Below are 126546 nucleotides of genomic sequence, written 5' to 3'. Positions count from 1 at the left end.
AAATCCATCTAAAAAATAGGACAGAAAGGAAAAATATCTCCGAACCTATTCTACGAGGCCACCATTGCCCTGTACCAAAACCGGACAAAAGACATCACAAGAAAACTACAGGCCAATACCTCTTATGAATATAAACACAAAAGCCCTCAACAAAATATTAGCAAACCAAATACAGCAGCACACACACACACACACACACACACACAAATTATATGCCATGAGTAGTGGAGTCTATTCCAGCATTAGTTTAACATCCCCAAATCAAGTAATATAATACTCCATATCAATAGACTAAAGGACAAAACCTATATGATCATCTCAATAGGTGCAGAAAAATGCACTGGACAAAATTCAACATTCTTTCCTGATTAAAAAAAAAACCAGTCAACAGCTGAAAATGGAGAGGCATTTCTTCAAGCTGATAAAGAGCAGCTACAAAAACCTCACAGCTAACATCACACTTCATGGTGAAAGATCGAGAGCTTTTCCCTAAGAGTCTTGTCAACAAGGCTGTCTGCTCTTGCCACTTCTATGCAACATGCTGGTGGTCCTAGCTGGACACTTAGGCAAGAAAATGGAATACATGGCATCAGATTGGAAAGAAGTAAAACTATCTCCATGTTAAATGACATGCTCTTTTTAAGAAATGGGGCTGAGACCACTGAATAGCCACATGCAAAAGAATGAAGTTGGATCCTGCCTCATGCTAGACACAGTAATCAACTCAAAGTGAATCAGAAACCTAAATGTAAGAGTTAAAATGATACCCCTTAGAAGAAAACATAGGAGAAAATCTTTGATCTTGGACTATGCAATGGTTTCTTAGCTACAGCACCAAAAACACAAGCAGCTAAAGAGAACACATAGATTGGACTTCATTAAAATTAAAAACTTTTTGCTTCAAAGGACAAAACTAAAAAGTGAAAAGACTCACAGAACAGGAGAAAAATTTTGCAAATATATACATATAAAATATAGATGATAGATATAGAATAAGAAACTTATATGTAGAGTAGGTAAAGAACTCCAACAACTCAGCATCAACCAAAAAAACCCCAAGCAACCTGATTAAAAAATGGGCAAAGAAGTAGAAAAGACATTTCGGCAAAGAAGATATACAAATAGCCAATAAAACACAAAAAGATGTTCAACGTTACTACTTGTTACAGAAATGCAAATCAAAACTCCAATGGAATAGCTCTTCAGGCTAATTAGGATGGTTATTATTTAAAAAGAAACAAAATAACAAGTGTTGGCAAAGAAGTGTAAAAATGGGAACACTTATGTATTAGCTGGTGGAACTATAAATGATGCAGCTGTTGTAAAAAACAGTGTGGTAATTACTTAAAAAGTTAAAGATAAGGCCCTGGCCGGTTGGCTCAGTGGTAGAGCGTCGGCCTGGTGTGTAGAAGTCCCGGGTTCGATTCCCGGCCAGGGCACACAGGAGAAGCACCCATCTGCTTCTCCACCCCTCCCCCTCTCCTTCCTTTCTGTCTCTCTCTTCCCCTCCCGCAGCTGAGGCTCCACTGGAGCAAAGATGGCCCGGGCGCTGGGGATGGCTCCTTGGCCTCTGCCCTAGGTGCTAGAGTGGCTCTGGTCGCAACAGAGCGACGCCCCGGAGGGGCAGAGCATCGCCCCCTGGTGGGCAGAGCATCGCCCCCTGGTGGGCATGCCGGGTGGATCCCGGTCAGGCACATGCGGGAGTCTGTCTGTCTCTCCCCGTTTCCGGCCTCAGAAAAATACAGGAAAAAAAAAAAAAAAGTTAAAGATAAAATGACCATATCCAGCAATTCCACTCTGGGTATATGACCAAAGAAATAAAAGCAGGGACTTGAATGATATTTGTACATGTTCATTACAGCATTATTCACAATAGCCATAGGTAAAAGCAACCAGAGTGTCCATTGATAGCCAATGGATTAACAAAATGCGGCACAGAATACATACAATTGAATATTATTAGCCTTTAAAAGGAAGGACATTTTGACACATGCTACAACATGGATAAAGCTTGAAGATATTATGTTAAGTGAAGTCAGTCAGTCAAAAAAGGACAAATACTGTATGATTCCACTTACATGCGGTCCCTAGAGTAGTCAAATTCATAGAGACAGAAACAGGAGTGGTAGTTGCCAGGGCAGGGAGAGAGGGAATACAGCTATTGTTTAAAGGGTACAGAGTTTCAGTTGGAGAAGATGAAGAAGTTATGGAGATGAGTGATGGTGACGTTTGCGCGTCAATGTGAATGTATTTAATGTCACAGAACTGTATACTTTGAAATGGTGAAAATGGCACAAAAAATGGGCAAAGGAACTGAATCGACATTTCTTCAAAGAAGGTATACAAATGGCCAATAAGCACATGAATAGATGCCCAACGTCATTCACCATCAGAGAAATGGTATCAAAACCACAGTGATATACTACTTCATACCCACCAGGATGGCTATCATCAAAAAGACAGGTAACCAGTGATGGTGAGGATGTAGAGAGGTTGGAATCCTCAAATACTGCTGGCGGGAATGTGAAATGGCTCAGCTGGTTTGGAAAACCCACTGGCAGTCTCTCAAATAGATAAACATAGAGTTGTCACATGACCCAACAATCGCTCTCTTACATAAATACCCGAAAGAACTGAAAACACACGTTTATATAAAACTTCTATATAAATGTTCATAGCAGCATATTTATAATAATAAATTAAATCCATAATTGTAAAATTATTATAGCCCAAAAGTAGTATCAACTATCAATAAGTAGATCAACAAAGTATGATACAACCATATAATGCAATATGTATTATTCGACAATAAAGCAAAATGAAATATCAATACATGCTACAAATGGATGAACTTTGAAAATCGAGTGTAAAGTGAAAGAAGCCACTCACAAAAGCATATACTCTAGGATTACATTTACATGAAAGGTCCAATACAGGCAAATTCATAGAGACAGAAAACAGGTAAGTGGTTGCCAAAGGCTTGAGAGGTGGGGGAGAAATGGGAAGTGAATCTAGTTGATACAGGGTTGATTTGGGGGGTAATAACAGTGTTCTATAATTGTGTATAGCTTTGTGAGTATACTAAAAATCACTGAATCACACACTTTCAATGGGTGAAATGTATGGTATATGATTTATATTCCAATAAAGCTGTTATTTAAAAAGGTATTGCTAGAGAATAGATTCTCTTATGAAGATAGATTATATTTCAGGAATAATATAAAAGAATTTTAAATAACAACTCTAGACTGTTAAAAGATAATGTTAACAAAACTACAAAGAGAAATGGAAAAATCCACATACTTACAAAAATAATAACCACTATCCTCCTCAGTAATTGACAAAACAAACCAAAATTGAAAGAATATAAAGGATTTAAGGAACAAAATTAACACACTGGGTGCAAGGCCACTGCGTAGTAATGTAAACTACAGAATACACATCTTACACACACACAAGGCATTTTTAAAATTGATCAAATAATGAGCTATGGGACAAATCTAAAAAAAATTTTCAAAAGACCTAAATCATACAAAGCATGTTTTTTAAACTACAATACAAACAACCTAAAATCTCTTGTGCTATTTATCCAACACATATATAGTGTTTTTACTTTGGGCCAGGTGTTCAATATTGCTTTCAAATTTAGTATACATTAAATTAGTCCTTATAATAATTCGATGATGTAGGTGTTATATCTCCATTTTATTGTTAAAACTGAGTATTAATGATTTGTCCAAGATTACACAGCGGGGATAGAAAATCAGGCCATTTGGCTCCGTGTCAGTGATCCTTAGTACTGTATAATACTGCCTCTCAATAACAAGAGTAATAACTAGAAAACTTCCCTTGTGCATGGAAATTACAAAATATACTTCTAAATAATCAGGGTTCAAAGTCAAAAATACAATTGGGTTCAAAATCAAAAATACAATTGAAATATAACATTTTTATTTAATTGACAAAACCTTGTAGAGAAACTAAAGTTGTACTGAAGGAAAATTTATAGCCTCAAATGAAGAAAAATGGTTAAGAATTAATTATTTAAATTTCTATCTCAAAAACACAGAAAAAAAGAACAGAAAATTAAAGCTTCTGTTTAATTAGAAAGAATTAGAAGGAATAATAAAAACAGAACAGAAACCAATGAAATGGAAAGCCAATGTTCAATAAAGAAAATAAAGCCACAGTTGTTTCTTTCTAAAGTAGGGGTCCCCAAACTATGGCCCATGGGCCACATGCGGCCCCCTGAGGCCATTTATCCGCCCCCGCTGCACTTCGGGAAGGGGCACCTCTTTCATTGGTGGTCAGTGAGAGGAGCATAGTTCCCACTGAAATACTGGTCAGTTTGTTGATTTAAATTTACTTGTTCTTTATTTTAAATACTGTATTTGTTCCCGTTTTGTGTTTTTACTTTAAAATAAGATATGAGCAGTGTGCATAGGGATTTGTTCATAGTTTTTTTTATAGTCCGGCCCTCCAACGATCTGAGGGACAGTGAACTGACCCCCTGTGTAAAAAGTTTGGGGACCCCTGTTCTAAAGAATGATAAAATTGATAAACCCTTAGCAAGAAGATCAAGACAAAAAAAGAGAGAGAGAGAGAATACAAATTACCAACATCAAGAATGAAAGGGGACATCATTACAGATCCCATGGACACTGAAAAGATAATAAGAAATTACTGAGTAATATATGGTAGTACATTTGAAAATTTAAATGAAATGGACAAGTTTCTTAAAAAACAAACAGCGAAATGGACACAAAATGAATCAGACAATATAAATATTATTTTATCTACTAAGGAAATTAAATTAATCATTTAAAATCTTCCCATAAGAAAAACTCCAAACACATGTGACCTCACTACCAAACATTAAAAAGCCAACCAGCCAACAAACGAAAAGGCTCACCCAACAGAAATCATTTTAGTGAAGAGAAGAAAGAACAACTTTCAAATTTATTTTAGGAACCATTATAACCCTGACACCAATGCCTGACAAAAATATTACAAAAAATAAAAATTACAGGCCGATATATTTCAGGAACAAAGACTCAATAACCATCTGTTTTCCTCACTCCAGGCTCAGTTCTAAGTCATCTCTCTTCTCACTGTAAAACCTTCCCCTGGAATTCCATCCACACACATGGTTTCAAAGACCATACTTACACAGTGACTCACCTTGTTCTCTTCGGTCCAGCCCCTTTCTGTTCACCCATCCACCTTTCCAACCCCAGCCTCTCTCACCTGGACAACTAGAATAGCATACTGTATGGCCTTTCTATATCCAATCTTGCTCTGGTCCCGTCCATTCTCCTCACATCACAATCAGGGCGATCTTTTCAAAATGCAGGTCTCATTAGTCACTCTACTACTGGAGAGACCATTGCATGGCTTTCTTTCCTTTTGTGGATTAAAACAAGATGTGGTCGATGAGGCTCCACATCATTGCACTCCTACCAGTTTTCCTAGCATCATCTTGAACCACGGTTCACCTTGAACTCTCGGCTCCAGTCATTCTGTCTCTTATCACATGTCCCATTTTCTCTGCCACTCAGTCTCTTTGTACATGCACTCAGACAGTCGTTCTTCCGCCTTTGCCAGGTTAATCTTACTCATCTTTCAGATTCTCCTACAAATCAAATCTCCTAGGATATGCTATCATAGTACCTCTGTCCTTGAACCTTATCATGCATCGAAATTGCAATCTCACATTTCATTCATATAATTATTTGCTTAATGACTCCTCCACTGGATTTTAAGTTCCCTGACAGCAAGGACCTGTTCCTCTCACCATTCTAGTCTCAACAGCAAGGACAATACCTAGTATATAGTAGATACCCAATAAATTACCTGTTGAATTAATGAATCGTTTCCTATAATCATTACCCAAATACAGTTAGTTTTTATTCAGTTAATATGAATTTTTTTTTTCAGTTTCAAAAGTATTTTAAAAGTACAGCGGCAGGTCAGTTTTATGTATGAGATTCATATCTAATTAGTCAAATGTAGACTCAATGTTTTTCATTTGAACTTACCTCATTGACTTATATGTAAATAAGCCCATGGAGTTTTTACTAACTACAATTCTCTCTCTTCAAATGTCTGCAATGCATCACAGTTTAGCTGAACGTTCCTGCTTCCTCCTTCCATTACTGTTGAACATAAATGACTACATGTGCAAAGTGGTGCAAATATAGTTAAGCATATATTTAGTAAAAGTAAAGAATCCTTTCATAATATGTTGTAATTCTTCAATGGCTCTATTATAAAAGTTGGAGCTCAGCAAATGAAGTTTCTTGAAAGCAAGTGTACCTATAATTCTCCATCGAGGAAGAGGAGAAAAGGAGAGATAGGAGAAGGCAGAAAAGGAGGCATTTATGGCAAGCTGTAACAGAAACGCGCTTGAGTGCTGGTCTTACTATCTCCTTGTCCAATGATATGTCTGCCTTCAATTTTCTGTGACCCACATGCAGCCAGGTTGGTGCAAAATATTGATCCGTATCAACCTGGCATTGCACTTCAGTAGCTACAATGGGGAGAAACTCTAAAGCCTTGGGGATTGCAGAAATATTTCTTTAGAAGGAATTAAAATTGATACACTGGTATATATCCCTCAAAAGTTAATAATACTAGCTCCAATTTATTCTACTTGGATTCTTTAAAATCAGCTTAATTTTCATGACTCAGTGTCAGGCAAAAACAATACAAGAATTAGCAGTGAATTGACTGCTTATAGATAGGGGATTTCTTTTTGGGTGATAGTAATTTTTGGAAATTAGTGGTGAGGGTTACACAACATAACGAACATACTAAAATCCACTGAACTGTACCTTTTAAAATGGTAAGTTTTGCATGAATTATATCTCAATTAAAAATTGACAGTGAACAAATAATAAAAAATAGATTTTAGAAAAGCAACAAATAATTGACAGTGGTCATAAGGAACTTTTGAAGTTAAAAATGTTTCCTAACCCTTTCTCTGGGGATATGGAGAAATAAGACATTCATTCTCAATTATGAGCAAATAAATAGTTCTTTCAGCTAGCACTTAGGATAAAGAGTACCAAAAATTCTAAGGTAATAGCTGAAGGTTTTTTTGCATTCCCCCTTGCCTAACCACCATGCTTCTTTTTGTTGTCTAGTTTCTCCCAACACTGGTTGCTAAACAGCAAGGACGTTTAAAAATATACAATGCATCCGAAATCAGCCAAGGATTTTTCTCCTTCATCAATCTAATTTGTCTCAAGCTTGGGTTGACTAGAAACCCCTCATGGATGTGAGAACAGCTGGCTTCTTTTCTTTCAGACCTTCCTGCACCAAATCAACGGGGTTTTGTTCTAAAATCAAAAAGCTTTTCAAAATTTAACCATATAAGGCTGTGATCGTGCTAATTTAAGGGAAGTATTGAAAGCTGATTTCAGTTCAGAAAACAGCAAACAAACAAACAGATGTGGGCCAGTTTTCAGAACCTGCAATACTCTGGTTCTTACCTGGATCTGGAAACCTCATGGAAAACGATGTCCTCACCTTGCACTATGGGTCCAGCTACTCTATCATTTATCCCATTTCTCCTGCCAGTCACAGCACAGGGCCTTTGCACGTGCTATTCCCTCTACCAGGACACTCTCCTCTCCCCTTTGCCTAGTGATTCCCACTCATCTTTTAGATTTTTCTTGGACCAAGCCAAAATACCGACCGAGTCTTAGAATCACTGGTCTTGATGTCAGGAGCACATTTAATAGACGTGAAAAGTGGCTCTCTGCAGAAGAGGTTCTGGGGCACACCAGACGTGATTCCATTTTAAAGACCTTTCGTGGAGATCTTAGGAAAGCTAACGGCAGGACTGCAGGACCAGGGTTCTGTCTTTCTCCCCCGCTTGAAGAGAGGGTTCAGGGGCACGGGGGTCGGGGGCGTTTGGGCGAGCTGAGATTCGGTGGGCCGGGAGAGGACAGAGGACCGCCGCTCGCCTCGTTCCCTCCCTGGCTGGCGATTTTCTGGGCTCGTCCGAATGAGCACCCCAGCGAGCTTCGCTTTCCCGACCTCGACCCGGCGCGCCGCCCCGAGCCGGATGCCTCCGGGACAGCCCGCGGACACTCACCATCCGCCCGCACGGAGAGGCGCGGCAGACCGAGCAGGAGCAGCGCCGCCGTCCAGAGCCGCGCGCGGGGGCCGGGTCCCTCGGCGGCCATGGTCCGGGCGTCCGCGGGCGGGCGGGCTGGAGCGAGGGCTCTGGCTGCGGGCCGGGCTGCCTGGGCCACTGCCCAGCGTGCGCCACTCGGCTCTGTGCTCTGCGCTCTGCGCTCCGCTCGCGCGTTGCCGGCTTCGCGCCCGGCGCGCCCGAGAGGGAGGAGCGCGGACGGCCCGGGAGGCCGGGGGCGCGTGGGGCGCGGGAGCCGCAGCGCTGGGGCCCCGAGCTCCCGGGGGTCTTGTCCGTGGCGCCGGGGAGGCGGCTGTAGCCCGGCTCCGCCTTCGTGCTGGGCACCTGGAGGCCTCGGTGCCAAAAGAGGCTGCGCCGGACAGGGAGCTCCCAGGGCGCCGCCGGGGCGGGGGGTGAGGGCGCGGGGCGCGCGGGGAGCGGAGGCGGCTGCAGGGAACCCTCGCCGGCCCGGGGACCCTCGTCGAAAGGGTGACACGGCCCGAGAGGCCGAGCTCCTCCCGGAGGGCCGTTAGAACACGACGCCCAACTCTGTCCTCTCTGCCTCTTGACTTTGCGGCTGGCGTCCTCCTTCAGCGGAGGAACATGACAGAAGATTCAAACTCGCCAGCCTCTCTCTTAAGGAGTGAAACGCCCCCGAATTGCGAGACTCCTCTTCCCTAAAAGCGTAGTTTGAAATCACTCAGAGAGGGGCATCTTTCGGACTCTTCCTTCGGGACGGGCAACGTTTCTCAGCTAACAAACACCAAGAGAGCTGGTGGGGTTGGCAGCCGCAAGGGATCCTGCCTGACTCACCCAGGGGGTGTGCCTACTGCCCCCTGTTAACATGCTGGGTCTCCTGGCCTCTTCTCTGTTTTTTTTTTAATTATTATTTTTCCCCCTAGGAGTCATGAGGATGGCCCAATACAGGACACCCAACACTAGACAGATTAGGCCGACAGCAGTTTAATAGTTACAAATCCTTACAACCTATGGGTGAAGGACACCGGATGCCTCGCAGGCCCACTCAGGGGTTGCACTTGGGTACAGAAGAAACAGGGGCTGTGGAGTATAGGCTTTGCAGTAACAAGGTCAGGTGACTTCTGGTTCCCATGGCAGGATGAGATTGTCCTGTTTGAATAATTCCTCAGGCTGGTGGGGAACTAAGGCTTGCTCTGCAGAACCCCCCCCCCCCAGAAACTGTGCCTGTTCTTTGAGATAAGAAGGGTTGCTTGGCTAGGGGACCTTATCGGTGGGAACACAATGAGGAGGGACACTTGAGGTTAGCCATTTGAGGCCCTTCTGATTTTACCAGATGCCACGACCTTGGGGAAACAATTTAAGGGCTGAGCCTCACTCACACCCTTGTTTGTGAAATGGGGGTAATAACACCAACCCCATAGAGTTCTTGCTGTGATTAAATGAGAGGTCCCGGCACCCTGTGAACACAGTGAAGTAACGCGCTAGCTGGTTTTCAACCTATGTACACTGAGGAGCCGGTGAAATTAGGAGAATTATTTCAGGGACCATTAAGGCAGAAGTCACCCTGAGCATCAGTGAATCTGACTAAGATCATGGGGTCTATAATCTTCATACAACATCAGGATGGGTTAACTCTTTTGCAGACGGGTATGAAATTTCTGGCCGATTGGTCTGCGGACTGGCAGTTGCAAACCACTAAGCAATGGGTCCATAATTCATTTTCTTTACTACTTGGGAGACATAACCAGGAAGATAGGTGATCTGTAAAACCCCTCTTTAAACATGTTAATGGCAGGACTTCTAGCAAACAAACTTCTAGCAAACAGTGGCAGACTTAACCTTGGAATGCTTTTAGAGGGATGTACCTGGTTATCTAGGGTTGCTTATGGTAAACAAATCTGGAATCTATGAATGTCTGTGGCGTGGATGCCTCGAAATAACATGTAAGTTATGTAACCATCTAAACAGAAAATGGAGATATGGCTCCTCGTGTGTAGTAGATGTCACAGCATACGTCTCCTGATGACCTCACATGTTGAAGCATAGACAAAGACCAGATATCTGAGGAATCCCTATAATGTGATAGAGCCCCAACTAAAGAAATAGGCATGAGCAACCTAGAAGAGACAGAGATCATGCAGGGACAAGAAAACGTCAACACAATAACCTTACTGCCTTCATGGAGATAAGATACTGCATTAAAAAATATAGATGTGCCTGACCAGGCAGTGGCGCAGTGGATAGAGCGTCGGACTGGGATGCAGAAGGACTCAGGTTCAAGACCCTGAGGTCGCCAGCTTGAGCGTGGGCTCATCTGGCTTGAGAAAAAAAAAGAAAAGAAAAGAAAGCTCACCAGCTTGGACCCAACGTTGCTGGCTTGAGCAAGGGGTTACTCGGTCTGTTGAAGCTCCGTGGTCAAGGCCCATATGAGAAAGCAATCAATGAACAACTAAGGTGTTGCATTGAAAAACTGATGATTGATGCTTCTCATCTCTCTCTATTCCTGTCAGTCTGTCCCTATCTATCTCTCTCTGTGTCCCTGTAAAAAAAATATATAGATAGATAGATAGATAGATAGATATAGATATAGATAGATAGATGTACCAAAAAACTATGACTAGCCAGAGTAAAAAATATATATATTTGGCCCTGGCCGGTTGGCTCAGCGGTAGAGCGTCGGCCTGGCGTGCGGAGGACCCGGGTTCGATTCCCGGCCAGGGCACACAGGAGAGGCACCCATCTGCTTCTCCACCCTTCCGCCGCGCCTTCCTCTCTGTCTCTCTCTTCCCAATGCAGCCAAGGCTCCATTGGAGCAAGGATGGCCCGGGCGCTGGGGATGGCTCTGTGGCCTCTGCCCCAGGCGCTAGAGTGGCTCTGGTCGCAACATGGCGACGCCCAGGATGGGCAGAGCGTCGCCCCCTGGTGTGCAGAGCGTCGCCCCATGGTGGGCGTGCCGGGTGGATCCCGGTCGGGCGCATGCGGGAGTCTATCTGACTGTCTCTCCCTGTTTCCAGCTTCAGAAGAAAAAAAAAAATGAAAAAAATATATATATATATATTTATTGGAAATTAAAATGAGGTCAGAAACAAAATACTCAGTAGATGAGTTGGAAGATAAAATTGATAAAATGTCCCAGAAAATATAGCAGAGATAGTGGAGAAAAAAAATAACACCTAGGAATGCCCTCTCTGCCTGCACCTTGCCTTGGCCTCCCCACGTGGCCACTTGAAGCATGCCAGGTAGTTCCTCTGGGAACCTGGAAGTAATACATTTCTCTATTTCACTTTCCCTTCCAGTCTTTGGTGTCTCTACTTCAAAAATGTTAATTTAACAAAGTCACAACATTCTGTGAAAAGTCCAGATTTCACCCAAAGGTTTCTGAAAATTTCTAAGACACTTGGGTTTCAAATTACTGCCCCCACTTCTGGTTCTACCAAAAGTGTCTCTCCCTTTATTTCTACCCGGTGTTCTCTCAAATGTGGAATTCTTATTGGAGTTCTGTTTCTTTTAAATTTTTTTCAAAACTCTATTCACTTAAGGCTTTTTACCAATGTAACAGTCTTTTATCAAAGGTTTTAGAGGCCCTGGCCGGTTGGCTCAGCGGTAGAGCGTTGGCCTGGCATGCAGGGGACCCAGGTTCGATTCCCGGCCAGGGCACATAGGAGAGGCGTCCATTTGCTTCTCCACCCTTCCGCCGCGCCTTCCTCTCTGTCTCTCTCTTCCCCTCCTGCAGCCAAGGCTCCATTGGAGCAAAGATGGCCCGGGCGCTGAGGATGGTTCCTTGGCCTCTGCCCCAGGCGCTAGAGTGGCTCTGGTCGCTGCAGAGCGACGCCCCGGAGGGGCAGAGCATCACCCCCTGGTGGGCAGAGCCTCGCACCTGGTGGGCGTGCCGGGTGGATCTCGGTCGGGCGCATGTGGGAGTCTGTCTGACTGTCTCTCCCCGTTTCCAGCTTCAGAAAAATACAAAAAAAAAAAAAAAAAAAAAAGTTTTAGAAAAGTGAATATTTTTGCATAAATGCAAACAACTTAACACTGAGCCCAGTAGCACCCCCTTATCCACAGTTTCTAGTTTCATGGTTTCAGTTACCCATGGTCAGTTGTGTTCTGAAAATATTAAATTGAAAATTCCGGAAATAAACAACTCATAAGTTTTCAACTGCACGTCCTCCTGAGTAGTATGGTGAAATACTGCGCTGTTCTGCTCCATGCTGCCCTGGGTGCGAGTCACCTTTTGTACCTACTCTGTACATGGTACCCTCCCAGTAAGTCACTTTGTCATCTCAGTGATCAGTTATTGACTAAGGTATACATATTATTGCAGTGCTTGTATTCAAATAACCCCTATTTTACTTAAAAATGGCCCCAAACCACAAGAGTAGTGATGCTGGCAATTTGGGTATTCCAAAGAGAAGCCATAAAGTGCTTCCTTTAAGTGAAGAGGTGTGTATGTATAGGACAAAGCACAGTATATATGGGTTTGGTACTATCCACAGTTTTAGGTATCCACTGGAGGTCTTGAAACACATCTTCTGAGGACCAGGGTGAACTACTGTATTAGACTTACGCATTATTAATGTGTGTGTGTGTGTGTGTGTGTGTGTGTGTGTGTGGCAGAGACAGAGAGAAAGGGATAGACAGACAGGAAGGGAGAGAGATGAGAAGCATCAGTTCTTTGTTGCGGCTCCACAGTTGTTCATCGACTTCTTTCTCATATATGTCTTGACCTGGCAGGGCTACAGCAGAGTGAGTGACCCCTTGCTCAAGCCAGCGACCCCTTGCTCAAGCCAGATGAGCCTGTGCTCAAGCCAGTGACCTCAAAGTTTCGAACCTGGGTCCTCTGCATCCTAGTCCGACGCTCTATCCACTGTACCACTGCCTGGTCAGGCTAGACTTACTTATTCTTAGTCGTTTTGGCTCTCTGCCATTTTCCATGGTCATCTTCTTTTGTTCTCTACTCCCTCTCTTCTTAACGTTCTCCCACTCCCTAAATCATCCCCTTTTCAGTTCCCCTTTTCCCCTAGCTTCCCATCATCACAAACAAACATGCCACTCAGAAACATTCCACAGCAATTAAATTTGTAAATGACATATGGAGGGAACTTAGACTATACCTGAGAGTCTGATTATTTGTATTCAAAAGATTTTGCTTTAATTTTGTGATTTCAGAGTTCATGCATTTAAAATGTCTGGTTGCCTGACCAAGCGGTGGCGCAGTGGATAGAGCGTCAGACTGGGATGCAGAAGGACCCGGGTTTGAGACCCTGAGGTTGCCAACTTGAGCGCGGGCTCATCTGGCTTGAGAAAAAAAGCTCACCAGCTTGGACCCAAGGTCGCTGGCTCAAGCAAGGGGTTACTCAGTCTGCTGAAGGCCTGCAGTCAAGGCACGTATGAGAAAGCAATCAATGAACAACTAAGGTGTCACAACAAAAAACTGATGATTGATGCTTCTCATCTCTCTCCGTTCCTGTCTGTCTGACTCTCTCTCTGTCCCTGTAAAGAAATAATAAAATAAAATATCTGGTTGTGCTCAAATCCTTAGATAATCCATGAATCATCTCATTTGCAGGGGAAGTTGATTTTCTGTTTAAAGTCTGACCAGGGATTCTATTGGCCTGGATCATTAAATAGAAGCTCTTGGTATAACCAATAAGGATTTCAAAATTTAGTCAGTCTAGCTGGCCTCATTCATATTTATTATGTCCAGATTTCTCCTGGGCACATAGTGTCAGAAGGCTTAATATTCATTATAGTTATTTTAACAGTGAAGTAATGAATAGTGATTGTCCTAAATGTTGTATGTGCACTAAGAATTACCTTTTATTGATCACCTATGATAACAAGGCACTTTAATCTATATTTTTTATTTTTAATCCTTACAACAACTCCAAAGTCAGTTTGTAGATGAGAGAGAAAGATAATTTTTCTATGTGGGTTCTGTAAGTTGCCCAAGGTCACACAGCTAGTATAGCAAAATTGGGATTTGAACCCACCTGTATATGATGCTAAAGTCTCTACTCTTACCTTCACACCATGTTGCCTCTTAGATACCCCGAAACCATGTCTTCCCATTAAATTAGATTTGAATTGTAGAAAGGCAGAATCTTACGTTGACATCCTATGTCCAGGTGTGAGAAAGAAACCATAAGCAATCTTTTGAACACCTTGTAACGGTAGAGCTTAGGTCCCTGTATGGTGATGCTATATTTGTGGGTCTATCCCTTTCTATGGGAGTAGGGACAGGGTCTTACCATCTCTGTATCACCAGTGTCTACCGGAGCTGCTATTGCAGTGCCTGGCAATAGGTACTTGATAAATGTCTGATGAAGGAACGAGAAAGGTATTTTCCATGGTTTTGTGGACACTCCACTTCCCACAGTCCATCTGGTTTAACACCTACTCGTCTTTCCTGACTCAATACTAGTGTCATCTGCTGTGTGAGGTCTTCTTTGTGATTTAGTCCCATCTCTCCACTCCCTCCTTTGTGCTTTCCCCGTACCCTGAACAGTTGTCTTAGGAACGACTGTTCTGCAGATCCATCTCTCCCACTAGTCTGAAAGTCCTTGACAGAAGCCATGTTTTTTCTGTGTTTTTAACTTGGTGCCTTGAGAAGTACCTGGTGCACAATACAGTGTGTCCGTAAAGTCATGGTACACTTTTGACTGGTCACAGGAAAACAACAAAAGACAATAGAAATATGAAATCTGCACCAAATAAAAGGAAAACCTTCCCAGTTTCTGTAGGATGATATGGCAGCATGTGCGCATGCGCAGATGATGACGTAACACTGTGTATACAGCGGAGCAGCCCACGGCCATGCCAGTCGAGATGTGGACGGTACAGAGGAAAGTTCAGTGTGTTCTGTGGCTCGCTAAATTCGAATCCGTGACCAAAGTGCAACGTGAATATCAGCGCGTTTATAACAAAGCGCCACCACATAGGAATAACATTACTAGGTGGGATAGGCAGTTGAAGGAAACCGGCAGTTTGGTGGAGAAACCCTGTTCTGGTAGGCCATCAGTCAGTGACAAGTCTGTAGAGGCTATACGGGATAGCTACCTAAGGAGCCCTAAAAACTCTGTGCGTGAGCCCACATCGAACTGCACTGAATAGGTATGAAACTGGGAGAGTTTTCCTTTTATTTGGTGCAGATTTCACATTTCTATCGTCTTTTGTTGCTTTCCTGTGACCGATCAAAAGTGCACCTTGACTTTACGGACACACTGTAGGTTCTCTACCTGTTCGATAAATTAATAAAAAACTAACTCTGATCTATTGGCTTATCTCATCCAAGGACCCTGAGTGGAGAGCATGTCAAGGATCATGGTAATGCTTTCAATAAAATAAAAAACTTGCCAAGGGGTTACACGGGTCTCTGCTTAGCATCTTCTTGTTAAGGCGGCTCGCCCCTACCGTGCCTAGCATACACAGGAAGCTTCAATGAACGGAGGGAGGACTACATGGGCCTCAAAAGCAATATAGTCCAGCTAATGTAGACTTTCAAATCTGATGGATCTGAAGCAGTCTCACAAATCATCTGCCACCAGCCTGAAGCCACATAACTGAAAAATCACTGCACAATGTAGCATTTACATGCGGGCTGCCTTCGGGGCTATGGAGGTTGTGGGCTGGGTCCTGAGTAAACACAGGCTGCACTGAAGAGTCATTGTGGGCGCTGGTAGTTCTTTCAAGTTTCTCTGGGGTCTGAAGTTGATTTGCAGCTGGAGCCAAGTCCCTGCCAAGCCCCTCTCCTTTTTTGAGATTGAATTATTAACTAAAAGAAAACCATCCAGGGTGTCAGGAGTTAGCAGCGGCCTGCCAATGGCAGGGAGCTCTAGTTTACTCAGGGTGTTTGCACCTAATCTAATGAAAAGTAGGAATGAACCCTCAGAAAGCAATTCCGAAGCTCTGGCCACAAAGAAAGACCGGCTTTGGGCTTTGGCAGGAAGGCAGTTCAGGGCAGCCAAGGACTGGGGCTGAAGTTCTACCCCCCCAGGATAAGACTCATTTCCAGGTTGCTTCTGTGCTGGCTTTTCAAGGACCCTGGCAGAACCCCTGTACCCCAGTCTCCCAAATATCTCCTGCCGTCCCTGCTGTGAATCCCGCAGCTTTCACTGACCACATTGATCTTTACCGCTAGGGAAAGGCCGCCGAGAGGGACAGCTCTGCAACGGAGTCGGGAGAACTGAGTTCAGGTGTGATTGTTGTGACTTTAATATCTATGGAACCATGGACACATCACTTGACAACTCTGGGCCTCTGTCTCTTTACCTATAAAATGGAGATGATCGTGCTACAGGGTTTTTGATATTGGAATTACTTTGTAAATCAAAAAACTTTTTTTTTTCAGGCAGAATTATTTCTACATGCATGGTTACCTTAGCACCTTGCAGTGCTCTGTAAGCCAGCTGAGGGCAAGGGCTGCGTCCTGGTTGGCGTCTAGCTTCTAGCTCAATGCATGGCACAGAGCAGGTGGCCAATAAAAGGACGGTGAATTGAGCAAGGCTGATTTACAACAGCAGGAAGGATAAGTATCCACCAGTCTTCTATCATGTCTAACATTAAGATCCTCCTTTTAAAGGTCTCAGAGTAACTACTGAACTACATCCTTTTGCTCTGGGGAAGTAAGGCAAACTAGCAACTTCTGCTAAATTCCCTGTGGAACTCACCATCATTAAAACACAATGGCTGCTATTTTAAGGACTGTTCATCCCAGATCTTCTTCACATAGTCCATGTATTAATAATAGTCCCATTGAACCCATTAGTATACATGTACTTATCAGGGTATGCATCCAAATCTTCATTTCCAGAAGAATATGGTCCTCAGGTATGTGGGACAGGGCCATAAGGGAGGAATAACGTAATCTGATGGTGTGACATGTTAAATATCTCTCATCTTAGCTCCTACGTTGATTTTGCTTTTTACTGAATTGTTACAAGACAGAGGTCATTTAACTTTGACTTTGAGGAGTAGTGTGATAGATGGGCCCAAGACACTTGGCCATCAGAAGACTGGGTTCTACTCTTGGTCTGTCATCCACCTATTGTTGGATTAACATTACTTTGCCCTTCTTTTTTTGTTCAGTAAAGCCCAGCAATAAAGGGATCTCTTCTAAGGAGACTTCCATTATTCTGTTTGGGTCCAATGGCCCCTTTCTTCATGCATAGTTGTTTTCTGTGTTTAGAATGTCTCCTATAGGCCCCTGTAGAGCTGAAGTCTCCACTCCCATGTTCCCAAAATTTGTCAGAGCATGGCGCCAAAAGTGGACCCCGCTGCAAAGAGAGTTGTCATGGTCCTGTCACACAAGGCCATGTAGAAAGGCAAAGAGACCTCAGCAGGAAGGGGACAGAGGTTTATATAAGCTGCCCAAGGGCTGAGCAAAGAGCTGGAAGGGGTCCCAAAACAAAAATGCATTGACAAGGGACAAGGGGGCCCAAAAGGTGGAGAGGAGATGACTTAGTGCCAAGCAAAGTTGTGTATTTCAATAGTTAAGTGTCTGGTCCCAACTTTTGAAACAAAACCGTATTTGTAAACTTAAGGGCTAGTAGGACCATACTTAGAAGTGTGTGGGGGGGAACATGGACCCACTGGTAGTTGGGGAACAGGGAAGATCATCCCCATTAAATAATGTTCAAAGGAACTACAGGTGGTAAAAATAAATTTGTGTTTTGATCACATGTATGCCCACTGTTCAACAGACCAACTCAAATAATTTAAATATTTTTTTATTCATTTGGAGCCTTAGTTTATTGTTTGAAGATATATATCAAGTTATGCACAGATATTTTCTCTTTTTAAGATTATGTATTAGAAGGTGAAACCACTCGTTGCTGACTTAGAAAATCAACAATTAGGTTAAGTAATCCAAAAATAACAGTATATACACATTTCTATACACATAACAATTTCCCAGGCATGGAACTAAAATTGACCTGGACTCGATAGGTAATGGGAAAAGCAGAGGAAGATAGTATGTGTTTTTCCTCTATTTCCTGCAGTGAGTGTCAGAGTACTGAATAGGAAAACAAGTGAGTTCTACCACCCGATAGTACTGTGATCATGAACAAACTCCCTAGCATTCCTTCCTTCCTTCCTTCATTCAGCAAACAACTAATGAGGAAACAAGAAGTTGAGAAGCAGTCTTAAGGCACATTCAAGTTGGAGGAGGTGGACTGGGAGAGTCTAGAGATGAAGCTGGGCTGGGATTAAGAGGGAACGTCTATAGCACATGGGAGATACTATATAGGTGTGTTGAATTGGTGCCCAACTGAACCCTGTGGAAGGGCGTCCCTGCTCTGGGGAGACTCGCATTATCTGCATCTCGGATTGCGAGGCACGCCATCTGCTGTCTCAGTCCTTGTTTACTTTTCATGCCACCCATAAGAAAAGGTGGCCAAGTTTGCTTTAATTTATTGAAAGAGCGTAGAAATAGCCTTGGGAGAATAATTAGAAACCCACTGTTTTTCATTACATTATATTTTAAGACAGCATATTTTCCTGTCTACTGACTTTCAAGAGGGTCCTGCCAACTAGTGTGTGCCCGAGTAAATGAGCGAATAAAAGGATTGCTCTGTAGCTATTCAACTTGGTCTTTAAGGAACTTTATCTTCATTCACATGAAAAAATAAACAAATTCTGAACTTGGGCTTCTCCAGGTCCCACAAAAATGCACAATGTGTGCCTACAGAAGCAAAAGGGGGGAAGTCTGGAAAGAATGACTCAGCAGTCAGAGAAAAAGATTCTGCTGCCCGTGAAGGAAGGGCCCTGTATGGATGGATTAGGTGGTGATATGGACCAAATTAGTAGATGGCCCTGGCCGGTTGGCTCGGTGATAGAGCGTCGGCCTGGCGTGCGGGGGACCCGGGTTCGATTCCCGGCCAGGGCACATAGAAGAAGCGCCCATCTGCTTCTCCACCCCTCCCCCTCTCCTTCCTCTCTGTCTCTCTCTTCCCCTCCCGCAGCCAAGGCTCCATTGGGGCAGGGATGGCCCGGGCGCTGGGGATGGCTCCTTGGCCTCTGCCCCAGGCGCTAGAGTGGCTCTGGTCGCGACAGAGCGATGCCCCGGAGGGGCAGAGCATCGCCCCCTGGTGGGCAGAGCGTCGCCCCTGGTGGGCGTGCCGGGTGGATCCTGGTCGGGCGCATGCGGGAATCTGTCTGACTGTCTCTCCCCGTTTCGGAGAAATACAAAAAAAAAAAAAAAAAAAATTAGTAGGAAAAAATGGAAGAGCAGTAGGATCTTTGGAAATGCTGCAGAGGAAAAGCTACTATAGACACAGTATGTTGAGAATAACCCCCAAGTGCTAAAGGAGTTGTCTGGCAAAATGACGCTCTTCCCCAAAGGTCTTCTGTTCTTCCTCTTTTCACCAGGATAACTCTACTTATTTTTCAAAATTTTAACTATGCAAGTCAAAATGAATTTACTCATCTTTTAAAAAAAAATCAAAATGTTACATAAAAGGCAAAGTACCCTTTGACTACTAACTGAGGTGAAGACATACCTTTACCTTACCAGGGATATACACAAGTATGAGTTTAGTGGCTATTAATCAAACAAGAATAAGAAAAACCAAGACATACTGTTAAGAAAACAACAACAACAAAAATCTAATGAATATAAATTATAATACTGTTCATGTAAAAAATATTCTCTAGATCAGTGGTCCCCAACCTTTTTTGGGCCACGGACCGGTTTAATATCAGAAAATATTTTCACGGACCAGCCTTTAGGGTGGGATGGATAAATGTATCACGTGACCGAGACAAGTGTCAAGAGTGAGTCTTAGATGGATGTAACAGAGGGAATCTGGTCATTTTCTAAAAATAAAACATCGTTCAGACAAATATAAATAAAACGGAAATAATGTAAGTTATTTATTTTTTCTCTGTGGACCGGTACCAAATGGCCCACGGACCGCTACTGGTCCGTGGCCTGGGGGTTGGGGACAACTGCTCTAGATAATACTGTATGGTACCTATATCTATATATCTATCTATAGTCTATTTATTTATTTATGTTAATGAAATTTATATCTCTATAGGACATAAATAGAAAAGACTTAAGGAAATTTTTACTTCTGATAATAAAGAAATAAATATCTCTTTCGGAGGATAAGAACAACGTAAAAAACTGTACTTAAAGGTGTAAGGCTGCTAATAACATAGTGACTAATTTTTAGACTAGGACCCACGGAAGGGCAGGGGCTCAGAGAGACGACTCTAGCAATGAAAACCTCTAACTTGGGGGAGTGAACACACAATACAGTGTACAGAGATGTGCTGTTGGGTTCCTGAAACCTGTATAATTATGTTAACCAGTGTCAGCCCAATAAATTCAATTGAAAAACAAAACCTCTTTCTCCTGGGGGATAACTTCCTCATTATAGAGGGGACTGTTGCGAGGATGAGAAACCGAAGATTTTTCTGGATAGCCTTGTCAGGCTACGGAAACAGGAAAATGATGTGGTTCAACCAAGAAGGGGTGTTCCTTTGCTTTGAGTTGGGATCTCCACACACCACATTAGTAGTAAGGTTATAAAGAAAAGCAGATCCTTACAGAAATTGCAGCTCAGCTTTGAATACTTTTAGTCACTGAATTTGGCTGAAGGTAACTCATATTTCTTGGCCAAATGTGGCAAGTGCCTACCAGAAATAAATGAAAACTTCTCTAGAGAAACAACACATCATTCTGGAGAAAAAAAAATTACAAACAATTTTGCAAATAATATCTGGCCTACAGTGAAAACAAAACAGACACACAAAAGACAAAAGGGAAAAAAAGGAATGAAAACAAGAACAGAAACAGCCAATGATAAAAAGAGAACCCCAGAGAAACTAGATATTGGAACTGTCAGACACAGACTTTAAAATAACTCTATTCATTATATTCAGGGACATAAAAGACAAGCCTGAGAAATCTGGCAGAGTGCTAGAAATTATAAAAATTTCAAAAATGTAAAGTCTACAACTAAAAATTGTAACTGAAATAAAAAAAACTCAGTGAATATTTTTAATAGCAGATTAAATATTGCTGAAGAGCCTGACCAGGCAATGGCGCAGTGGATAGAGCACTGGCCTGGACACAGAGGACCCAGGTTCCAAACCCAGAGGTCACTGGCTTAAGCACAGGCTAATCTGGCTTGAGCACAGGATCACCAACTCGAGCGCAGGGGTTACTGGCTTGAGTATGGTTTCATAGACATGACCCCATGATCACTGGCTTGAGCCCAAAGGTTGCTGGCTTGAGCCCAAGCTCACCAGCTTGAGCAAGGAGTCACTGGCTCGTTTGGAGCACCTCTAGCCTCCAGCCCATCAAGGCACATATGAGAAAGCAATCAATGAACAACTAAGGTGCCACAAAAGAAGAATTGATGCTTCTTATCTCTCTCCGTCCCTATCTGTCCCTCTCTCTGTCTCTCTCTTGCTAAAAAAAAAAAAAAATTCTGAGGAGAGATTTAGTGAGCTGGAACATATATGGGAAGAAAATATCTAGGATGAAGCATAAAGAGACAAAGGAAGAATACTTAAAATAAAAAAGAAAATTATAATACAGAGAATGTGTGAAGATCAAACATATTATAATGTTAAGTATTAGAAGGGAAAGAGAATAAAAATGGGGCAGAAAAAATTTTGAAGAGATATGGCAGAGAGTTCTTCTCTATTGATAAAAGACATCAAGCCACAAATAGTAGAAGACATACAAAGCCAAGAAGGTTCAATACAAAGAAAGCCAGACCTCTGCACATTATAGTAAAACTGCTGAAACTCGAAGCCCTGCCCACCTCCCTTCCCAAAAAACCTAAAAGTGCTAAAGAATAAAGAAATATTATTTTCAAAAGAGAAACAACAAAGCCACTACAGATGGTTGCCCATAGAGACAATGAATATCCGAAGACAAAATAACAATGTTTTGAAATTACAGGGAGAAAATGACTGCCAACATAGAATTCTAGGCTCAGTGAAAATATCCTTTGTGAAAGAAGGCAAAATAAGCACCTTTTGTGTTCAGACATAAAAAAAAAATGACAGAACACCAGCATACCTACATTAAAGGAAATACCAAAGGTGTCTTTCTGGCAGAAGGAAAATGACCATAAAGGTATACTAGAGATACAGGAAAGAATAAATGGTAATAAATAAGTAAATAGGCCCTGGCCGGTTGGCTCAGCGGTAGAGCGTCGGCCTGGCGTGCGGGGGACTCGGGTTCGATTCCTGGCCAGGGCACATAGGAGAAGCGCCCATTTACTTCTCCACCCCCACCCCCTCCTTCCTCTCTGTCTCTCTCTTCCCCTCCCACAGCCAAGGCTCCATTGGAGCAAAGATGGCCCAGGCGCTGGGGATGGCTCCTTGGCCTCTGCCCCAGGCGCTAGAGTGGCTCTGGTCGCAGCAGAGTGACGCCCCGGAGGGACAGAGCATCGCCCCCTGGTGGGCAGAGCGTTGCCCCCTGGTGGGCATGCCGGGTGGATTCCGGTCGGGCGGATCCCGGTCGGGCGCATGCAGGAATCTGTCTGACTGTCTCTCCCCGTTTCCAGCTTCAGAAAAATAAAATACCTAAATAAATAAATAAATAAATAGGATTATTGACTGCATAAAACAACAATAATGAGAATGGGATTTAAAATGCTTAATTAACTAAAATTCATGTAATCAGCATATAGGTTGGGAGGACAACATGGAGTTAAGATGCTCTAAAGACTTTGTATTTTCCAGGAAAGGGTGGGCAATGGAGTAAATGTCTCTCCTCCAAATTCATATGTTAAAATCCTAACCCCCAACGAGGGGGCCAGGAACTGTTCTAAACACTAGGAACACAGAGATGGAACAAGGTGGACCTCTTATATTCCAGGGTGAAGAGACAGGCAGTAATTAATATAACAAAATTTTTAAAAGGTAATTTCAAAAAGTGCTAAGTTTTTTTAAAACAAGACAATTATAAGGGAGAATGGCTGGGTTGAGAAAGAAAAACTGGGGTGAGATACATCAGACTGAGCAGTCACTGAAGGCTTCTGTGAAGTGAACAGATTTGTATCAAGTGAAGGAATGGGCAGTGTGAAGTGCTGGAGGAAGAATATTTCAAATAAAGGAAGGAGTTGTTGCTGAGGCTCTTAAGTCGTAAAGTGACGTGTTTGAGGACCTTCAGGAAATAAAACATGGCTGGTGTGGAATGATGGAGGGAAGTATGGCAGGAGATGAATTTAACATAGTAGGTAAGGACCGCATCATGGAGGACCTTGTAGACCATGAGAAAAGTTTGGGTCTTTTTCCTAAATGCCACAAGAAACCATGAAACACTGCTGTTTGTGTAGACTGTACAAGGGAAGACAGATGGCATGGAGACTCATGTACAGAACAGACAATGGTGGCTGGGATCTGGAGAAGGCAAGAAAAGGATTCAGGATTTATGTAAAGATGGAGTCAATAATATTTGTTAATGGATTGGATGTGAGACATGAGGAAGGGAGAGACTCAAGGATGATTCATAGTTGTTTGTCCTGAACAGCCAAGGGGATGGTGGGAACATTTGCTGGGATGAGGAAGACTGGAGCGTGAGAAACTGGGATCAAAAGCCTTATCTGAGCCTGACCTGTGGTGGTGCAGTGGATAAAGCGCTGAGGTCACCGGTTCAAAACCCTGGGCATGCCTGGTTGAGGCATATATGGGAGTTGATGCTTCCTGCTCCTCCCTCCCCCTTCTCTCTCTCTCTCTCTCTCTCTCCTCTCTAAAAATTTAAATTAAAAAAAAAAAAGCCTTATCTGGGCTTTATTGAGTTTGAGATGTCTATTAGACATTCAAGGGAGATGTCAAGGTGGGTATTGATTATGTCTCTTCACAGACTTCATGGCCTGGGTTTGAGGATACCTAAAGTTCTCTTCGACCATATTAGAAATATCCAACAAATTGACAATTGATTTAATTCATTAGAGTGTACATATACAATGCTATTCCATGAATTGACATGCAAAGATAATTTTTAATAGAAAAAGTATATTATAAAAGTGCATATGGTTTGCTTCCATTTTTAAGAACACAATATAACATTTTTTTTGTGTGTGTGGGAAGCTTGGAGGCTGATAGACTAGAAAATAAAGCAGGGGTGACCTCAGGTGCCGGGATTTAGCCTGGTTCTATTCTTTCTCATTCTTGTTATAGTTCATTTAAAATGTCTTCAATTATTATGTATTACCTGTGTAAGCAGATTCTTAAGTGAAGAATCCACAAAGGGCTTGTCCAACTGGGCAGTCTGCTGCCTGGTTATGTGTCAGGTGAGGGATGTCAAGGTGATCCGGGTGACGGTGGACCAGGTACAAACTAGGCAAAGCGAAAAGGCCCCGCCCAAGTGTCAAGGCGTGGGGGGCCGGTGGGGGCGGTCCGAAGGGCACCACCCCTTCGTGTCACGTGCTCGCCGTCTCCAATGGCAGTGCCCGAGCCCACCTTGGGGATGGGGCGGGGCGCCCAGCTGGCGTCACCAGGACAACGGGCGTTGCCGGCGCCTTGTGACTCCCGGGCGGTGGGCGCGCTGGCGGCGCTTCGGCCATGGTGAGTCTGGGGGCCGCCCCGCCCTTCCCGGCACCCCGGTGTGTCACCACGAGGCCCCCTGCTGGGTTCGGGCGGGCGGGGTCGTGGAGGGGCCGGGCTGCGGCCTGCGGGGCTGGGCAGGGCTGGGCGGGCCCGGGGAGAGGGAACCCTGGGGGACGCCGAACGCCTCGTACCCCTGGCGACCGCGACCCAGCTGCCTCGGCTGTGGAATGTCTGGGCCACTGCTGGGACCCCCCGGGGACCGCCGGACAAGGGGACGTTCTTTGGCTCCTGCGAGCCTGGGAAGCCACCCAGAGAGGGTGTGGTTAAAAAAAAAAAAAAAAAAGGACTATGTATCAATATCATAGATATTCATAGTAACACTCTATTTATTGCAGTCTGTGTGCTTCCTGTCTTGTTTCTACAGTTACATATAAAAAAATATACGTGCATTTCTTTTAAACTCATTCTTTAGGCAGGTATGTTAGCATGTGCAAATATAAATTTGTAATTTGGGAGATTTCTCCCTCCTTTTTTTTTTAAAAAAAGAGGGGGCATTAAACTAGAGGTTTTTATCCGAGGGCAGCGCCCCCAGGAATTTCATGTCTAGTACGCTGTGATGTCTGAAGTCAGTACCTTCACTTAATAAACCAGAGAGCGGGCGTGCTACCTGGCTCCCACTCGGCTCCTTTTTGAAAACCTGCTTTGAAGACTCAGCTGCGTGTTGACTTAAATAGGATTCAGGAAACTGCCAACCTAAGGTGTGTTTTCTCCAGAGGCCGGAAGAGAAGACAGGAGCTGGACTATCTGCTTGCGGACACTTTTTTGAGAGGGGGTGGGGTGAGTAATAAGGAAATGCTCGTTTTTAGGAAACATTTTTTTTTTTTTTAACATCACCAGCAATTTAGTGTAGATTAGTGGAAGTACTAATAAGCTGAGAATGCAGGGTGCTTCCCGAATGCCAGTTGGCCTTCTGGAGAGAAAACCTACCATTTGGAACCCTGGGCTGGTGCTGTCTTTTCTTGTTAACCAAGGAGGGGGTGTTACTGTAGGAAGAGAAGGGGGATAGTCCAGCTCTCACTGGCTCTGGAAAAACAAGTGCCAGGTGTGTGGCTTGTTGATAACAAGGAGAAGAACATTCCCAGGAAATAACAGCAATGTCTTCTTTATTTTGTGTGTTTCTTTTTAATCCAGAGCTGCTTTACAGTGACGAATGAATGGGGCCAACAGGAGTTTCAGAAAATGAATTTTACAAAACTCTAGTGTTTTAAATATTGCAGTGACTTACTTTTATAGGTTATATGTGAGAAAAGCCCTTACAGTTATAGCAAGGAGAAAGGAAGAATAGTCAAGAATAAGGTGACCAATCATCCTTCTTTAGGGAAGACACTCCTTCTTTTGTAAGTTCCATCCTCCCTGGAAAAGTATCCTCCTACATGTCCTCCTTTTTGATATTGGAAGACTAATCTGTAAATGTCTGTATTCGATCAATGCAGAGTCGATCCATTGCATGTGATGTGATGTATTTGTATCTAAATGAATACTTTTTTCCTACAATTATTATTAAAAATTAATAGGCATGTAAGCATAATTACAATATAAAATATTACAAATGTTTTTATTATGCATTTATCATATTATGATATATTATTGTTGCAATGAATAAAATGTTTCTCTTTTATTTACGATATTGTTTTCTTCAATTTATTTTTGTCCTCCTTTTTATTGTAAAAAAGGTGGTCACCTTAGTCAAGAATTAATTCCTCCTGTTCATTTTCCTTTTCTTCTCCTTCCTCCACCCCTTCCATTCTGACCCACAGTCCACCTTGATTCATTTGGGGATTCTGGAGCTTTATTTACTCTTAACAGAAAAGCATTTTACTGTAGTTGTACACTAGTGGTTGCTTTGCTAAACTTAGAAGTGCTTTGCCTTTTTTGTATATCGTTAAGCATTAAGGATTTATATCATGGAAGAGACTCAGTTGAGTGAAAAGCTGATGCCTAGGCTCGAAGGGACGTGGGGGATGAGTGGCGGCTGTAGGAGGGGGCTTGAGGAAGCCACCTGTATCATCCCCAAAACTGTATTCGAGATCTTAACATTACCCTTCATTAAATGCTTGGATTTAAACATACAACTTTAGGCCCTGGCCGGTTGGCTTAGCGGTAGAGCGTCAGCCTGGTGTGAGGGGGACCCGGGTTCGATTCCCGGCCAGGGCACATAGGAGAAGCACCCATTTGCTTCTCCACCCCCCCTTCCTCTCTGTCTCTCTCTTCCCCTCCCGCAGCCAAGGCTCCATTGGAGCAAAGATGGTCCGGGCGCTGGGGATGGCTCCTTGGCCTCTGCCCCAGGCGCTGGAGTGGCTCTGGTCAGGGCAGAGCGACGCCCTGGAGGGGCAGAGCATCGCCCCCTGGTGGGCGTGCCGGGTGGATCCCAGTCGGGCGCATGCGGGAGTCTGTCTGACTGTCTCTCCCTGTTTCCAGCTTCAGAAGAAAACGAAAAAAAAACACAACATTAAAAATAAATAAATAAATAAATAAACATACAACTTTAGCAGTTGATATAAATGACTTTGCATGTGGATTTTGGAACTCTGTTTAACTATTTCTCTATGAAAATTTCTTCAATTAAGCCACTTGTTTCTGTTGCCTCTATAAAAATGATGACAGCTGACATTTATTTTTGTACCGTATAGTCTATGTGCGAGACATTTTCCTAAGCACTTTATGTCTTACTTAACCATCTCAACAGCCCTCCCATTTTAGAGATGAGGAAATTGAAGCACAGAGAGGTAAAGTAACTTGCCCAGGTCACCCAGCTGATAACCTGAACCAGATTTCAAAACGGGTCAGTTTGCTGCAGAACCTGCTTATGTAAACACTGGATTATACTGTAATGTATAGCGTATCTTATATGTTTCCCAATATATAAATGTTTGCCATATATATGTTAGGAAATCAGTTTTCTTTCTTCTTTGGATTTTCAAGTCTTGAGCACTGAGAAATACTTGTGTTTTGGTGTTCCTGGCAGTAGACTAGATACTACAGAACAGAGGAGGCATGCCTAGCCTCGCCTCCCCCTCCCTGGTCCTCCCCTCTTTCACAAAGATGGAATGAAAAGGAATAGATGTAGACAGGTTATTAGATTAGGGTTCATACTCAGGGCTGTAACAGCATTGTAAATTTCTCCTGTCATTTCACTTTGTGTTTAGGAATTGACACTTAACTCTTTGAGAATCACAAGGACCAGTGCTTTACCTAAAGCCATTTAGACTCGGCGGATGAAACTTTTAAAAAATAAAATTTTCTGTGGATTTTTTTCCTAATAGTAATTACATTTATTTTAGTTGTGTGTTCTAAAACTGTTGCAAAAAGACATCAAATAATTGTTTATACTTTAACTCATATGGGTAAAAATATACATTAAGATACTTATTGCCATCAAGTTTTTGTTATTAACACTTCAGCTTGTCAGGCAGATTTCTTCTTTGGAAACATGAAATAACATTGTATCGCACAGTTTCCCCATTTTCCTTCCTTCTCTTGGACTTTCCCGTTTTGACACTTCTCTTTGTATACTGGTGTTGGGAAGCACGAGGTGGGGGGGGGAACTTTACAATAAAGTATATCCGAGGTCTACAGACAGTTTTGTTCTGTTGCCATCACATGATATAGTCAAGAGAGCTTATATAATGAGACTTATGGTAATAGATTGTGAAAAGAAGAGGTTTCTCTATTAATTTTTTTTTTTTTTACTCTTGACAATGTTGGTCTCCCTTTTGTCTGTACTGTGGCCGGAACATAATTTTTAGTATTTAATTGTAACAGTAATTCTCTTTCATAGAGCCTTTCACTGTGCCTAGTTTTAGGCTGATCACTTCACATCTCATTTAATCCTTCCAACATCCCTAGGAGATAGGCATTATACCTATTTAACACCCTCAGATTGATTAGGCACCGTGCCCAAGGTCACGTGGTTGGCGAGTGGTTGAGGCAGGATTTGAACTCAGCCTGTCTGTCTTCAAAGTCTGGCTTCTTAACCATTACACCATGGCTTCTTTCCAAACTGAAGATTGTGCCCATGCCTGGTATGAATGTATTACACTGAGATTAAGAGTCTCAGTGTCTTATCCATGGAGCCACCAAGCTCTTTTTTATTTTATGACAAACTTCCTAGTTGTCTAATGACATCCCGCAGGATTTACTTGGCTCCCCTTCTCCCCCCTCTGTCCCCCCACCCTCCCCTCACCCCCAGATATAGCTTTGGGTTGGACTACACTTTGACCTTTGCCTTCTACACCTCACTTTTTGTCTCACGTCTGCCTTGTAGTGTCTGCCTCAGCCACTGGCACCTCCAGAACTGGGGTGTCTCTGAAAGAGATGGGACTGGAGCACAGGTGTCTAAGGAAGCAGAACAGGGAAGTCACTGGGGAAAGTTTTTGTGGGGTCACGATCATACACTATGTGGCCTTTTGTTTGTGTCGTCTTTCATGTGGCATAATATTAAGGCTCATTGCTGTTGTAATATATGTTGGTACTTTGTTCCTTTTGATTGGTGAATGATTTTCCATTGTATGGATACACCACATTTTGTTGATCTGTTCATCAGCAGATAGCCATTTGGATTATTTCCACTTTTGGGCTATTATGAATAATTCTGCTATGAACATTCGTGTACAAGTTTTTTTAAGAACACATTTTTATTTCTTCTAGATAGCTACCCATGGTTGGAATGTCTGGTTCACATAGGAACTCTATGTTTAACCTTGGAAGAACTGCGAACTGTTTTCCATTTTACATTCTCACCAGCAGTGTATGAGGGTTCAAAATTTTCCACGTTCTCATCATTATGTGTTGTTATCTGGCTGATTTGAGCCATCCTTCTGGCTGTGAAGTATCTCATTGTGTTTTTGATTTGCACTTTCCTGAGGACTAATAATGTTGAACTTTTTTTTTAATGTGCTTATTGGTGATTTGCATATCTTTGCAGAAATGTCTGTTTAGATCCCATGCTCATTTTTTAACTGGTTTATTTATCTGTTTATTGTTGAATTATGAACATTCTTTATATATACAGTATTCTAGATACAGTCCTTTTATTAGATATGTGATTTGCAGATATTTTCTCCTATTGTGTGGATTTTCTTTTCACTTTCTTGATGATGCCCTTTAAACCACAAAGGTTTTTAATTTTGACCAAGTCCGATTTACCTGTTTCTTTCTCTGGTTGCTTGTGCTTCAAGTGTCATATCTAAGAAACCATTACATAATTCAAGGTCACCAGCATTTATACTGTTTTATTTTAAGGGTTATAGTTTTAACTCATATTTATTTAGGTCTTTGATTAATTTGGGGTTCGTCTTTTATATGATGTGAGGTAGGGATCGACTTTGTTGTTTTGCATGTAGACAGCCATTGTCCTGGCACCACATGCTGAAAGGACTGTTCTTTCTCCATTGAAGTATCTTGGCACACTGGCCAAAGCTCAGTTGCCCTCAAAGAGTTTATTTCTGTACTCTCAGTTCTATTTCATTGAGCTGTGTGTCTGTCCTTTTGCCAGTACCACAGTTTTCAATTCCTGTAGTTCTGTGGTAAGTTTTAAAGTCAGGAAGTGTGAATCCCACAACTTTTTTTTTTTTCAAGATTACAGTTGTGCATTGCTTAATGAAAGGGATACATTAAGAGAAATACATCATTAGACAATTTCATCATTGTGTGAGCATCAAAGAATGCACTTACACAAAGCTAGATGGTGCAGCTTATACCTAGACTATATGGTATATAGCCCAATTACTCCTAGGCTACAAGCCTGTACAGCATATTACTGTACTGAAAATACTGTAGGCAGCTGTAACACATGGTAAGTATTTGTGTGTTTAAACACATTTAAACATTGAAAAAGATACAGTAAAAACAGTATAAGAGATAAAAAATGGTATACCCGTATAAGGCACTTAATGTGAAGGGAGCTCGCGGAACTGGAAGTTGCTCTGGGTGAGTCAGTGAATCGGAATGGTGAATAAATGTGAAGGCCTACGTCATTACTGTAACACTACTGTAGATTTTATAAAGATTGTACACTAACATCACCATAAACGCATGAGTAATGCGTCACGCTACGATGTTGCAATGGCTATGATATCGCTAGGGTGATAGGAATATTTCAGCTCCATTACAATCTTATGAGATCACCATTGTTGATGTGGTTGGTCCTTCATTGACTGAAACATTGTTATGCAGCACATGATTTTATTTTGGCTATTGTGAGTCCCTTGCATTTCCATATGAATTTCAAAGGTTCAATTTTTAAATTTTTCAATAAAAAGGTATTTGGTATTTTGATAGAGATTTTATTCAATCTATGGGTCAGTTTGAGAAATGTTAACACTATTAAATCTTCAAATTCATGAAGATAGGATGTGAGTATATTTGTCTTTTTAACTTTCATTAATGTTTCATATAAGTTTTTGATATATAAGTCTTGTACTTCTTTTGTTAAATTTATTCGTAAGTATTTTTTTTTTTTGTATTTTTCTGAAGTTGGAAACGGGGAGGCAGTCAGACAGACTCCTGCATGCACCCGACCGGGATCCACCCGGCATGCCCACCAGGGTGCGATGCTCTGCCCCTCTGGGGCATTGCTCTCTTGCAACCAGAGCCATTCTAGCGCCTGAGGCAGAGGCCATAGAGCCATCCTCAGCGCCCAGGCCAACTTTGCTCCAATGGAGCCTTGGCTGCGGGAGGGGAAGAGAGAGACAGAGAGGAAGGAGAGGGGGAGGGGGTGGAGAAACAGATGGGTGCTTCTCCTGTGTGCCCTGGTCAGGAATCAAACCCAGGACTCCTGCATGCCAGGCCGATGCTCTACCGCTGAGCCAACCGGCCAGGGCCTATTCTTAAGTATTTTATTCTTTTTAATGCTGTTGTAAATAAGATTTCTTTCTTAATGTTAGTTTGAGGTTCATTGCTAATGTATGGAAATATAATTTATTTTATCTAAGTATATCATATATTTGTATATTGTATCCTGCAATCCTGATGAACTCCTTGATTAGTTCTAATAGTTTAAAATTTTTTTTCTATTAATATATACAAGATTGTCATCTGTGACTAGAGGTTGCTTACATCTTTCTTTCCGATCAACATGCCTTTTATTTATGTTCTTGCCTAATAACCTTGGCTATAATCTCCGATACAATATAGTATAGAAATGGCTGTGTGTTGCCATTTTAATAAAATGGTGATAGAGTATCAACTGTTCTTATATCTTTTAATATTGAAGTGTGGTGGCTTCATCAAATTAGTATCCTATCTGTAGCACAGTGATTGGGTGTTCTGACCTAAAGGACAGGTAACATTTTTTTAATTGATTGAGGAAACCTAACAATTTGCTTTTCTCTTCCTCTTTTAGGTTTTCGCAAATAATGATGAAGGCCTTATTAACAAAAAGTTACCCAAAGAACTTCTTTTAAGGTAAGTGTAGATAAGCTTTAGATAAAGAATTCAGATTTGATTCCATCATCAAATTCCAAGAGAGTCTTCTTTCTCACTATGAGTCCATAGCACAGAAAAACAGACAGAATTAGCCTAACCGACTTTTTGTTTTTGTTTTATAGAATGCTGTTCAGCTTGTTGTTAAATTTTACTTGGTCTAATCCAGAATGTACTAAGTATGTACATAGCATTGGTCTGGATTCTTTTTGTAATGTGGTAAGTATTGTAATAATCTTCAGTTGGTGCCGTTGTTTTGGTACCAGTAGATAATCTCAATGTAGTTAATAACACGAGGAGAGATTAGTGTTAAGGTTATGAGCTTCTGAAGTCATAGACACTTAGTTTTCTTGATAAAATTGGTTTTAAAATAAGTTCATTTATGTTCTTACTGAGCATTTAAAATGTTCTCAACCCAGAATTGATACGTTCTTATCCATTTTATGATGTGACAGTGAGTACTATATAAAATGGGCTTTTTGTCCTTTGGCATCACTGAATGTATAGTAATGGTGTTTTCCTTGTCACTTTACCAAATCTCTCAACCAACATCTGTTGACCCCGAGGCACTGCAATTTCCTTACTACTCTGCAGTCATAAAATCCATCGCATTTTAGTTTTGGATGCTACATTTTAATTGTTTACAAATATTTAATACATATATACATAGTAATCTTTGCGTGGCATGTCCCTATTTCTTCTTATATTACTGATATTCCACCAAACAAAAACAGGTTTTGTGAACAAAGAAGTATGGGGGAACACTAGGCTAACAAAACCCGTTTCTTTACAACCTGACTTCTCAGAACCTCAGTAAGCTCATAGCAGAGTGCTGCTCCCAGATGGAGAATTGCGACATTTTAAACTTACCGTGGACAACCCTTTCAGTATTCCGTGGAAAAAATTGGGGGGCAATGTTGACATACAGTAAGAGATTAGCCAGATGACTCTGTTCCCGGGCTGTGCTAAATCTCATGTTAAGTTTTGGAGAATGAGTGTGAATTTTGTTACATATTGGAGTTCACCGCAGCGCCGTCTGGAAATGCCACAGATTGCTAGCCTTTGCTGTCCTCAGTATGTTAGACTGACTGTTTTTCCTGAGTCAGAAGCAGGGTGAGGACTTAGCTTCTTTGTGGTGGTGATCACATTTCAGGGGCTGCAGAGGGCATTTTCCTGAGTCATCAGGTGTTTGTCCATGTTGTCATGAGCTCATTCAACTCAGTTAATAAAAAAGAAAATCAGCTCATGACAGGATCATGTGGAAAATGCATCGATTGTATTATATTTCAACAAAACAAACATCTGTTTGGATAAGACAGTGTTTTTGGCATTTGGACTGTTTTAAAGTTAGGCAAGTGGTAACTAGAAAGGAACGATATGTTTATCAGATAAGCCCACAGGCCTTGCTTAAGCACAGTAAGTCATTAGAACCGATATGGCTGGGTTCAGGTGGGCAGGCTGTTAGTATACAGCTGTGGGGGCTGCCATCCTCAACAGTCTACAGAACGGATGGTGTCCCCTAGAACAGTGCGATGTTTCATTCTTGGTCTGAACAAATTTTAGCACAGATACCAAGCACTAATATGCGTATGCCACTTTTACTCTGGGGAATCATCACCAGCTCCACGCAGAGCCGTATTAGTCATTCAGCACTGGGGTGTGATTGAACTCCACCGGGCTCGTGAACGCTGCTGCTGTCTCTGACTCAGGGCTGCTAACTTCATAGTTTTCCCTTCCGGGTTTAGCTTTTACACTACTCAGCCATGGAACAGTTTCTATTCACAAAACGGAGGGGGGATTATATTACTTCCTCTGCTAGTGTGATTTCTAAACTGCTGTTTTAGAAATTTTAGTTCTTCTAAACATCCCTGATGGAGCCAGCTGTTTAGAACCCTGGAATTAGAGTTTTTTGAATCATGCCACAAGGCTCAGACACAGATCAATTTTACAAAAAGAATTGCCATGTGAGAGCACATGTGCAGAACATATCTATTCATAGGTTTGTGTTCCCACTTCTGTCCTTATTTTGGAGTCTGTAAGGGGAATTTAAGATTTTTTTGTTTGTTTGTTTTTTGAGAGAGAGGGAGAGGGAGGACAGACAGGGACAGGCAGACAGGAAGGGAGAGAGATGAGATGTAGCAACTCATAGTTGCGGCACCTTAGTTGTTCACTGATTGCTTTCTCATATGTGCCTTGACGGTGTGGGGCAGGGCTCCCGTCTAGCCAGCGACCTTGGGGTCATATCTATGATCTTGCACTCAAGCTGGCAACATCCAGGTTTTGAACCTGGTTCCTCAGTGTCCCAGGCCAACACTCTCTCCACTGCACCATCACCTGGTCAGGCAGGAATTTAAGTTTTAAATTACTGCCAGTACAGGTCTCTCGCTTGTGAGTCTCAAAATGAACTCTAGCCAATCATGCTATTTTAATTTCCGTTGGCTTTTATAACATGCCTGCCAGTTCACTCTCAGACTTGCCGTTCTCAGTGATAGTAGCTCTCCCTCGCCTAACTAACCTTTCTAAGCAAACCTTTGAAGGATTTGAGCCCGACTACCAGAGCAGCCATGTGCATCATCAGTGCACAGTAAAGTAAGTGCCACAGTGTCCACCTCCTGCAGCCTCAGTGTGGGTTCTTTTTGCTCAAACGCTGTCTTCATTCTCTCGGCCTGTCCTGGGCTTACAGTGTTATTTCATACTGTACACTTCTTTGTGACAGTGCAGACCGCTGTTCCTCTTCCTGTGAATTCTTGTTCACCTTCAGTCTTACTTCATCATCAGTGGATGTGACTCTGACCTGATGGTAATCTTTCTTGCCTGTAGCCGAGGCCCCTGGCTCTCCGGCCATTTTGACTGCCTCTCCCCACCCTCTTAGATTCACCACTGGCTTCCATTCCTGACCACAGCAGGGGGGCCTCAGCTTTCCCTTTGGAACCGTTAACAAGCGTGGCCTGGGGTCACCTGCTTCTTTGCATCCAATTCTGTCACTTTGAATCACTCAGAAAAACCTGTGAGTTGGTGTTTTCAGCTGATCATCTTATTGCTAGTTTTAAGACAGCCCAGTATTATTCATTCACAGATTTCGTCTACCACCCATTTTTAGCTTGTTACTTAACATGTTTTTACAATTTTGCTTTTTCTACCCAGCTTTCACTCATAAATTAAAGGCGTTCAAGTTCTCCTCTGCTCTTCACTCACACGGTTCAACAATACAGTTTGTAATTTTACTGTCCTTGGGAGTCAGTTATATAATGCTTATAACAATGGGGATATTTCATTTTTGTAACCTACATATCTGTTAGTGAGTTGTGTTGTCATTACATATGTTTTTCCTCATTATTGTACTACTCTTGGAGCCAGACAGGGCTGAGATTCCAGCTCTCCCCATTTACCAGTTGTGACCACAAAGTGACTTAACTCTCTGGGTCATAATTTCCCATTTCTATAAAATGGCAATAGTCATATTTCTTACCTTATGGGATTGTTGCTAGCTCTTAGAGTTCCTGGCATTTAATAAATGTTAACTAAATGTTAGCTTATTGTTTTTAATTAATACCAGTTTTGGATGCCTGAATACTTACTTAATCAGTGCTGTTCACCCATGCACTCAGTTTTAATGCAGACAGCCGAGAAAAGCAAGCTGTCCTGATACGGCCCTTCCCATATGCTGCTGCTGCTCACCATATCTCAGTAGAGAACCTGCTTAGGAAGTGAGGGAATGGAGCCCAGTGCTTCATCAACCTGGACTAACTCAATCTCAGTGGCAAGTGCACAGTACCATCGGATATGAAAGCAACCACCGCTAGGGCTTAAGCAGATCAGAGGTGGTATTACAACAACTGATAGTTATTTTGCATTATAAAAAAGGTGTTCTCTTGGAAGAAATCATTCCTCTTTTGGGAAAAGGTGTCTTTTAAAAAACTTTTTTCCATTGATGTGAGAGAGAGTGAAGCTTCCACTCGTTCCATTTATTGTGCACTCAGTGATTGCTCCTCGTACGTGCCTGGACTGGGGATCAAACCCGTGACCTCGGTGTGCCAGGACACTATCCACTGAGCCACCTGGCCAGGAGAGAAAAGGAGTCTTATGTGAGTCAGATATTGGCCCCAGACTCACATTATAAATTTTAATATTAATTTGACCTTAAGTTTTTACTTCTATTATGCTTGCTTTCAGATGTTAAGATTGCTTCACAGCCTGACCTGTGGTAGCGCAGTGGATAAAGCATCGACCTGGAAATGCTGAGGTCGCTGGTTCGAAACCCTGGGCTTGCCTAGTCAAGGCACATATGGGAGTTGATGCTTCCAGCTCCTCTCTCCTCTCTCTCTGTCTCTCTCTGTCCCTCTCTGTCTCCTCTCTAAAATGAATAAATAAAATGAAAAAAAAAAAAAAAAAAAAAGATTGCTTCACAACAGATAGAGAGTGCTACATGCAGTAAATATGTACAGGGGGTCCTCGGGTTATGACACAGCTCCGTCCTACGACAGTGACATAACCCGAATTTTGGTGTAAGTCGAAACACATTCTAGCCTAAGTCACTTACCTATCCTAAAACAGTTGTAAAATCATAATCTAGAACATGAAAACACAACTAAGCCACAGAAAAAGGAAAAGAACATAAATCTACTGTACTGTACACTGTACTGTAGTAACAGAAAAAAAATGAGTGTAAAAAAAAAATCCTTACCTTTATCCCTGTGGCTGGCTTGCACACTGGAAGAGGCATTGCAAGGTGGGAGAGAGTGACCTATTGGGAGGAGGAAGCTGGAGAGGCAGGAGAACCTGCAGAAGGTGCTGGAGATACTGGGTCAGGTGAATCAGGATTGCCTAAGGAACATGCAGGAGACGCTGGAGGTGATTCTGCCTGTACTACAGGTGTTTCATCTCGAGAAGCAGCTGATGTAGAGGGTACTGGCTCTGTTGCAGGCCTCTCTACCTTCCTAAAGAATTGTTCCAGGCTAGTCTGGAAGGTTGATGACTTCTTCTCTTCCAAAATCTGCCTATAGCATGGCAAGGCATCCATTACAGCTCTGTAGACCTGACTGAATCTGTCATCTCTGGGGTCCTCAGCCTGAAATTTTGCCAACCAACCCTGTACCATAGAAAATTCTTCTGCCAGACCCTGGCCCATTGGCTCAGTGGTAGAGCGTCAGCCAAGTGTGTGGATGTCCTGGGTTCAATTCCTGGCCAGGGCACACAGAAGAAGCGACCATCTGCTTCTCCGCCCTTCCCCTCTCCCTTCTCTCTACGTCTCTCTTCCTCTCCCGCAGCCAAGGCTCCAATGGAGCAAAGTTGGCCCGGGCACTGAGGATGGCTCCATGGCCTCTGCCTCAGGCACTAAAATAGCTCCGGTTGCAACAGACCGAGGGCCCCAGATGGGCAGAGCATCACCCCATAGTGGGCTTGCTGGGTGGATCCTGGTTGGGCGCATGCAGGAGTCTGTCTCTCTGCCTCCCTGCTTCTCACTTAAGGAAAAAAATAAAATAAAAAAGAAAAACCTTCTGCCAAATCGTTGCTAGATCTCTTGGGTTCTGGGGTTTCTGTCTCTTCCTCTTCAATCAGCAGCTTCTCCAGCTGAACAAGGTCCTCAGCGGAGGACCAGGTAGTCCGTAAGCCAAAACACTCACGTCTCAATTTTTTAAAGCTCTTATGGGAGTGAACGTTGTAAACTCAAAACGTATGTTTAGACTATCATAACCTGAGGACCCCCTGTATATATATTTTTAATTTTATTGAATTTATTGAGAGTAAATATTTTAAAGCATTCTGGGAAGACAGAGCTCTTATTAATAACAGTAATGAAAGAAACCTCTTATTAGAGACATTTTTAAAAAACTTAAATCACCATTCTTTCCCTTTTAAAATTTATGTGGACGCACGACAGAATTAAGCACGAAGTTTCTCATCTCAGCAGTTCAAGTAGATGTACACGTGTGAGTTCTTTGGAGATACCTTTAAAAGACGACTCATGGAATTAAAAGGTTTTTATTTCTATTAAAAAACACCACTAAACCAATATTCTGAAACCTCAAATTTAACATTTGCTTAACGAACATAGTTTTCCCTTGTTAATAATGTGCCTTGGTGTATGAACACAGGCTTAGTGGTCTTTAGGAAAAGTTTTGTTTTTGTGTGTGTGTGTGTGTGTTCCTACTTCAAAGATTATTCATTTGCACAAAAGCACTGAGCCTGTATTTTCATCTTTGAGGGTATCACTCTATGTAGGTAGTTCTTTGAAGAATGTGAAGGAGCCCTGGCCGGTTGGCTCAGTGGTAGAGCGTCAGCCTGGCGTGCAGAAGTCCCGGGTTCGATTCCTGGCCAGGGCACATAGGAGAAGCGCCCATTTGCTTCTCCACCCCTTCCCCCTCTCCTTCCTCTCTGTCTCTCTCTTCCCTTCCCGCAGCGAGGCTCCATTGGAGCAGAGATGGCCCGGGCGCTGGGGATGGCTCCTTGGCCTCTGCCCCAGGCGCTAGAGTGGCTCTGGTCGCCACACAGCGATACCCCGGAGGGGCAGAGCATCGCCCCCTGGTGGGCGTGCTGGGTGGATCCCGGTTGGGCGCATGCGGGAGTCTGTCTGACTCTCTCTCCCCGTTTCCATCTTAAGAAAAATACAAAAAAAAAAAAAAGAAGAATGTGAAGGACCTGGCATCACTTATCCTAGCTGATCTAAGCATATGGAGGAAGTGTACAAGGTGTACAAGTACAGAAATGCCCCCGGTCGTCACATTCTGGGGCTTATTGCCACTCTTAACCTTCAGCGATTTCTAGCAGAACAGCTGGTGTTCATGGGTGATGTTCCCCACACTTCCCCAAAGCTATGTTAAGGTTCTGCCTCCAGTTTGAAAGAAACTGTTCATATTTCCACTTATTCTTTTTTTTCTTAGAAATTGTTCTCAATTTGTATGGCCCCTCCAGTCTAATGTCTACTACTGATTATTATTTGGGGGGGGGAAGAATGTATACACTGTAGCAATTTCATAATCATCACTTGATACTCAAACTAATCTTTTGAAGTAGAACAGTTTAAATCATCTTTAGCTTATAGATGAAAGTCCGAGGCTCAAAGGTTGAGTGAGTTGATCAAGATTCCACAGTTGGTAAAAACATGAGATTTGAAGTTTAAAAGGTCTATGTGGATCTGAGACTTCAATTAAGGCCTGTTGACTCTAAATCTTCAGTTCTTCCTTCTGTATCTTATTGCTCTTCAGTCAAAAAGATTGTACCCAAAACAAAAATCCTCACATATCTTCATATATATCTACCTATAAAAGATAAAGCATATAATTATTATTCTGTTCAGCAGAGCAAAGACTTCCAGTTTAACCGATTATTCAGCACTAGAGGTCATATGTCTAATCAAAAATAAACTAGCCCATGTACCTAGTTATTTTTTTGTTTTCTGTTTTTTTGCTACAGTAAAGGAAGTGAAGGATGGTTGATACTCTACCCTGTAGACAGCATTCTGTATACCACACTGTTAATTGCCATCAAAGAAAAGGAACACCTGACTTCTGGGTCCCATAACCTTATAATTGGGCTAGCATGAAAGCACAAGAAGAAACAAAACGAAGAGTAAATACATAGTTCAAAAAATAAGTCATTTTAGTGTACTCGTAACTGGAGTGGTTAGCAAACCAGCAGTGGCTGGGATTTCAGTGTCACCTGGGCAAGGAGATGAAGCCTTGCGTGAACAAGGGGAGGAGCTGAACGTATGACCACAACATAGTGCAGGGACCCTGGAAAGGTTCCCTACGTTATGTAAGATGGACTCAAACAAACAATTGAAAACAAAAAACAAAAACCCAGAAAACAAACAAACGAACTTGTATCTGATCAGGGCTTTAGATGAAGGGGAAAAAAATCTTTTTTGAGAAATCTAATCTCATGTATACATGATTTAGAAATTCCAAGCTTAGAAATCAATGTAAAATTTAAGCCAGAAAGATGAAACCTTTGGGAGAACTTGGCAGAATCAAATGTAAAATTTTTTAGGGACATTTCAAAATCCAAGATGTGTAAGCTTTCCACATCAATAATCAGATGAAAATGAGGTCATGATAAAACATTACAAGCTGCCCGAGGAAGTGACCTGCCATAAGGGAGAGTAAATGAATTAAATCTCTATTAGATGAAGCTGAAAAGGAAATTAGAGAACTGGAAAATAGAGATAGGGAATTTATACGTAATTCAGCATAGAGAGATAAAGATATGGAAATAAAGGTTAAGACCTAGAAGATGGGATTAGATGATTCAACATATGTGTAAAGGAAATTATAGATGAGGAATGAGAGGAAAATATTTGAAGCAAAGTGGCTGAGAAAATTTAAGAATAGATTAAAAGGGATTTTTAAGACGAGATTAAGAGGAATTATTAATACCAAACTGACAGAGGATGTTATGAAAACAGGTAAATTAGAGGCTGGCATTTGTCATGATTGGCATTCTCTGAGCTTCCTAATCTATGATTTGGTGCCTTTCATTAAATTTGAAAACTTCTCAGCCATTATTGCCTCCAGGATTTCTTCTGGTATTGCCATTATGTGTGTGTTACATCTTTTTTTAAAAATTATTTTTATTTATTCATTTTAGAGAAGAGAGAGAGAGAGAGAGAGAGAGAAGGGAGGGAGGAGCAGAAAGCATCAACTCCCATATGTGCCTTGATTGGGCAAGCCCAGAGTTTTGAACCGGCGACCTTAGTATTCCAGGTCGACACTTGATCCACTGTGCCACCACAGGTCAGGCAGTGTGTGTTACATCTTTTATAGTTGCTCCACAGTTCATCTTTTGAGATATCATAGGGTTTTATTATTCTATTACTATAAATGGTATTGATTGGTTTAAAATGTTAAATCAATGTTAAATCTGACCGTATGTTAAATGTTTTTATGTATCACTGGATTTGATCTAATATGCTGTTTAGGATTTTTGCATTATGTTCACAAGAGAGGCTTGTCTGTAGATTTCCTCTCTTGTAGTTATTGGTGCATTTCTGGGTCAAAAGACTTAATATTGTAAAGATCTCAGTTCTCCACAAGTTCCTATAAATTCAGTGAAATCCCATTAAAAATTTCATCAAGTTTTCTTTTGGAAATTCATATGCTGATTCTAAAACATAAGTGAAAGTTCAAACAACCAAGAAGAGCCAAGAATAACCAAGGTAATCTTGATGAATCAAGAACCAAATTGAAAGACTTACATTACCAGACATCAAGACTTACAAAGCATAGGATTCAGTGTTAAGATGATCAAAAATTATTTTAATAATCATACTAAAGAAGCAAATAAAATTTCCCCAGATGTCATGAGCAAAATAGGAGTTTTTAAAAAAAAAAAAAGACTTACAAAGCTTCCTAATTAAAGTGGCATAGAGGTAGACAAACAGACCAATGGAACAGAATGCAGAGTCCAGAAGCACATCTGCTCTCTATACTCTCCTATATATGTATTGATTACCAAGTTGCCATTGCACCACTTTCCTGATTAAGGGTGAAGTTCTCAAAGCTGAGGTTGGAAGTAATATCCAGAAAAAAACGTTTCTGAAGTGCAGAACTCAGTGTCCCGCCTCTCCAGCTCCTCTGGCGACCCCCGGTCCTGCTGCCGGTGTCCGCGGCTCTGTCGCTCACGGCATCTGTTTCATTCATTGACACATGGTTCAGGAATTTGGCATATTTGGCAGTGTGGAGTCCTGTCATGCCAGTGAACTTGTGAAAATCCAACCCAAATCATGTCAATACCAAAGACACTCCACTCTTCTGCTCAGCAGCCATAAGATTGAGTGGAAAGCATGAAATGAAAGGTGTGCACTAATGTTCCAGCTGCAGGGTCTCCTGGGTGTCTGACTGTGTGAGCATCTTGCTTCGGTTACTAGGATGCTCACGTTTAAAGACACGTGATTTCCATACAGCATGCTCACCAAACCCAGACTGCTTCATCTGCTGTTCAGTTAAAGAAATAGCATCTAGTCCAGTCCTGAGGGAAAACAGCTGTGTCAAACTTCAAGGCAGATTGCAGAGTGGTTATGGGCTTGGGCTCACAAGCCAGACTGCTACCTGGGTTCAAATCGTAGCTCCTCTCTTACAATCTGTGTGGCCTGGGCAGGACACTTAACCTCTCTGTGCTCAGTGTGCTTATCTGTAAAGTGGAGATGATAGTAACACCTCATAGCAGTGTTGTGACAATTAAATGACTAGGATCCACTGTGGCTAGCACATGGTACGTACACACTCAGTGTTAACTACTGTTATCGTTATACTACCGAGAGATGATCAAATACGTGGTCTCCAGGGTGGTACATTCATAAGGGGTTTTCAAGGAGAACTTAGCGAACTCCTTTTCCACCTTCAGCATGTGCTTTAGAACCGAGCCCAGCAGGAAACAGGGTTCTGCTGTAGCACGCTCGTCTCTCTGCTTGTCCTCGCTCTTCTACGGAGCTGACGATCAGTGTGGCTCCCTGCGGAATGGTCATATGGCACCGAACAGACGTTGGAGGCAGGAGGGCTTGTAGGTGGGGCAAGATGTATTCTCACAGGGGCAGTGTAGGTGTGCAGAGGCCCTGAAGTATGTTTTCGCATATATATTTAAGTACAGATTTTCAGCCACCAGCATTTTCCTGCGTACAAGGTCCCATTGTGTCTTTCAAGGTTGGCGCAGCCCTTGTGCGTCTGTCCTTTGCTGTTTACTAGAAAAGGGTTGCAGCCTAGATTGTAGAATGGTATTTACGCTAACACTAGCCTTGTGCTGCTGCTTGTGGGTGCCCCATCATAGGGCACAACTCGTGTTTTATTACCATTCTTCCCTGAGCCGGTGATCGCCAGCTTCTGATCATTTCTGTGAAGAATTTTGAAGAACTTGCGGGCGGCTGTTTGCCATCTCCCCCTCCGGCGCCTTCCACACACACAGGCACAGCCTCCTGTCTGCCGTCCAGGACTTTAAGAATTGAGATCCTATTATTGTCCCTGACATCACCCCACCCACCTGTCTTCTCCTAGAAAAGCTGTTGTTTGTTTTCAGCTGTCGCTGTGCAGGCTGAAGGCACACACAGCTGGCTGCCACCTTGCTGTCATCAGCAACTCATCTTCTCCACGGCCAGAATGTCAGGGCCAGGCTCAGACCCTGCGTGACAGCTCCTGCCGCCTCTGAGGGCATTACTGATGTCAGCTAGGGTTTTGTTTGCCTCTCTCCGCCTTTCTGTTCTCCGTCGCTCCCATCTTCTGTGGCTTCTTGGCTTTTGCACACAGAAAGGAACCCAGTCACTTACAGGCCTTGAGCTCCACTGTGTTGCCCAGATGGGTTTCATCATTGAGCTTTCCTTGGCCATGTTCTTTGAGACTCAGGGATCTGAACCTGTTTTAGTGCCTCTGTCACCAAAAGAGGGGTTTGGCCGTGTTAGGGGCACCAGGATGAGAAGGGTTGAGCTCTCACCAGGATTACAGAGCTGGTCTTTGAATAGAACAAGTTATGACCTGTTTTGTGTCCAAGCCTAGAACAAGGGTAATAAAAGTTTAAAGAGTTTTGTTTTAAGGGGATTTGTGCAGTGTGTCTGAAACAGCTTGGAACCGTGCAGACATTTCATATTTCACAGTAGGGTGTAAAATTATAGCATACTTGTGTAGTCAAATTGGAGAATCTTGGGAAAAAACACCCATATATCCAAATGACGCATTAGATTATATGTTTCAAGTTATAAATATCCTTAAATGTCTAACACCATCTCATTTTTTTGTGTTTTTTTTTCCCCCTCTTTCTTCCTAGAATATTTTCCTTCTTGGATATAGTAACTTTGTGCCGATGTGCACAGATTTCCAAGGTAGGATATTTACCAGATTTTTAATCAGTAAATATCAAATTTTATTAGAATGAGGATGAGTTTTAGTTCAAGTAAACAGTTAAAAATTAAAATGTCATCTTTTATATGTAACATAACACAGTTATAATTGTCATAATTCCATATTTGATGATCAACTTAATGTATATCAAGACTAAAGTTTGAAAACACAAAGGCTGAATCCAGACTTCCTTTAATGATCTCAATCAGTGTCTCTCTTTCCCGCCAATCCCCCCTCCTTCACGCCCACCTCCCAGGCTTGGAACATCTTGGCCCTGGATGGAAGCAACTGGCAAAGAATAGACCTTTTTAACTTTCAAACAGATGTAGAGGTAAGTTAAGTTAACCTTGTTTTGGAAAAAAGACTTTTTAAACATAAGTGAATGGTTCGCTCTGTCCTGCCTTTTTATTATGTTCCTGCATTTAGATTTGTTTATTTTTAAAGATTTTATTTATTCATTTTAGAGAGAAGAGACAGAGAGAGAGAGAGAGAGAGAAGGGGGGAGGAGGAGGAAGCATCAACTCCCATATGTGCCTTGACCAGGCAAGCCCAGGGTTTTGAACCGGCGACCTCAGGGTTCCAGGTTCATGCATTTAGATTTAATGTTGAGGTGGCAAGGTAGAATAGAGTGGTGGAGAAGGTATTTCATCAAGATAAAATTTCTGCTTGTATTCTACTTTGCTTTGGATAGTAGCAGATTACTGTTCCTCCTTGTTCATATTTATAATCTGAGTTTTAGCGCTCAGCTTTTTAAGGCCTCATGCGTGCCTCCTGACACCTGCTTCCCCGCCTTAATATTCAGAGACTGTTGACAAATAGTTGTTGATCTGAAAGAGCCACTGAGAGTTCTCGGTCACTGTCAAGAAAGGAGGAATGGCTGAAGCAGAGCCATTCGGTCACACTCCAGCCCGGCACGTGAGCCATGCCCTTTCTCAGTGCCCCACTCAGTGTTATTGTTTATCAAGTCATCTTTAAAGTCTTTTGTAATTCCTGGATTCTGGTGTATTCATCTGGAAATATGTGTATCTCCATTTAAGAGTAGTAAACAAACCTGACCAAGTGAGAAAAGTTACTTTTATTTATTTTTTTTTACAGAGACAGAGAGTGAGTCAGAGAGAGGGACAGACAGACAGGAATGGAGAGAGATGGGAAGCATCAATCATTAGTTTTTCATTGCACATTGTGACACCTTAGTTGTTCATTGATTGCTTTCTCATATGCGCCTTGACCACGGGCCTTCAGCAGACCGAGTGATCCCTTCCTGGAGCCAGCGACCTTGGGTTCAAGCTGGCGGGCTTTTTTGCTCAAACCAGATGAGCCCGCTTTCAAGCCAGCGAGCTCGGGGTCTCGAACCCGGGTCCTCTGCATCCCAGTCCGACGCTCTATCCACTGCACCACCGCCTGGTCAGGCAGAAAAGTTACTTTTAAAACAGCTTAATATTAAAGTCCCATTTCTAACCAAAAAGAAGGAAAGCGGGCTTTAGTGAAGAGCACTGTGCATAGCAATTGTCGGGAGTGCTGTTTTAAGGGGCAGGAGATTCTGAAGTTTATTATCTACCCAGTGTTCGTAAAATCTCATTCATTTCTAGTAGCCAACTCAGTCACAGTAGTGGAATTGCATTTAATTCAGTTACGGATGGAGCATGTTCATCTGGTGTTTTCACCAAAGTATGTGTTTTGTGTCTTTTTTTTTTTTTTTTTGCATTTTTCTGAAGCTGGAAACAGGGAGAGACAGTCAGACAGACTCCCACATGCGCCCGACCAGGATCCACCCGGCACGCCCACCAGGGGCGACGCTCTGCCCACCAGGGGGCAATGCTCTGCCCATCCTGGGCGTCGCCATGGTGGGACCAGAGCCACTCTAGCGCCTGGGGCAGAGGCCACAGAGCCATCCCCAGCGCCCAGGCCATCTTTGCTCCAATGGAGCCTTGGCTGTGGGAGGGGAAGAGAGAGACAGAGAGGAAGGAGGGGGGGGGGGGTGGAGAAGCAAATGGGCGCTTCTCCTATGTGCCCTGGCCGGGAATCAAACCCGGGTCCTCCGCACGCTAGGCCGACGCTCTACCGCTGAGCCAACCGGCCAGGGCCTGTGTCTTTTTTAATGGATAAGGAAATTAATGTGTTTAGGGGGGCCGAGTACGGTGCTTCCCACCCTCGGTTTCCTCTCCGCTGCTCTGGGGTTGGAAGCGGAGAGGGGCCTTCAGGGCCTTACCCCCGTTCTGGAGCCCTACGCTCTCGTTCCTGGCTGGGCCTGTGGTCTCGGAATCAGGAGTTCTGCGGTGCTATTTCCAGACTTAACAGCAATGATTGTAGCGGTGCCTCTCCCAGACGTGCTGACATGTAATTACTCTTCAAACTGACAATTTCTAGATCTTTATTCGTTGTGTTTTACTTAGTGATGTTGAGGAGAACATCAAATTGCCCGAACTGTAGTTATTTCTACTGGCTAGTGAAGAGTCATTGTTTTAAATTTTTTTGCAAAGGGTCTCTCCATTTAGGCCTCATTTATTTCTGACGCCCTCCATTCTAGATGTACACCTGCAGCCCGCCTGATAGAGAATACAGAGTCATTGACGGGAATTTTGCTTTTAGAAAAAATTTGCTCACTTTTTTTCTTAGTTGGAAACAATAGAGCAGAAAATTCTGAGTGTATATATTTTTTATTCCAGTACAACAACTTTTACACCAAAGAAAGGAATAATAGAAAGCTAATATACATCTAACTATCTTGAAATGGAAAAAAATATATTGTGTGCTCCATTTGTAGATTGCTGCGGAGTTTGTTTTTGCTATTTTTTCAGTATGTATTTTATCTTGGGTTTCTAAGTTATCGTCATTTTTCCCCCCAATGACAGTGATTTACTTTACAGTTGGCTAGAATTTTGTTTCAAAAACTAATTTTTTTTTTCATTTTTCTGAAGCTGGAAACAGGGAGAGACAGTCAGACAGACTCCCGCATGCGCCCGACCGGGATCCACCCGGCACGCCCACCAGGGGCGACGCTCTGCCCACCAGGGGGCGATGCTCTGCCCATCCTGGGCGTCGCCATGTTGCGACCAGAGCCACTCTAGCGCCTGAGGCAGAGGCCACAGAGCCATCCCCAGCGCCCGGGCCATCTTTGCTCCAGTGGAGCCTCGGCTGCGGGAGGGGAAGAGAGAGACAGAGAGGAAAGCGTGGCGGAGGAGTGGAGAAGCAAATGGGCGCTTCTCCTGTGTGCCCTGGCCGGGAATCAAACCCGGGTCCTCCGCACGCTAGGCCAACGCTCTACCGCTGAGCCAACCAACCAGGGCAAAAACTAATTATTAACTTCAGTAATACGGAAGCTTAAATAAAGCTACTAGCAATATCAGAGTTTGGATTCAACCTAAGTTGTTAGCCAGGTAACAGTATGTGTGGGTCCTGACCCTGTGGTCCTGGTCCTGCGGTTTGATGTGTCCTGGTGAATTCTTAGTGCTCACAGGGCAGTGCCGGGACCGCTGTTTTATAAAGGAAGGATAACAGTATTAAAAACAAAACAAAGTGGCACTTTTCAATGTCTCCTTCCTTAGGGAGGTAGTGCCCAGGCTTTAGGATCTGTTAAACCTGTCAGAACCTCAGCACTGCTACTCATGAACATGTAACCTTGGCAATGTAATTATTTAATTTCTGTATTTGCAAAATGAAGGTCATAGACCCCATCTGAATTAGTCAGGACCCCTAGAGAAACAGAACCAGTGGGATATGTATATATGTAGATACAGAGATTTATTGTAAGGTATTGGGTCATGTGACTGTGGAGGCTGAGAAGTCCCAAGATCAGCTGTCCACAGGCTAAAAATGCAGGAGAGCTCAGAGGCAGCCTCGTCCGAGTCTGAAGGCCTGGGAACCAGCAGAGCTGATGGTATGAATTCCAGTCTGAGTGCTGGCAGATTCGGACCCGAGAGGAGCTGATGTTTCAGTACAGGTCCAAAGGCCGGAAAGACCAAAGTTCAAGCTCAGTCAGACAGGAGGAGTTTCCTCTTAGCCTTGTTTGCCCTGCTCAGGTCTTCAATTGGTTAGACGAGGCCCACCAGGGAGGACAATCTGCTTTACGCAGTCTGCTGATTCAAATGTTAGGTACACCAGAATAATGTTTGGCCTAGTGTCTGTGCACCCTGTGACCAGTCAAGTTGATACATAAAGTTAATTGTTACAAGATCACTCCTTGTCAGCTGGGCACGTGTATGCATCTCCTCAAATACGACGTAATCTCTAAATAAAGAAAATAACAAGGTCATAATCCCACCTAAAACACACTAAGCCCTGCTTCAGAAGAGGAGGCCAAGTATTTAAGTGATGCTTACACTTCTCCTTGATATCCTGTGCTTAGGTACTATGCGTAGAATTAGCAATTCTTAAATACTATAATATAAAGTTAATGCATCCTATATTGCATGATAAGAGAACTAGAGAGGAAAGAAAACAAGTATGTTTGCTTTATATACAGGGGATCCTTGGGTTACAACACAGTTCTGTTCTTACAACAGTGATGTAACTCGAATTTTGGTGTAAGTCGAAACACACCCTACCGTAACACAAATGGAACACTTGTGCTTTTAACAGTCCAAAATGGCGTAGGTACGCGTACTGGGGGCTGCCAACACCCTCATTCATACACCGCATTACTGTGTATTCTGCCACGTGCAACCCAACTAGTCCGCCACGTAGTCTGTAAGTACGATGCTAAAGGCATAAGCCGAAACATGCATATCTCCATTTTTTAAAGTTTTTATGGTTGTGAGCATTGTAAACTCAAAACATTGTATGTTGAGACTGTCGTAACCCGAGGACCCCTTGTATGCTCAAACATGCACATTTACAACAAAACAGGGAGAAAATACCCATGACAGTTATAGTCCTCAGTTCCAAAAACTGGTCACGTGGTCCTCGTTGGAATTTATAACTGCCTTCTCCCACTACCCATTCTCCGTTCCCTTTGTCTTCAGCAAGCTCCTGGGCTGGTCCTGGTGCTTCACGGGGCGGGGGGGTGTGTGTGACCCAGACCCCCATTCCTGGGGCGAGGGGGCCATTCACAGTCCTGTCTGGACTGGCTTCTTGCAGTTTTCCATTGACTTTAATCAGAGGCATGCTAATACTAAAGGATCTACTGAATTCCACATGTGCTCTCCCTTCCCTCTGATGTGGAGTACTTGTCTGGGAGGTTGTGGTGGATATCAAATGGGCCATAATAGGCACAAGAAAGTGTTAAAATTGAGTCTGCAAAAATGAAAGTGCTGCCTGATCAGGCGGTGGCACAGTGGATAGAGAGTTGGACTGGGATGGGGAAGACCCAGGTTTGAGACTCTGAGGTTGCCGGCTGGAGTGCGGGCTCACCAGCTTGAGCACAGGTTTGCTGGCTTGAGTGTGGGATCATTGACATGACCCCATGGTCGCTGGCTTGACCCCATGGTCGCTGGCTTGAGTGAAGGGTCACTTGCTCTGCTGGAGTCCCCCTGGTCAAGGCACTTATGAGAAGGCAATCAATGAACAACTAAGGTGCTGCAACAATGAGTTGATGCTTCTCATCTCTCTCCCTTCCTATCTGTCTGTCCCTGTCTGTCCCTCTCTCTGTGTCTGTCAAAAAGAAAAAGAAAAAGAAAAGAAAATGCTTAATCAGTGTTCATTTTCCATTTCCTTCTCTGTCTGCCAGTCGTCAGCCATACTTTTCCCTCCAAAACAGGTATGTTTAAATAGGCTATTGCTAAGGAGAATGAGGAGACATTTATAGGACACATTTTCAAACTTCTGGAGTGATCATGTTTAACTAAAATAGAATTTCTTTCCTTAAGCAACGTTGTTTCAGATCTCTGCCCAACAGCCCGTTTCCACAGTGGGCCTCAGAGAGCCTTGTCATTGGTGGAGTAGCTATGAACCCTGGGTAGATCTGACTCCAGGGTTGAGGCTTTCGAAAAGTAATGCATTTAAAAAAAAAACAACTGGACGTTTTAATTGAAAACATTTTTCAGTGCATGCAGCGTCTTTCTGCGTCAGGGACAGCGTGGGGTATTGGAGGAATGTTCCAAAATATCTTCTATTACATCTGGAAAAATATACAGTTCCTAAATTTCAGGTTATTGTCCTGTTAGGTAAGCAGCATGAAAAACAAAATTTCTTTCCAACTTTCTTGATTCAAGGGTCGAGTGGTGGAAAACATCTCCAAGCGGTGCGGTGGGTTCCTGCGCAAGCTCAGCCTGCGGGGCTGCATCGGCGTCGGGGACTCCTCCCTGAAGTAAGTGGTCTTGGGGCTCGGCCGTCCTGGCGGGCAGCTGGCGTCTGCAGCAGCAGAACCCAGCCGGCCAGACTGTGTGCTTCTCTGCCGTTGAATTCTTTCCATGGTAATTTGCATACAGTAATGAGAGAACCGTGACTTTGGAGTCAGCAGGCCTGGGTCAGAAATTGAGCTCCATTGTTAGGGATATAACCTTGGGACAAATTTTTTCACCTCGCTGAGTCAGTTTCTAATTTTTAAAAACTTCATAGATGATTTTTTTTAAAAAAATAATTGCCTGACCAGGCGGTGGTGCAGTGAATAGAGCGTTGGACTGGGATGCAGAGGACCCAGGTTCGAGACCCTGAGGTCGCCAGCTTGAGCACGGGCTCATCTGGTTTGAGCAAAAAGCTCACCAGGTTGGACCCAAGCTCGCTGGCTCGAACAAGGGGTTACTCGGTCTGCTGAAGGTCCGTGGTCAAGGCACATATGAGAAGGCAATCAATGAACAACTAAGGTGTCGCAATAAAAAACTGATAATTGATGCTTCTCATCTCTCTCCATTCCTGTCTGTCTGACCCTGTCTATCCCTCTCTCTGACTCTCTCTCTGTCTCAAAAAAAATAAAATAAAATAAAATAATTAATTTTAGTGAGGCAGAGAGCAGGAAGCATCAGCTCCCATAGGTGCCTTGACCAGGCGAGCCTGGGGTATTGAACCGGCGACTTCAGCACTCCAGGTTGATGCTTTATCCACTGCGCCACCACAGGCCAGGACGAGACCTTTTTTTTTTTCTTCACTAATGTACAACATTAGTGCTATAAATTTCAACTGAAGTACTGATTTAGTAGCATTTCAGGAAGTTAATGTTGTGTTTGCATTTTTAGTTCAAAATGCATTCTCTTTCCCTTTTGATTTCTTCCTTGACCCATGGCTTATTTAGAAGGGTGTTATTTAGTTTTCAAATATTTGGATATTTTCCAGATTTCTGTGTTATTAATTACTAGTTAGTTCCATTATGATCAGAGAATATACTTTGTATGACTTGAATCCTTTTAATTTTATTGAGACTTCTTTGATGGCCAAGAATATGGTCTATTTTGGTAAATGTTCCGTGTGCACTTAAAAAAGAATGTGTATTCTGCTGTTGTTGGGTTGAGTGTTCTATAAATACCAATTAGGTCCAGTTGGTCGAGAATGTTGATATAGTGTTCTTTACCTTTTCTGATTTTCTGACTTCTTGATTGATGAAATATTGAGAGAGATGTATTGAAGTCTCTGTCTATAATTTTGGATTTGTCTGTTTTCCCTTGCAGTTTTATTATTTTCTTTTTTCATGTATTTTGAAGTTATTAGGTATATAAACATTCAAGATCACTATGTCTTTATGATGAATTGGCCATTTTTCCATTATCATGTGGCCTTCTTTTATCCCTGGTAAAATTTTTTGCTCTGAAGTCTACTTTGGAATAATATAGCCGATCCAACTTTCTTTTGATTAGTGTCCACATGGTATGTGTTTTTCCATTGTTACTTTTAACTGATTTGTATCTTTATATTTAACGTTGGATTCTTGTAGGCAGTATATAGTTGGGGCTTACGTTTTTGATCCATTATGACAATCTCTGCTTTTTAATTTGGGTGTTCAGCTAATTTACATTTAATGTCATTGATATGGTATGTTATTTGTTTTCTGTTTGTCACATACATTCCTTTGTTCTCTTTTGTATAAAAATTCTTTTTATCGCCCTGGCCAGATAGCTCGGTTTTTTAGAGCATCGTCTGGAAGCGCAGAGGTTGCTGGTTCAATCCCTGGTCAGGGCACATACGGGAACAGATTGATGTTCCTGTCTGTCTCCCCCTCTTCCTCTCTCTAAAATCAGTAAAATAAACATTAAAAAAAAGGAAAAACCATTATTAAAAATTTTTTTTTATTGATTTTAGAGAGAGAAACATGGATTTGTTGTTCCACTTACTTATGCAGTCACTGGTTGATTCTTGTGTGTGCCCTGACCAGGAAATGTACTTGCAAAGTTGCTGTTGGGACAATTCTCTAACCAACTGAGCTACCTGGCCAGGGCTCCCCTTTTCTTCTTTTTCTGCTTTCTTTTGGATTATTTTTTGTGATTGCATTCTATATCTTTTTTTTTTTTTTTGCTTAGTAGCTATAACTCATTTCATCATTTGAGTGGTTGCGTTAGAATTTATAATGTACATCTTTAAGTTGTCTACCCTCAAATTATAGTACACATGACTTCCATTTTCCTCACTCAGCCTTCATGTTATTATTGTTAAACATTTAATTCTATATATGATATGAACTTTACACTAGATTATTAATATTTATGTTTTAACAATTATTTTAAATAACTAAAATATTGGCTTTGTTGCCAGCATTCTTTGTTCCTTTGTGTAGACACAAATGTTCATCTGGTGTCACCGTTTTTCAGCCAGAAGAACATTCTTTAACATTTCTTGAATTGCGGGTCTGATGAATTCTTTTAGCATTTCTATGTCTGAAAAAATAAATTCTCTTTTTTACCTTCATTTTTGAAAAATAGTTTTGCCAAGTATAGAATTCTATATTGACAGGTTTTTGTTTTCAGGTGTCTAAAGATGCTGCTTCTGTTTTCTTGCTTTCTTGTTACCAAAGAGAAATTTTTGGTCACCTTTATTTTTGTTTCTCTATACAGAAACATGTCATTTTCCCTCTGACTGCTTTGAAGGAGTTACAGCTGAGACGTTGCTTGTCAAAGTGTGGTTCCCATAGCAGCAGTCCTGGCATGCCTGGGGCTCCTTCCAGCTGTTGGCTAGCAAGCAATTTGCTAGATCTGCCATCAGACTCTGCACTGGGATAAGAACCCAGGCTTTTTGTGTGTACATTAAAGTTAGAGGAGCACTATTATCTATAGTCAACAATAATGCACATTTAAAATTTTGTTCAGCAAATAGATATCATGTTAATGTTCTTTGCCTAATAAAATAAAGTTTTGAGGAGCAGTATTCTAAATGTCATTACACACGCCCTCTAGTGGCTTCCCAGCAACTTGCAGGGAGTTCTTAAATGTTTTTCTCATTTCAGGACCTTTGCACAGAACTGTCGAAACATCGAACATTTAAACCTCAATGGGTGCACAAAAATCACTGACAGGTAAGTGATGAAAATTAGTGTGGTGACTAATCGGCTGTGGGAGACAGAGAGGAGAGAAACACAGTTGAAAATACCTTTAGTGCCTCTGCTCTTTTCCAGCACGTGTTACAGCCTTAGCAGGTTCTGCTCCAAGCTGAAACATCTGGATCTGACCTCCTGTGTGTCCATCACCAACAGCTCCTTAAAGGGGATCAGGTAAGAGTGCCTGTTGTTTGTGATCAAGAAAAATACCCAAAGCTATGAACACTGTAGTGTGCCTGAAACCTTTCTAATGGTCCCAGTGGAGCAGAAAGTAGGTGACTCGTACAAGTCACAGAGCTTCTGTCCGCTGAATTGCTTATGATTTACCAAACTCAAAGTTGGTAACGAAATCTCTGCAGGATAGGCCGCGGCCAGGTAAGTTCAGTCGGTTTGAGTGGCATCCTAATAGGCCAAGGTTGCAGGTTCAATCCCTGGCCAGGACACATACAAGAATCAACTAGTAAAAAAAAAAAAAAAAAAAAAAAAAGAATCAACTAGTGAATGCATAAATAAGTGGTACAAGAAATTGATGTTTCTTTCTTTTCTGCTCTCTCTTTAAAAATTAATAAAAATGTTTAAAAAAAAACAATTCCCTGCAGGGTGCCCTGTACATGTGTGGTTCTGTTTCTTGTGCTCGCAGTGAGGGCTGCCGGAGTCTGGAGTACCTCAACCTCTCATGGTGTGACCAGATCACCAAGGATGGCGTCGAGGTGCTGGTGCGCGGCTGTCGCGGCCTGAGAGCCCTGCTGCTGCGGGGCTGCACGCAGGTACGCAGGGTCAGTGCGCTGCGGTCCCTTACCGGCCGAGGTCCCGCGAGGGCGCTTCAGTAGGGGCCTCGCTGGCCCCTCACCCGGTTCCATCCCTCTTTGGTTTTCTCTGTCTACTCAGCTAGAAGATGAAGCTCTGAAACACATTCAGAATTACTGCCACGAGCTCGTGAGCCTCAACTTACAGTCCTGCTCGGTAAGTACCGCGGCCCTGCGCGCACCCTGCCGCTCCGGGTTTCCTCCTGCGGAACCGCTGCGGCCCGGAAGCACCCCCCGTGGGCCGGACCGTCCGCCGTTTCTCAGCCCGCGTCCTTCCAGAATCTGCCCCTTTGCCGCAGGATGAAATAGTAACAGGCTAAACAGAGAGGCCACTACAAAGCCACTGATGTTCCCTTACAAATAATATATCTAGATCGGGGTCTTGGTGTTATTTTAAGATATCGGGAATGCTGTTACTAACCTGAACAAAATCATGGTGAGGTCTCCGTGGTTTTGTTTTTTGCTTTTTGGTTTTTGTTGTTTTTTTTTAACTTCTAGCTGGTGATGGTGATAATTCTCATGTTGTTTCAGTAAATAAAAACAACAGATATGAAAATGCTTTTAAAGGGCATATGCAAGAGCAAGGTGTAATTTCCTGAGCGTTAGCCTATGAACGCTGCTGTTCCTTCGTCCCTGCCATGGCCAGTGCTGATCACTGAAAACGATGCTTTCTGCATCCTACCGGGTTTCTCAAAGCAGACATTGATGTTGAGAAAATAAAGAGAAGTCTCTTCCCTTTGGCATTTACTGAATGAATCATAAATCTTTAGGGTCCCTGATAATGGGAGGTAAAGGAAAAACTATCTTCTGGACATACACTGACTTTATGGGCCTGCACTGTTTAGAATTAGACCTTAAATCGCATGGAGGATAAAACACTGACCATCTCTGAAGTATAAGATAAATGTGCATGTTTATTTCCGCAGAGATTAGTCTATTTAAAGATATTTTGAGCCTGACCAGGCGGTGGCGCAGTGGATAGAGTGTCGGACTGGGATGCCGAGGACCCAAGTTCGAGACCCCAAGGGTGCCAGCTTGAGCGCAGGCTCATCTGGTTTAAGCAAAAGCTCACCAGCTTGGACCCAAGGTCGCTGGCTCGAGCAAGAGTTTACTCGGTCTGCTAAAGGCCCGCAGTCAAGGCACATATGAGAAAGCAATCAATGAACAACTAAGGTGTCGCAATGCACAACGAAAAACTAATGATTGATGCTTCTCATCTCTCCGTTCCTGTCTGTCTGTCCCTCTCTCTGACTCTCTCTCTCTGTATCTGTTAAAAAAAAGAAAAAAAGATATTTTGAATGTTCATTTATCAACAATTTAGTGATTTAATTTTGCTGTTTTCTAAACATTTGAGGACATGTTATAGACACACAGGAGTTATGTAGTAGGTAACTAAAGCATGAATCTATAGAAATTCAACCAAAAATTAATGTCACTTAAGTCTCATGAGCTCCTTATTTAATCTGATTGTGAATACAAGTTTATGATTTTTCCTGAAAAATAATCCAGTGAATCTGGGAAGGGAAGTGGAATTATAAAATATCGCTCTCTTGCCTGACCAGGCAGTGGCGCAGTGGATAGAGCGTTGGACTGGGATGCAGAAGACCCAGGTTCGAGACCCCGAGGTTGCCAGCTTGAGCACGGGCTCATCTGGCTTGAGCAAAAAGCTCACCACCTTGAGCCCAAGGTCGCTGGCTTGAGCAAGGAGTTACTCGGTCTGCTGAAAGCCTATGGTCAAGGCACATATGAGAAAGCAATCAATGAACAACTAAGGTGTTGTAACGCGCAACGTAAAACTAATGATTGATTCTTCTCATCTCTCCGTTCATGTCTGTCTGTCCTTGTCTATCCCTCTCTGACTCTCTCTGTCTCTTAAAAAAAAATTAAAGTATCACTCTCGTCAGTAATGTGAGAATATTTTTGTAGCTGTGCAGAAATAACATAAATACACGTCTGCCATGCACTTCACCTTATTTTGTTTCAATGACTAGGATAAAATGCTCGTAACTAGCGCTCTAAGCTAACAGGCCAATGGGAGGTCCCCGTCCGCTGCTCAGGCCGGTTGCTGTGGCCTCTGACTTGCCTTCCTTTCTGGTCCGCAGCGCATCACGGATGAAGGCGTGGTGCAGATCTGCAGGGGCTGCCAGCGTCTGCAGGCCCTCTGCCTCTCGGGCTGCAGCAACCTCACGGACGCCTCCCTCACAGCCCTGGCTTTGAACTGCCCGAGGCTTCAGTGAGTGCGCATGCCTTCTGCTTGGCAGCTTAGAGTGTGGCTGGGCTGACCAGGAGGGCTTCCTGTAGGAGGGGAAATGCTTGCCAGCTGGTGGAACAGGTGCTGGCTGGTGAGGCAGTGGTTTTGTTGTTGGATGGATTGGGGTGGGACAGTGTAGCATCCTGGTCATTTTGGGAAGGGGGGAGTGAGTGCCGAACTGTCCCCCACCAGGGAGTGGCACCTCTGTCTTGAGGGAGTGCACTCATGGGCCCCCCTGAGCTACCTCATCCTGTTAGGACTGTGACATCAGGCGGATCTGACCTTGAGCAGGATGACAGCCTCACATCCAGATGTCACTGGTCTCGCCTCTAAATGGAATGGGGAGCATGGAGTTCCAGTCGCCTCATCTGTCCTCTCCTCCTAGACAGAAGTTTTAACAACTAATGATTTATTTTCTGTGTCTCCACCCAATACTGTGGATATATAATCTTTAATAATGGCTCAGAATACTTATCATAGTTAATTAACATCAAACTCCAGGCTCTGTTAGGCACTTTTATAAGCAGCATCTTATTTAATCCTCCCCACATCCCTAGGAGTTAAGTACTATTCTTCTCACTTGTTTTGAAGAGGAGAAACTGAGACTCAAAGAGAATCACATCCTTTGCCCTGGGGCACATGGTCAGTAAGAAGTAAAGCTGGAGCTCGGACTTGTGGAGCGGGCCTTAGGGTCCAGCAGTCTGCAGCCCTGTACAGTAGAGAGAAGAAGAATACTTGTTTTATTATATTTTATTTGCCAATGAAACTGACCCGTTTCTTATGCTTACATCAGTTACATATCTTCTAAGGGTTGTCTACTTTTGTCTTTTGCCCATTTTTCTTACTGTTACATTAGGGAAGAGTCTAGATAATTTTGATATTTGTGAATAGTAGGAGGAATCTGTGTGATTAAAACTGGTCAGAAATGAGGTCAAAATTGTTGCTATAAGGGAGTATTTAACTTAAAAATACCATTTATGCATCCATGCCTGTTACGCATGGGCATTGAGAAGTAACTCTTATCTTTCATTGGCTGTAAAATTTTAAATTTCCCTATATGGTAATTGAGAATTTCAATAAATGCAGTATTTAACAAAATTTTGTTGAGAAATAATTCAATTTGTTTAAAAGTCAAAAAATACTAGAAAACTATTTTTAATAAAAACAGTAGCAACAATGTACCGGTATTGAGGACAGATGCCTGGATTTCCTGTCCTGAGTTTGGGGTGGGACATCGGGGCTTGGGGCAGGCCGCATTCCTCCCAGTCGGGGCGGTATTTGCATCAACAACCCTTCGGGCTTTCCCCAGAAGCAAGTCTGTGTCAAGGAGAATAAAGGAGCCTGTGTCACTGAGCATGGTTTCTGTTAATCAGTCGTGCCTTTTTCTCCCCTGCACTCCCAGGATTTTGGAGGCTGCCCGGTGTTCCCATTTGACTGACGCAGGCTTTACACTTTTAGCTCGGGTAAGACCTATGTCTTAAAAGGTAACCAAACGCTACTTCACCCCCCTCACTCAAAGTGACTTGGAGTGGTTTTGGAGGGTGCAAACACCTGCCTTCGGATATGGCAGCACCAAGCAGAAGAGTCTCCTCGGCTGTTTTGCCTGTTTTCAGTTGGTCAGAAAGTGAGCGTGGGCTGGGTTTGTAGCGGGTCCAGGCCCCTCTCTCTCCCTTGGTCAGGTGGGACCGCAGTAGAGGATGCCCTCCCTTCCTCGCACAGACCCCAGCTCAGCCTCCGACAGCCGCCCCTGCCTGGGTGGCACCCTGCCTCCGCTCCGTCTCCCATGTTGCCCTGCAGAGGCGGCCCACCGCGGGGCCCCTTGTCCTCCGGGGGATGCTGATACTGCTTCTCCAACCCCAGCCCTCACCCGCCCACTCTCTCTCAGCGCCCCGCCCCATGCCCTCAAAGAACCCGTCCTGCGCTACTGTCTGCAAGGAAGGAGCTGCAGCCCGGGCAGGCCTCCTCCCATTTCCCAAGTGAATAGGTTCAAAGGGCACCCGTCTAGAAATGCTGGCTGACTGGTCACTTAGGAACAGGACACTGAGCCAGTACTCGGGGACAGGGCAAGCCACCAGGGTAGCCCTCACAACTGACCGCCTGGTGAGTGATGTCCGTGGACTCTTTCAGAATTGCCACGACCTGGAAAAGATGGACCTTGAAGAATGCATCCTGGTGAGTGGACGCCAGCAGCCTCGTGGGGCTGTCCCTCAGCCCCTGCCAGCCAGCCGGTGTGGCCAGACATGGTGACTGGCCATTGCTCGGACAAACTTGCCCAGTGTGGGGGTCCGGGCCTGGGGACTTGTGAAGGCCATGGCAGTGGGACGTGTGAACTTCAGACAATTCTCAGTCACCAGCCAGCTACAGCCAAGTTCAGAATAGATCCATCTTTTGCTAAACATTAAAACAGTCCCATTTTCACAGAACTGGAGAGAAATGTTTGCATGTCCAGTGATGAGGTGACTGCACAGAATCCCGGGGATCCTCCTTGCCCACCCCCTCTTTGTCCCCTGCCCCGAGGTTCCCTTAGGGCAGCAGAGACCAGGGGACAGCTGTCTCCAGGAATGGGAGAGTTGAGGCAGCTGATGATGAGAGGCACTCCCTGCCGGAGTGTGCCTGGGAGGAGTTTTTAATTCTCTTTTGCGCCTCAATTCTCGGGCCGAGCAGCCAGGACGAGGTGTGAAGTCCTGGTGGGGCCACGCTGACGCCGCTTGTCTTCCCCCAGATCACCGACAGCACGCTCATCCAGCTCTCCGTGCACTGTCCCCAGCTGCAGGCCCTGGTGAGTGCGCGGCTGTGTCTGTCAGCCCTCGGAGAGGGAAGGCCCCTCCCACAGCGGCAGGGATCCGGGGCTCCTGCCAGTGAATGTGGCTTCATTCTTGGTTCCAGAGATGTTAGTTGGGCTCATGTGGGAGGCAGGGTATCTAAGTGTTAACTGCTTCCGTTTTAGGATGTGAACCTAACGTAGGGACCCGTGTCCTTACACTTCACTCAAGTTCCTGTTCGGCATGTCAGGCAGAGTGAAAACTGCACCTGCGTCTCATGTCCACATACACACAGAGTTAAAGGATCTAAAGTGAGCAGAGCAGGGTCACCCTGTCCCTCACATGCACATTTCACACCCAGCTATTTGCCCGGGAGCCTGGAGCAGGAGAATCCCTGTTCTTTAATCAGGGCCCTGGAAACTGTTACCCACCCCTGCTAGACACAGTCTCACTCAGTCCCATCCACAGCCCTGAGTGACTTGGGGACATCCTATTTTATTGGAAAAACTGAGGCTCAGAGTGGTTAAGGAACTTTCTCCAAGTTACACAGCTGCTCAGAGGCCGACCTCTTGACCTGCATGGGGTCTGGTCTTCCCAGTCCTGATACACACACCGGGTTTTTCTTAAGCCAGCTTTCTCTGTTGTCTCTGAACAGCTGTGTCAAGGCTAGAATTTTATAACATCATTAAAGTCCCATTTGGCCCTGAGATACTGTGCCCACCATTTTCCTTATGTCCACAGCTCTCTGCCCTTTGGACAGCTCCGGGACTTGTACAAAAGTTTGGGGTCAGAGTTCAGAGATGAGTCAGGAACCTACCTGTATCTGGATTCTGGCTAAATAGTTTCCCATCTACACATTACAGATAATTTTATAGTTCTAATGATGTCCTGACTTCAAAATTGGTTCAGATTCCACATAGGTGAGACCATAATAAGGTTTAAATCTTTCTCTGACTTCTTTCACTTAGCATAATGCTATCAAGGTTCATCTGTGTTGTCACAAAGGGCAAGATTTCCTTTTAAGATGGCTGAATATTTGACTATTCCACTGTGTGTGTCTGTCTCTGATTTTCTTCTCCTATGACTCTTAGGTTGTTTCCACATTTTTTTTTTTTCTGAAGTTGGAAACGGGGAGGCAGTCAGACACTCCCACATGTGCCTGACCGGGATCCACCCGGCATGCCCACCAGGGGGCGATTCTCTGCCCATCTTGGGGCGTCGCTCTGCCGCCACCGAAGCCATTCTAGTGCCTGAGGCAGAGGCTACAGAGCCATCCTCAGCGCCCGGGCCAACTTTGCTCCAGTGGAGCCTTGGCTGCGGGAGGGGAAGAGAGAGACAGAGAGGAAGGAAAGGGGGAGGGGTGAAGCAGATGGGCACTTCTCCTGTGTGCCCTGGCCGGGAATCGAACCTGGGACTCCCGCATGCCAGGCTGACGCTCTACCACTGAGCCAACCAGCCAGGGCTGTTTCCACATCTTGCCTTTTGCAAATAATGCTGCCTTAAACACAGAGGTGCATATAATCTTTTCGAATTGGCGTTTTTGTTTTCTTCAAATACTCAAAAGTGGAACTGCTGGATCATCTAATAGTTCTATTTTTAATTTAAGGAAATTACTGTTTTCAGTAGTAACTGCACCAATTTACATTCCCACCAATAATACACAAGGGTTCTCCTTTCTCCACATTCTCACCAATACTTGTTATATTTCTTGTCTTTTCTATAACAGCCATTCTAACAGGTGTGGTTTATGCTGATGCTGTACTGTTCTAAATGACTGTAACTTTATAATATACTTTGAAATAAGGGAGTACAATGCCTCCAGCTTCATTCTTAAGATTGCGTTTACTTATCAGGGTCTTTTGTGTAGTTCCATACAAATTTTAGGATTGTTTGTAAATGCCGATGGAATTTCAATAGGTATTGCTTTGGGTAGTTTGAACATTTTAACAATTTTCCGGCGTGGAATTTGTTCATTGGTTCTGTTCATTGATGCCTAGAAGTTCTCAGTACACTGTGTAGGCCTTTCACATCCTGGTTAAATTTACTTCTAGGTATAATATTTTATTCTTTTTCATGCAAATGTAAATTAGATTGTTTTCTCTTAATTCCTCTTTCTGCTAACTTGTTACTAGTGTATAAAAACACAACAGATTTTTGTATATTGACTGTGTATATATACTGCAGCTTTACTGAATTTGTTGGTTAGTTCTAACCGTAATTTTGGCAGCATCTGTAGGAGTTTCCATATGTGATATTTTCTGTAAATAGCAACAGTTTTACTTCTTCCATTGTCCCTTGCCTCATGGCTCTGGCACCCCCAGGAGAGCCTGGCGCTCTGCAGTATGGCAGAGGGGCGCGCACAAAGGCGGCAGCTCCTTCCGAGGTCTCTAGAAGGGATGAGTCAGCCCTTAGGCGTGGATGCGATTTTGAAGCCTGCCTGTCGGCTGCAGCTAGGATGATAAGCTAATAGGCCTCTTTTGCGGGAAGACACTGAGCTTCCTCGGACTGTTGGCGCTTGCTGTGCCCTTGAGGTGGCAGCAGCTTAATTAAGACTCTTTCTCTGTGGGTTGGTCCTGTGGGACTTACCAGTGGAAGCCCACCTGGCCACAGTAACTGGGCACCACAAATACAGCCAGGACACCAGACATGTAAAAGTTCCCCTCCGAGACAGTGGCACTCCGCAGTGTGGCCGAGGGTGAGTGCAGAGACGGTGCCCACCAGCTGGAGAGGCAGAAGGGGTGCACAGATACAGTACCCACCAGGCAGGAGTGCCCAAGACCACACCCACTAGTCTCTATCACCAGAGAGTACCAAGAAGACCCCCAAGTGGGTGTCTAGTCAGAGCCTGCCTCTCAGGCTGGTGCTCCAGGAAAACAAATGTGCCTCTCCATTTGTCCCGGTGCCCCCCGACTGGCCGGTTCCATGTGGGGGTCTGAGGGCTGGTGAGGCCAAGTGTTTCCCTTTAAGAACGGTTTCTCAGGCTGCTGGTCTTATGGCCTTGAGCCTGCTGGTTTTCCAAGCTAGTTCTTTGGGGGGCCTGTCTCTCAGGTATAGGTCTTAAAAGTTGGGGTTGCCCAGTGTGGGATTTTAACCCTTCAGTCAGCAGGGAGAAGCCCCGGGGTTTGTGTTCCGTCCAGCTGCGGGTCGCTGGCATTGATGGCCATATTGTGTCCCAACCACTCTCCTGCTTTCACATGGCCTTCTCTCACAGGCTCAATATGTAGAAGTCACTCAGCCAGTTTTTAGGTTTTTTTCCAGAAGTTGTTCCATCCGTAGCTCTGGACTGTTCATGGGAGGTGGTCAAGATCCTCTACGTCGCCGTCTTCAATAAGACCAAGCCTTGCGATGTTATTTGCTTTTACAGTATGAAAGGGGAGATCACTGCCCAGCTGCAGCTAACCAAGACCCGAGGGCCCCACAGCTCTGTGTTTGAACCTCCTGTTGATAAGTGGTGGCTCAGGTACTGCTTCCTGCTGGGCCGTGAGCCTTGGAATGAGGGCCTTGCAAACCTGTTCTTCTCCCTGCTGCAGAGTTTGTCCCACTGTGAGCTCATCACAGATGATGGAATCCTGCACCTGAGCAACAGCACTTGTGGCCACGAGAGGCTGCGAGTATTGGAATTGGACAACTGCCTCCTCATCACCGATGTGGCCCTGGAACACCTGGAGAGCTGCCGTGGCCTGGAGCGCCTCGAGTTGTATGACTGTCAGCAGGTCACCCGCGCAGGCATCAAGCGCATGCGGGTGAGTGGGGGGAGGGGGCAGGAGGCAGGACACCTGGCACAACTCCTAAGCCAGCAACAAACACTCGAGAACCTGCGTCCAGGTTCTCCGTCCTGTCCTAAACCCATGGTCGTGCACACTGATGTGCTACACTAGTGTCAATCAGAGCCCACCCTGGAGGAGTCAACTTCCAGAATGGGCTCCACGCAGTCTGGTGACGGTGGGGAAACAGCTGAGGCCTGCTCACTTGAACTTTGCCTGATTAGTGTGTGAGCATGTGGTAGTGCCGCGTGTGTGTAGTTTATGTAAGGTCTTGCCCTCAGGGCAGACTGCCCGCCCACCACTATGCAGGGCCATTTTGCTGTTTGTTTGCCTGAGAAGTGGTTTTCCCCTGCTGGCCCGCCTTTGGGAGACTCATTAAATGGTAATGGCCCATTGCTGTCTGGCTCTGGAGTTTCTCTACCATCTGCCTGAATCCAGTGTGGACCTGCCTGGCCTCAGCCACTGGCATTACAGGTGATCAGCACCCTTATAAGGGGCTTGAGGTCATTACAGTAGGAGGTCGAATGTGGTCTTGGCTAATTTCCAGGTGAGAATGCTTCATAGAATGTGGCCTTCTTTCCACGCATAGCTCACCCTCATCATTTTCCTGACCATGCTTTAAGTTTTGACCTTGGCCTTGAACCCTGAAACAGTCCCGTGATGCTGCAGCAGCCGAGAACCCAGGGCCAGTGACCACCCACGGGCAGCAGCAGTATTAGTTTTCCTTGTCTTCAGTCTGTACGGGGGGTGTGTTATATAAACAGGAAGAGCTCTAACCCACCCCAGAAATTCTTGACTGTTTGCCTAATAGTAAAGTGAGGCTGATTCTACATGGAGAGCTATGGGCTTCTTTAGGACTGTGCCTGTGACCCCAAAACCATCAGCATTTAACGATGATTCGGCTTCATTTCCAGGCGCAACTCCCTCATGTCAAAGTCCACGCCTACTTCGCGCCTGTCACGCCCCCGACAGCAGTGGGAGGAAGTGGGCATCGGCTGTGCAGGTGTTGTGTCATCCTCTGACAGCAGCTGCCCGGGCCCCCTGCACGAGGAGCTGTCCCTTCCTCCAGAGAAGACCCGAGTCTTCCCCACCTTCGCCGCCGTCACCACAATCTGCTGACTCTCCACTGGAAAGGCACGTACAGGTAAAGACTTCTGTAGGGACTGTAGTAACTCTGGTGATAGCTGTCACCTTTATTCTGCTGCGATGCAATCAAATCGAAAGCCTTGTGGCAAGAGTGGTCTCAGTGCAGCCAGGACTGCAAGAAACCTGCGTCCTTGAGGGGGGTGTGCTCTCCTAGGTACAAAGTCCTGTCCTCGGCTTTGCTGGCGTTCCTCAGACAGACCACCAGTGTTAGCACAAACTGAGCAGAGAAAACAAGCTGCTGATTTTCTACCTGATACTTCAGAGTGGCCTACTTTAATCCACAATGATTCCATTTTGATTAGCAGGACTTTTCCACTTTGAAGATTAAATAGCAACTTTATCAAAGTGACTATACTGCAAATTCATAATACCTGATAGTTTTATATGTAGAGACTTATGTGGAAGACACGTTAAGAAGTTTCCATGAGACACCAAAGAAATGAGGACTCTAAACTGGGCGGAGCAGGGTCTTCACCTCTGTAACTTGTCATATACACTTTTGGGGACCAAAAAACCAAAAACTGAAAAAGTCAACTCCGAGTTCATGTTGCTTTGACTGGAAATTTTAAGTTCTGGCATATGCTATAGCACAGTTTCATTACAGGAGAAAAGCTAATCATGTCATATCTCACAAAATTTGGGGGACCTTAAAGCAATAGAATTGAAAAAGGTTTACGTTACCTATAATATAATCAATTAAAAATAATGAATGGATGCATGTAGAATGGGTGTGGTTTTTTCCCAAGTTTATTTTAAAATTTTAGAAATCAAATTACACCAGACTATTCAAAAGTTTTACACACTTAAAACTCAGATCAGTCAAGTGTTGGCACCTTTTAGATTCAAAATATAAAAATGAATAATCCACTACAATGCCTAAGTCAGAGGGTTTATTGCTATAATCTATGGCAGATTTATCTGAGCAAAACGATTTTCCAAATTCAAGATCTTCCCAATGTTATCTCAAATCAGATAAGATGATCTAGTTTATGCCTGTGCTCTTCACATTTGTGATCTTACTAAAGACCAGGAACCCATCACACCACCTTCATGGTGACCTTGTGTTAATGGCAGCTGACGGAGATCATGAGAAGCTGGAGTAACAAACACACCAGGAACAGTGTTCATTTCTCATGACTAGATGAAAAGTTTTAGAAGCATTTAGGATACAGTGCCACAGCTGCATTCTAGGTAGAGAGGGCACAAATATATACAACCCCATAAATCAATTTAACTGGGATTACCACAATAAGCATTTAAGTCCTGACAATTTTACTGCTTTATGATATACTCTGGTATTCACTGGTCTAAAAATAATGTGTATACCACAGCAGTTACTTAAATATACATTTGTTCCACCGGGAGTGGGAGAAATGACTGATGCAGGACGCTATTTAAATAAAACATAACATAGATGTGCTTTAGTGATTATGAATTATATAGTTTCTGTTTTATGTAAATGATAAGGGTCCTCTTGAGTCAGGACACAACCCATCACAGCTACTGTACTCACTGCTCCAAGACCCATGACCTCATTCACAAAACAAGGGAACCTCTGAAAAGAAAATCTGCTTCAGGTGTAGAAGTTACTGGAATAACACATCCTCAGTTGCATGAGCTTTGAGAAAACAACACAGGCCTCGCCTCTTATTTAACATTTGGACTGGTGTGTACTCAGAACGTGTACACAGGGCCTCTCGACTCTATGACTTGTGACACCGGCAGGAACTTGGATTTTAAATGAGACACAGGTTTGCAAAACAGTTGGAAACATTTATTATACTGAAATGTATACATCCTACTATTAAAAAAAAAAAAGAAAACAAAGTAGCAAATTTGCTGGTGCCATAATTTAACTTGTTTCACTGGGACAGACTACTGCTCAACACCACTTGGTGTAATTTCAAGTCTGATGAGCTTTTAATTATTTTTATCCAACTTCTAAAACCTGATAAGGAATTCAAAGTAGCACACAGCATTATATGACATTTATTGTTCCATAAATCTTGAGACTCAAAAAGGAATGCTAAATAGATAAGCAAAACTAAAACAATTATAGAAGCTCACTCCTTTCCCAAGTGATTGGTACAGAAAACATGGGTCATACAAAAGCAAAGGGGAGATGACAGAAAGGAAGGCTCTCCTACTTTATGATCTATGAGAGTTACAGATGTTTTAAAACCAAAGATGGAAATACTTAGCCACAGTGCTTCTTTGTATCAGACAACTCCCTTTATGAATAAAACAAAAAGTGTCAAAGCTTTTACCCACTCAAGTAGTTTTATCTTCTAGGAGAGATTTTAAATTCCAAATGACTCATTCCTATTTCTGTCCCACAAATATAAGGATCAAATAATACATTCAAAACCAAGACACCTGCTAAATGGCAGAGATGCTCTAATTAAAGTGGAATTGAAGTTTAAGAATAAAGTAGGCGTGCTACACCACAGGCCTCAAAATGCTTGCTGATGACTTTTGGGAAAGGCTTTGGGTGAAGGGAAGAGATAAAGATAGGAAAAATTGCAAAAACAGTGGGTTCCCTTTGAGAAGCATACGGGTAGGCAAGCATTCAGTTTTGTGAAAGAGGCAATCTTTATAGAAAAAGAAATTTATGTGGAGTATAAAAAAAGCCTCTAAATAATCATTAGAATGTTTACTCATGATTGTAAAGCTCAGTATCTGAGAAGTGTAAGGAATTTTCACGGTACAATTTAGTGTTTGATTTGTGATGTCTAGTGTTCCAAGAATTATTTCCACTTGTTGATAATGAAGACCCCTTAACACCTAATCAGAAACTCGACTTCTTCTGCTTAGGTCACTATTCCAATGTCAGGGTAAGGCTTTAAACATTTTAAGAAGGGGAAGGTGCAGGGTGAGCTGAGGGGCAGTGGAGGACAGAGGGATGGAGGAAAAAGAGAAAGAAAACCACGTAAGCTTAAAAGGCAATGGGGTTTCAAAAATGAAAACCAGAAACAAAATGCTAAAAATGGAAGCAGAAGCAAGAAGTTTTTCAGTAAATCTGTGACAAAGCAGAAACACAGAAGTCTCTGTACCTATTAGGATTTACGCTGATCCTCTTGCCAAGGTACTCTGATAATGCAGCTTGCTTCCAGCCCGTCCTCCCACATGGCTCTTCCCCAAACGCATGGTCACGGGTGACGCACGCCTTAGACATGATTTCTTCTGAGAAGGCGCCCCGCCTCTTACCTGCCCAGCAGTCACCGTCTCAGCGCCCCACGTCCCCGCAGATAGACCCCGTGCTGGCTGCACAACAGCATTGTCCCCAGCCCCCGGTCAGCAGAAGGGTCAGGCAATAAAGGCCGGACTGGCACAGAAAGGTAAATGCCCACAGACGTTTTTACATTCATTTCCAAACCGCATACAGTGTAAAAAGACAAGAGGCCGCTTCTGGGAGGTCTGTCTCGGGCCTCCACCAGAGAGGCAGGCAGCCTGCTGTCCCGACGTGCTCACTCCCACGAGGACGCTTGGCTATGGCAGTGACAGTGAGGAGATTCGCCTCTCATACAGCTCATTAGAAAGGTCATCTTGTGTTTTCAATATGAAACATTTCATACAGTAAAATCCAATTCCAAGACTTCTTGGATTCAGTCTTCACACACTTTTAAGTGTGACTTTATTTGGTACTGAATATAGTTCCAACTGTATTAGACATCATTTCAAAATGATGTGGATACCACCACTATTTTCAACTGCAGAAAAAGGAAAGAGAACATAAGTTTTTTTAGCCAGACTTAGGAAAATAAAGATTAAATTGAAAACTCACAGAAATCTATAAGCTCCTCCCCCACTACACAGGTTCCCTTCGAATAAATGAAAAACAAGGACCATTGATGACCATGCTGCACTCCTGCCCCCTCGGGCAACTCCCCGTGCACACCCTCGTCAGACACTATGCCCACCCTGCTGTCGGCTCCCAGCACCCACAGGCCCTGCCCATTCCAGCAGGGGGCTGCGGGCAGAGCAGCGAGAGCCCCATGCCGGGCGGGACAGCCAGCTCTGCACCACGCGGACGGAGACTGAGGCTTTAGCCAACCTTTCTGGAAATAAGTTCTGAGTATATCTGAAACATTTAAAACCTATATCACTACTTTTGCCTTATGCCCTAGGCAGTGCTCGGCAAACTCATTAGTCAACAGTACAATTGAAATTTCTTTTTGAGAGCCAAATTTTTTAAACTTAAACTATATAGGTGGGTACATTCCTTATCGAAGTAGCGCCGGCACCTGGTATTTTGTAGAAGAGCCACCCTCAAGGGGCCAAAGAGCCGCATGTGGCTCATGAGCCCCAGTTTGCGGAGCAGGGCCATGTGTCAGGAAGTGGGGGAAAGCAGTACAGGTGCGGAGCAGAGCCGTGTCTCAGGAAGTGGGGGAAAGCAGTACAGGTGCGGAGCAGGGCTGTGTGTCTCAGGAAATGGGGGAAAGCAGTACAGGTGCGGAGCAGGGCCGTGTCTCAGGAAGTGGGGGAAAGCAGTACAGGCATTCATCAAGGAACAAAGGAATTTTGTCACGTGGATGGAAATCTGAGAAATGGCACAGAGACTGGAGGGATTGCCCTGTGCTGCCTGAGAGAGGGCTGTCCTCAACTTCACAGAGTGCTACCATGCAACTAATTATAGTATGAATGCCCCCTTTTAAATGTGAGCTTTGCAGAGGAAAAACTGTATTGCTTCAAGCAGATGGGATCACGGTGAAGCTGTTTGTGAGAGTAAAAGAAAAAGGGAACCAGTTTAGAGTCAACACCCAGCCCTCCATGCGAGCTGACACAATACGCAGCACATCAGGCCAAAGGCGAACTCGAACTTTCAGCAGTTTTGGGCTACTCCCTTCAAGAGTGACTCCCAAGAAAGGGTGACAGTGACATCCTGCCCTTCAAGGTGCAGCCTTTGTGCTAACCTAACATTTTATTATTTTTTTTAATTTTTAATTTTATTTATTCATTTTTAGAGAGGAGAGACAGAGGAGAGACAGAGAGAGAGAGAGAAGGGGGGAGGAGCTGGAAACATCAACTCCCATATGTGCCTTGACCAGACAAGCCCAGGGTTTTGAACCGGCGACCTCAGTGTTTCCAGGTCAGACACTTTATCCACTGCGCCACCACAGGTCAGGCCCATCTACATTTTAATTTTGCATTTTAAAATCCCTTCTTACAGACTCTCCTCCCACCCCCCAGACAGAGAGTCAGAGAGAGGGACAGACAGGGACAGAGAGATGAGAAGCATCAATCATTAGTTTTTCATTGCGCATTGCAACACCTTAGTTGTTCATTGATTGCTTTCTCATATGTGCCTTGACCGCGGGCCTTCAGCAGACTGAGTAACCCCTTGCTCGAGCAAGTGACCTTGGGTCCAAGCTGGTGAGCTTTTGCTCAAACCAGATGAGCCCGCGCTCAAACTGGCAACCTTGAGGTCTCGAACCTGGGTCCTCTGCATCCCAGTCCGACACTCTATCCACTGCGCCACCGCCTGGTCAGGCCCTTCTTACAGACTTTTAAGGATCAACAAAATGGCAATCAGTACATACTTATCAATAATTACTTTATAAGTCTAGGCCCTGGCTGGTTGGCTCAGCGGTAGGACGTCGGCCTGGTGTTTGGAAGTCCCGGGTTTGATTCCCGGTCAGGGCACACAGGAGAAGCACCCATCTGCTCCTCCACCCTTCTCCCTCTCCTTTCTCCTCTCTGTCTCTCTCTTCCCCTCCTGCAGCCAAGGCTCCATTGGAGCAAAGTTGGCCCGAACTCTGAGGATGGCTCCATGGCCTTCACCTCAGGTGCTAGAATGGCTCGGGTTGCAGCGGAGCATCGCCCCCCGGTGGGCATGCCGGGTGGATCCCAGTCGGGCGCATGCCAGATTTGTCTCTCTACCTCCCCACTTCTCACTTCAGAAAAATAAAAAATAAAGTCTATAAATGCAGCAATAAAAAGACATAGGATGGCTAAATGGATTTTAAAAGTGACCCATCTTATGAGATTTATCAGGATGATCACTTAGTTATATAGTATCTAATATAGTGTATGTGCATCTGAGGGCCACTCAGGTTTGCTTCACCCTCTGGAGTAAGGGCTCCTTGGACTGTTTTGCTCAAGACCTTTCTAGCACCACAAGTACGAGGTCTGACAAAGGTGCTCAGTGAAACGCTGGTTGAATAAACTGAGAGTTCCCCCCAGTCATCTAGGACTGACTTCTCATCTGTGTTGGCAGTTAATTTCTATTACAACCATTAGAAATATTCTCTGGATTCATTTTTCAAACTCTTCTTAAAATTAGCAAAGCCAGCATTTCAACAGTAAACACAAGATGAGCACTGACTACAGGCACACATTATTTCCCACAACTCCAGCATTTTAAGACACATGCACACACTCAATGTACCTTTTACTGTGGAGAATAAAAAACAGCTCTCATCCTGAAAGTTCTGAACCATCTAGAAGGAGAAAGCAGAGGTAGTTAAGATCCAACTGTCTTTTTGTGACTGATTAAAAAGATTAAAATTAGTAAGTAAAGGAAAATGGTCACAATATCCATATTGCTGCACAAGTACAGGACATGACGGCCCAAACGGCACTTCCTGAATGCAGTGTCAGGCGGTAGAAATGTACACCTGCGCACTGGCGGCGGCAGCTCGTGGTGGTCCTCCAGGGTCATGTCAGTGCCAGCTGACCCACTGGGGAGCATTCCGCCTAGATCCTGGGAATACTGTGTTTCTAACGTCACTGTTTTTTAAAATTAGTCATCAAATAGTGGACAAAAGGAAAACACATCAAATGCCTCTCTCCATAAAAGGGTCAAAGCCCCACTAACCTGCAGTGCCCCCCCACTCCCAGTGAGTGTCTGAATTAAGAGTGGAGGTGAGTCACAGTTCTCTGTGGTCTGTAGTCCTTATATGACAGGGATACCTGAAACTTGGTTATAAACTGTTACAAATTTTGATCCCTAACTTTCTGAAATGATTTTCTTGAGTACTTGTTAAAAGAAGTCACAGAACTTTTCTATAGTTCTTCAGTGGTACGTATAGAAGTAAACACCAGTGGAGTGGGGGAAGCAAACGGGCATGCCAACTTAAGTTACCTGGTCACTGACAAGAATGTGAATACCCGTGGGACCCTGTCTGTAAACCTGGTTAATCTGGTGGAAAGGAATATTAAACACCAGCGCCAGTTTTCTAGCAACTTCGGAGGCAACCATTTCTTCCAAGTAGATTGCATGATAAACTGAAATAAAAAAGATAACAGCATTTTAGCAGTAATCTTTGTTTCCCACTTGGACCTACAGGAAGATCACAACTTTTAAAGTACTAAAAATATAAACATTAACAGTAATTTTTGTACAAAAGGATCTGAGGTTTTAATTTTTCTTAAAAACAAACAGAATTGACTGCAAATGAGCCCCGGAGCTCTTTCTGGAGTAACGGATCTACACTGGATTGTAGTCACGGCTGCAGAACTGTACATCTACTAAATATCACTGAATTATGTGTTCACAATGGGAGGGTATTAGAGCGTATAAATTGTATCTGAAGGAAGCTCTTTTAAAAAATGATGAGTTTCTAGCATATATTAACAAACCTAAAAAGGCCATAGTTTTTGATTCATTAATCCTATGACTGGGAGTTTTTTCTTAAGGAATAAAAGTCGTCTCTCCTTCCCTGCAAAATTAAAAAGATAGCACGCAAAAAGAAAGCTAAGGATGTGGACAGTGAAGCCTCTGCTACTTTACAGAAGGTCCCAGGCAGCCCAACTACTGTCCTGAACACAGGATCCCGCAGCCGGGCTGATTCCTGTAGGGCCGGCTCGGTTACTAGTGACTCAAGCCAGGTTCTCATCAGGAATATCGGTGCTAGAACTCTGCTTTCCCAAGTGAGGGTTTTTTCTTGTGTATTTATTAAGTATAGTAACCCTTGCCAATTATAGACTATGAAAAGCTTAGAAATTGAAACTGTAATCAGGGTGCAGGGTCAAATTAGAACATAGCCAGGCTTTTGGGCTCTGACACTACAATGGCAGAGCTGTCTGCAAAGTCAAAATGTTGACTGCCTGGCCTTTAACAGAAAGTCTGCTGATCTGCGTTCGGGTTAAATTTGCCAGTATCTCCACACACACCTCCACAAACACGCATGTTTTGTTTTTTTTTCCCTTTTTTAATTTCCATTTCTCTGATGTTTAGTGATGTTAAACATTTTTTCATATGCCTACTGACAAACACGCATGTTTTGGTTTTTGTTTTGGGATTTTTTTTTTCAGGGACAGAGAGAGAGTCAGAGAGAGGGATAGATAGGGACAGACAGGAACAGAGAGAGATGAGAAGCATCAATTATCAGTTTTTTGATGCGACAACTTAGTTGTTCATTGATTGCTTTCTCATATGTGCCTTGACTGCGGGCCTTCAGAAGACTGAGTAACCCCTTGCTCAAGCCGGTGACCTGGGTCCAAGCTGGTGAGCTTTTTGCTCAAGCCAGATGAGCCCGCGCTCAAGCTGGCCACCTCAGGGTCTTAAACCTGGGTCCTTTCGCATCCCAGTCTGACACTATCCACTGTGCCACCACCTGGTCAGGCAAACACGCATGTTTGAGGGCACACCTTCCAAGTATACTGCTCACAAAAATTAGGGGATATTTTATCACTTTATATTCATTTTGAAATATCCTCTTTATATTCATTTTGAAAATGACCCCAAATGGGAGAGCTCACAGCAGTGATGCTTTTCCTGGGAGTTTTTAGTAAGATTCAAACCACAAAGTAGCTTTCAGAGCTCTAGCCCAATTAGAGCAGGCAACTGCCTCTTTGTCCATTTCCCCTGAAAAGATCTGAATGTTGCCTTCTGCTTCGGAATGTGGAAAGAGGGGAGAGATTACCACACACCCACTTCACAAATGAGAATACACACGTTTTTTTTTTTTCTTCCAAGGACCATGTTTGGGGGAGGGGGTACAGGGTTTTGGTCTCTGCCCCCATCCAACACTCTCATTATATAATCAAGGAAATCTGCAGGATAGCGAAGCCTCCCAATGCAAGGATGATGACAACAGTATATTTACAATGACACAGGACCTGACACCGACTCACCACAGAGCTCACCATGCTGGCCGGAGGCTTGTCTGAGACCAGGCCTGCAGTCAGCACTGCACAGGTGCATCTGTACACATGTGATAGGTTTTCTCCCCCAGTCAGCAAAATGGTTAGAAAGAAAAACCCTCCTAGCCTGCTTTCTTGCCAAGATACCAATGTCATATTCATCACTGCACCTGAGGTTTTTTTAAAAAGGCAGCCAAATCTCCAAGCCTTCAGTCTCGCCCTTCCCTCATTAAGTATTCTGGCCTACAGGGCCATGTAAAAGCAGAGCGCTGTCTGTCCTGCGGCCGAAGTCCCCAAGGTCAGCCGCGGCTCTCGAGTTCATGCTGCCAAGACTCCCGCTTCAGCAACTCCCTGGTCCTGATGGACAGGAGTCCTTCAAAGTCCTAGGCAGATCCTTCCGGTGTGTGCCCCAGCACCAGAGAGAGATGGGAAGCTGGGATGCCCTCAGTACCTACCATAGGCTGTCCCACTGTCGTTCTCGGCTCCACTGCCGGCAGCCTGCCGCCCCTGCAGCGGAGAGCTGCCCGGCTGCTCCTGGCAGACGTAGATGGTTAGGCGGGGCCTAACCGACCTGTAATCACAAGAGGCCACTCGTGAGCCCGGGAGAGGAAGCTGCCTCCCTACACGTACAGTTGACAACTACAGGAATCTAAGTGCTAGTTCCTTATAAGAACTTGACAGTGTTATTTCATTATGCAAAATAATTTACTAATAAAAATATAAAAACACACACCTCACACCAACTATCACAGGTGGTCTAATCTGATGATCCAGACTCTAAACCACTGAGATGGTCTGTCAGATGCTGGTAAATTTAAGTTTCAAGATTAAGTCAACAATTTAAAGTCAGTATGATTCAATTTTAATGGAATTCTCACACAAGTCTAGAAATAGCAATGATAGTAAATTTTAAAAGCCAGCAGTTTACGGTTCTTTCATTTAATTCATAGTTAGGAGTTTACATTTTAAGTAAGTGTTTAGTAGTAATATGACCTTGAAAACCATAGATTCTGTATAGCTCACCTAAATGAGAAGTTTGTTTTCTTGGCCACAAACCCAGTCGTCTTCAAGAACTCAGTACTGCCCATGTGCATTGCTACCAGTCTTACAGTCTACCTCTGCCCTCATGAGTGCCCGCATCATATCTGGGCCTGCCCTGAAGGTGTACACAAAACAGTCTTCTCGTGAGCACGGCGCTGCCTGTGCTCCGCAGCGCACACAGGCACACGCCCGCTGAGTGTGGGGACACATTCTGCCCGAACTCCCACAGAGGAAGCGAGACAGTCCTTTAAACGCGGCCTTTTACCTTGACTTCAGTGAGTTATAGAGCCGAATTCCATCGGCCGCACCACAAATTTGTACTAAGTCTTCCTTTGTCAGTTTTAATAAGTCAGCACCTGGAGAACAGCATAAAGAGAGTCTTCTCAAAGAAATGGAAAAAGAGCCAGCAGGACTGGCTGCTTTATGGTATCTGTCTCTACACAGTTAAATGACACGAAAACACAAGACTACACCCACAGACATGCACAAACCATCCCGGTCTCCTGTAAACAACATAACGTAAGGACACAGACACCCATCACCCCACTCCCGCCCCTTTCTCAGAGCCGGAGAAAAACGCTCGCTCTTCCACATCCTGTGTGAAGGAGCCTATGCCCAGCAGCTGGTCAATCAGGTGGACGAGTGGGGCTGACAGGACTGTCTGCCCCAGGACAGGGTGTCACCGCCTGCACTATTTTGGCCGTGTAGAGGGTTGTATGGGTAAACACAGTTTTGACCCCAGATAATTTATTACTTTGAGATCATTCAGACCAATCTTTTATTTTACAAAAAGAAGAAATGGAAGCCCAGAGTTTTGGGAACTTGCCTAAAGTCACACACGAATTGGTAGGACACCTAGACACCGGCCTCCTTCTGCAACATGCAGTGAGTGGCCACCGTGCTGTAACAGCTGTCAGAGCGGCCTGATGTAAGGTGAAGCAGGGCAAAGGACTGCACGTTATACCTTAAGCTCTCTCCCACAAATGCCTGGTAAGTATAAATGACACGTCTAGATTTGCTGTACAATACAACAGAAAAGCGGAGGGAGTGGTAAAGAATAAGACTAACCAAAGGTTGGTCATTTTTGAAGCTGGGGATGGTTATATAGGAGTCTGTCACATTCTACCCTGTACTTTCTGTTTGAATGTGTCCACAATCTTGTTTTTTCCTTTTATTAAGACTCGAGATGTAGTTTGTATTGGGAGAATTAAGATGCCCTCTCTGATTAAGGCATGACTTCCAAAATCTACTAGCCTTAATCCTCTCACCTAAGGACAAATATCCACTCACCTACATAACAAGGTGATGGGGTTATCTTTCTACTGTTGAGGCTCTGAATGTGAGAGCCTAATAGTTCGTAAAAGAAATGGAGGCCAGAGGAGCACATTTCTTGAGACACGAGCACTGATGGAGTCAGTTCAACAAAGACAGGCCCTTTAACCTATCGGGACTCATTACATGCCTCTGAAAACAGGGCTCACAGCTGTGACCAAAGGTGGGTGTGGGCACATCCTGAACCCCTCCACAGAATTGGACATTCACTGCACAACCTTTTTCAAAATGTGATGCTCAAGAGGCAGAGAGCATGAACTCAATTCCTCACCATTCTACTGCCCAGAGGCTCAGGGTGAAGAGGCCACGCCCTGTGACCACTGGTCACAGTGGAAAGAGCTCAGAAGTCTCTAGGTGGAGATACGTATCTGTCTAATTTAACAGGCAAACCTGGGACTTCCCTCAGTTCCAACAGTCAGCCTCTTTTTTTTTTTAATTTTATTTATTCATTTTTTTTTTACAGAGACAGAGAGAGGGAGGGATAGATAGGGATAGACAGACAGGAACGGAGAGATGAGAAGCATCAATCATTAGTTTTTTGTTGCGCATTGTGACACATTAGCTGTTCACTGATTGCTTTCTCATATGTGCCTTGACCCCGAGCCTTCAGCAGACCAAGTAACTCCTTGCTTGAGCCACCGACCTTGGGTCCAAGCTGGTGAGCTTTTGCTCAAACCAGATGAGCCCATGCTCAAGCTGGCGACCTCAGGGTCTCGAACCTGGGTCCTCAGCATCCCAGTCCAATGCTCTAACCACTGCGCCACTGCCTGGTCAGGCTCCAACAGCTTCTGTATGGGTTTCACTCTTCATCTGTCTTTATGGGGGGTACAGATGCTTTTCTTTATCCCACACAATGAAATTTGTAAATTTCCTGTTTTCCACAGCTAAGAGGTTTTATTTAATCATACAGAAATGTGGCTGGAAGCATGACTTCCATCCAGTCCTTTAATTTTAGAGAGACAAAGGACGACACAAGAACGGCTAACCATCACACAAGCACTGCAGTAAACGGACACAAAGGAAGCCACGTTCTCTGTGCAGTCAAGCCTCCCCAGGCCGGGGACGTGCACACACGTTCTGTCTTCTTAAAGAGCTCCAGCTGCACTGTCCTGGCCCCACAGCCAGGCGGGCAAAGGATAGCGTTTCTCAGGACTTGGTGGCCAGGACATGTCAGTCAGTGTTTTGTAGGAAAAGGATCCCAGGGCCAAATATGTTTGGGGAAAATCTCCCACCTGCTGTATCTCTTACTGTCCCTCTATGTTTCCTACTGCACCACCCGATGAAGCACTTGTAAAATTCCACTACGTATTCTCTTAACCTACTGTACAACATTCCACTTCAGAGTGATAAACCACACCTGAGCACGCTCATACCGTGCAACACTACAGAGCAATAGAGGGACAAACTACTGCTGCACACAACTCAGACTGAGTCAATGGCATTATGCAGTGTGAAAAAAACGCCAATCTCAAAAGGTCACATACTGTATTATATTTCATTTATTTAACTTCTTCAAATGACAAAATCACAGACAGAGAACAGATTACTGGTTGCAGGGACTAGAGGATTGGTAGTGGGGGTTTCAAAAAGGAACCCCTGTGCCAGCGCACTTCTGCGCCGTCAGTGGCTGTGCGGATCTATGCGTGTGAGAAATGACAGAACTGTGCGCACAGTGCACCAATGTCAAGTACAGGGTTCTGATACTGTACAAGAATTCTGTGAGGGTACGCTATACCCTGGAACACCTCTGTACTATCTTTGCAATTTACTGTAAAGCAAAAATTACTTCAAAATAACACTTAGTGAAAAACTGTGCAGGAGGGTATGTGCCTGTACACAAACGAGGGCAGCCAGGCCCGGGAGGTGGCGCTGCAGTGGGCTCCACTTCCTGAGCCTGACGGTGTACCGCAAGTATGCAAGGTCACCCGGGAGCCTTGGGGACAGGCACACGGGGCTTCCCTGCACAGCAGCTCACAGCCTTTCATGAATCTATAATTACTTTAAAATTACAACAACAAAAAAAGCTAATGAAAAGTACAGAGAGAAGCAAGTATATAAAATATACCTGTGTATGCCTGCACACATGTACACACACACACATACCTGAAAAATTGGAGAACAGTCTTGTGTAGGAAGAAAATCTGTTTTTGAGCAGCCACTGCTGTGTTTCCTGGGTTGTCGCTGAAGGCTGAAGTTGCTATTAACAAAGAAAATTAAAATAAATAGAAGAAACTATTTAAACTTAAAAAAAACCCACAACACCCAGGTTACTTGCATGTTCTTTCTTTTTTTTTTTCAATTATCATGATTGTTTTTAATTTAGAAATTAAATTTAATGGGGCAACATTGTTCAATAAGAACACATAGGTTTCAGGCAAACATCTCTATGGCATTTGAACTAGTATGTTCTAAAGAAGAACACAAAAATCCTCCATGTTTGAAGTAAAAAAAACAAACAAAAAGAACACCCAAGACTAGCCTAGGTCTGACTACTGGTGACCTGAACAATGAGTGGGGCTCTGTCAGAGCCTTAAAAACACAGGGCCCAAAAAGCGTCTGACGGTTTCAGGAACAAGCAACTTACTTCACTAGAGGTTTGTGAAACTCCATCTCCCTGATGATTCGGGGAAGAAGAATTGCTGAGGACAAGGAAGAGGGGAGGAACAGACAGGTATCAGTCACATGTACACACACACAATCAAGGCATTAAAGGCTTTTAAACTAGGTAAATTTAAAAAAACACTGTGTGACAGAACAGTATCAACTTGCAATAAGAATGTTGGCACAACTGGTCAGGGGTGAATACGCTGATGATATTAAGACAAGATGCTGTTAATTTGTGCCTCCTTTGTCCTACTAAGAGATTCAAGTTGTATGGAACCAAAGGGCTCTGGGGTAACAAGAAAATGAAGGATATTCATTTATTTTAGTTGAAAAAAAAAAGTGAGAAATCAATAAAGATAAGCAATTGAAAATAGCTGCACTTTTAGAAAACAATGGCCCTGGCAGGACAGCCCAGTTGGTTCGAGTATTGTTTTGAAGCTCAGAAGTTGCTGAATAGAACCTGTCAGGGCACATACAAAAACACATCAATATTCCTGCCTCTCTCTAAAATCAATAAATTAAAATAAATGAAAACAACTAAGTATAAGAAGTGGTATGATAATCCTAAATTAAAATGAAAATTGATGCCCCTTTAATTAATACATTTAGCCATGATTAAAAAGGGTGAAATTCAAGAGAACAAAGGAAACAAATGTATACCATTGTCCTTCTGTTTCTGAGGTAAAACAAAAATGAAACAACGCCCAGGGAATGTGGCGCCCGAGCGCCCGCCTCCTTTCTTAGCACTTGTCAAGTTTTATTTTATATAGATTTATTATGTTGATAGTTGACTGTTTACCATCCTCCTTTACCCACCAGAACTTGGGCTCCTCAGAAGGGACCTGTCACTTAACTATCACTGCACCTGGAACAGTGCTGGGCACTGTGGGCTCTCAGGAAATACTGTCAGCCAGGACATGAATCACAGCTTATCTCTGGTATAATAATCATGTTCTGAGATAACTCAGGCTGGTCTCCAGGTCTCCTCCCTGTCTCTGAGTCCAAGAGTGTTTTTCTTTAGTTGTCCATGATGGCTTATTGAAGGTACCTCGCAAGCCTGGGGTTTCGAACCACTGACCTCACTGCTTGTAGCCGAGGTTCCAACCGCTGCGCCGCCGCAGGCCAAACTGTTTTTCTATTCTTAAAGCACATAACTGAAATAAGCTTCCTCATCAGCTTTCCCTGTTTGCATTCCCTCAAACCATATGCTGAAACCTCCCCCCCCCCCCCAGTATGACAGACAGTATCAGGAGGTGAGGCCTAAGCCTCCAGACAACAGGAGAGTTCTGACCTGACCTAACTGGAAATTCCCCTGGGGGACCGCGGCACCCTCAGGATGCTGAGGCAGCTCCTGCTCCCGCTCGGGACTCACGAGAGACTTTGAGCTGCAAGTCCAGGCCAGTAACAGAATAATCCAAGGCCACCATTCCCATTTCTAAAACACTGTAAGTCCTTAGGAACGAAGTCCTTCCTTGAAGTTTAAACACTGACTTTTAAAAAGAGTGTATCTATCAGAAGGGAGAAGAAATGGAGCAGAAATAACCCTTGCTTGATATGGTGAGCATTAAAGACAAATGTACTTTATAGTAACTGCAATCTTAACATATTCAAGTCATAGTTTCACCTTCAAATCTCACTGCTCTTTCTCTATGAACCCCATTAATGTTATTTTTATCTCACAGAGAATGTGTCTTGAAAGTGCCCCTTGCCACAATGCCCAAAGTCTGTGAATGTGGGGGGCAAGGGGCCGGGCAAAGGCTGGCAGGTGAAGAAAAGGTGGTTTTCCTCTGAAATCCGAGAGGCTGTTCCCGTGACACGCACTAAGATAAACAGGCAGGGGCTGCTGCAAACGGAGGGAAAGGGAAACAGGAGCATGAGCAGCAGCCAGCCCCAGGCACGGTGACGCACGCAGATACCTGTCGGGGATGCTGCACGTGCTCTGCTGAGGGGAGGTGAACGTGGGCGCTGCGGACGGGCTGTTGTTCGCATAGGCTGTCGGGGTATCGGGCCACGGAGAACACTAAGGATAGAAACAAAAACAAATTAGTGATGTGCTTTTAAAGTATGTGGAAGAAACACTTCGTATTTCACTCTCTAGTCTGGCCAAATAAGAAGAGTATGAAACACAAGACACCTGACACTCATCAAGCAACCTCATGGAAACGTATCGAATTTCCTTCTGTGTAGCAAGAAAATTTTTACCTGCTGTATGCATCTAGACACTGATCAAGTCTAGAGAAGACAGGAAGTGATGGTAGCAGCAAAACTTTATGATGGCATTTAAAATGTATGCTTATATACAATTTGCTTTCAAGAACTTTTTGCCTCCCTCTTTATCAATTCTCCAAAAGGTGTGTCTATCAGGATTGAAGATTAGCAGAGGCAAGAAAGGATTCAAAAGCGACGTATGACATCACATGGTGACTGGGACAGTGTCCTACCTAGTGCTCCTTTTGCCCTTACCAGTACCCACATGTGTCCTTGATTTCTCTAAGATTAGTATCCCCCAATAATACGAGACTGGTTCAGTACCAATACAACTTGTGTATGGGACTAACTGCCCTGTCTACCTACCCACATATGTTTATTATCGGTAGTTTCTGGAAGGGGCATGGTGAACTAAAAATATTCTTAAGCTTTAGGCACAATTCTGACCAAAGACAGAGCAAAGATACAAAGGCACATTGATGTCAAAAGCATGCTGAGACCTGACCTGTGGTGGCGCAGTGGATAAAGCGTTGACCTGGAAATGCTGAGGTCGCCGGTTCAAAACCCTGGGCTTGCCTGGTCAAGGCACATATGGGAGTTGATGCTTCCTGCTCCTCCCACCCTTCTTTCTCTCTGTCTCTCCTCTCTCTCTCTCCCTCTCTCTCTACTTTCTAAAAAATGAATAAATAAAATTAAATTAAAGCAAGCGAGAAAGAGAGAAGCCAAAGTATTTTTAAAAAAAAAAAGGCATGCTGAGCAGGTCGGGGTGGTAGCAAGTCGAAGCCTTCAAACCTGAGCTCTGAAGGGAATCCAATCACTCCACTCCACTCCATGGATTCTTTCGGAAACTAATCTGCCCAAGAGCGCCCTTGGTTTCAAAGGTCCCCTTTCATAGCCACGCTTCTCCTGTTCTACACAAAACACGCTTCAGCTCTCACCATGGCCATGGGGTATAAGACTCTCCCCAAATCCAAGTAAAAAAACCCATTAGGGTAGATGCTAAGAAAATACATGACAGATTTTGAACCTTATTATTCACACTGCCCATCATATGTCCCTTCGAAGATAGGGGAAATGACTTTATGTATTGTTTCTACTATCAACTTTCAAAAAGATGGATGGATGGGAGGGAGGGAGGGAGGGGTTTACTGACTGGACAGCACTGCTGCACATACTGCGGGCATACCAGTACCACTATAAATTTTATGCAACTGCTCTCGTTTTACTTTCTACCTTACAGTTTATACAGTTTGAGGAACCCAGGATCCTGTGAGCAAAACTGTCAGATCAAATAACTTATGGGTGTCCCATGCTCATCAGATACAAAATACTAGTAACTACAATGTAGCATAACATGCACAGCTAAATAACAAACTTTTCATGTCAAGCCTCCCAAAGTTTGCTTTGGTGATTACTGCCAGCTATCTACCAAGGAAATGAAGCCATCAAAAGCTTCAGGTTAGTAGGGCAGAGGAACATGACAGACACCAAACTGAACCTTCATAAACATACCTCTTTTCACTTTTATACATCTAGACTTTTAGCAGTAGAGAATAGGGCTGCCGACATCTAAAACTGACCCAATAAATAGGAGACTTGATTTACTGAACACTACAAAACTGGTTCTATGGGGAAGCTTCTAGTTTTAGGAAATAACAGATTCCAAGTTCTTAAATGACCAGGCTGAAAGAAACACCAGGACCTGCCTGCCTGTATTTTTATAAGTTTCTCTAGCAGCCTCAGCCCAGGAGGGTGAAGGCCTATCAAGGACTGTTTTCACAATGTTTTCTTCTACCTTGTCATTCTTCCCTGTCCTTAAGAGTAAGGGACGGTGCAGGGCCTGTTCCTAAAGACAACCTGTAATCCATTATGGTCCCAGCACTGCCTGGCCTAGGCTCTTGTAGTCACGGTTTGGTTACTGCGAACAAAGTCCCACCTCAGGTGGACTCGAAAATGATCACAGAAATTGGCAGCACTGACTGATCTGTGAAAATAAAATACCGCTCAGAGGCAAAAAGAATAGACATACTGAGTATGGGTTTCGTTGTGCAGCAGCTCTTAGGAACCAACAACAGTGCCTCTGTTCAGCGTGGGGCCATGCACACAGCAACTTTTGACTTAACAGACTAGTCTGGAGGGCTTTCTTTACTGACAGCCACCTTGAAACTATTCGAGAACTGTTGGACTTCCTCTGTGGTACTTGACGAAATACATGAAATGCTGCAGACCTTCTTTCTTAAGGGATTAACTTGTACCTTGTTTTTTTAAAAAACGGGTTTCTAAGAGGAGCTCTAACCACCCTTAGAAATACCTTAACCAAACAAAATGCAGCCCAGGGCAGCGGGCAACACACATTAGGAAAATATGAAATCCCAGGCCAATGAACTGACGTTTTGCATACTTTAGTCTTAAGAATCATTAATAATTTATCAATAATTCTACCATCTTCGGATTAGCTCTGGGCTTGGATAGTTTTCTTTAATCTGTGAATGATTAGAACCTATTTCTTTGAATTCAGTAGTTTTTAACAAGAGGGGGAAAGTGATTTGAGTTACCAAGGATTCTTTCCAAAAGTTTAAGAAACACGTATGAGTCTTCAGCTGGGAAATCAGAAGAGGAAAAGGACAAAGTTGGAGGGCAGGCGTTAGGGGAAGGAGTGCGAAGCCGTTCCACATACCCTGATTCACATCGGCCCAGTTAAAGTGCAACAAGCGCACTTCCTGCCTTCAAATGAGCACATTTTCCATTTTACTTCATAGAGAAGCATTTAAAACATTCTCACTCAATGCTTTTAATTTGGAAGTGAAGTTCTAGTGAGAGTGCTTGTAACTTTCATCATCTACAGATATGTGCAGACATATGTTTAAGCAGGAAAATTCCATTTTTGGCAACTTGATGTTATGGACACTGCAGTGATGAATCGAAGTAGCCATTAATAAAGATGACTACAGTTATGTAAGACAAGGTTTAATGCTCTGTGTTTCCGTTTACTCTGGCTATATCACTGTTCTGGACTGTTAGATGAAGAGTTGCGTCGTCAAGTAAGGATCTGCAATTTAATTAAGCTGACAAAGCTCGTATTCAACCAGAAGTCCCCTGGCTGTATGTTGGGGGAACCAGTCCGAGTACAGCAACGTGCACTACCCCGGCCTGAAGCACAGTCCACAACGCAGTGCCAAGAGGAGATGCTGCTGCAGCCCAAGACTTTGCCCCAATGCTGCCAAACAGGCGCTCAGAAGCAGACACTCCTCTCACACACATGCAGGGCAACGGGACACAAGTACTGTGCATTTACTGTCAAGCTTGCTGCCATCATTTCCCCAAACAGCCATGAAATGTTCTTATCACTCACACACCTGAGGAAGCAAAACCTTCTAAAATTACACAGAAATGATAACTGTTTCACTCGAGAATGTACTGTGAATTGTGGTGCTCTTGAAGAAGTGTGTGTGCCAAGGAGGGGGTGAGAAAGGGAGGAGACAGTGAGGGAACATATTTCTGAGGGTCGTTTTTCCCTCCAAAACCACCCAATAAGGTCAACTTTGTTTTGAAGTGTTAGATTTAGGAAATTTTCCTCAGTGAGGAACAAACAGAAAGCAGGAAGTCTAAACAAGAGCAAATTAAATCAAGACAAGGACATCAACAACAAATTTGGCTTTACTTTTCGTGGAAGTAGGTCCTATATCTAACACTGCACAAGGTTTCTTGCACAATGAAAAGAGAAGCAGAAGTCCCTTACACTGCCTCGCTTTGCCAGAGAATCACCGTAGTCTGCTGGCAAAGTCCGCTTGCTGGACTTTTTCTGCTCATGTTCAACTGCATCTTCAATTATAGGCTCAAGCCTCATCTGGACAAACACCAAAGATTGGGATCAATGTCTTTTCATTATACAAAGAAAGACCTAATACCCTGTTTTTGTCTCTGTAGTCCAATTAAACAATTGCATGACTAGCAGGATTCAAAGTTAAAGAAAATGCAAAACCCCAGCAGTGACAAAAAAAATCACACTTTCTAGGCCCCAACTTAATCTCTTGCCAACCTCAAGGTTTTAAGGTCTGTTTGAGACGTGATTAGGATTTCAGCATCTTATTTAAGATCCCACCCAGGAAACTAATCCACTAAAACCCCAGAATTTAAATAAAACATTTCCCCCACAAATTTCACAAAGAACATGTCAATATGCCCCCCAATCTTCCCCAACCCCTTTGTAGCGAAACTCATCCTTAGAAATAGTGCAAATATGCAAACCTCTGCTTCTCTTCAGACACCGAGACGCTGCTCTGCATTACCTCTGTGAGGATTGTGCTATCATAGGATGGCTGATACTTTTCTTTTTCGTGAGCAGTTCTCTTCTCCATCTTCTCTCGGTCTGTTTTTTGTTTTCGGTCTGCACCTTTAGGCTAAAAAACAAAGCACATTTCATCCATCAGGTTACAAACACCTTCACACTCAAACCGGGCCTTAATTACTGAAAGCCTGGTTTCCACTTCTTACCTTAAAAACTTTGATTTGGCAGCTAGCTGAGTGGAGGTGATCGGTGTATTCTCCATTTTCGTTCTGCTTAAAGGTGTCAACCTGGATCCTGAAGGGCACGCCCTTCTCACCTCCGTGCTTCCGTGGAGTAAATTCTGTGCTGATGCAGTGGACCTGAACAATTCGAGACGGAGTCAAAGTACCATCCACTGGAATTCTGCTCCCTCTAGAATTCAATATGCTTTAAAGCAGTGGTCCCCAACCTTTTTTGGGCCACGGACCGGTTTAATGTCAGAAAATATTTTCACAGACCAGCCTTTAGGGTGGGATGGATAAATGTATCACGTGACCGAGACAAGCATCAAAAGTGGGTCTTAGATGGATGTAACAGAGGGAATCTGGTCATTTTTTAAAAATAAAACATCGTTCAGACTGAAATATAAATAAAACGAAAATAATGTAAGTTATTTATTCTTTCTCTGCGGACCGGTATTGGTCCGTGGCCTGGGGGTTGGGGACCACTACTTTAAAACTCCCACATCTTAGCCAGGTGGCCATTATGAATTTTTCTGATTGCTTTTAATATACGGTTTTCTGTTCACAAATCCAACTGAGCCTTTCAGAACTTTTTGGGAACGAGCCCTTCTTCCCCATTCCAATGCCTCTCCTCTCAGGCAGATCTTGCTCTGATCATGGGTACCGAGTACAGCAGCTTCCTGCCTCATTCCCTCGTCTCCACCCCAGACCCCATGCTGCTCTCAGACCTATGGTCCTAAGTCTTCCATGTGGCTAAACTCACAGCAATCCTCACCTCATCATTCAGAGCTTCCACTGTCTGCCCTCTACTGCCATTACCCCAGCTCTACCCAGTCAACCATCTTACTGCTGTTCCAACCTACATCAACCTCGGACACTTTGCCTGGGGAACTTGCAGTTCAGAAAACCCACTACTTGTCCTACTTGTATCCATCTAAACTATTCTGTCACCTTCAAAGGATCCTACGGACCACGCCCATCTTCCACCATTTCTGCACCATGAAGACAGCTTAGGATACCTCGCAGGATTAGTAAAGATTTTGGCAATTTCTGACTGGTACACATCCTGCCTCCGAATGACTCTCCAAGTTAAAACTGATCTCTGCAGTGTGCTGTACACAATGCGAGATCGAAGGCCAGCTCTTACAGTCAACGAATATGAACCATGTCCCTAGTGACTATTAATTAATGGAAGACAATATTTGCCAGACCACAAAAACTCAAAATACCAAAGATTCTGTTCACAAAAACCACAGTCTCCTTAGACTGGTCAGCAATTAGGCACTAGTGTTTTCTACATAAAAGCACCTACTCAGTCATTTTAATTTTACCACTTACAAATTTGAACATCCTGGGTATTAGAATTACCGTGGATTTTATTTTATATATAACAATATATTTATGTTTTTAAAAAACTCATTTCTTAGAGAAAGAACTGAGTATTTATGGGTGGAATGAAATGCCTCAGGGTTGCTTTAAAGTGGTCATCAGTAAGTTAAAATGGGAAAGCTACTAATAACTGCTGAAGCCAGGTGATGAGTATACAAAGGGAGTCATTATTCTCTAACTTTTGTAGACATTTGAAATTTCAGTATTAGAATGTTTTTAACAGAGAATCTTAAAACAGTATACTTTTTCAATCACATCCTTTTAAATGGCAACTTTAGTTTAAGAGAAATCTACCTTATGAATATGGAAGTTTTGATTATTATTAATATCAGTGGTAATAGTAACATCTGAATAATGTTTTACATATCCAATTGCCTTTATAAAGTGTAGTCTGTAATGACGGATTTAGTAGAGTAACTCCAACTTAGGTGTATAATATATTTTTTAAGACATTACAAAAGTTTACAAATATGCTTTTAAGGAAACATACCCTACCTCAAGAATTCAATCTCATCCACAGCCCTCTAAATGACTAGCCTAGTGCATGTCTAGTAATGTAAAAAATCCAAACCTGAATGAAAGCAGATGTGCGTTTTGCAGGGTCCCACAGAAATTCAACCGCATTTAACTGGCTTGGATTTGTCCTTGTGTCAATTATTCCCACAGACATTGGAATATCTATATTTTAAAAAGAAGTTACATAGAAGCTCATCTACCGAGAAGAATTTCAAAGCTTACAACTTACTATAATTATGTTCTAGTGAAAATGTTATTCCTCCATGCTGAACTTTTTTCTTCAGTGTTCTCCGTGGTCAACCATTTCAACATTGAAACCTACCTAGTGAGTATCATACTGTCTCCCATCATGGTTTCTATTTCGTTTAAATCAGAATGTGATGGATAGTGCCAACAGAGAATTACATAAGTGATTTTGAACTCATCAAAGTCCTGGCTCAGGGTCTTTTCGCACTAAAAACTATAGCGGACCCTCGAACAACAGGAGTGTGAACTGCATGAGCGTACTTAGACAGATTTTTTTCAATAAATACTATAAATGTATTTTCCCTTCCTTATGATTCTGAAAATCAGATTTTCTTTTTTCTAGCTTACTTGACTAAGAATACAGTATATAATACACATTGCATACAAAATGTGTTGACTGTTTATATTATCTGTAAAGCCTCCAATCAACAGCAGGCTATTAGTAGTTAAGTTCTGGGGGAGTCTAGTTATGTGCAAGTTTTTGACTGCATGGGGGTCGGTGCCCCAAACCCCAGCTTTGTTCAAGGATCAACATTTGAAACTATAAAACAACTCATGGCACACAGGACCTGCTCACACCAAAACTCTCCCTACACAATTACACATGGTGCCAACATGGGAACAGCTAAAATGCCTTCGTATCTCACTCTATGGCCTTCTGTTGGCCTCTTGTACCTAAATCAAGAAGTCTGTCTCCTGGGCGATTCCACTTCCAACCTTCAAGTTGCTGATGCTCTGTATACTGCAGCCGTCTGTCATGGAATACAACTCGTATGATGCTCTAGGGAATAAGTGGGGGAAATGAGTACTTTTAAACTGTTCCAGCTAAAATGCAGAGTAGCATACAAAAACAAATTCTGCTTTAACAATTTGATAAGTTAACTGTTTTGCTCTTCTGTACGTGTATTATTGGTATACTTATTTGGTGCAAATAATTAGAATTCAAATATAAAAAGCCTGATAAAATGGTTGAGTATAACTTTTTTTTTCTTTTTTTTAGAGAGAAGAGGAGAGGAGTAGTGGGAAGCATCATCTCATAGTACATAGTTGCTTCTTGCATGTGTCTTGACCAGACAAGCTCAGGGTTTTGAACTGGCGACCTCAGCGTTCCAGGTCAACACTTTATCCACTGCGCCACCACAGGTCAGGCAGGTATACTTTTTGTTTAAAATTTGATATTATCCTGACCTGTGGTGGCAAGTGAATAAAGTGTCGACCTAGAATACTGACGTTGCTGGTTTGAAACCCAGGGCTTGCCTGGTCAAGGCACATATGGGAGTTGATGCTTCCTGCTCCTCCCCACCTTCTCCCCTTCTCTCTCCACTCTAAAATTAAGGTACATGTTCATAAGATTCATGAGCAAGAATAACATTCCTATGAAGAAAACAGTGGATGAACATAGCAATTACTAAAATGAAAAGATAGTATAAAATAGAGGAAACCCAGGCACAATGGTAAAACTGCTGATTTAAAATAATAGTTGTCTTTTTTTAATTTGTATTTCTTGATTTGAGAGAGAGGGAGGGAGGAAAAGCGGGAGGGAAGAGGATAAAGGTAAGGAAGGAGAGATTGATTTGTTCTACTTATTTATACATTAATTGATTTCCTATACATGCCCTGACTGGGGATCGAACCAACAACCTTGGCATATGAGGGCAACACTATAACCAACTGAGCTAGCCTGCAAAAGATTGAGTGTCTTTTTTTTTTTTTTTTTTTTTTTTTAAAGAGGCAGAGATAGACAGGGACAGACAGACAGGAACAGAGAGAGATGAGAAGCATCAATCATCAGTTTCTCGTTGTGCGTTGCGACTTCTTAGTTGTTCATTGATTGCTTTCTCACATGTGCCTTGACCGTGGGCCTTCAGCAGACCGAGTAACCCCTTGCTGGAGCCAGCGACCTTGGGTCCAAGCTGGCGAGCTCTTTGCTCAAGCCAGATGAGCCCGCGCGGGACCTCGGAGTCTCGAACCTGGGTACTTCCGCATCCCAGTCCGACGCTCTATCCACTGCGCCACCGCCTGGTCAGGCAAGATTGAGTGTCTTTTTAAAAAGACAATCAACTAGAGCCCGACCAGGCAGTGGTGCAATAGATAGAGCAGGGGTCGGGAACCTTTCTGGCTGAGAGAGCCATAAATGCTACATATTTTAAATGTAATTCCATGAGAGCCATACAACGACCCATGTACATTACGCATTATCCAATAGAAATTTGGTGTTGTCTGGAGGACAGCTGTGATTGGCTCCAGCCACCCACAATCATGAACATGAGCAGTAGGAAATGAATGGATTGTAATACATGAGAATGTTTTATATTTTTAACATTGTTATTTTTTTTATTAAAGATTTGTCTGCGAGCCAGATGCAGCCAACAAAAGAGCCACATCTGGCTCGCAAGCCATAGGTTCCCAACCCCTGGGATAGAGCGTTGGGCTGTGATGCAGAGGACCCAGGTTCGAAACCTCGAGGTCACTGGCTTGAGCATGGGATCATAGACATGATGACATGATCACTGGCTTGAGCATGGGGTCACTCACTCTGCTGTAGCCCCCAGTCAAGGCACATATGAGAAAGCAATCAAAGAACAACTAAGGTGCTGCCACAAAGAATTGATGCTTCTTCTCATCTCCCTCCCTCCCTGTCCTCTTCTCTGTCTCTGTCACCAAAAAAAAAAAAAAAAAAAAAAGACAGTCAACTAGGAGGAAGAGGAGAGATCTGCCTCCACCAAGAACCTACATGTAAAATGTACTTCAACTATTTTACCTAAAAGTGAGGTTTTCTGAGGTAAGCAAAGAAAAAGCCAGAAACAAAACAAAAATACAACAGAAGTTCCTAAGGAAAGGCTTTAAAGTCAACTCCATAAACTCTAGGCCAAGTCTCTGTTCTCTACCTGTCATCCCCCTCCTTCCCCTCCCACAGGTCTGGGGAACCAGCTACTATTTCATTCCAGGGATAGGATTAAACAGGTCATTGAAATTTTCACACTTCTGTTCCCAGACACAGGCTCCTGAGCAAGCAGCAGCTATTTGCCATTAGAGTCCAGTCTCACTGAGAACCACACTGATGACTTTCTAAGATGGTGAATCTAATCAATGTTTGCTACAGGTCAGAATGACAATGGGGGGCTGGGGAGAGATAAAAAAAAAATGAGACCATCTAACTCACCCTCTAGGGAAATGACCATACCCACTGACTGAGCACAGACATGACAGACTCAAAGAGCAGACGGCAAATGTGAAAATGAGCAATAACCTCTCCTTCTAATCCAGGTGTGTTTGGGGCGCATTCCAGGTTGGCAAGACAATGATCCAGTGGAGACCAGACCCCTTACCTTCTCCCTGAAGCTCTCACAGGGTCTTCCTGCCCCGGAGTGGGAGGAGCACTAAAATATCCCAAAGACTCTCGGGCCTAAAGGTGCTGAGCAGCTGGCTTATCCAGACACCCCCACTTTGCTAGTATTAGCACAGTCTCCACTCCCCCTACCAAGGCTGCCTTTTACATGCTCGCCCTCCAAACTGGCAGACCCATACAGAGGACCCAGCAGCACCGGGGAGCCACGTGCCTCTGTGGAGAGGGGAGGATCAAGAGAACTCATGCCTACATCTCTTTTGCTAACACTTGACCACACTGAAGTTCTGACTTTTCCTAATTAAGCTTTTTCCATAATGCTTGCCCTATAATGCTACGGGAATTTATAACAAACCATGGACAGGTAGAGGGTAGAAGGACTCACCCTGCGTGACAATGGAGGTGGTACGGACAGTTCTGAACCTATATCCTAAAAGCAACGCAGTTGGCTGGCCAATGCCTACACCTTCTATCCTTGAAATGACTACTTCATTCAGATACCTCAATAGGGAGGGTGTACAGAGATTTCAAATTTTACTTAGAGAAGTTTTAAGAGGTAAAATAAACGGCCTTTTTTATAAGGAGGGAAGACAGTGAGGCAGACTCCCCACATGTTCCCTGACTGGAATCCACCTGCCAGCCCCATCTGGGCCAACTCTCTAGTACCGAGCTGCTTTTAGCACCCGAGGCTGAGGTGCATGGACATCCCCTGTCGTTTCAGGTATAGGAGGTGTAGGCATTGGACAAAGGTATGCTCAGCACCTGGGGCCATGCCTGAACCAGCTGAGCCAAGGCTGTGGGATGAGAAGAGGGAGCAAAGGGGGAGACAGAAGGAGAGAGAAGCAGATGGTTGCTTCTCTTGTGTGCCCTGACTGGGAATCGAACCTGGGACATCCATATGCCAGGCTGAAGCTCTATCCACTGAACCACTGGCCAGGGCCAGGACTTTTAAAAAGTTTCATTTTAACAGTTATATTTTTTCTCCCATTATCCTTTACTTTTAAAGAGAAACTTAAGTTTTTGTAGTGCTGGCAGGTCTTTGCCCACATAACTGCAAGTAATTTTTCTATGGTACTTTTCCAAAGGACTTTCACATTACCTCAAAAAGAAGCTTTAGAATAACCATTACTTCTTAAAGTGAAATTAAATAATTTTTTAATAAAAACTCTTGCAGCAAAACTGCTTTTTAAAAAAACACGGCAGTATCTATTAGGAATGTAATGGATCTACCTTACCTTTACTAATTTTCCAGTGATCTCAGGCATTTCTCCCATTTTTCGATTATCTAGCATCCGAATTTCATAAGACTGACCTATGTAAAGAAATTGTGCATCAAAATAATCCATATAAAGAACGTCACTGTTTAAAATAAAAAAGTAATTATCTCTCAAAACATATAATTACCTAATGTTAATTTGCTAGAAAGGTTTACCTTTCTCTTTGCAAACCATATAATCCTTTTCGTCTTACACTATCACAGAAGACTGAAGTTTCTGTCAATTTATTTTCACTTCTCACATTAAATTTACATTATACATACATCCATTATCTGAGACCAATTTTTATAACAGCTTTATTGATATAATTGACATACTATAAAATTCACCCTTTTAAAGTATGCAAGTGGCTTTTGGTATTATCGAGAGCTGTACAGCCACCACTGTTACCAATTCTAGAACATTTTCGTCACCCTAAAAAGATGCAATCAGCACTCACTACTTTCCACTCCCATCTCCGAGCCCCCTGCAACCACTAATCAATCTACTTTCTGTCTCTGAATTTGCCCACTTTGGACACTTGATATAAATGGAATCACATAACAGGTGGTTTTTGACTGGCTTCTTTCACTAACCATAATGTTCTCATGGTTCATGCATAGTGTAGTATGTATTATTATTTCATCCCTTTTTATTTCAATTATTACTCATTGCATAAGTATACCACATTTTGTTCATCCATTCATCAGTTGATGAACATGTGTGTTGTTTCCACTTTTTGGCTATTATGAATAATGTCACTATGAACGTATGTGTAAAGGTTTCTGTGTGAGCCAAGGCCAAAAAATTTATTTTTTATTCTTTATTTTTAATTTTTTTGGTGACAGAGAGAGAGAGGAACAGACAGACAGTAAGGGAGAGAAATGAGAAGCATCAACTCTTTGTTGTGGCACCTCAGTTGTTCATTGACTATTCTCCCATATGTACCCTGACCAGGGGACCACAGCAGACCGAGTGACCCCTTGCTCAAGCCAGCAACCCTGGGCTCAAGCTAATGAGCCCTGCTCAAACCAGATGAGCCTGCACTCAAGCTGGCAAGCTCGGGGTCTCAAACCTGGGTCCTCTGCATCCCAGTCCAATGCTCTATCCACTGCGCCATGGCCTGGTCAGGTGCCAAGTCAAATTTTAATCCTAGAGCCTTCACACCCTTGTGTCCAATAAACCCAACTCATATTTTCTCACTGCTCAATTAGTATCCGTAAGAAAACACAAATGGATATTCACACACCAATCTATATTATTAGGAAAATAAGCGGCTATCAAAAGTTTAGTGTACTTTCAAATCCACAAAAATTATTTCTGAATCATGTTATTAAATAATAAAAATAACAATATAATTGCCATGTAGAAAATCAGTAGGAATTAAAGAGTGCTATTAGTACCATATGAAGTTGAGGCTCTTTATCATATAACTACAGTATATATTGTCCACACCCCAATAGAGCTTATAAAAAGGAAAGGGTACTAGATCATAGGATCAAAACAGAACAGTTATCAAAATATAATGAAATCACTCCAAGGCTGGGGAAGAAAACAACTATATCTACTATGGTCCTAAGGAATAGTCCTTAAATTCATTCAACAGATTGTGAGAGATTAACAAAAAACACTTTTATGGCAAGAGACAATTTTTAAAAGTTAAATATGCAGCATATTTAACAATGGATCTGAACTCAGAACAATAAGAAATAATTTTGAAAATAAAGCATACAAACAGACATCTTTGAAAAATACACCACCATTTGTCTATACCCTGAACACGCCTGATCTCGTCTGATCTTAGAAGCTAATAAGCAGGGTCGGACCTGGTTAGTACTTGGATGAGAAAAATGCATCATTATACATTTAAAATTACACTCAATCTCACAAGGACTCAGGGAATAAAAATTTAAATGTTTGTGCTAATTATCAGATAAAAAATGTTTAATTAAAAATCAAGTAGGCAAAAATGGAAGAGAAATAAGCATGTAAAATATGGGGAGAATATTAACTAATAAAAAAATTCAGTCTTCCTGAAAGGCAATCTGGCTGCATCAGTTAAGTTAAATATTAATTATATCCTTCAACTCAGGGATTCTGATAGACAAACAAAAAAATGCAAAAAAGAGAATGTTTGCAACTCACAGTACACACAAAGGGATAATTAATCTCCCTAATATAAAGAAATCTACAAAATTGCTAATAAACGTCCAACATCCATCAGAGAAAAAAATGAGAAAATGACATGAACATACATAACAAAAGGAAATGGCAACAGTTTTTAAACGTATTAGAAGACTTTCGTTCTCTATCAGAGAAACTGCAAATTAAAACCACACTGAAAATTTTCACCTGTCTGGTTAACCTGAATTTCTAGTTTGAGCTGACAAGGCTAAAGGGAAAGAGTCGCACTCATGGAATGACAACAAAAATGGAAATGGAAGAAGCGGGCACTCTCTGAAGGTATTTTGAAGTTAGAGTGTGAGCAAGCCTTCTCTTGTGTATCAGATATAAAGTGGGAGAGAAGAGTTGAGGACGACTCCAGATTTTTACCCAAGGAACTTCTTGACCCAGGGAAGAGCACAAAAAGTTGATTTACGGGAGAAAATCAAGAGTGCAATTGAAGACATTAAGTCTGAGGTAGTTTGGGGGCATCAAGCTGAGTCACAGACATGGAGCTAAGGGGAAGGGATCGGGTTGGAGATATTAATAGGGGACTTCTCAGAATATAGTTGTTAGGTAAAGCTGTTTAAAGACAAGATCATGTAAGGGGTGAGCAGAGAAAAAGAGAAGAATGCAAAGACACTGCTCAAAGATAAAGAGAGTAACTTAAAGCAGCCAGTTTGATGGCAGGTATATAATTTACACAGTGATCTGGAAACCCTTTCATTTGACTGCCAAGAAGGGAGAGAAAACTTGTCTTACCAGGGTAATCTTGTGATCTTCAAAACTCAAAATATCAAATTAAGGAAGAAACCCTGATGGCCCTATCTCCTTTTATATTATTTTCCCTAGACAACCTAACAAGGATACTTCTGTGCTCAATAAAGTTTGATTGTGGAAACAGATGGTTTCCACAAATATTGATACATGTTATGATTTGTTGCTCCTGTATTAAAACAATGCAGAATTTTATTCTAAAATCAAAAGGTTAAGGGGGAAAAAAGCCCTGTAACTCTTATGCTCCACTTGATTTTCCTACTGGAAACTATTTATGTCTTCAACTCATTTAGAAATCCCTCTCCACCAACAATTTTCTTCAATAGTATTGGTTTAATTTCCTCTTTTAGTTGACCCCCTTCCATAAATCTTTTAGTAACATAGCCTTCTGAAATATCCATCTAGTTCTAACTGGAGTGTAAAGAAGGTTTTACTATTAATGAAGTTCAAAGTTAACAGCAATATTCTATTAAATTATACAACTTGTTTTAGTGTATAGTATACTAGTTGCTAGTCCTGTTTTTAGCTTTAGCTTCTGAATTTACCTTTCATGTTTTGATTTTTCACTACATATTTTGGTTTAGAAATACAAAAGCACTGACAGAGTTGAAAAATACAACTGTTGTGAGTTCACATCCCTGACCACCTTTGTAGAATAAGTCTAACTTCCTCAGATAAAATTCTGAGCAACATGGAAATCAAGATGTGACAACCCTACCTTGGTTAAATTCAAAGCATTATTTTTAAGGTCCTAAAATAGAGCTTTAAAATAAGAACCAGAGCTAACCTCAAGGAAATCTACGACGGTGTAAAATGAAATTAACAAAAAAGACAGTCACACACCTCATAAGGATGTCTCAGTCAACTAAAAACTGCATATACAAAGGTGGTCCTGTAAAATTATACTCAAACTGAATTCTTACCACCTAGTGACATCCTAGCCATCCTCAAATCCTAGCACAGTGCATTACAATAATGCTACAGGCCTTCACATTCACTTACTACTCACTGACTCACCAAGAACAACTTTGCCAGTCCTGTAAGATCTATTCTAGGTAAGGGCTCTATACCATTTATCTTTCATACCATATTTTTACTGAACGTGTTTTACATATAGATACACATATATTTACCATTGTACTACAACTGCCTAACACCATTCAGCACAGTTAACGTGCTGTACAGTTTTGTAGCCTAGGAGCAGTAGGCTTATACAGGGGGACCTCAGGTTACACCAGTCCCAACATGTGACTTTTCGAGTTTTCGATGCTCACTCCTATAAGAACATAAAAAAAACCTGAGACCTGAGTGTTTTAGCTCACGCTATTATCATCATATTTATGGATTACATGGGCGAACTAGTTTGGAAGAGAAGAAGTCATCAATTTTCCAGACTAGCCTGGAACAATTCTTTAAGAAGGTAGAGAGGGCCTGACCTGTGTTGGCACAGTGGATAAAGCATTGACTGGGAATGATGAGATCGCTGGTTTGAAACCCTAGGCTTGCCTGGTCAAAGCACATATGGGAGTTGATGCTTCCTGCTCCTCCCTACTCTCTCCCCCCTCTCTAAAATTAAAAAAAAAAAAAAAAAAAAAAAGATAGAGAAGTTTGTAACAGATCTGTACCCTCTGCAGACATCAGCAGCTTCCTGAGATGAAACACCAATAGTACAGGTGGAATCATCCCCAGCTTCTCCTGCATGCTCCTTAGGCAATCCTGATTCACCTGACCCAGTATCTCCAGCACCTTCTGCAGGTTCTCCTGCCTCTCCAGCTTCCTCCTCCCAATAGGTCACTCTCTCCCATGTAGCAATTCCCCTTCCAGTGTACAAGCCAACCACAGGGATAAAGGTAAGAACTTTTTTTACACTCATTTTTTTCTGTTACTACAGTATAATATGTTTGTCCTTTTCCCTTTTTTGTGGCTTATTTGGGTTTTTATGTTCTAGATTATGATTTTACAACTGTGTTAGGATAGCTAAGTGACTTAGGCTATGGCGTGTTTCAACTTACACTAAAATTCAGGTTACGTCACTGTTATAGGAACGGAACTATATTGTTTTTTTTTGTTTTTTTTGTTTTTGTATTTTTCTGAAGCTGGAAACGGGGAGAGACAGTCAGACAGACTCCCGCATGCGCCCGACCGGGATCCACCCGGCACGCCCACCAGGGGCGATGCTCTGCCCCTCCGGGGGCGTCACTCTGCAGCGACCAGAGCCACTCTAGCGCCTAGGGCAGAGGCCAAGGAGCCATCCCCAGCGCCCGGGCCATCTTTGCTCCAATGGAGCCTTGGCTGCGGGAGGGGAAGAGAGAGACAGAGAGGAAGGAGGGGGTGGGGGTGGAGAAGCAAATGGGCGCTTCTCCTATGTGCCCTGGCCAGGAATCAAACCCGGGACTTCTGCACGTCAGGCCAACGCTCTACCGCTGAGCCAACCGGCCAGGGCCAAGAACGGAACTATATTGTAACCGGAGGACTCCCTATATAGGCTAGGTATATAATATAGTAGGCTATATAATCTAGGTTTGTGTGAGTATATGCCCAAGAAATCGCCTAATGAGGCATTTCTCAGAACATATCTGTCATTGACACGATTGTATTTTATTTTTTGAAGCTTCTATCATTTTACAGTATTTTAAGTCCAATAGACGTGTTTCCTAGGGCCTAAAACCTGCCTGCAAAGTAATTATTAGAGGATTCTCCAAGTAGAATCTGGCCTCCAAATGAACAAGCATTTCTGACTGAATAGTAGCAATGAACCGAAATGAAAGGGTTTAAGATCAGAAGTCTCACTAATACCATATGGTGTGAAAGCACCCAGACCCGGCTAGAGCTGTAGAACAGGGGCAGCCTATTCCAGCCCTATCCCTGCTCAAAGGCAAAGCCAGCCAGCTGTGCTCACTCCAGCCTCTCATGGGTCCATGTTCGGACTACAGTTCTTACTTCACACAGTCAGACTTAAATCTTCTTGTTACCTAAGAGCAGATAGCTGCTTAGGCATAACCAGAAAAACACAAAGTTTTTAAACTCTGTGTTTCTATTGCTCAAAATAATACAAAAACTGACACTTGAAGGCATCTATAATACAACCTGGAAAACTTGTTCCAATTTCTGACTAAGTTAGACTATACATTATTCATTATTTTTCTTTACAGTGTTATACCATGGTAACTATTGTTCTGTAACAGCTGCCCAAAAGGCAGAAGGTAAGCAATGAACTTTAAGGGGAAACTACCAGAAGTGACCAAGTGATGGCCAAGGAATGGTACATAGCACCTGCTATGTGCCAATCCTCCTCTGTTGAACTCCATCTATAAAAGGTGGTGAGGGAGGCCCTGGCTGGTTGGCTCAGTAGTAGAGCATTACTGGCACGGCGTGTGGAAGTCCAGGCTTTGATTCCTGGTCTGGGCACACAGGAGAAGCAGGCATGTGCTTCTCCACGCTTCCCCTCTCTTTCCTTTCTCTCTATCTCTCTTCCCCTTCCGCAGCCAAGGTTCTGTTGAAGCAAAGTTGGCCCAGGCACTGAGGATGGCTCCATGGCTGCCACCTCAGATGCTAGAATGGCTCCAGTTGCAGCGGAGCAACGCCACAGATGGGCAGAGCATTACCTCTTGGTGGGCATGCCGGGTAGGATCCTGGTCAGGTGCATGTGGGAGTCTGTCTGACTGCCTCCCTGCTTCCAACTTTGGAAAAATACACACACACACACACACACACACACACACACACACACAGTGAGGCAAAGCTCACGTACTTGCCTGAATATTCAAAATAAAAACATCAGCTCGATCCCCAGTTTAGCAGCATCAGTATTACCTGGAAAGTTAGCAGAAATGCCAATTCCCCACTCCAGAAATACCAATCAGAAACTATAGGGCCCAGCAATCATGTTTTGACAAGCCTTCTAGGTAATAACACCAATGCATGCTGAATGAGGCTAGAGAAGCTACACATATCCAGTCATTACTTTTTCCAACATAAGGTGTTCAGAACATTCTCCTGGGAATAACAACACTCAGAAAAGCTCTGAGTAAAATGGTAAGAACCATCATTTCTCAGAAGCTGAACAAATACAGTAGGATATGTTATCATAAACTCTTCTAAAGAGAAAATGGCCTGATTTGAATGACTGATTATATATTTGCATTATTTTGCATAAGATTTATTTAATACAGTGTTATATGAGACACTGTAAAGCATTACAGGTAATAAGATTTCAAAAGTGCTTTTTATTTCAAATAATTTATCTATTGTTAATTAAGAACTAAGTCAAACTAAAGCTATTTAAAGTAAACTGGATGATGATTCCTTTACAAGCAACCGAACTTCATTCAAGTTTGACAGGACTGCAAATCTTGCAAAGGTTGAGGACCGCTCTCACTCCATTACATGTATGTGCTCCACAAATACAGTTATGTTCACATATATTCATTACATGTATGTACAGTCCATATATTTGAATATACATATATGCACACATTTTATACACACAAGCCAAGGGCTCAGGGTTCATCAGATGCCCCTTACAAGACGCAACTCTGACAGGGCCTTCAGAGATAAGCTAGGAGGCGGCAGTACAGTGGGTGCAGTGTCTGTCTAAAATCTTAGAGTAAATGATGACCACCCTATGAAACTACACGGATGCACATAGCAATGTTTCATCCTGCACTACTGTGAAGAGCATCCACCTGCTTAGTACACATTTGCCTTGGTTGAAACGTTAGTTTCCTACTGCTGCTGTAACAAATTCCAACAAACTTAGTGGCTTCAAACTACAGGGGGTCCTCGGGTTACGACACAGTTCCATTCCTACAATAGTGACGTAACCCAAATTTTGGTGTAAGTTGAAACACACCCTAGCCTAAGTCACTTACCTAGCCTAAACAGTTGTAAAATCATAGTCTAGAACATAAAAACACAACTAAGCCACAGAAAAAGTCCAACTCCCTCCCTCATATGCTGTGTTACTGCATATTCTTCTGCCACACGCAACCAAGCTAGTTTGCCCACATAGTCTGGAAGTACGACACTGATGGGGCAGCATAAGCCAAAACACTCTCGTGTCAAAAAATATTTTCTTAATTACGTGGGAGGTGGGGAGGCAGAGAGACAGACTCTTGCTAGTGCACCAACCAGGATCCACCAGCAAACCCTCTATGGGGCAATGTTCTGCCCATCTGGGGCTTGCTCTGTTGCTTGGCAACTGAGCTATTTTAGTGCCTAATGAGAGCCCATGGAGCCATCCTTAGCGGGCCAATTTGCTTGAGCCATTTTCAAGCCACGGCTGCAAGAGAGAGGGGGAGAGAGCGAGAGTGAGAGAGAAAAAGAGGAGAGGAGAGGAGAGCAAGAGCGAGAGGAGAGGAGAGCGAGAGAAGAGAGGAGAGCAAGAGCGAGAGGAGAGAATGGAAGAAGAGATGGGTGCTTCTCCTGTGTGCCCTGACCGGGAATTGAACCCAGAACATCCACATGCTGGGCTGATGCTCTACCACTGAGCCAACCGGCCAGGGCCACCTTTTTCTACTTCTTGATACAGCCTATGACTGTTGATTCATGATGCCTTCTTCCATCTTTAAATACAGATGCACAAAGCATTTCAAATCTGACTCCTCTTTCACTTTTAAGGACCCTTGTGATTTCAGTGTACTCATCTTATCCAGAATATCCAGAATAATCTATCTCAATATCCTTAACTTAGAGCCTGACCTGTGGTGGTGCAGTGGATCAAGCGTCGACCTGGAACGCTGAGGTCACCGGTTCAAAACCCTGGGCTTGCCCAGTCAAGGCACATGTGGGAGTTGACGCTTCCTGCTCCTCCCCCCTTTCTCTCTCTCTCTCTTCTCTAAAATGAATAAATAAAAATAATTTTTAAAATATCCTTAACTTAATCACATCTGCCAAGTCCCTTTTGCTATATAAGGTAAAATGTTTGCAGGTTCCGGGGACTAGGATGTGGGCATCTTTGGGGAACCATTATTCTGCCTACCAGTTGCTAAGCAGTGTAAACATGCTATTTCTATAGTTCAAAACTCTGACTGTTACAGATTTATTTAAAAGATTATAATCATTATTTTCCAACAAACCTGGCAAACTTCCTGAGTCATTACATAGGTATCTAACCCCAAGGTTGCTTATTTACCATTTGTAAAAACTGCTCATTGAGGCCCTGGCCGGTTGGCTCAGCGGTAGAGCGTAGACCTGGCAAGCGGGGGACCTGGGTTCGATTCCCGGCCAAGGCACATAGGAGAAGCGCCCATTTGCTTCTCCACCACCCCCCCTCCTTCCTCTCTGTCTCTCTCTTCCCCTCCTGCAGCCAAGGCTCCATTGGAGCAAAAGATGGCCCGGGCACTGGGGATGGCTCCTTGGCCTCTGCCCCAGGCGCTAGAGTGGCTCTGGTTGCCGCAGAGCGATGCCCTGGAGGGGCAGAGCGTCGCCCCTGGTGGGCGTGCCAGGTGGATCCCGGTCGGGCGCATGCGGGAGTCTGTCTGACTATCTCTCCCCGTTTCCAGCTTCAGAAAAATACAAAAAAAAAAAAAATACTGCTCATTGAAACTAATAAGCAACCAATGTCTAAATACTTGGTCTTCCAGTACAATCAGGAATCATTAAAGACTAGTTATTAATAACAGTAACAGCAATAAAGGCTCATATTATGCTAACTTGCTTATAAATGCTTTACATAGATTCCTCACTTTAATTCTCAACTATTTTATGTGAGGGTATTAAGAAACCTGCCCAGATTAGCAAATGGTGGAATGGGATTTAAACATAGGCAGAAGGACTCTAGAGACTGCTGATAAATACTCCTCACTATAACTAGCTGAAATAATGAAAAGAAACAAAGTTTCTAAATAATGTACATAAGGACATGCAATATGTAGTAGAAGTGCATATATCCTGGGCATTCTTTGGCAAGTATGTATGACAGCTTCTACCAGGTATCACCTTAGAGATGGAAATTCTCTTTTAAACTTCATCCTTTAGTGACAAAACCATTACATTTACCACAAGCACATTTAAGCATGTAATTCACTCATTACAGGGACAGATATGCTTATTGGAATAAATTCAATGAAACTATTCAATATCTTCATTATACAAAGACTCTCATGAGAAATGATTAGAAAAAAAAGGTTCTCATTTGTGGCTACCTGAAATGAGCCAATCAGATAACAGGGAGACAGGGGAAGACTTTCAAAAATATATCCTGTCATACCTTTTCAATTCTGAACCATGAATATAAATCATTTATTTAAAATGCTACACTTAACTAAAACTTAGAAAACACTGGAAATATTCTAGTAAAGAGACTAGTTAATAAAATAAAATTTGGAATCAGAAAACTATGGGTTTAAATCTTTATAAAAAGCATATTCAATCATCTAAATAGATAACTGTAAAAAAAATTACTCCTAAAGTTTTAGTATCATCATAAAGTAGGAATAATTATGCTTTTGTTAATAGTCACTGTTATTTTCAAGTATAGTCATGTGTTACTTAATGACAGGGATAAGTTCTGAAAAATGCAGTTAGGTGATTCTGTCCAGCAAAGATCAAAGTGTACTACACAAACTTAAATGTATAGTCCACTACACATCTAGGCTACAAACCTGTAAGCATTCTACTGTACTTAATACTACAGGCAATTGTAACACAGTGATATCTGTGTACCTAAAAATATCTAAACAAAGAAAAGGCACAGTAAAATTATGGTATAAAAAATAAAAAATGGTACCTACACTGGGCACTTACCATGAATTGAAATGGAGCTTGCAGGACTGAAAGTTGCTCTGAGTCAATGAGAGAGTGGTGAGTGAATGTGAAGGCCTAGGACATTACTATACAATACTGTATACTTTAAAAACACTGTATTTGGGGGAGGGGAGTAAAGAGAGACAAATATACGATGGAAAATGATGTGACTTTGGGTGTTGGGCACACAATGCAATCAATCAACAGTTCAAATGCTATAGAGAAGTTTACCACAAACTTGTATATTCTTATCGATCAATGTCACCCCATTAAATTTAATTTATAAATTAAAAACAAATTTTTCACAAAAAACACGTACTTACGCTAAATTAAAATTTTCTTCAATAACAAATTAACCTTAGCTTACTATAACTTTTATACTTCATTTTAACTTAACTTTTGTAAAACACACATTACAAAGCTGTACAAAAATAATTTGTATCTTTATAAGATTTTTTCTAACTTTACTTTTTTTATTTTTTGCCTTTTTTCTAAACTTAAAAGTTTTCTGACTTTTTAAACTTTCTGTTAACAAAGACACTAAGGAAGCATTTGAGATCTTATTCCCAGGAATATGTCATTAGTTTGACTCAAATAAACTTTCATAAAAACTGTCCACAGGCCCTGGCCGGTTGGTTCAGTGGTAGAGCATCAGCCTGGTGTGCAGGAGTCCGGGGTTCGATTCCCGGCCAGGGCACACAAGAGAAGCGCCCATCTGCTTCTCTACCCCTCCCCCTCTCCTTCCTCTGTCTCTCTCTTCCACTCCCGCAGCCAAGGCTCCACTGGAGCAAAGTTTGCCTGGGTGCTAGAATGGCTCTGATTGCGGCAGAGCAACGCCCCAAGATGGGCAGAGCATCGCCCCCTGGTGGGCATGCTGGGTGGATCCTGGTCAGGTGCATGCGGGAGTCTGTCTGACTGCCTCCCCATTTCCAGCTTCGGAAAAATACAAAACAAACAAAAAAAAGGAAAAAAAAAACTGCCCACAGGTTTGGACATTCTTACATAGACATTTAACTTGGCGTGTGTGCCAGGATTCCAAGAAGCCACCCAGGACTACACTGCAGACCTGCACCTGGTGCTCGGCACAAGGACACATTGTGCCTCATCAGCTCCTGCTTCACACTGCGTGAACTTAGGTGAGTTTCTCTCAAAACTCTGGGCCTCCTAGCTTTAAGCAGCAGGCCATTTATTTGGGCTGTTCTCTGAAAATCCTTCAGGTGGACAGGGTTGAGATAACTAGGGAACAAGGGGGGAAAAAGGGTTGCTGCTTTTAAACTGGATTGCTTACTGACAGTTTGAACAAGATCTTTGCTGGTTAAATAATACTGAACTCTCTTTAGCTCTGCAAGAGGAAGGACACTTCCCCAACCTCAATAGTCAACAGGGTTACAATAGTTGTTTAGGTCCCTGAATCCAGAGTGGTGGAGACGGGGGCTGGAAGTCGCCCAGTGAGGTAGCACACCCGATCCCAGAGAAGCCGGCAGGAACCCAGGTAGAAGGGCAGGGTGCCCTGCAATGGCCTGACCCTGACAGAAGGGCCTGAGATTGGGGACCATGCCTTAGAAAGTGTCATGATTCTGGCTCTCACAAGCCCTTGCTCAGGTATTCTTAATTGACTCAGAATCTTTGTGGGGTTCTGAGGAAAAGAATTTCTCTAGGGCAGTGGTTCTCAAAGTGTGTGCCAGGGTGCACTGGTGCACCCTATGGTATTTCAGAGAAATATGTCCCTGTTGGGGACCAAAAAACCAACAGGGTTTTTGGAGTTTAGATTTTTGGGGGACAGAGGTGTGGGGAATTGGCTGTAAGCTGACAGTCTGCCCAACCCCCCACCTCACTTGCCTGATTAGGTTGCAAAAGGCTGTTAAGCTGTGGCGCTAGATTGTTTACACAACCCCCATGTTCCCTGGAAAGACTGGACGCAAGCTTCTTCTATCCCAGGGGCCGGGAAGCTTTTTGGATGAGAGAGCCATAAATGCCACATATTTTAAAATGTAATTCCGTGAGAGCCATACAATGACCTGTGTACGTTACACATTATCCAATAAAAACTTGGTGTTGTCCCGGAGGACAGCTGTGATTGGCTCCAGCCACCCGCAACCATGAACATGAGTGGTAGGAAATGAATGGATTGTAATACATGAGAATGTTTTATACTTTTAACATTATTTTTTTTATTAAAGATTTGTCTGTGAGCCAGATGCAGCCATCAAAAGAGTCACATCTGGCTCGCAGGCCATAGGTTCCGGACCCCTGTTCTATCCTTTGGTATAAAGTTAGGATGATATGTATGGTGCGAGTTTTGGATTCATGATTAAACATAAGAAATTGTCTACTGAAGCCTTCTGGATTTCTATAAAAGAAGAATATGTGGCAATATCTAAAAAAGCTTTGTTTTACTACAATTTTCAACATCCTAATTATGTGAATTAGGATTTTCTAACCTCAATTAAGAGTAAAAAGAGAGGAATTCTTCAATGTATTGACAAGAAAATGAGAGTTTGCCTTTCAAATATATGCCCAAACATTGAAGAAATCGCTAGGATACATCAGGCTCATGTTTCTCATAAACACAAGAATGAAAAAAGTTAACATATTCACGCTGGGACCTGCCAAATTTACTAAATTTTACTAAGAATGTATCTATATATATAAAAAGATGACTTTTTGTTGTTTTTTAATATTTTTTTTAAACACCAAGTGGTGTTTTTTTTTGTTTGTTTGTTTTTACAGAGACCGAGAGAGTGAGTCAGAGAGAGGCTGTTAGACAGGGACAAACAGACAGGAACAGAGAGATGAGAAGCATCAATCATTAGTTTTTCGTTGCGTGTTGCAACACCTTAATTGTTCATTGACTGCTTTCTCATATGTGCCTTGACCGTGGGCCTTCAGCAGACCGAGTAACCCCTTGCTCGAGCCAGTGACCTTGGGCTCAAGCTGGCGACCTCGGGGTCTCGAACCTGGGTCTTCTGCATCCCAGTCTGATGCTCTATCCACTGCGCCACTGCCCAGTCAGGCTGTTTTTGTTTTTGTTTTTGTTTTATTTTTATTTTTTTTTAGATTTTATTTATTCACTTTAGAGAGAGGAGACAGAGAGAGAGAGGAGGTGGGAGAGAAGGAGGGAGGAGCAGGAAGCATCAACTCTCACATGTGCCTTGACCACGCAAGCCCAGGGTTTTGAACCGACGACCTCAGCATTCCAGGTCGATGCTCTACCCACTGTGGCACCACAGGTCAGCCATTTTTGTATTTTTTTACATCTCTTTTTTTTTTTTACAAATTCTAAAAAGCCTAACTCAAAAAATGTAACAAAATTTTTTTTTAAATGTCAGAATAAATTTAATTTTGTTGTATTTATTTCGTTTAATTATCATAAAAGCACGCCTGGACTTTATATTTTTTCTTTAATATTTGACTTATTCTAACATTTCTCAGAAATTTGTATATAGTGCGTCTACAATTATTTGTAGGATTTTAAATGCGCCTTGACTTCAAAAAGTTTGAGAACCACTGCTCTAGGGTGTAAAGCAGTCTTAGAGGGGTATCAATCACACTGGCTTGTTTGGAGACATGACCGTGAAGGTTGGTTTTCCTTAGTATTTGTTCAGACTCTACACATCTCAGAATTAACACAGGAAACGGTGCCTCCTAGTATTAAATTAATACTTGCAAGTTGATTTTTGTGTACACAATTAGAAAAAGCTGTCTGTAAAATTAGGCAGAATGAATGGAAAACATTTCATTTGGTCTTTTGAAGCTTCAAAAAGATTGAAATAGATCAACCTATGATGTTTGTTAGGGCCAACCCAAATCTTTGAGGTGTTAAAAATGGCTGCCCTTATTTTAAGTTTTTACTTATTGATTTTAGAGAAAGAAAGGGAGAGACAGAGAGAAAGATACAAGAACATACATCTGGTTCCTGTATATGCCCTGATCGAGTTTCAAACCAGGACCTCTGCGCTTCAGGACAATGCTCTAACCCGCTGAGCTATCCAGCCAGGGTTGACTATATTTTTCAAAAGGGGGAAGGTTATTTGGAACTTGATTTGCTAATACCCCCAGGGCAAAATTTGGATCCAATTGTTCTTTCATTAAATAGTGAGTTTACCCCATGGCTAAAGAGTCTCTGTGAATGTCTGTTTGTACATGTCTGTCTGTCTAGGTTTCTGTTTATGTTTGTGTGTTTGTGCATGACTGCATGCATGTGTGTTGTTTGCAAATGTGAAACAATCTTATACCTCTGGATGGCATTGTCAAAATTAATTTACGGCAAGCACTTTTAAGAATTTGGCATTCTAGCCTGACCAGACGGTAGCACAGTGGGTAGACAGCTGGACTGGAATGTGGAGGATCCAGGTTCGAGACTCTGAGGTTGCCAGCTTGAGCGCGGGCTCATCTGGTTTGAGCAAGGCTCACCAGCTTGAGCCCAAGGTCACTGGCCCGAGCAAGGGGTCACTCGGTCTGCTGTAGCTCCTCGGTTAAGGTACATATGAGAAAGGAATCAATGAACAACTAAGGAGCCGCAACGAAGAATTGATGTTTCCCATCTCTCTCCCTTCCTGTCTGTCTCTATCTGTCCCTCTCTCTGACTCTCTCTGTCTCTGCCACAAAAAAAATAATAATAAAAAAAAAATTGGGCATTCTAAAATTCTCAGAAATCTACAAATTAAACCAAATGGTTTTCAAGTTCATGCAGCCTAAGATTAATCTTTACTTTAGTAAATAAAGTCTAGCCTAAGCCTAAATTTGTTGATTTAAAAAAAAAAAAAAAAAACAGAACAAAAACACAGAGTCAGGATCATTAATATCACTGTCTTTCACCTCCACACCTTGTCCCACTGGAAAGTCTCCGGGGACAATACAGAGGAGCTGTCATCTCCTCTAACAATGCCTTCTTCTGGACTGCCTCCAAGGACCTGCTGGAGGCTCTTCTTGAAGAGATGTCACTCTTTAGGAAACATGTTAGTGGTGGTTTGCTTGTAAGCAGATAATGTACCATGACTATTCCCCTGTATTAATAAAAACTTTTCAGTGTTGGGGACTATGTTTTCAAACTTTTAAGGGAGCTTGCTGAGATCTGTTAAAGCTCCTGCTAAACCCTTCACTGTGAATTGAGAATTTTTCATTTCTTCTTCAGTTTCCGTATCTCTTGCCTCTTCTTCAGCTATCATTCCTCTCTGTTTCAACAATTCCTCCTTAGTCAGTTCCTCAGGAATCACTGCTAGGGGCTCCTCAAAGTCATCCCCACCCACACCCAAGTTAAAGCTATATGCCTTCTCAACCACAGACTTGATTTTTGAAACCTCCTCATCCTTAGCAAATCCTTTGAAGTCATGGACAGACATCCGGTGTCTTCTTCCGGATGCCATTCATATACTCCTAGGTGACATCATCTCAAGCACGGTTCCTAATGCAGTCACAGATGTAATCCTTCCAAAACTGCACCATTGTCTTCCTCAGTTGAAGAACTGAGGGATATCAGTTATCCCTTCACATTTCTGAATGTTAGTCACAAATATACAGTCTAAAATCTATAGCTCTTTCCAGTAAAGATTCTATTTAATGACAGAAATAATTATAATATACTCTTAAGTGAATAGATATTAATTCCAATTAAAAAAATAAAATCGATATGCACACAAAGAAATACACCTAAATGTTATTAGTTATCTTAGTGGAATGCAACTCAATTTTCTGCTTTATCCCTTGATATATTTCCCAATTTTTCTGCAATGAGTATGTACTATTTTTTATAACAAAATATTCAAATTTCCATAAAATAAGAATTTAATAGGTTTTCAGTATATATATCCAACACATTAATTCCTGCATAAAGTACTTTTGTTTCCAATGGTAAGAACACTGGCCTGTGTCCAACCTTTTAAGAGCATCTGAAAAAAAAATCCCTATACTTCTCAAAGGTAAAGTCTACCCCATCTCTATTTTCCATTTTACCCACCCACCCTCATTGCTCAGCACCAGAACATAGTATCTCATCAAGTATAAACAAGATATGGGTAGACAAAATTTGACATGATTTGTTTTAGCCACAGTCTCCATCTTGGTAGCTTATGTCTATTTTCAGCACAACATGCCTCATGCCTGAGACCCAGGTTCCTTGCTAGCTGGACTTCTGATTCATTCTCAAGTTCCACACTGAAACTGCTGTTCCTAAAAATAGCTGACATCCTTTCCTACTTGCTCCTCCTTTGGAATTTTTCTGAAAAACCCTATAATCTTGTTCCACAGATCCCCTTTATGCAAATCAGTTTCTACAAACTATAACTTTGTTGGCGCACAGTAAAATTCCTACAATTTTTGTGAAAGTTATAAAACTTAAGGGAAAAAAATCTAACTTGAAGTTAGAGCCAGTAATCTAAGTTGTAATGACAAAATATTCATTTAGGATTATTGCAAATTCTATCATCAAAATATGACCTAGCCATACTAACCTTGGTTCAGGTAAGTGAGTGTCTCATCATGCAGTTTTACTGCTGGAGATGTAGCGGCACACATCACATACTGGAAGGGTGGGTTTTTAGTTTCATCATCCAATGGAAGGCTGGAATCTTCCTGCTTGAAAATGGGCAATGCCAAGACATCACTGAAAAGCAAAAAATCAACACTGACCTTACTGTGTGTTTAAAATATTTAAAAGCACATAAACACATTCAGGGGTAGTTTCTTTTACAATTTAAGATCAGAAATGATATGCAGAATAAAAGATCTATTAATGCTAATCTGGCTCATCCAAATAATGATATTAAACCTGTCTCTCTAGTGTGTCTGTGGGGGGGAGGGGTGACTATGATATGATTAAGCAGATAAATAAGCATTTAATAGTTAATAAAGTCCATGTTACTAATAAAGAGACCACGCTAATAATAAAATGGCATTAAAAAATTCTTTAAATACTTTAAACTCTGTATTGTCTCCATAAAAAAAGAGCAAGTCAAGAACGCAGAGCTACCTATTTTGAAAGGCAGGAACTATTATTGCTGCCAAAGGTACGTCACATTAGCACCATGAACTCACAAAGCATTTGAGTAACAAGGTACTTGACAAAGAGTTCCTGCTAGGCCTGGTAATGCTGAGAGCATAAAGCTTCATGCTTAGTCTAAAACAATGGCTTCTTGTGAGAAGCAAACAGTAGTAGTAAAAAACAGCTGCTATTTTTTCTCCCAAGAGAAAAAAAAAATTGGGGGGGAACTGGAAGGGAGTCTTCTGGGGCACTGTCTATATTCTCTGGTAACCTGGGAGGATAAACATACATGGATGTTTGGTTCGCTTAAAAACAAGACACCTGAGATATAATTTATATTCATGCTATTAAAGTGCATAATTCAGAGGGTTGTAGTATATTCAGAGTTGTACAGTCATCACCACTACTTCTAGAACATTTTCATCATCTCAAAAAGAAATCTCGTACCCACTAGCAACCTCTCCCTCCACCATACCCCAAACCTGGCAACCACTGATTTACTTTGTCTTTGTGGCTATGCCTGTTCTAGACATTAAAGGCAAACAGGGCCCTGGCCAGTTGGCTCAGTGGTAGAGCGCGGGCTGGCATGCAGGAGTCCCGGGTTCAATTTCCGGCCAGGGCACACAGGAGAAGCACCCACCTGCTTCTCAACCCCTCCCCCTCTCCTTCCTCTCTGTCTCTCTCTTCCCCTCCTGTAGCCAAGGCTCCATTGGAGCAAAGTTGGTCCGGGTGCTAAGGATGGCTCTGTGGCCTCTGCTTCAGGTGTTATAATGGCTCTGGTTGCAACAGAGTGACGCCCCAAGATGGGCAGAGCATCGCCCCCTGGTGGGCATGCCAGGTGCATGCAAGAGTCTGACTGCCTCCCCATTTGCAACTTCAGAAAAATACCCCCCCCAAAAAATGCAAATACGACCATGTGGCCTTTTAGGACTAGCTGCTGTTTCTTAGTCTGTTTGAAGAGCCCACCATTGTTAGAGCATTTATGAGCACTTCATTATGAGTACTTTCTATGGCTGAACAGTATTCCACTGTATGGATATACCACCTTCTATTTATTCATAATGCTGCTATAAACACTTGCATATGTTTTTGTGTAGACACGTTTAATTTCCTTAGGCATATGTATAACCAGGAAAAGAATTACTGGGTCATATGGTAACTGTTTACCTTTATAAAGCAAGTGCCAAACTGTTTTCCAAACTGGCTAAAACCATTTCAGATTCCCACCATTTATGTATGAAGTAACTGACATAACTCACTAAGCTGCATATTTATATACTGATAACTTTTCTATGTTTATTCCTCAATGTAAAGTAATAAAATATCCAAATAAGTAACTACTGTAACACCAACATCAAAGGTTTGTCTGAATTTGATTATTTACTCTTCTGTTTTTTTCAAGTTGACTAAATCAGATATTTGGCTGGCCCATTTTAATCAATTTTAATTTACAAACAAAAAGTGGAAATAAATAAAATGGGAGGAAACCCCTGCATTTCCTCCTTCTAGCATACATTTCTATTAAAGCACTAACTGATTATTCAGAAAATAAATCACCACTAATTCTCCTCTTTCATTTATACCTAGGAACAATGAAAACACTGCTTTGGCACAGTGATGGTCCCCAGCCCTCTTAATACTGTGACCTAGAGGCTTTGTCCCACTTAAGTGAACAGACAGAAAAGCCTTACGCAAATATAAAAACTTTTCAGGAGACTTACAAAGAGAACAGCTGTTTTTATGGAAAACATCCATAACAGTCAAAATGGTTCTACCATAGATGGAAGTATATATATATTCCTATGTCATATATATGTGAACATTTAAAGCCCTCTTGGTGAGGAATAAAAGAATGAGAACTATGACTCAAAAATCAGTTAATTACAGGGGGTCCTTGGGTAACAACAGTTCGTTCCTACAATAGTAACGTAACCCGAATTTTGGTGTAAGTCAAAACACACCCTAGCCTAGTCACTTACCTATCCTACCACACTTGTAAAATCCTATCTAGAACATAAAAACAACTAAGCCACAGAAAAAGGAAAAGGACATAAATATACTGTACCATACACTGTATTGTGTATTCTTCTGCCGTGCACAACCAAACTAGTTCGCCCATGGAGTCCGTAAGTATCATGCTAACGGTGGATACAGAAACTCTCATGTCTCAATTTTTAAAAGTTTTTATGGGAATGAGCATTATAAACTCGAAACGTCCTATGTCAAGACTGTTGTAACCCATGGACCCCCTGTATACTGAACGGTGACATGGGAACAATTTTTTTTTTCCATTTCCAAGTGAGAAGAGAAGACACAGGGAGATAAGAGAGATTGGGGGGGGGGGGGGAGAAGCAGACGGTTGCTTCTCCTGTGTGCGCTGACCGGGAACTGAACCTGGGACTTCCACATGCCAGGCTGATGCTCTACCACTGAGCAACCAGCCAGGGCCTTGAGGAATAATTTTAAGATCTCAATGCTAACTGCTTGGGTTGACCCAAATAAGACTTATAACTTCATAAGAATGGCTATTTATAAATAAACTCAACTCAAGCATGGTAAATAAAATTGTATTTCCTTCAGATCCTAGAAGGCAGCCACCATTTTATTCAGTTGGGTACAGCCTGGATGGCCCATACAGGAAATACTATGTTCATGGTAGATGCTTTACATAAACATGTAAAGACTGTTTACTATTGAGATCCCAAATAATGTATTCCATCAACACAGCTGCTAGACTGCTTCTCTTCAAACAGAAGTCAGATCCTTTCATTCCTTTGAACTTTCCATCAGCTCACTTTCAACCAGGGTGCCCACAAGGCCCGACTCACTCTGCTCCTGGCCTCTTCTGCTCACCCTCACTTCCTCTGCCCTAGCCAAATCAGCTTCCTTCCAGGCCTCTGTCAGGGGCTTTGCATTGGCTCCTCTCTCCCACTGATGTCCTACTGGCTCATTTCATTCAAATGTCACCTTGGTGACAACTTCACAACCACAATTCTCCCATCCACACTGCCAAATCCCCCTTTCCTGCTCTATTTATCCACGAAGCTTGTCACTCTCAGTGTACACGACTTAGGATTATATCCCCCTCAGATATATAGCCAACCACCCCCAATTTGTTTCTTTTTGCTGATCCCAGCATCTAGCATAAGGAGCTTAAAAACAGTGCTCACAAAAATTAAGGGATATTTCAAAATGAATACGAAGCGATAAATATCCCCTAATTTTTGTGAGCAGTATATGTATTGATGCAAAGAAACAACTGCAGTATTCATGATCAATTTTTTTTAATTTTTTTTTATTTACTCATTTTATTTTTTTATTTTTTTTATTTTTCTGAAGCTGGAAACAGGGAGAGACAGTCAGACAGAATCCCGCATGCACCCGACCGGGATCCACCCGGCACTCCCACCAGGGGCGAGGCTCTGCCCACCAGGGGGCGATGCTCTGCCCCTCTGGGGCGTCGCCATATTGCGACCAGAGCCACTCTAGCGCCTGAGGCAGAGGCCACAGAGCCATCCCCAGCGCCCGGGCCATCTTTGCTCCAATGGAGCCTCGGCTGCGGGAGGGGAAGAGAGAGACAGAGAGGAAAGCGCGGCGGAGGGGTGGAGAAGCAAATGGGCGCTTCTCCTATGTGCCCTGGCCAGGAATCGAACCCGGGTCCTCCGCACGCTAGGCCGACGCTCTACCGCTGAGCCAACCGGCCAGGGCTATTTACTCATTTTAGAAAGGAGAGAGAGAGAGGGAGAAAGGAGAGGAGAGAGACAGAGAGAGAAGGGGGGAGGAGCAGGAAGCATCAATTCCCATATGTGCCTTGAGCAGGCAAGCCCAGGGTTTCGAACCTGCGACCTCAGCATTTCCAGGTTGATGCTTTATCCACTGTGCCACCACAGGTCAGGCTCATGATCTATTATTACTAAAATAGAAAACAACATCTGATAACTTAGGATCGTAATTTCTACTAGGCTAAACAGTAAGAAAGTTTTAATACTTGTTAGCGTAATCCCCAAGAAAATGAAAAGCCTCAAGGCTTCAGATTGCTCCAAGTAATTCTGAAATAATGCCAGTACCCCAAAATATCTAGGCACACAAAGACAAACAGGACTCTAGAAACAAGAACCAAAACCAAAAACAACAGATAGCATATACCCAGTTCCAGATTCTGTTGACTGGTATTCAGCTCTTCTCTGCCTGTTACAGAGGGTGAGAGGCCTGAAAACTATGCAAACAAGACTTCTTGCCAGCTGGAGTCTTGTAAGGTTGCTCCAAAGGGAAGCAATGGTGGAAAATTAAAAGGGAGTAGGAAAGGCAGAGGTAGGCAACCGCACAAACTGCAGGTGCAGGAAATTTCAGGGCAGCAACAGCCATGCCTCCAGCAGGTTCCCCAGGAGCAACCAGGTAACAGGTTCTCCCCCAAATCTTTCTGGCACCTCTGCAATCAGATACTTCCCTACAACCATCTCTGCTTGACACATCTAAATGGCTTCTATTTTCCTGATTGGATTGATATCTCCAAAGACTTAAGATGCTAGAATTATTGGACTCACATTATATGTATACAATTATGCTTACTCTGTCTAAAGACATGTAAAACATAAGCCTGAAAAGATCTTCAAGAACAGAACATTTTAGACCCTGGCCGGTTGGCTCAGTGGTAGAGCGTCAGCCTGGCGTGCAGAAGTCCTGGGTTCGATTCCCGGCCAGGGGACACAGGAGAAGCGCCCATCTTCTTCTCCACCCCTCCCCCTCTCCTTCCTCTCTGTCTCTCTCTTCTCCTCCCGCAGCCAAGGCTCCATTGGAGCAAAGATGGCCCGGGGGCTGGGGATGGCTCCTAGGCCTCTGCACCAGGCGCTAGAGTGGCTCTGGTCGCAACAGAGCGATGCCCAGGAGGGGCAGAGCATTGCCCCCTGGTGGGCAGAGCTTCACCCCTGGTGGGCGTGCCGGGTGGATCCTGATCGGGTACATGCGGGAGTCTGTCTGACTGTCTCTCCCCGTTTCCAGCTTCAGAAAAATAAAAAAATAAAAAAAAAAAGAGAGAGAGAACAGAAAATGTTAATAGACAGCAAAATTGAAAACAATAAGCTTCCAGAACTGGAAAAAAAAATTGCTAAAATTAAGAACTCAGGTTTAACAGAAGCTAAGAGAAAATAAGAAAACTAGGACCTGACCTGTGGTGGCGCAGTGGATAAAGTGTCAACCTGGAACGCTAAGGTTGCTGGTTTGAAGTCCCAGGCTTGCCTGGTCAAAGAACAAATGAGAAGCAGCTATAAGCTGCTGCTTCCTGCTCCACCCCCTCACTCCCTATCTTTCTCTCTCTCCTCTCTCTAAAATCAATTATTAAATCTTTAAAAAAATTTTCTTAAAGGCCCTGGCTGGTTGGCTCAATGGTAGAGGGTTGGCCTGGCGTGCAGGAGTCCCGGGTTTGATTCCCGGCCAGGGCACACAGGAGAAGCGCCCATCTGCTTCTCCACCACTCCCCCTCTCCTTCCTCTCTGTCTCTCTCTTCCCCTCCCACAGCCAAGGCTCCATGGGAGCAAAGTTGGCCCGGGGCCCTGGCCGGTTTGCTCAGTGGTAGAGCATCGGCCTGGCGTGCAGAAGTCCCCGGTTTGATTCCCGGAAAGGGCACACAGGAGAAGTGCCCATCTGCTTCTCCACCCCTCCCCCTCTCCTTCCTCTCTGTCTCTCTCTTCCCCTCCCGCAGCCGAGGCTCCACTGGAGCAAAGATGGCCCGGGCGCTGGGGATGGCTCCTCGGCCTCTGCCCCAGGTGCTAGAGTGGCTCTGGTTGCAACAGAGCGACACCCCAGAGGGGCAGAGCATCGCCCCCTGGTGGGCAGAGCGTCGCCCCCAGGTGGGCATGCCGGGTGGATCCCGGTCGGGCGTATGTGGGAGTCTGTCTGACTGTCTCTCCCCGTTTCCAGCTTCAGAAAAATACAGGGGGAAAAAAAAAAAAGTTGGCCCAGGCGCTGAGGATGGCTCCATGGCTTCTGCCTCAGGTGCTAGAATGACTCTGGTTGCAACAGAGCCACGCCCCAGATGGGCAGAGCCTCACCCCCTGGTAGGCATGCTGGGTGGATCCTGGTAGGGTACATGCGGGAGTCTGTCTGACTGCCTCCCCATTTCCAACTTCAGAAAAATACAAAAGAAAAAAGAAAAAGAAAAATAAAAAGATTTTACACATATGTGCTCTATAAGCTGACCTAGCAGTTTCTCTCACAGAATATCACTGAAAGAATAATTGACAGACTATGATTACTTGGACTTGGATATCTGACAAAAATTTCCTCAAAAATGAGTAAATGAGCCCAACATATAAAGTTGTGATAATATTTGTTTCCAACAATAAAATCTGAACCCTCCAACATGTGCTTTCTCTGATGAGATGGTGGAGGTATTAAGGCAGGGGTCGGGAACCTTTTTGGCTGAGAGAGCCATCAACGCCACATATTTTAAAATGTAATTCCGTGAGAGCCATACAAAGACCCGTGTACATTATCCAATAAAAATTTGGTGGCCCTGGCCAGCTGGCTCAGTGGTAGAGCGTCGGCCTGGCGTGCGGAAGTCAATTCCCGGCCAGGGCACACAGGAGAGGCGCCCATCTGCTTCTCCACCCCTCCCCCTCTCCTTCCTCTCTGTCTCTCTCTTCCCCTCCCGCAGCCAAGGCTCCATTGGAGCAAAAGATGGCCCGGGCGCTGGGGATGGCTCCTTGGCCTCTGCCCCAGGCGCTAGTGTGGCTCTGGTTGTGACAGAGCGACACCCTGGATGGGCAGAGCATCACCCCCTGGTGGGCGTGCCAGGTGGATTCCGGTCGGGCACATGCAGGAGTCTGTCTGACTGCCTCCCGGTTTCCAGCTTGGGAAAAATCCAAAAAAAAAAAAAAATTTGGTGGACAGCTGTGATTGGCTCCAGCCACCTGCAATCATGAACATGAGCGGTAGGAAATGAATGAATTGTAATACATGAGAATGTTTTATATTTTAATGTTTTTTTTATTATTATTAAAGATTTGTCTGCGAGCCAGATGCAGCCATCAAAAGAGCCACATCTGGCTCATGAGCCATAGGTTTCCTACCCCTGTATTAAGGAATGTTATTTTTTTGATACTGCATACTTAAATGTCAAAACTTAGAAGATCTGCATAACTCAGGAAACCATTGTTTTCCAAATGAACAATGCACACACATTTCAAAATTATGCAGCATTAAGGGATCGATCAAAATCCAAGACAAACCAATTGATTCTAATGTAACAGTTCAAAAAGCACATTGATACAGTTGCAAATTCCAAGTTGTAACCTTAAGAAACCACCATTTGTCAAGTGCTGGTATAATAAAAAAGAGTATCCAAAATTATTTAAAAGGGCTCTTAAAATAATCTTCCTTTTTCCAACTGCATATCTATATGAAACTGGATCTTCATGTATGTCAACCAAAACAATATACTCCAATAGCAGATATGAGAATCTATTTGTTTTTCTAAGCTAGACATTAAAAAGATAAGCAAAAAGCATAAGATAATGGCGCACTTTCTCACTGTTTTGTTTAGGAAAATAGTTTTTTAAATAGAAAACACAGATGATAATATATAATGGCTTGTAATTGTTATTTTAAAAATTTCTTGATTATGAAGGGACTATAAAAAACAGCATACTATTCTATGAAAGACAAAGTAATATGAAATTGAGACAAAGTAACGAGATTGAAACAAAGTAATCTGAGATTGAGACAAAGTATCCACAAATGAATAAAAATCACACCAACAGCCTGACCAGGCGGTGGCGCAGTGGATAGAGTGACAGACTAGGATGCAGAGGACCCAGGTTCGAGACCCCGAGGTTGCCAGCTTGAGTGCGGGCTCATCTGGTTTGAGCAAAAAGCTCACCAGCTTGGACCCAAGGTCGCTGGCTTGAGCAATGGTTACTCAGTCTGCTGAAGGCCCGTGGTCAAGGCACATATGAGAAAGCAATCAATGAACAACTAAGGTGCTGCAATGAAAAACTGATGGTTGATGCTTCTCGTCTCTCTGTTCCTGTCTGTCCCTATCTATCCCTCTCTGTCTCTGTAAAAAAAATAAAAATTAAAATTAAAAAAAAAAAAATCACACCAACAGTGGTCCTACTCTACTCAAAGTCCTTATGTGAAAATGACAGCTCCTTTAAAAGCTAATCAATATTCACAGGTATTTTCTATCTTTGCTTCCAAAAATGCTTACATGTTTCAAAACAACAGCTTTGGACACTACATAGCAAGTGTCACTGTAATGAAACATATCAAGTTTATGAGATTCAATAAACCATCAAGTTTCAAACAGCCCTAATGAAAAGATACAAACAGTATTGACTTATTTTTATTAGGGAGAGGAGACATTCTAATTTTCAAAATTGAACACAAAACTTATGGACAAGCAATAAAATGTATGTCAATTAATTGAGAGAATTCTTTTTTTTTTTTTTGCACTTTTTCTGAAGCTGGAAACAGGGAGAGACAGTCAGACAGACTCCCGCATGCGCCCGACCGGGATCCACCCGGCACGCCCACCAGGGGGCAACGCTCTGCCCACCAGGGGGCGATGCTCTGCCCATCCTGGGCGTCGCCATGTTGCGACCCTCCTGGGTGTCACCATGTTGCGACCAGAGCCACTCTAGCGCCTGGGGCAGAGGCCACAGAGCCATCCCCAGCGCCCGGGCCATCTTTGCTCCAATGGAGCCTTGGCTGCGGGAGGGGAAGAGAGAGACAGAGAGGAAGGCACGGCGGAGGGGTGGAGAAGCAAATGGGCGCTTCTCCTATGTGCCCTGGCCGGGAATCGAACCCGGGTCCTCCGCACGCTAGGCCGACGCTCTACCGCTGAGCCAACCGGCAGGGCTGAGAGAATTCTTAGTGTACATAAAAGTTACTTCTTGTAGATATGATTTCAATACTTAGCAAATCTTTTCCCAAGGTAACCAAAGCCTAATGGTAGGGCCTATCCTAGAGCAGGGGTCAACAAGCTACAGTCCAAGGGTCAAATTCACCCAGCCTGTTTTTGTACAATTATGATCTAAGAATGGTTTTCACATTTTTTAAAAGGACTATAAACAGCCCTGGCCGGTTGGCTAAGCGGTAGAGCGTCGGCCTAGCATGCGGAGGACCCGGGTTCGATTCCCGGCCAGGTCACACAGGAGAGGCGCCCATTTGCTTCTCCACCCCTCCGCCGCGCTTTCCTCTCTGTCTCTCTCTTCCCCTCCCGCAGCCAAGGCTCCATTGGAGCAAAGATGGCCCGGGCGCTGGGGATGGCTCTGTGGCCTCTGCCCCAGGCGCTAGAGTGGCTCTGGTTGCAACATGGCGACGCCCCGGAGGGGCAGAGCATCGCCCCCTGGTGGGCAGAGCTTCGCCCCTGGTGGGCGTGCCGGGTGGATCCCAGTCGGGCGCATGCGGGAGTCTGTCTGACTGTCTCTCCCTGTTTCCAGCTTCAGAAAAATGAAAAAAAAAAAAAAAAAAAAAAAGGACTATAAACAAACAAAGTGTGACAGAACTCTCCGGCCTGCAAAGCCTTACATAGTTGCTATCTGGCTTTTTATAGAAAAGGTTTGCCAACCCCTGTTTTAAGTTAATAAATTTTAAAACCAATTCAAACACTATTATCTGAAATCAGTATGTTTTGCTTGACCGGGTGGTGGTGCAGTGGATAGAGTGTCAGACTGGGACGTGGAGAACCCAGGTTTGAGACCCTGAGGTCGCCAGCTTGAGCGCGGGCTCATCTGGTTTGAGCATGGCTCACCAGCTTAAGCCTAAGGTTACTGGCTTGAGCAAGGGTTCACTCCGTCTGCTGTAGCCCTCCCCACCCCACCCCCAGTCAAGGCACATATTAGAAAGCAATCAATGAACTAAGGTGCCACAATGAAGAAATGATGCTTCTCATCTCTCCCTTCCTGTCTGTTCCTATCTGTCCCCCTCTCTTACTCTCTCTGTCACACACACACACAAAATACCCTGAATGAAATCAATGTTTTTAAATAAGCAACTTATAAATTCTTTCCTATAATTCAGCCAAAATTAAATCTAGAAAAAGATTTAAAACTTTGAAATGAGACATTTTATAGAAATAAGTCCCAATTCTGGAAGTAGTCTCAAGCACCACTATAATAAAATTTTAAAGTTTCACTGATTCTAAATCTTTTCTATACTTCCAAGACATATCACCTACTCAAAAACATTGTTTTAGCATAAGACCAAAAGAAAATCATCTGCTAATAATAGCTCCATAATAAACTATAGCCTTAGTAATCTTTTACTACCTTAACACTGATTAACACTAATTAAATTGAATATTTCCCATTACCTCATAGCAGGGATCCCCAAACTATGGCCCCGGGGGCCACATGAGACCATTTATCTTGCCCCACCGCACTTCTGGAAGGGGCACCTCTTTCATTGGTGGTCAGTGAGAGGAGCATAGTTCCCATTGAAATACTGGTCAGTTTGTTGATTTAAATTTACTTGTTCTTTATTTTAATATTGTATTTGTTCCCGTTTTGTTTTTTTACTTTAAAATATGTGCAGTGTGCACAGGATTTGTTCATAGTTTTTTTATAGTCTGGCGGTCTGAGGTAGAGTGAACTGGCCTCCTGTGTAAAAAGTTTGGGGACCCCTGACATAAAGTCTGTAAACTGACATTTTAACCTATCAATCAATATAGGAAATTTGTCTTCATCTCAAAGCAGTTTTGATTTTGCAAATTATTTGTAAACTACGTACAGGTGCACCTCCCAAAGAATATATGAAGTATAACTTTTGTTTTGAAACAGATTCATACTATTATAGGGAAGCGTAACAAGGCTCAGACCAATGTCCTTTGTAAGGTAATAATTTGACATCAAAGTTTTTATATGTAATCTAAAGAAGTTGCATCATTTCTTAAATCTGGAATATTAATTTGCTACAGATTTTAAATTTTATTGAACAGTAAGATGGAAAGTGGCCCCAAAGACCGTTAGGTGTTTTAAAATGAGTTTTACTTTTTAAAATTATTTGGTTATCTGGTCCTTCTTCACAAAACATGACCCAGATTTCAAGTTACAATGGGTTTCAGCCAATGTTCACTCTGTGAATGGGAACTCAGCCTTCATTTGTAATAGCTGTGCCACCAACAGGCCACTTGGACCAATCACTGTAACATCTGTGAACTTAGGTTTACTCACGTTTAAGAAAAGAACTGGGCCCAGGCCGGTTGGCTCAGCGGTAGAGCGTCGGCCTAGCGTGCGGAGGACCCGGGTTCGATTCCCGGCCAGGGCACACAGGAGAAGCACCCATTTGCTTCTCCACCCCTCCACCGCACCTTCCTCTCTGTCTCTCTCTTCCCCTCCCGCAGCCAGGGCTCCATTGGAGCAAAGATGGCCCGGGCGCTGGGGATGGCTCTGTGGCCTCTGCCTCAGGCGCTAGAGTGGCTCTGGTCGCAACATGGCGACGCCCAGGATGGGCAGAGCATCGCCCCCTGGTGGGCAGAGCATCGCCCCTGGTGGGCGTGCCGGGTGGGTCCCGGTCGGGCGCATGCGGGAGTCTGTCTGACTGTCTCTCCCTGTTTCCAAGCTTCAGAAAAATGAAAAAAAAAAATAAATAAAAATTTAAAAAAAAAAAAAAAAAAAAGAAAAGAACTGGTCTTTTGGTTCTTTTTCCTTTTTTTAAAATTGAATTTATTGAGGTGACACTGGTTAATAAAATTATGCAGGTTTCAGGTGAACAATTCTATAATACATCATCTGTATACTGCATTGTATGTTCGCCGCCCCAATTAGTTTTCTAAGATCTCTTCATTCATCTCTAGAATACTGATGTTGTAACTAAAATTCAAAAAACCACTCAGCCGGCCAGGGCACACAGGAGAAGCGCCCATTTGCTTCTCCACCCCTCCGCCGCGCTTTCCTCTCTGTCTCTCTCTTCCCCTCCCGCAGCCAAGGCTCCATTGGAGCAAAGATGGCCCGGGCGCTGGGGATGGCTCTGTGGCCTCTGCCCCAGGCGCTAGAGTGGCTCTGGTTGCAACATGGCGACGCCCCGGAGGGGCAGAGCATCGCCCCCTGGTGGGCAGAGCTTCGCCCCTGGTGGGCGTGCCGGGTGGATCCCAGTCGGGCGCATGCGGGAGTCTGTCTGACTGTCTCTCCCTGTTTCCAGCTTCAGAAAAATGAAAAAAACAAACAAACAAAAAAAAACCACTCAGGTTTCAGCTCATACTGCACATACAAATGTGGTACAACAGTACACACAGAGGAACACAAACACAAACACATGAATTGAGGGAAAAGGGAGCAGCAAAAGTAATGTGAGAAATCAGCCTCAACCTATCCCAACACGATCAACCTACACCATTTAATGCAACTATGTTTCTACGTGAAGTCAGACTATTGAGAGAAACGGTCTATTTCATGCCAGCTACCCAGAACCTGAAGAAATGATTTTCTAAAGTCTTTAAAAATCCTTCTTGTTTTAAACCATGCCAAAAGCAAATACTTCACTTTGAAAGAAAAATGCAAAGCTGCCTACAAAGTAAACTTATCAAGATGTCACTTTTCAAATAAGTTCAAGTTTAGCACCTCAAGTTTACTTCTTGAACTCGAGAGAACAAATGAAAGACAAGCATCAAAGCCTTACTTCCCATTGGATAGCAGAGGAAAGAGACTGCCCAAGCAGGGAAAGACACTGGGCACTCCAGACATCTACCTGGCCCTCAGAGCTCCCGTCCAGGTGGGGGAAGTGCAGTCAAGGGCCAGAACAGCCTAAAGCCTTCTTCAGACTTTCTCCAGACTAAGTCAGTTTTGCAATTTCCTAAACATAAATTTCAAATAAAGGGTCTTGAATTTACAAGAGGCAAAGACTCTCATGGCTCCTCTTAGTGGCTGAGGAGCAAATGTTGAGGAGGAAAAATATATGAAAAAATAACCCTAAATGGTATTTGCCTTCAAATATACTTAAAATTTTAGATTAAATGACACACTCCATGTATCCAATAACCAAAACAATCAACAGTTTCCCCATGGAAAGTAAAAAAAAGAAAAGAAACAAACCACACACACACACACACATACACACACACACACACTTACATAGGCGTCACACATTACTTAATAAAAAGGTCAAGGGAAGGTTTTTGTTGTTGTTGTTTTGTTTTTGTATTTTTCTGAAGCTGGAAACGGGGAGAGACAGACAGACTCCCGCATGTGCCCCACCGGGGATCCACCAGGCACGCCCACCAGGGGCTACGCTCTACCCACCAGGGGGCGATGCTCTGCCCCTCCGGGGCGCCGCTCTGCCGTGACCAGAGCCACTCTAGCGCCTGGGGCAGAGGCCAAGGAGCCATCCCCATCGCCCGGGCCATCTTTGCTCCAATGGAGCCTTGGCTGCGGGAGGGGAAGAGAGAAACAGAGAGGAAGGGGGGCGGGGTGGAGAAGCAAATGGGCGCTTCTCCTATGTGCCCTGGCCAGGAATCGAACCCGGGTCCCCCGCACGCCAGGCCGACGCTCTACCACTGAGCCAACTGGCCAGGGCCAAGGGAAGGTTTAATACCAAGATTTTATTTCCTTTTCACAGAATGAACCATAAACAAAAGTAAACTAGTAGGTCAAATCACTAAAACAGAACTCAAGAAAAATAAAAGCTCAAAATAACTCTCAGGAAATTCTCAGCAGCAAACTTTCATTCTGTCATAATTGAGAAGCAACTTTGTTTCAGGTGCCCCCTTATTCCTTAAGGGCAAGTCCAGCTGAGTCTCAACGAAATTAAGCAAGGCCCTTGGGGCCCGCCTTTTCACAAGAAAATCACTGCCTTCAGCACTCCCGCAGGGTTTGACCTTATGACTTTCAGTAGCTCAGTTTCCTCAACTAAAACAGTTGTTCCAGAAAACAAGCCACCTCATCCAGAACCCTCAAGTTGCACAACTGCAGAGAGAAGAGGTGCCAAGTTCACGGAGACGAATCCGGGTCAGACACACTGCTGAAGGAACGTTTTCCTTCAAACACTTCCTCACCCTAAGAAACATCACCTTTTTCTGAGAGTTCTTTCTTTATAAGATTTAAAAGCCGAAGTATTTCAGGCCAACCCAGACCTACTCTGACCCAGAAGTCCTTCTTCTTTAGGACCATTATGCTCCCGTCCACCACGAGCGCTTCCGTGAGCCGCACGGACGGTACTGGGACACTGGACAGCACTTCAAAGTCAACAGGCATTACTTTAAAGAGCAGGTTTGGAAAATCTTAACTCGCATTAACGAAAAGCTACCAAATCATCGATATTACACTTTAATCGGGTGATTTTATAGTACGCAAACTATATTCCGAAAAAGCGAATAAAAATAAAGAGCTGCCAAACTGACAGAAGTTAAAAAAACAAAACAAAACAAAACAGTATTCTTCAGGCTAAAGGCCAGAGACTAAACTCAGGTCGGTTTCAACCCCTCAAAATTAAACAAATTGAATAGCTGCTGGTGCAGGCAGTGAGGACTAAACAAACTTGTTTGTGGTGTAATTATTGCATCTTAAAACCTTCTTCAAAAGAAAACAGCCTAAAGTGAGTAGTTCCCAAAATTAAAAATTTCACTTTGAGACAATCGAAAACCCGTAACTAAGTTGATGTGCTTTTCTTCCCTGTGGCTATTTTCACATATAATTACTACTATTGTAACATCGAGTGATTGAAATTTGCAACTAGGAAAGATTATAATGTAGAACAGAGTCGGAACTGATATCAAAACTTTGGAAAGTCCTTTCCCAATGCAAGTCCTATAATTTCGTACACTGTATCCCACCTCTGTAAACCACTTGCAAGGAAATGAAACCCCTTCCCCCATCAACTATCCTAACTGCCGGGTGTGTTTTACAGCAAAAATGAAGCCCTCAGGCGCGGCTCCCGGGTCGAAGGTTGCAGGGCCGTCCTTCTACGCCCGCCGCCGGGCTGGGCAGAGGCCTGCGAGGGTCCATGGTCCCGACGGCCACGCGGCAGGGCCCGGACCCCACGCCGGGTAGGCCGGGTGCCACTGACGGCAGCGCGCCTGGCAAAGGCCCAGGGTCCTGCAGGCCTTTCCCAAGGAGGCCGAGGATTCCGCCCACCCGCCCGCCCGCCCGGCCGGCCCAGAGCGCCCGGTACCTCATGCTGTAGGCGCCGGCGCCCAGCTCCTGCCCGATGCCCGAGAGGCTGGCGTCAAAGTCGTGCACCAGCCCGGACTCGATCACCTCGTCCATCTTGAGCACCCAGGCCATCTTCCGGACTCGCCGTCGCCCGGCGCGCAGCGCGGCCTCCGCGAGCGGGGCGAGGAAGCCAGAGCTCCGCGGGAGCGTCCTGGGGGAGGGCGCGGGTGAAGCCTCCGGCGGCGCGGCGAGTGGTCACCAGCGGCGGCCCGGGCGGCGGCCGGGGCGAGAGCGGCCGGGGCCCCGCGGGCAGGGCACGGCGAGGAGCTCCAGCGGGAACGGCAGGGCCGCCGGCAGCGCCTCCCTCCCGCGGGGGCCGACCCCGCGCCTCATGCCGCCGCCGCCGCCCGCCCCCTGCGCCGCTAGCGCTGCAGCCGCCGCCGCCCGCCCCACCCCGGGGCCCCCGGCTACATCCTCCCCAGGACTGCGCGGGGGCGGGAGTTCAACCCGCTCCAACAACCGCGCGGGGCTCAGCCCGCCCGTCACCCGAACCCCGGCCTCGACCCCCGGGCTTCGGCCCGCCCGCCCAGGCTCTACCGCCCCGGCCAACCCCGCCGACGCCTCTCCGCGGGCGCGGACGACGGCTTCGGTACAGCTCCGGCTCGAGCTCACTCGCCGCTTCCGCCTCCTGCGGCCCCGCCCAAGACCCGCCCCCGAAGTCACCCCTCGCCCAGGCCCGCCCCGCAGGGCCCCGCGCTGGGAGCACTCCCTGCGCTTCACCGCGGAGTCCCTGTCCCAGCCGTGCAGCACGACTCCGCCCACACGGCAAGTTTCCAGCCCCTGCGGCCTTGCTGCCTCTCTGAACACCAGCCCAGGAAAAGGCGGTGCCAAAAGGACTGCCGGTTTCCGCCCATCCGGAGAGGCTAGTTGATTGACAGGTAAACCGAACAATAATGGCTAGCACTTAGTGAAGCTCCCGCGAGTCTCTGTGGCTGGTACTGAACAACCAATAAAAGTGTTCTTTCTCTTGGGCGGGCTCCAGGACTGATATTGCTGCGCCCCACCCCCCACCGAAAGAGTTCATTGGGCCGCACCAGAGGAAGCGTCCCTAAACGCCATTTCCTGTGGTGCTTTACTCCTCTATGGCCTTTCTGGGTAGTCTCTGGAATTTGTTCACACTACAGATGAGATAGTGCTTGGAGTCTTAGCCAATAAGTTCGCACTGTATCTGAGGACCGAAAGGCCCATTGGGCAGAAAATGCTGATCGACATAAATAGAAGCCAATCAACGCTCCCGACAAAGGGTTCTAGAAAGTCTTCCCACAAATGCTGATGGCTGGGAGCCATATGGTCGACTTGAGTTAGAGTGTTGGTTTAGTCGCACTAACAGCTGGTATCCTGTGGTTGTCTTGCGTGGTTCTGGGACTTACCTGACTTAGCTAAGTGATTCTCCCTCACAGATGTTTCTGTGGGTGCAGTCAGATGGCTGAGGTTAAAGTAACCTTAAGGGCTTCTATACTGAGGAATACAAAATAAAATGGAGTCTCACTATAGTCAGTCTGCCAAATGACTAAAATTAAGTAGGTTGAGAAATGAGAAAACCATTCTATTATTGTTTTAACTAGCCTGGGAACTTAAACTTTTGAACTTGACAGTTCTGTCTCAGTGCCTTAGGTATATGCATCAAACCTCAGATAAACCTCTGATTACCTCCTGAGGACTAAGACTGTTCAGTTATCCAAACCACCTGACATCTAAAGGATTACAATATTGGAACCCAGAGGCTAAAAATCCGGAACTGATTCTTCTTAAATATACTTTTAATTTATAAGAATTCTTAGCTTTTCTTTCTTGTTCAGAACAGTCTGAATAGCATCCAGTTGTGTTTCTGGTTTGCAAACCCTAAAATCCTTGGGTAAATAAAACTAGGTCTCCTGATTCATTTGCCATTGGTCAATAGTACTCACATGTTTATTGCTTGTGTTGTAAGGTGCCAAAAGCTACAGAATTAATATTAATAGTTTAGGAAATCTAAAGTACATTTTATTAATTTGGGCTAGGCGTACAGAAAGATTTTGTAAGTGTGATTTCTTTTTCTTTTTCTTTCTTTTTTTCTTTTTTCTGAAGCTGGAAACAGGGAGAGACAGTCAGACAGACTCCCGCATGCTCCCGACCGGGATCCACCCCGCACGCCCACCATGGG

At 43.5% G+C, this 126546-nt stretch overlaps 2 protein-coding genes across 7 annotated transcripts; one reads left to right on the top strand and one right to left on the bottom strand.

The window, feature by feature from the left end:
- Positions 1–24552: 24552 nt before the first annotated feature.
- Positions 24553–66581, top strand: FBXL2 (F-box and leucine rich repeat protein 2). 4 transcript variants are annotated; one of them, XM_066246108.1, is made up of 16 exons: positions 24553–24652; positions 32037–32098; positions 32242–32335; positions 43865–43919; positions 44148–44269; positions 50088–50182; positions 53243–53311; positions 53411–53506; positions 53973–54099; positions 54221–54295; positions 56241–56371; positions 57792–57852; positions 58517–58561; positions 59112–59168; positions 62682–62894; positions 63830–66581. In XM_066246108.1, exons 1-16 carry the CDS (start codon positions 24650–24652, stop codon positions 63935–63937), a joined length of 1413 nt encoding a protein of 470 aa, XP_066102205.1. In that variant the 5' UTR covers positions 24553–24649; the 3' UTR covers positions 63938–66581. The 4 variants fall into 4 exon arrangements, with proteins under 4 accessions (XP_066102205.1, XP_066102206.1, XP_066102207.1 ...); XM_066246109.1 differs by lacking the exon at positions 32242–32335 and having other exon boundaries at positions 44195–44269; XM_066246110.1 differs by lacking the exon at positions 32242–32335 and having other exon boundaries at positions 24569–24652.
- Positions 66033–125047, bottom strand: UBP1 (upstream binding protein 1). Of its 3 annotated transcripts, XM_066246104.1 has the most exons (17): positions 124954–125047; positions 124363–124554; positions 108731–108882; positions 91575–91651; positions 87669–87774; positions 86803–86909; positions 84828–84980; positions 84623–84733; positions 84073–84180; positions 80042–80145; positions 78106–78160; positions 77625–77718; positions 74455–74545; positions 73604–73719; positions 71146–71288; positions 70450–70501; positions 66033–67771 (listed from the first exon to the last, which is right to left on the bottom strand). In XM_066246104.1, the coding sequence occupies exons 2-17, from the start codon at positions 124473–124475 to the stop codon at positions 67734–67736; spliced, it is 1620 nt and encodes a 539-aa protein (XP_066102201.1). In that variant the 5' UTR covers positions 124476–124554; positions 124954–125047; the 3' UTR covers positions 66033–67733. The 3 variants fall into 3 exon arrangements, with proteins under 3 accessions (XP_066102201.1, XP_066102203.1, XP_066102202.1); XM_066246106.1 differs by lacking the exons at positions 124363–124554; positions 124954–125047 and adding an exon at positions 100236–100371 and having other exon boundaries at positions 108731–108861; XM_066246105.1 differs by lacking the exons at positions 84073–84180; positions 124954–125047 and having other exon boundaries at positions 124363–124618.
- Positions 125048–126546: the final 1499 nt, after the last annotated feature.

The sequence above is a fragment of the Saccopteryx bilineata genome, chromosome 10 (assembly GCF_036850765.1).
Source record: "Saccopteryx bilineata isolate mSacBil1 chromosome 10, mSacBil1_pri_phased_curated, whole genome shotgun sequence".
NCBI lineage: Eukaryota > Metazoa > Chordata > Mammalia > Chiroptera > Emballonuridae > Saccopteryx > Saccopteryx bilineata.
This window is presented reverse-complemented; position numbering and strand designations above follow the sequence as displayed.

What these genes read in the sequence shown, in the direction of transcription:
- UBP1 (XM_066246104.1), bottom strand. Translation starts at nt 124,475, where the DNA reads ATGGCCTGGGTGCTCAAGATGGACGAGGTGATCGAGTCCGGGCTGGTG. An exon ending in TCACTGGAAAATTAGTAAAG is followed by an intron (nt 87,775 to 91,574) that starts GTAAGGTAGATC and finishes CTTATTCCCTAG; the next exon opens with AGCATCATACGAGTTGTATT. An exon ending in GCACATCTGCTTTCATTCAG is followed by an intron (nt 84,981 to 86,802) that starts GTTTGGATTTTT and finishes CGAATTGTTCAG; the next exon opens with GTCCACTGCATCAGCACAGA.
- FBXL2 (XM_066246108.1), top strand. An exon ending in GATGTGCACAGATTTCCAAG is followed by an intron (nt 43,920 to 44,147) that starts GTAGGATATTTA and finishes GATCTCAATCAG; the next exon opens with TGTCTCTCTTTCCCGCCAAT. An exon ending in TTGAACTGCCCGAGGCTTCA is followed by an intron (nt 56,372 to 57,791) that starts GTGAGTGCGCAT and finishes CTGCACTCCCAG; the next exon opens with GATTTTGGAGGCTGCCCGGT.